The following is a 135,187-nucleotide window of genomic DNA, read 5'->3' on the forward strand; positions in this document are numbered from 1 at the left end:
ATCTTAATGGAGTGACCTCTAATGTGTATAATAATTATGAGACATTAAATCGTCTTGTGAATTGTAATGTAATCAGTGATAATAACATTAAATTAAGAGAATGCGTGAAGTGAAATAAGTTGCCTTGCTCCGAGTGAACACGTGTAGACCTCGTGGTTCCTGTCCCGAGGATAGTGAAGTTTTTATGGAGTCATGACTTCCAAACCGGGACAAACCAACAGATACCTCGTCCTGCTGGAATAAGAACCGTGTCGGTGTAGCAAGACATCGAAATGAGATGGTGAATGGAGGAAATAAGGAGCATCAATCACCCACAGTTAAGTAACCCTTCTAGTTATAACGAACTGATACTGGCCAGTTAGGTATGTTGTAGTTGGATAGGTTGTGGGTGATCCAGCTACGTCAAGTGACCACCAGAGAATATCTGGTAAGTGGTGGTATTACATACAAGTGTTTTTTTCTTGATGGATATATCCATGTGTAACCTACCCCCCCCCCCCTTCATTCAGTTAAACTAATATAATCTACACTGTCCACAATTAATTAGTAGCGCCGTACCTGCGGGTGCTATCTGTCATACTGGTCTCGGATATATATGGGTATGATTGTGAGGTCGAAGGAGCTACCTGCAGTGACCAGGGGTGGCTAAGTTTTCTCACATGTCTACACGGGGTGACTACGGTAAACAATATGGTTGTTGTCTCCCAATGAGATTACTTGTATGCATGTAATGTTGAGGTACATACCGGCAACCCCAATAAAATTTTCCATATCTGCCCATTGGTGCTTCCTGAACCGGATGTAATTAGTGAAAAATTAATTAATTTAATTTATTACTTAATAATTAAGTGACTGAAGAAAGTGGGTATAGGGTACACAAATTTAATCGATAGTGTGGTGGATGATAATTAGCCAAATTAATTGCTAGCACATGTGTGGCTAGGATTGATACAAGAGTAAAGTGCAAGAATTACTCTTATAAGGCGCCTACTTAAGTTGTATAATCAGTGATTAATAATTCTCTAACCATGGCTGGATCTGATGGAGTTAATATGGCTGACAAGTCCATTGATTTTAGAGTAATGAAAGGGTCATTACAGGCTATTAAAGGCCATGTGACGAAGGCATACAAGTGCTTGGATTTAATGAATCAAAGAACCGTGAACCCTAATGAATTACAGTTATATTTAGATGCTTTAGAGAGTAGATTTGAGTGGTACAAATTGTGGTTTAAAGACTGTGAAAGAGATCTGCTGGAGAATTGTGCAGATGGAAAGGAAATGAATGTTTTAATTAACCAGCATTACGAATTGGAAGAAAAACTGTCCTGTAAAAGTAAGGCTTTGAATAAATTAATGGGTTTAAACCAGGCAGTTGATCAACCTATTAATGCAAAGGATGTGTTTGCCAGAACCTCCAGAGCATGGTCTGGAGGAAATCAGACTAGGTCGGTAAGAATTAATTGTTCAATTGCAGACCAGTCAGCCAAACAGTTGTAAGGATATAACACATAATGACTCTGAGGTATCTGTCAAGTCTCAAAAGGGAAAAATAATCCCAGTGGTAATAATCATAATAAAGGGTTACACAGGCACATATCAAGTGAAAGGAATCAGTAATAGTGATTCCTCACATCAAAGTAAGAGGAATAAGTACCTCAGTAAGGGTAACCCAGTTGATAAGAGGTCAGGCAAGGAAAAGAGAGACTGTCTCTTCTGCAAGGGTACTCATTTCATTAAGAATTGTAATGCCTATAATTCATGGGATATTAAAGTGGAAAGAGTGGAAGAACTTGACAGATGTATCAGATGTCTAGGCAATCATAATGTAAAGGATTGTCATACCAAATTGAATAGTTGCTATCAATGCAACAAGGGAAGGCACCATACAGTTATGTGCAGGGTTGTATGTAATTCTTATAATAATGGTGACAATAATGATAATGTTAATAACCCTGACACTACAGTGACTGATGTAAAGGTTGCAGCTAATGGCAATAATGATGGCCTAGCTGAGGTAGCCTTGCCGGTGTTGGATGTAATAATTCAGGATAAAGGGCATAAACCCAAAACTATGCGACGTCACTCTCCTCAACACTGGTACGGGCCATGTAATATATGGCAGACTACCGCGTAGTAACAATGACTAGAGGAAGCAGTAAATACAGTCACGGTGTCTTACTCATGAAAGGTCAACCCAGTACAAGTATTCTTCTATCGTGGATGATGTTGAACCAGTCTAATTTGTGGGAGCTGGACAGCATAGGGATTAATATAAATGAGGAAAGTCCAAATGATTCCTTTACTCAGGAAAAATACCTGAAGGATGTTAAATGTGAATCTGGACATTACTGGGTGCGACTTCCGTGGAAGCTCAGCCGTCCAGAATTACCTGCTAATTATAGGATGGCAAATGGACAGTTAAAGGGCCCAGCTCTGCGAACTGAGCAAGACACCAAAATTGTTGACTGCTTATAATGATATAATTAATCAACAGTTAAATAATAAATTGTTCCCATTTCAGGCGACGATAAATGCACACCTTAAGTGCACAGGTGGTCCACTGAGCGAAGTAACCGGGTAAATAATCTTATGTGGACAATTTCCTGGGTGTGACGTCAACTGAAGAGGAACTAATGAGGATATATAAAGGGGTTAATGAAATAATGCAAGATGCAAGGATGCCCCTGAGGGAATGGAACAGTAATTAGTTCATTTTGAGGGATCAGTAAATAAAGATAGCCCTGGAGTTGAAGTGCCTATATGCAGTAACAAACTGGGGACGACTTGGGATACTGAGAGACTTGTTATTGTTAAAGTCTAATAATTCCAGTTTGCCCAATAAATTAACCCCGAGAGTATAGGTTTAGTGTCACACCTTACAATAAGAGGGTAATTGTTAACACAAGAATCATGGAAGCTTGAGTGTGCTTTGGATGGAGCCCTACCTGAGGAGTTAACAGGTGGAAAGAATTATTGGGTGATTATGTAAATACCAATGTTGGAGTTCCCAAGCCAGGTGGCCAGTGAAGATGGGAAAATTGTACTCCACGTTATTTAAGACGTCTAACAACGACCTCCGCCCGGCCGCAGTGTGGAAAATATTTTAATCTTCCGAAGCTATAGTGCCTAATAGGTGTTTAATGTGTCGATGTGGGTCAAAAATGTATTTGAAAATGGAATAGAACCAACAGGGAAGCTCTGCACCTGCGCTGATGGGCAGGGGAGAGGTCGAGACTGGGCATCGGGGAGCGGGAGTGTTTGGAATGGAGTTAAGAGGCTGGGAAAACATGGGACCAGGAAATTGGCGTTCACGGCAGCCTAAGGATTAATATAGGCCTCACTTCATAATAAGAAGTGTCGTAACTGTTCCTGGTGAAGAGTGAGGGAACGTAATAAAGTGGTAAAATTAGTGAATAATGGTAGGACCGGTGGTGACTGGTGTGACGCCATGGAGTGTGTCCAGGGGAAAATACCCATGATTTAATCATCACTCATCAGTCTCAGATCTTAATGGAGTGACCTCTAATGTGCATAATAATTATGAGACATTAAATCGTCTTGTGAATTGTAATGTAATCAGTGATAATAACACTAAGTTAAGAGAATGCATGAAGTGAAATAAGTTACCTTGCTCCGAGTGAACACGTGTAGACCTCGTGGTTCCTGTCCCGAGGATAGTGAAGTTTTTATGGAGTCATGACTTCTAAACCGGGACAAACCAACGGATACCTCGTCCTGCTGGAATAAGAACCGTGGAGGAAATAAGGAGCATCAATCACCCACAGTTAAGTAACCCTTCTAGTTATAACAAACTGATACTGGCCAGTTAGATATGTTGTAATTGGATAGGTTGTGGGTGATCCAGCTACATCAAGTGACCACCAGAGAATATCTGGTAAGTGGTGGTATTATATACAAGCGTTTTTTCCTTGATGGATATACCCATGTGAAACCTACCCCCCCCCCCTTCATTCAGTTAATGTGAGGGAAAAGTTCAATAGATAGGAGTAGAGAGGGAGTATATAGTAACAATAGTTTCATTGCCGGCTACTTGTTAAGGTTGGGTAAGTCAAGCTCCCGCTATTCCCGCCTTTTTTCCCCTCCCCGAAAGTGTTAGTTTCATTGCCGGCTACTTGTTAAGGTAGGGTAAGTCAAGCTCCCACTATTCCTGCCTTTTTTCCCCCACCCCGAAAGTGATAGTTTGACTGCCAGCTGCTTGTTAAGGTAGGGTCAGTCTAGCTCCCACTATCCCTTCCCCTCCTTCTTCCCCCCCCCCGAAAGGTGACGTGTGGGGCTCCGGTCCAAACAGTAATCACTAGACTCACAGCTCCCAGCACTACTGTAAGTACATGCCTGCCTTGTATTCTAGTGGATTTATTGGTTGAAAGCTTCACTTTTGACCAATAATAAACTTAGTCCTTTCAGTCTTGCTCTAGGTTGACTGTTGTAATAATCACCACATCTTTTAGGTATTGTACTTATCATGGAGAGTGATTTCTTAAGCAGTGAGTAACCTGTCTATCTTTCCAGCTTGGATGACAGAGAGGGTCACCTGCCAATCAACGAGCAGAACTGATGGAGATGGACTAACGTCCTGAGACTTCCCCTTTTTGGATTTAATTACCTGTGCACCTGTATGAAATTGCAGGACGTAACCCCTCATCATTGCAGCGGTAAAGAACCTGCTTTCCTGTCATCGGGATAGAATACTCAAGGCTATACTGTGAAGAACGAACTGGTGGGTTGTAACCAACACCTGCGACCCCCCCCCCATCATCAGCAACTGCTACGATTTCAACAACACTCAGTGTCACCAACACCAGACACCCTTATATATATTAGTGCTGAATTCAGTTATCATTTATATTTTTCATTTTTCATTTTCTTTAATGTAGGATTAATATTTCATATTTAAGTGTTTTATATTTTCTATATAATAAAGTGTTTATGATTGTCTGTTATTATATTATTTCTTTTTCTATTCACTAATTTTCCTGAGGAGGAGCCAGCCTTGGTAATACTGTCTGAAGTTGTTACAGGGCTGAGTAAGCCTTCACAAGTGGCGACCTTGCCAGGATCAACTCGACTGAATCAAGATTCAACTCCATCTCGAATCTACCATTGGAACTTCAATGCCGCATACCACAGACAGTTACCACCAGCCATGAGTAATCATTCTCTATGGTAGGACTACAGTACAGGTATTTAAAAGATTTGGTGATTGTTAGTCTCAATTTATTGTAAGTTAAGTCAAGGCAGGAATACTAGTTAATTCTGCCATCTATTTTTGTGTGAGCTTGAAACAATTTGGAGGATTAGACTCTAGGGACCCGAGATTTTCCAGTGACAATTTGTTTCATTGAGCTCTTTATTATATCAAGGGAACTGTCATAGGGCACTCTTGATTTGTTGGTGAGAAGATTGGATGGTCAAGTGACCCCATTCTACTTACTGTTTGCTCGGAGCCGGCATAGAACCCTTCGTTTTAATTAATACATATTGTTTAATTGAAGTAGGGATCGAGCCCTCTGGTTTATTTACAGTTTGAGCGGAGCAGGAATTGAACCCTCCGTTTTCTTTAATGCCCGTTTCATTTCCCCTGATAGTTTAAGTTATTCTTGCAAGTATGGATGAATACCAGTTTTGGATGAATGCTGGAAGTAAGTTAGGAATAATAGGGAAAAATTTAGAATCTTTCCTTAGTGCTAAGATCCAGGAAAGACTTGAAAGAGAGAGAATTGAGAGAGAAGAAAGACAGTTAGAAAGGGAAAGAGAAGAAGAAAAGGAGAGAGAGAGAATAGAAAGAGAAGAGAAAAAGGAGAGAGAGAGAATTGAGAGAGAAATCCAAGAAAGACAGTTAGAAAGAGAGAGAGAATACAAAAGGGAGCGTGATAGACTTGATCGTGAGGAGAGAGCTAGAGTACTTGAAGAACAAGTTAAATTAAGAGAACTTGAGGAAAGAGCAAAGGATAGGGAACGTGAGGAACAAGCTAAAATACGTGAGGAACAAGCTAAGATACGTGAGGAACAGGTTAAATTAAGAGAACTTGAGGAAAGAGCAAAGGATAGAGAACTTGAGGAAAAAGCTAGAGAACAGGAGTTAATAGAGAGAGAAAAGGATCGCGAGCTCGAAAAATCTCGCCTTGAATTAGAGAATAAAAAGTTAACTTTTACACAACAACAATTAGAGGAAGGAGTAATGGAACAACGTGCAGTCAGTGCACATATTCCAACACCTAATTTACCTCCTTTCACAGAGGGGGAAGACATAACTTCATGCATTATCAGGTTTGAAAATACCGCTACCCTCTGTGAATGGCCTGCTGACACCTGGGCTACCAGGTTAGGAATGTTATTTTCTGGTACAGCCTTGAATATCTATGCAACTTTGTCGCAGGATATCATATGTAATTATAACCTACTGAAGAAGGCAATCCTTAAAGCATATCAAAAAAACACAAATTCTTACCGGAAAGATTTCAGGTATGCCACCTTACAGCCTGGCCAGAACTTTCAGCAGTTACAGGTAACACTCTTTCGTTTGTTCGACTTTTGGATAGAGAGTTCAGGAATTGATCGCAGTTATGAATCTCTAGAAACTTCATGGTTGCTGACCAGTTCCTGGCAGCTCTTCCCCATCAGATACGAACATTCATCAGAGAACGTAACCTGATTAAAGCTGAGGAAGTTGCTGAGGCTGCTGACCTGTATGCTGAGGCTCACAATTCCTATAAAGACCTAAAGGGATCGAACCCTAAGGGGAAGGGTTCATCAGACCTTAAGAAATCAAAGCCTCTAGTGGAAAGTAAAATGACTTCTTTTATTCCTGTTTGTCATTTGTGTGGTGTTAAGGGACATAAACGTCCAAATTATCCTTCTAAGAAGGTCCAAAAAGTTGGAAGATGTTTTAAAGACTGTAATGACCAAGCACCCTTCTGTTCAGGAACAGTTAATGGACTTAATGTATCTACCATTTTACGAGACACATGATGCACATGTATAGTCATTTCTGATAAGCTGTTCCCTAACCTTAAAGAAACTCATTCCTCTGCTATACTTTCAGACTACTTGGGCCATACGGACACTTTTCCTACCATCCGTTGTTACATTAGGTCTAAATGGTTCACAGGTTGGTCTGAAGCCGTACTAGCTCCCATCACTTCTTGTTCCGTACTAATAGGTAATGTAAAAGGTGCCATTCTTCCTTTTGAGGTTGACCTTTCATCACCAAAGATGGACATAGGTGTTTCAGATCCTCTTCCTGTAGAGTCAGAGAAGTCCCTCGAAAGTTCAGATGAGACAATGTCTCGTGAGATTCATGTGGGATTAAAAACCAGTGATGATACTCTCGAAAGCGAGGTAGTAGGATCACCGGTTCACTTGTTAGATGAAAGTGAAGATATCACCTCCGATACCATAAATGTCTTGACTAGGGCTCAGACCAAAGCCCAGGCTTCTTCTACTATCCATCCTTTGATTTTCCCTGACTTTAAGCCTTTAGATATATCGAAGGACTCCTTTGTCAATTTACAACGTAATTGCCCTTCTCTTCAGAATTGCCATAATGCCGATAAACAAAATCAAGTTATCCAAAGGAAAAACTTTTCATATAAATTTGAATATATAAAAGGTATCTTGCACAAGTCAGTATTCAAATTAAATTCAGACGAGACAGACTATTCCATCTTAGTTGTTCCAAGTCAATGCAGAGAGACTGTTCTTAAAATGGCTCATGACCTGCCAGTGGCCGGACATTTCTCGCATCGTAAAACCTTAAATAAAATTAGGGAAACCTATTTTTGACCAAAAATGTCCTCAGATATCACTACCTATTGTAGATCGTGTAAAGTTTGCCAACTGTCATCCTCCCGAGGTATCAGGCGAGTACCTATGGTCAAAATGCCAGTCTTTACGGTACCTTTTGAAAGAGTAGCTATTGACATCGTTGGTCCTTTATCTCCACTTTCATCTGGGGGACATAGATATATATTAACATTAGTTGATTATGCTTCGAGTTTCCCTGAAGCCATACCCTTAAAGACCATAACCACTACAGAGGTGGCTGAAGACCTTTTGTCCATCTTCTCCAGAGTGGGCATCCCTAGAGAAATTTTGTTTGGCCGTGGGACACAATTCACATCTGACTTAATGCAACATCTATACCAACTTCTGGGAGTGAAGCCTCACTTCACCACACCCTATCATCCCAGCTGTAATGGGAGGATTGAGCGCCAGCATTCGATTCTCAAGTCCATTTTAAGGAAACTTTGCTCCCTTAAACCTAAGGAGTGGCATCGTTACCTACCCTGTGCTTTGTTTGCCATGAGGGAAGTTCCCAGTGACTCTTTGGGGTTTTCACCTTTTGAACTTCTCTATGGTAGACAGGCCAGAGGCCCATTGTCCATCCTTCATGACTTATGGACTAATGAGGAGGTAAATGCTGAGGTTCAGTCTTCTTACCAGTTTCTCCTTGAACTTAGATCCAAACTTGAGGAGACCTCTGACATAGTTTCGAAAAACCTAAGCTTGTCAATGGACCAGTACAAAACCTATTTTGATTCCAAAAGTCAGAGGAGAAGTTTTAAAGTAGGGGATGAAGTTCTTGTACTTTTGCCGATCAAGTCAAATAAATTATTAGTAGCATGGAAAGGTCCACATAAAGTGTTAAAAATTTGTGGGAAAGTTGACTACCTCCTAGAAGTCAAGGGGAAACCTAATCTTTATCATATCAACATCCTTAAGAAATATTACCGAAGAAATTCGGTTAACTGCCTTAATAACTTTGACTTAGTTTTTCCACACGAACTTGATACGACAACTGAAGAATATAAATTGTGCGTAAGTGACACCTCTAACTTAGACTATGATGAAGAACTACATGACTTGGTGACTCTTGATCACTCGGGCGCAACCAACATTAATATTAATGAATCTTTGGATGACCATAAGAGACATGAACTACTTCAATGTGTGAGTAACTTTTCAGACGTCTTTACTGATATTCCAGGTGTTACCTCCACGGTAGTCCATAAGATTGACTTAGTGACGGACAATCCTATCAAACGAAAATTATACCCAGTTCCAGTTCACCTTAGGGATGCATTTGACCGAGAGGTAGACAAATTATTAAAACTAAAGATCATTGAACCTTCAGTATCTTCATATTGTTCACCAGTAGTCATGGTTAAGAAGGAGGATAATTCATATAGACTTGCTATTGACTTCAGAGGCCTTAATGCTATAACTCGGTGGGATGCTGAGCCTATGCCCTTAATAGATAGAGATCTACACAAATTTTATGACTCTTCCTTCTTTTCAGAGACTGATATTGCACAGGCATATCATCAAGTAATGTTAGATCCTTCTTCTAAGCAGTACACCGCTTTTCCTACACACCAAGGACTGATGCAGTATAGAACCATGCCCTTCGGTTTGGTAACTGCCTGTGCTACCTACGTGAGACTGATGAGAAAGGTCGTGGGTAATATGCCAAATGTTTCAGTTTATTTTGATAACATTTACGTAATGACATCCACGTGGGGCGAACATATCCAAACATTAACATCAGTTTGCGTAGGTTACGCTCACATGGCCTCACTGCCAAGCCGAAGAAATGCTTCCTTGGGTATAACAAGAATAGATAACTTGGACTGGTACTTTCTAATAACTCTCTGCAGCCTCTCCCCAGTAAGATCAAAGCTTTATTAGAATTTAAATTCCCCAAAACCAAGAAGCTCATGCGTAGCTTTCTTGGTTCTGTAAATTTTTATGCACGGTTTATCCCGAACCTTACTGATCTTAAAAGCATCTTATCCAACTTCCTTAAAAAGTCTGTGAAGGAACCTCTTGAACTTTCCGACATAGCAGAACTGATGGAGATGGACTAACGTCCTGAAACTTCCCCCTTTTTGGATTTAATTAACTGTGCACCTGTATGAAATTGCAGGTTCAAAGATTCCAGGTTCGAATCCTGGCAAGGTCGCCACTTGTGAAGGCTTACTCAGCCCTGTAACAACTTCAGACAGTATTACCAAGGCTGGCTCCTCCTCAGGAAAATTAGTGAATAGAAAAAGAAATAATAACAGACAAACATAAACACTTTATTATATAGAAAATATTAAACACTTAAATATGAAATATTAATCCTACATTAAAGAAAATGAAAAATGAAAAATATAAATGATAACTGAATTCAACGCTAATATATATAGGGGTGTCTGGTGTTGGTGACACTGAGTGTTGTTGAAATCGTAGCAGTTGCTGATGGTGGGGGGGGGTCGCAGGTGTTGGTTACAACCCACCGGTTCGTTCTTCACAGTATAGCCTTGAGTATTCTATCCCGATGACAGGAAAGCAGGTTCTTTACCGCTGCAATGATGAGGGATTACGTCCTGCAATTTCATACAGGTGCACAGGTAATTAAATCCAAAAAGGGGAAGTCTCAGGACGTTAGTCCATCTCCATCAGTTCTGCTCGTTGATTGGCAGGTGACCCTCTCTGTCATCCAAGCTGGAAAGATAGACAGGTTACCCACTGCTTAAGAAATCACTCTCCATGATAAGTACAATACCTAAAAGATGTGGTGATTATTACAACAGTCAACCTAGAGCAAGACTGAAAGGACTAAGTTTATTATTGGTCAAAAGTGAAGCTTTCAACCAATAAATCCACTAGAATACAAGGCAGGCATGTACTTACAGTAGTGCTGGGATGTGAAAATTTGTGTGGACTGCCTCCGAGTCGCCTACCCTGGCAAACTCTGTTGACACTGAGCTCTAAGGTGGGTACCTCAGCCTCACAAGTGGCTTATAGGACAGATTCTCACAAATGATTGATGTTACAAGAAAACCTCGCCTGCATGCACGTATAAAGGACTAACTTGGTGTTGCAGCATATATCCTGATCTTCACTTCTCTAAGCTTAGCCTTAGCCCCTTTGGACTTCCCCTCAGAAACCACGTGCAACCGGGAGCCTTAATTCCTGCAATATTCAATCATAATTAGTGTCCTGCCTGCACCTCAGAAATTCCTATATCCAAGAGGGTATGTATCCCCTAGTATAGCTATGCAGACTCAGACACTAGCTTCCAGACTGCTCTGAGACACTGGTACTTACTGGGCATGCTCAACCTGTTGCAACCGGGCCCACAGTTGACTCACTCACTCACAAACTCTCCAGACACTGGCCAGAATTCTACGAGAAATAGTGGTCTTGTCTTACTGTATGGGCCTGACAGAGGAGGTCATCTACAGTACATCGAGGTGCCTCTACCAGATTTCCCCAGGTCTCAGATGTGAAGACACGTGGGGGTGCCGTCTGCTGATCACGGCACGTATTGTCCAGTTGGTGTCTGTCTTAAGCAAGACGCTATTCTGTCTTTGTGACCCACGCCTCGTCATTCAAGCTAGGGCTGCCAGTTCTCCCTAGCTAACTTATCCTAGTGTTTGCCTACATTATCGGCCTATTACTACCTATGTTCAGGTCTTAGGTCTACATTATTATTATCTACAGTTGCCTTAGTAACCTAATATTAATATACTAACAGTAAAACTACCTACTCCTTCCCTGAAGAATAAATCTGTAAATTAAATACATGCCTACCAAGAATCCATCGCCGACCAGAGAGAATGCTTTCATGTTTGGGTGGGGTATAAGGGCCATCCAGCTCAGCCGTCCCATACGGCCATGCTGGATCTGTCCTGTGGAACTTTAGGGACCAAATAAATTTCCACATGGGAGCTGTGAGTCTAGTGATTACTGTTTGGACTGGAGCCCCACACGTCACCTTTTGGGGGGGGGGGAGAAGGAGGGGTAGGGATAGCGGGAGCTTGACTTACCCTACCTTAACAAGTAGCCGGCAATGAAACTATTGTTACTATATACTCCCTCTCTACTCCTATCTATTGAACTTTTCCCTCACAGTTAAACTAATATAATCTATACAGTCCACAATTAATTAGTAGCGCCGTACCTGCGGGTGCTATCTGTCATACTGGTCTCGGATAGATATGGGTATAATTGTGAGGTCGAAGGAGCTACCTGCAGTGACCATGGGTGGCTAAGTTTTCTCACATGTCTACACGGGGTGACTACGGTAAACAATATGGTTGTTGTCTCCCAATGAGATTACTTGTATGCATGTAATGTTTAGGTACATATCGGTAACCCCTATAAAATTTTCCATATTTAGTATTAATCCAGGAATGAAGGAGAGTGAGGCTGGAGCCTCTGCCTCCTCCTCCTTTTCCTCCTCCTTTTTTCTCCTCCTCCTTTTCCCCTTCTCCTCCTTTTCCTTCTCCTCCTCCTTTTGATTTTTCGTATAACCAGTTTTTTCCAAGCGTGTATCTTGATGCAGGTGTAGGGCTCTTCATTCAAGGAACTAGAGGTACCCTTCCTTTCCCCGGGATTAAACCTGGTTACCTTCTGTATCCTAGTGTTTTAACCCCCCTACGGGCTTACCGCTCGCCCATCAACAAAAAAATTCGTTAGACATATTTTCTCGAATTTTAATTTGTTTCAAAAAGCACGTGAATGAAAGTCTGGCTCAGCCAGAGTGAAACAGCTGGTAACTGCCCGTCTTGTGGTGTAGTAGCTGTCTCTACATGACAATAAGATCGGAGTCACTACTATTGGAGATTGCATAAACCCCCTACAGGTTTAGTGCTTCCCGTGAAAAAACGGGAATGCTTATAAGTTGCCGTTTTAATCATGGGGAAACGCTAAACCTGTCGGGCATACTGGAGGTAACTGGGTTTGTTTCAAGGGAGAGGAGGGGGTGCTCAAATTCTCAGGATCAAGAGCCTCTCACCAACATAACAATTTAAATATAGAAAAACATTTGCATATGTGTCAGATAAAGTATATACAAGTTAATGAAAGTGTTAATAATAATGTATATTTTAGTATATACACACTGATTTAATTAATAATTTATTATGTGAACCAAATATTTAATATATACAATCCAGAGTTCACTGAAAATATACATAATACCCAGCGGTTATCTTAATGTATATTAAAGCATATCTTAAGCCATATTAAATCATACTAGGATATAATGTGATATTCCAAGACTTCTAATGACATCTTGTGGTTTCATGACATCTTGAGACATCTATATTATATTAGATCATAAACATCTTAAATCTTACAAGCATCTTAAACTTCTAAAATCTCACAAGCTTCATAAACATCTTAAATCATCTTACAGCATCTCGTCACACCTTTCAGCCTTTCAAAGAAGTATCGTAATTTTATTACATGTCAAGAGATGTGCAGGAAAGACGGGGATAGGCTGGTAAAGAAGGTCTTGTGATGTCTGTCTTCTTGTTTCTTTCATAAGAGTGGTCGTAAAGAAGGTCTTATCCCTCTCTATATCTTCTTGCTTCTACACTCACGACCAATCATTGTGCTCCTATCTACTTCCTGCTTTATCAGAGAAATAATAAAAATTAGTAGTAATAATTAGAAAAAATCAAGGGACATTACCCATACTTTGAGAATGGTATTACTAAAAACTAAGAATATAAGAAAGTAGGAACACTGGAATAGGCCTGTTGGCCCATACTAGTCAGGTCCTTCACAAATCCAACCCATTAACTTTATTATAATCATGGGGAGCGCTAAACCCGTAGGATTATACAGCGCAAGTGGAGGGAATGGGAGGCATTCAGGCTCAAATCAGAGAACTGGAGCACAGATCCAATTCCCTAGATCAAGAGCCCCTCACCAGCGTCAAGGAACCTCCCTTGAGAGGTAACCCACTAACAGAATAAACGCTGCCCAAGCAATAAGCTTCGACAATTCTATTCTCTCACGTGCAAATCCCACTCAAATCCAACCCCTCTCACTCGTGTATTTATCCAACCTAACACGACAACCACTATTGAGAACCGACAGTGTGTTTATACTTCTGTATATTCAATGTTCATTATCTCTTCATATCTTATTTGTCATTTTCTCTTCTCTCCTGCACAAAGTAATTATTACTTACTACTTTGAGAAGATTAATTTATAGTTAGTCCTGTACGCCTTTGAAGACCTGAATAAAAACAGAAAATGGGAAGCTGAATTACAAATAGAAAAATGAGAATTTTTTTTTAAATACAGCGTTAACTCAGTTTTACAGTCTAGGCTTGATTTGTTAGTCTAATTTGATGCAGTGTGGTGTTTTATTGTGAAGAAAAAGCAAAAAATACAGGACGAAGTGGGTGTTACAAGGCAGAGCAAATCTGTGTCTCACCTTACGATCATTCAGTGGCTGCAGTGGTCTGTAATTGTCCATCATTGGCGCTCCGTTTTCAAAATCTATACTCCTAAACGCATCCATCTGTGACGAAAAAAATAACATCTCATTATTGCCATTAACAACATTTCTATAACTACGTTAACATCAACTATTAGCTGGAGACGGTACCTGAACGCTGGAGACGGTGATTGGATTAGCGAAGACGGTCCAGGTAACGACTTCGTTACACCCCGGTGTGGTTAGCGAGCCCTGGTAGCGATAGAACTCTCTGGTCTCCCGGGGGATGATGTTTATTAGCGGGAAGCTGGTGATGGTGGCCGTACTGCCTGTAAAGTAGTGGTGATTTGAGTTAGAAGTGGTGGACTGTCCAGTGGCCTGGTAGGCAACGCTCTTGCTTTACAGTATCCGTGGCTAGATCTCCAGGAACGGTGGAAACATTGGGCGTGTTTCTTTACACCTGTTATCCCGTTCACCTAGCAAGCAAGTAGGTATTTGGGTGTTAGCCAGTTGGTGTGGGTCGCATCCTGGGGGCAGAGATTGAGGACCCCAATGGAAATAAGAGTCCCTCGATGATGCACCGTCTTTCTTGGGTTATCCTGGGTGGCTAACCCTCCAGAGCTGAAACTACGAGCAATATCTTATCTTAATAGTGGTGGTAGAGTTAGTATTGGTGGTAACTGCAGAGGCAGTGACAAGAGCTATAGTATCAGTATTAGCAACAGCAGTATTAGTGCTAGTAATAATAACAGTGGTGGTAATAGTAATTACAACTGTAGTAGTTTTAAGTTTAAATACACACACAACATATATATATATATATATATATATATATATATATATATATATATATATATATATATATATATATATATATACATAAATATATATAAACATATATATACATAAATATATATAAACATATATATATAAATATAAACATATATATACATAAATATATATTTTTTTTTTATTATCACACTGGCCGATTCCCACCAAGGCAGGGTGGCCCGAAAAAGAAAAACTTTCACCATCATTCACTCCATCACTGTCTTGCCAGAAGGGTGCTTTACACTACAGTTTTTAAACTGCAACATTAACACCCCTCCTTCAGAGTGCAGGCACTGTACTTCCCATCTCCAGGGCTCAAGTCCGGCCTGCCGGTTTCCCTGAATCCCTTCATAAATGTTACTTTGCTCACACTCCAACAGCACGTCAAGTATTAAAAACCATTTGTCTCCATTCACTCCTATCAAACACGCTCATGCATGCCTGCTGGAAGTCCAAGCCCCTCGCACACAAAACCTCCTTTACCCCCTCCCTCCAACCTTTCCTAGGCCGACCCCTACCCCGCCTTCCTTCCACTACAGACTGATACACTCTTGAAGTCATTCTGTTTCGCTCCATTCTCTCTACATGTCCGAACCACCTCAACAACCCTTCCTCAGCCCTCTGGACAACAGTTTTGGTAATCCCGCACCTCCTCCTAACTTCCAAACTACGAATTCTCTGCATTATATTCACACCACACATTGCCCTCAGACATGACATCTCCACTGCCTCCAGCCTTCTCCTCGCTGCAACATTCATCACCCACGCTTCACACCCATATAAGAGCGTTGGTAAAACTATACTCTCATACATTCCCCTCTTTGCCTCCAAGGACAAAGTTCTTTGTCTCCACAGACTCCTAAGTGCACCACTCACTCTTTTTCCCTCATCAATTCTATGATTCACCTCATCTTTCATAGACCCATCCGCTGACACGTCCACTCCCAAATATCTGAATACGTTCACCTCCTCCATACTCTCTCCCTCCAATCTGATATTCAATCTTTCATCACCTAATCTTTTTGTTATCCTCATAACCTTACTCTTTCCTGTATTCACCTTTAATTTTCTTCTTTTGCACACCCTACCAAATTCATCCACCAATCTCTGCAACTTCTCTTCAGAATCTCCCAAGAGCACAGTGTCATCAGCAAAGAGCAGCTGTGACAACTCCCACTTTGTGTGTGATTCTTTATCTTTTAACTCCACGCCTCTTGCCAAGACCCTCGCATTTACTTCTCTTACAACCCCATCTATAAACATATTAAACAACCACGGTGACATCACACATCCTTGTCTAAGGCCTACTTTTACTGGGAAAAAATTTCCCTCTTTCCTACATACTCTAACTTGAGCCTCACTATCCTCGTAAAAACTCTTCACTGCTTTCAGTAACCTACCTCCTACACCATACACTTGCAACATCTGCCACATTGCCCCCTATCCACCCTGTCATACGCCTTTTCCAAATCCATAAATGCCACAAAGACCTCTTTAGCCTTATCTAAATACTGTTCACTTATATGTTTCACTGTAAACACCTGGTCCACACACCCCCTACCTTTCCTAAAGCCTCCTTGTTCATCTGCTATCCTATTCTCCGTCTTACTCTTAATTCTTTCAATTATAACTCTACCATACACTTTACCAGGTACACTCAACAGACTTATCCCCCTATAATTTTTGCACTCTCTTTTATCCCCTTTGCCTTTATACAAAGGAACTATGCATGCTCTCTGCCAATCCCTAGGTACCTTACCCTCTTCCATACATTTATTAAATAATTGCACCAACCACTCCAAAACTATATCCCCACCTGCTTTTAACATTTCTGTCTTCATCCCATCAATCCCGGCTGCCTTACCCCCTTTCATTTTACCTACTGCCTCACGAACTTCCCCCACACTCACAACTGGCTCTTCCTCACTCCTACAAGATGTTATTCCTCCTTGCCCTATACACGAAATCACAGCTTCCCTATCTTCATCAACATTTAACAATTCCTCAAAATATTCCCTCCATCTTCCCAATACCTCTAACTCTCCATTTAATAACTCTCCTCTCCTATTTTTAACTGACAAATCCATTTGTTCTCTAGGCTTTCTTAACTTGATAATCTCACTCCAAAACTTTTTCTTATTTTCAACAAAATTTGTTGATAACATCTCACCCACTCTCTCATTTGCTCTCTTTTTACATTGCTTCACCACTCTCTTAACCTCTCTCTTTTTCTCCATATACTCTTCCCTCCTTGCATCACTTCTACTTTGTAAAAACTTCTCATATGCTAACTTTTTCTCCCTTACTACTCTCTTTACATCATCATTCCACCAATCGCTCCTCTTCCCTCCTGCACCCACTTTCCTGTAACCACAAACTTCTGCTGAACACTCTAACACTACATTTTTAATCCTACCCCATACCTCTTCGACCCCATTGCCTATGCTCTCATTAGCCCATCTATCCTCCAATAGCTGTTTATATCTTACCCTAACTGCCTCCTCTTTTAGTTTATAAACCTTCACCTCTCTCTTCCCTGATGCTTCTATTCTCCTTGTATCCCATCTACCTTTTACTCTCAGTGTAGCTACAACTAGAAAGTGATCTGATATATCTGTGGCCCCTCTATAAACATGTACATCCTGAAGTCTACTCAACAGTCTTTTATCTACCAATACATAATCCAACAAACTACTGTCATTTCGCCCTACATCATATCTTGTATACTTATTTATCCTCTTTTTCTTAAAATATGTATTACCTATTACTAAACCCCTTTCTATACAAAGTTCAATCAAAGGGCTCCCATTATCATTTACACCTGGCACCCCAAACTTACCTACCACACCCTCTCTAAAAGTTTCTCCTACTTTAGCATTCAGGTCCCCTACCACAATTACTCTCTCACTTGGTTCAAAGGCTCCTATACATTCACTTAACATCTCCCAAAATCTCTCTCTCTCCTCTGCATTCCTCTCTTCTCCAGGTGCATACACGCTTATTATGACCCACTTCTCGCATCCAACCTTTACTTTAATCCACATAATTCTTGAATTTACACATTCATATTCTCTTTTCTCCTTCCATAACTGATCATTTAACATTACTGCTACCCCTTCCTTTGCTCTAACTCTCTCAGATACTCCAGATTTAATCCCATTTATTTCCCCCCACTGAAACTCTCCTACCCCCTTCAGCTTTGTTTCGCTTAGAGCCAGGACATCCAACTTCTTTTCATTCATAACATCAGCAATCATCTGTTTCTTGTCATCCGCACTACATCCACGCACATTTAAGCATCCCAGTTTTATAAAGTTTTTCTTCTTCTCTTTTTTAGTAAATGTATACAGGAGAAGGGGTTACTAGCCCATTGCTCCCGGCATTTTAGTCGCCTTATACGACACGCATGGCTTACGGAGGAAAGATTCTTTTCCACTTCCCCATGGACAATAGAAGAAATAAAAAAGAACAAGAGCTATTTAGAAAAAGGAGAAAAACTTAGATGTATGTATATATATATATGCATGTGCGTGTCTGTGAAGTGTGACCAAAGTGTAAGTAGGAGTAGCAAGATATCCCTGTTATCTAGCGTGTTTATGAGACAGAAAAAGAAACCAGCAATCCTACCATCATGCAAAACAGTTACAGGTTTTTGTTTAACAGTCATCTGGCAGGACGGTAGTACTTCCCTGGGTGGTTGCTGTCTACCAACCTACTACCATTATTATATATGTACATAAATAATCTTAACCTTTCCTAATTACCAATATAACAGTTAAGATTATAAGGCTCACACACGTAAATCAAGACCATTGCCCACCTTCAAGTTCGTGTACGCACACTAATAAAGTCATAAAACAGTTTCAGAGAGATTATGGCAATGTTACTTTACTACACAAGTGAACACTGTATATACTGTAGATGTCTTTTATAAATGTTAAACATTCACATTAAAATGGCAAATGCTATCCTTCAAAACTATTGTGGTTAAACAGCTAAAATGATACTATAGTGCACTGTATATGCTTTTATGTTGATTATGAAACAATGATGTTCATATGATGGTTGACGATGGTGACCCTCAAGTATAAGATACAAGACCTATGTACAGTAAATACAAGAGAAAATTATACAAATATTAAATAAGATAATTTACAAATAAATCAATAATACTGCCAATCCACACTTCAGAATGATATGCTACCAACAGATATATTGGATTTGATGAATGACATTTAAAAACAATTTGCTATCATCCAGTGATCCAAGTATCTCTGGGTAAATATATATATACACACATTTTTATATGCATAAATTTTGGTATAAAATCTATTTAAATACATTAACATTTAAAAGCTATTATTTCTCTCTAACCTGATATTTTCTATCTCTCTCACCTGGTTCCTTGATGCTTGCCAACCCTTGCACAATGTTGTCCAGCAGGACATTGTCAGCGTCACTCAGCTGTAGCAAGACTCCCAACACTGCCACTCCGTCGGGATGGTTGAGAGCCTCGTCTATGCTCCCGTACTCACTCTTATAGTGGACCAAGTGAAGCTCATTGGCGTATCTGGCGGTGGTAGAGACTGGTGTTTAGTGTCGGGGTTATTGGTCTTTGAGTGGTAGTTGTGAATAGTGGTTGGATTTGTGATTGCTCTGGTAGTGGTCAGTGTTGATGTCATTATTAGTTGGTGGCGATGTAGCTGAAGGTGGCGTGTTGGTTATCGTTTGATAGGTGGCTGTTGTGGTAGCTGATTGTGGTGGAGAAGAGTCGAAATAGCTGTAGTTTTATTCCCACTTTTCTCAATCTATTTTACGCTTTGCTTCCACTGTGGTGCAGTTGAACAACTTTCACTCACCTCACAGAGTTTATGGTATGTTCTGATCCTCCCACAGCATCGTCGCTACCCCAGTGGAAGTGGAACTGCGAAAAGACGTATTCTCCACCTAAACTTCCTCCACTAATAGAAGCTGCTAATTCTGGAGAGGAAACCTGAGCTGTAGAAAGAGGAGAATGCAGTGATGAAGGGATTTTTTAGTTAATTCGATTGCTTTATTTTGCATCTTATACCCAATCTGTCAGCGGTAGTCCAAAATATCACTGTATAAACCACGGAACGGGTAGGGGTTGTACCCATGGCGAGCGAGTTAAAACTCCTGTCAGTGCAACTCACTAACCATGGGTACCAACTTCACTTGTCCGCTGGGTTGTCTACAATTATGTGATTACTATTTCGCGAGTATCAATGTGTACAACACTGTTAGGTTGATTTAGACATGCGCAAAACCTAGGTCTCTTCACTGACAAAATGCTTCGCCTACACAGAAGTCTTCGACAGTCGAAAACAAAGATGGCTGCAATACTAAAGACAGAAAGCAAAAAGGTTTCACCAAAAAAGATGCCAAGTGTTGCGGTGGTCGACAAACAACAGAGGGAAATAGTGGGACAGTGGGTCCAGGGGCTGGTCCTCACCATTTATGTTAGCTAAACATGGCACAGTAGCAATGAGCTAATTAGAAATTAATTGGCATAGAATCAATAGCAATAAATTGTGTTGGGAAAATTAATGAGGAAGGGAGTGGGAGGGAGAGGGGTTACTGGACAAAAAAATCAGTAAATAGGCACCACTACGTTAGCCGACTGTTTTAGTTCGTATTCCGTCTTTCGGTGGCTGCGCTTTCTGGGGTAGGTTAGGTTAGGCAATGTTTGTCAGGAAACATGACAAGTGTTTCCTGACACGGGTCTTATGTAATGACCCGCCGCTGGAGCTTTTGGTCATCTGACCGAGGCCTTCTTCTGGCTTTCCAGTCCGCCCCTTCAAAAATTATGGTCAATTATAATTATTTAGTTGATCTGTCTCACGTATCCAGTAACTACGTTTTCGTATCATTCCAAAATTCCGCAAACAAGGAAACACTTGTCCTTACTAAAATTGGTACTTAAATTAAATCTAGTTCTAACCTCTCATTAAGATACAAACGTTTTTGGAGTTTTAAAAACTGATCAGAAACTCTAAGCTTAAACTATCACACCGAAACTAGTTTCACAATTATGCAGTAACACTGGCAAATTTGCACTACACAGTCAGAAATTAACCTGAACCTTCCTACGTGTTAGATGTCTCACCGTTTTAAGTTTAAATCAATTCAGATATCGTATATATAAAATACGCCTAATTGGGAAATTTATTTCTTCACGGTCCAATAATATGAACGTTCCTTGCCGTAGGACACGCTGTTCAAAGTCTGAAACCGATCAGAAGAGGCATTATCCAGGCATCGCACAGTAACTTATATTCAAGTTTATTCAATGGAATTTGAAAATTGTTACTTACTCAGGAAAATAATCTGATTCCCTTCAAGAAACCCCATTGATGACACTGATCTAAGTTCGAAACTGATCAGAAGGGTCATTCTCAAGATGTCACATGAAAAAAATCCGGCAGTCACTATAGGTATCCGCTTCTGGGAAGACCTAATGTATACCCTTTTGAGGGAAACCTGATATATCCCCTTTGTGAGAGATGCAATATATCCTCCTGGGCAGGGCCGGATTACCGCATAGGCAAACTAGGCATTTGCCTAGGGCCCCGCGCATTTGGGGGCCCCACGGTCCAAGGGGTTCAGGGGCTCATCCAAGACTGCGCACATGATGCAAGTCCAAAGGGGTCCCTACCTAAAAAGTTCAAGTGTTTGGAGAGTAAAATTGATTTTTAAAAATTAATCAAAACAAAAATAAATAATGAAATAAAATAAAATAAAAATAAATAAACCTAACCATAGATGGCAACACTCAACACGCCTTTGTTTACATCAGAACAGCTGTGTTTTCCCGCTAATGGGTGAGTATGGGAGATTCCTCTCCAATTTTCTGTATTAATTACACGTTATCTAGACTTGTACTGTGACAAATTAGCTGAAGTGTTGTTGATAGACATTGATGTGTATGGATAAATATTTGTTTTCGCCTCTAAATGTTAAGGGAGGTACCTGATAGGGTCACTTGACCAGTAAAGACGCATGGACCAGTAAAGACGCATTTTTGGTAAAAATACAATAAAGAAAAACCTAAAAACGCAAACTGACTTCCGTTTGTAGGTTTTAAAAGCACTTTGTCCTGTCTTTAAGTCTTTATCATTTCAATAACAGATCTCAATTGATATTTCACATACAGATCAATTGACATTCATTGTTCGCTTTGTCGACTCCAGTGGTAAGCCTGTAGAGCGCTTTATAAAATTCATTCCTCTTTCAGGCCATGATGGAGAAACAATGATGAATGTAGTACTGGATACTCTGCTTGAACATGATCTCTCTGTTATGGATTGCCGTGGCCAGAGCTACGACAATGCAAGTAACATGTCGGGTAAATATAATGGATTGCAAGCCCGTATCAAGCAAATCAACCCACTTGCTGAATATGTGCCCTGCTCAGCACATTCTCTTAATTTTGTTGGGTCATGTGCTGCGGAGTGTTGTGTCGCTGGAGTTTCATTTTTTTGGACTTTTACAAGCACTCTTTAATTTTTTCTCTGCTTCAACGCATTGGTAGAGTATACTCAAGTCAACCATTCATGGAGATGTCATCAAATCATTATCAACAACCAGGTGGTCAGCGCAGCATGATGCAACACATGCTTTGAAAGACAGCTCTGCTGAAATACGTTCTGCTTTGATCCAAATAGCAGAGGATGAAGACCAGACAGCAACTACAAGAAGCGAAGCAGCCAGCTTAGCATCAAAATTGGAAGATTTTGAATTGGCCTTACTCTGTGTGCTTTGGGACTGTATACTGGAACGGTTAAATGCCACGAACAAGACACTTCAGAAAATTGAAATTGAAATGGCTACTTGTGCTAACCTCTATGCAGGCTTAGTGGAATTTGTAAGCTCACTTCGCAATGATGAAGCTTTTGAAATGTTTGAAGAGAAAGCTAAACTGCTGGTGAAAGACTACAGTTACCGGGCTGATCATCAGCGGTCAAGGAAGAGGAAACGCAATTTTGAAGAGCCAGACAATGAAATTGTGTTGCTACCAAGGCAGAAATGTAAGACAGCTACATACTTCGTCATTCTGGATTCACTGATTACAGAATTGGTGAAAAGAAAAGAAATCTACCAGAATCTCAATGACAAGTTTGGATTTCTGTTCAAAATTACTACTATGCCAGATGCAGAATTGAGAGAAGCTGCATTAAAGTTGCAACAACACCTTTCAGCAGATGTTCAGGACACATTTGTTGAAGAAATAGTTCATTTTTCTGGGTATATGAATCAGATTAAAGCTGCACCTGAAAAATGTGCGCCCTCAGCTGCTTTGAAACATTTAAGAAATGCAGGTATCTCAGAAACCTTCCCTAATGTTGACATAGTGTATCGCCTTTACCTAACACTTCCAGCTACTAACTGTGAAGGAGAACGTTCATTTTCTGTTTTGAAAAGAGAGAAAAACCAGCTCCGTTCAACAATGAGCCAAGACAAATTGTGTAACCTAGCCTTGTTGACCATTGAGTCTGATCTAGCAAGAAATATTGATTTTCAGAATATAATTGATGATTTTGCCAATATGAAATCCAGAAAAAATTTTATTTAAGAAGTGCCTGTGAATATAAACAATTCTTTACTTTCTTGAGTTTATATGATTTGATAGTCTTATGCATGATGCAATGATAACAATAATGGTCAGTGATTTATAAAGGGAATAATAGTGCTGTAGTGGTTATGCTGAATATAATAGGTACATGATGTCACTACTTTAATAGCCTAATCTAGTAATACTATGCTGTCTTGAGTTTATTCTCTTTAAAATGCATGATTTAACAAGATAGTTATAATGGCTGTTGGTAAATGGTTTTGGTTGTCTTGATGTACTTTCCCTTAAACAGGCTCACACCAACCCCCCCACCCCCAAGCTGGAAGGGGTCGCTTCGCTTACCCGTAACTCAAAGGGGCCCCGCCAATCTGAATAGCCTAGGGCCCGGAGACTTCTTAATCTGGCCCTGCTTCTGGGGGAGACATGGTAAACTACACTTCTTGACTTTCTTGGATTATCCAAAAAATATCTTTTTCAAATTTAATTAGAAGTGATGCTGCAAGAGAAAAGACAGGGAAACTGTCCAGGCAGCCAGAATTAATGACTGATAATATAAGATTAGACAAGCGAATGGCAGACTTTTAGAAGACATACTTAGATAACTTAATGTTACCAATAAGTCCATCACGTTTGATGTAGAATGTCATTATGCCTAAAGAACTAACTATATTTTAGTACTATAATATTTAAGTGATCCACATATCCTAAATACCTTCATCCCAAGGTGCACAGTTATACCTAGCGGCAGGATACCTGAGTGACCGTTGTTGGTGATGGTCATGGTGAGTGGAATGGAGTCGTAGTTATGGAATTGAATTCGGGGCCATGGTTCGTCCCCCACGGCGAGCCAGGTGAAAATATTGATGGGCGATTGACTGCTGCCTCCACACTCTGGATAGTGGTCAGCCCAGTGCTCGGGACCTGTGAGCACAAATGCATCCAGCTGTGGTAATACAATGGTAGAATACATCGGACATGTAAATAACGCAGAATATGCGGTTCATGGTATTTTATTTATGAAGTTCCATCAGCCAGAAGAACTGATAAAGGCCCTCTCCCCCATGTTGGGCGAAACGTCTTCATAAAATGAAATGTTATAACCTACATACTGTGTCTTACACCCTCTGTACAAGACCAAACAATCTCTACAAACCACCTTCCGCTCATGGATCATACCTTTGATACCACTGCACCTTCTTCTAAAATCTTCACCCCTTTATCAACTGATCTCTGACAAATTTTTCACTCATTCCAGACTCCTCCTTGATGAAACATTAAAAAAAAAAATTTCATACCCAAACATAAGCATGTACACCGATACTTTTGAAGATACGTGGGCACATCTTACCTACCGTCACCTGCTCGTGGGCGCTCTACACATACTCCAGAGACTCGTCGTATATCACTGTCACACATTAGTGGATGCTGATAGATTTTAGAGTATAAATATATTGCATAGTATGTTATATAGTATGCTTTTCCCATGAGCTCAACTTGCTTTTAATTCACCACCGGAGAGAGGAAAAAAAAGTCACAATATAACCCCGATCCTTCCCTCCCACTTACCCTTACATCTCAACACACTCATTCCCTTCCGACGACCCTCCATCGAAGGAACAGGAAAAGCACTCACCATTGGCTCCATCTTCGTAGCTCCAGTCTTCGGAACCTGTGGGCCAGAAACACCAAAGTTAATGAGGGTAAACTATGGCAATACAATAATAAATCTCCATTGTTTATTATTGCGATAATTAGATAACTAATTAAACGAAGCTTTTTTTTGAGGATTTAGCTGCACCATGCATATAAATATAAGAATTAATGTTGTATTCTAAACACAAATTATCATAATTTTGAATCAAACTTTCCCTAAACTGCAATTTAGTGAAAAAAATGATCTAATTCTTATTCATAACTTTTTTAATTTATAAAAATTATGAAAAATATTTCAATGACCCACAGCCTCGGAGAAGTGTAAATAACGGGGATCCACAGCCTCGGAGAAGTGTAAATAACGGGGATCCACAGCCTCGGAGAAGTGTAAATAACGGGGATCCACAGCCTCGGAGAAGTGTAAATAACGGGGATCCACAGCCTCGGAGAAGTGTAAATAACGGGGATCCACAGCCTCGGAGAAGTGTAAATAACGGGGATCCACAGCCTCGGAGAAGTGTAAATAACGGGGATCCACAGAATCGGAGAAGTGTAAATAACTGGGATAATATATGGATTTCTCCCTGAAATTTTGGTGGAAATGAGAAGTTTTTCTTATTTTTGAAGGGCATTGTCTTATTATATTCATGGGGAAATACTAAACCCGTAAGGGGTTCATACAGAGCCTGAGGAAGTGGGAGGTAAGATAGCTTGCTCCATGTTAAATTACTGTAGTTTACGAGAGAGGTCAGGTCACTTGGTAATCACTTAATGTTTGCGTAACAACTGTCTTCAACACATCGAAACAGGACGACTACTCGAAGTATGGAAGACAGCAAATGTAGTCCCAATTTTTAAAAAAAGGAGACAGACACGAAGCATTGAACTACAGACCAGTGTCACTGACATGTATAGTATGCAAGGTCATGGAGAAAATTATCAGAAGTGTGGTGGAGCACCTAGAAAGGGAGCTTATCAACGACAGCCAGCACGGTTTCAGGGACGGGAAATCCTGCGTCATAAACCTACTAGAGTTCTATGACAGGATGACGGCAGTAAGACTTGAGAGAGAGGGGTGGGTAGATTGCATTTTCTTGGACTGTAAGGCGTTTGACACAGTTCCATACAAGAGATTATTGCGGAAGCTGGAGGACCAAGCAGGGATAACAGGGTAGACACTACAGTGGATCAGGGAATACCTGTCAGGAATACAGCGAGTCATGGTACCTGGCGAGGTGTCAGAGTGGGCGCCGGTAACGAGCGGGGTGCCACAGGGATCAGTCCTAGGACCGGTGCTGTTTCTGGTATTTGTGAACGACGTGACGGAAGGAATAGACTCCGAAGTGTCCCTGTTTGCAGATGATGTGAAGTTGATGAGAAGAATTCAATCGGACGAAGACCAGGCAGAACTACAGAGGGATATGGACAGACCGCAGGCCTGGTCTAGAAACTGGCTCCTGGAGTTCAACCCCACCGAGTGCAAAGTCATAAAGATTGGGGAAGGGCAAAGAAGACCACAGACGGAATACAGTCTAGGGGGGTCAGAACCTACAAACCTCACTCAAGGAAGAGGATCTTGGTGTGAGTATAACACCGGGAACATCTCCTGAGGCAGACATCAATCAAATAACTGCTGCAGCATATGGGCCCCTAGCAAACCTAATAACAGCATTCCGACATCTAAATAAGGAGTAATTCAGGATCCTGTACACTGTGTACGTTAGGGACCCACATCTAGCCAAGCACGTGAGGAAACTAGAGAAAGTGCAAAAGGTTTGCAAAAAGACTAGTCCCGGAGCTAACGGGTATGTCATACGAGGAGAGGTTAAGGGAAATCGACCTGACGACACTGGAAGACAGGAGAGTTAGGGGGATTATGATAGCGACATATACAATACTGAAAGGTATAGACAAGGTGGACAGAGACAGGATGTTCCAGAGATGGGACACAGCAACAAGGGGTCACAGTTAAAAGTTGAAGAATCAGATGAACCACAGGGATGTTTGGAAGTATTTCTTCAGTCACAGAGTTGTCAGGAAGTGGAATGTTCAGCCTGGGTAGTGATGTAATGGAGGCAGGATCCATACATAGTTTTAAGAAGAGGTACGATAAAGCTCACGGAGCGGGAAGAGTGACCGGGTAGCGTCCAGGTGAAGAGGCGGGGCCAGGAGCTGTGAATCAATCCCCGCAACCACAACTAGGTGAGTACAACTAGGTGAGTACAACTATATACTTGCTAAATTTGTAACGTCCTCCTCATACACCATGTATAAATGTAAGTAACCATTCTTACAGGATTCATTACCTTTGTAACTTGTGAGTTCATTACCTTTGTACCTAGTTCAGCTATCAAAACTTTGGTGGCCCAGTCCCTGGACCCATTACGTACCTCTGTAATCTGTAAATACCTTTGTAACTTGTCATGATTGTGACCAGACCTACCTGGAGTTCATTACCTATGTAAATTGTGACTTCATTACCTTTGTAAATTGTGAGTTCATTACCTTTGTAACTTGCTCAGCTATCAAAACTTTGAGGCCCAGTCTCTGGACCCATTATGTACCTCTGTAATCTTTTGACTACCGCCCACAGGATGGGTATGGGTGCATAATATATTAAACTTAAAACTCCTCATACATCTGCAGCGGTCGCTGGGCTACTAAACTAATCCTAGAGTGAATAATTAAGATGTCCTGAAGCACACTAGGTTCTTGTGGATGCACCGCTTAGTTTTCCTCGTAATGTGGGAAGATATCCCGTCAGATGAGACCATATGTTCTGAGCAGTTACATTTTTAATGTCGCTGATTTTCTATTCTGTGACTTTTAAGACCAGATTTTAGTCAGATTACCCTTCCTGGTCGCAATCTAGTTACTCAGTTTGATGCTGTTAGTCTGTATACACTCGTCACCTACCTTACTGCAGTGTGCTTTGTAATCTAAACTATCAGTCAGCATGGTGCTCCCTGGGTAGCAAGGTATCTACACTAGGCAGTAGCTTGTTCCACTGTTGTCTTTGTCTTCTTGATGACAGGCATATGTGGGTAGTAAGAGTGTGCGTCATTTAACAGAAATGTTAGTCATGTTTCCTTTCGGTCAATTACCGTGTATAGGCTATGAGCTGGTGTGTTGACAACTCATGTTTCAGGCATGAAACAAAGCATCCATGAGGTGTGCTAGTGACCCTCTGTCTTCATTATCTTGGAAAAAAAAAGGATGTAAAACTCCTGTTCGTTAATTAATACCGTATATTTTACGCATAAATTTTCATCACAGACTAAACTATTGCACCAACTTTGAGGTTTTCTTCACGCTTGCACACAGCGCTGTATAACCCTTCTCAGTTTAGCGCTTTCTTTGATTATAATAATTTACTCTTGCACTCTCCCCTACCTACAGTAACCTCAACCCTCGTACACCCATCTCTTACGCACTCTTATCACTGGCACATTCCTAATTTACCACATCCCTCCCTGCACAGCTGAGAGAGATGTGGCAAGATATAGCAATAAAATAGGAAGCTTCAATTTTTTTTCCTTTTGTTTCTAGCGTACAATGGACCATTGGATTATATAATTAGTTTAAGCACAGCGTGCAAGTTTAGTGTGCTGCATGGTAACCATGAGATCCAATTATGTACAAGTCTTGTTTATTTAACGCTGGTGGCAATCTTAAAGTGTTGAGGAGTTTGTTTACGGCGCGCGTTACTTGTAGTGCCTATTCCTACTAAAATATTTTTTTTCCCCGCAGCTGTATGGCCTTTAAGGGTTTAGCGCTTAAGTTGATTATTTCAATGACATATTTTTTGTAAAGGTTTACTTGGAGATTACCTGGAGAGGGTTTCGGGGGTCAACTCCCCTGCTGCTCTGAGATTAGGTGAGTAAATTTATGTAAACATCTGGACATGAGACCACATTCAGTGCTTCTAGTTGTGAAGGCGTCGAATGTTGGAAAAGATGTAGATATTATCAGCATTACGAACGACTCGCAGCAAGTCTTACAGAAGACTAACTGAATTAGTGAGGCTGTGTGTCCAGTGCAACGTACTAGTTGACACCGAAGCTGTTTTGTTTACACAGACATCCCTGGATTAAGGTTAGTCTCCCTTCGACACAGAAGTTGGAAAATAAAGTGTAGGGGTAAAGGCAGTAGATGTGGTAGAATAGTCTGAGGCCCTTCAAATCGTGAGGCTCAATTATAAGTAAGTTTGAGTAGTCGAAATAGGAGAGGAGAGGGTTGATTACTGACCGCTAATAGGCTCTTAACAACCAAGTGGGTTTTTCTAAGAAATAAATCTCATTTTTCCCATCTGAGTACATGGTTGCATTTTTGGCACGAGGGTCTTCAAGGCCGAGGTCCACCAAGTCTAACATGAGGAGATTCGGCCTCTAAAACAGAGAAGACAGAAAATTGTACCTACGATAACGCACACGTTCCCACACACTAATGAACCTCGAAGCTGGACTAGTGAAGATCTGTAGTGATGGATGTCAGCGTGCGCTCCTAAGGTACAGAGAGGTCATCGAGATTCACAGTAGTTCAACCTCCTGATACTTCCACAGGACCTAAACTCGTAGGGTCCAGGTTTAAGAAAAGACTGAGGTTGGCCCCAATTCCCTGAATCATCAGCCGTTCGGAATTAAAGCACCAGTTTTGAAGAGATCTCTCTAGCTCCTGATCCCTCAAGGGAGCTGTACCTGTTCTTCCCTTGGATCGAACCCGATTGAATTCCATTTCCTGGGTGCTTCATGAACCCTCATTCCCTTCTGCTCCAAAGGGTTTAATACTCCACGATTATAATCCAGCTCCTGGGCCCCGTTTCTTACCTACTAACCAGCCGGCGTGTGCCTGGTGCTGTGTTGTGTGAGGTAACCAATACAGTGTTGTTCAAAAGTATTGAGAACTCACCAGTAACAGCGACCGCCAGGACAAGGACCAGGAGAGAGCAATGATGGTAGCTGGACATGGTGGTGGTGGTGTGGGTGAACAATACAATGATACTTGCTGACGACTTTCCTTAATATATTGGTTTTTCCCAGTCCTTCTCACCCCTCCCCCGCTCTTCCGTCGGTGGGTCATCTTATCTACAGGTGGTGGGAAATTAATGCAAATGCTTACTTAGAACATCCTTTTTTTTTTAAAGTGTCCGTCCAGAAGACCTGGATCACTTAATGTTTGCGTAAGTGTAGGGAAAATCAGAAAGGGGGACCTGGGAAGTGGTGTGCCACAGGAGTCAATATCGGGATCCTTCACAATCTGCCTAAGACACGCGTATACGAGAAAATAATTAAGTACATAAGCAAGTTTGCCGACATTAAAATAGGCTGTCAAATTATTGGAGGACACCAACAAGCTACAGGATAATCTAGACAAACTGATGTGATCAGAGAAGTGGCCGATGCAGCACAGTGCGAACAGATGTAAGATTCCAATCACAGAAAGCTTCAAGGTGCCATGATACTACTCAAGGGCTCTTGATCCAAGGAACTGAACCTATTCTTCCTTTGGATGGGAAATGGTTGCCTCCCATTCCCTCACGTGCTGCTTGACCCGTACGGGAGTAAAGTTTCCCCTTAAATATAATAATCATAAAGTTTCCCCTTAAATATAATAATCATAAAGTTTCCCCTTAAATATAATAATCATAAAGTTTCAACTTAAATATAATAATCATAAAGTTTCATCTAACAAAAGTCTTAAGGTTATTAAACCTTACGTATCTCTGGTAAGATAAGATAAGATAAGATAAGATTTCGTTCGGATTTTTAACCCCGGAGGGTTAGCCACCCAGGATAACCCAAGAAAGTCAGTGCGTCATCGAGGACTGTCTAACTTATTTCCATTGTGGTCCTTAATCTTGTCCCCCAGGATGCGACCCACACCAGTCGACTAACACCCAGGTACCTATTTGCTGCTAGGTGAAGAGGACAACAGGTGTAAGGAAACGTGTCGGAATGTTTCCACCCGCCGGGAATCGAACCCGGGCCCTCCGTGTGTGAAGCGGGAGCTTTAGCTGCTCAGATCTGGTCTTTATATTCAAGAATTTACATAAACTTGCTGGGAAGTATACTGATAAAGACGAAATTTATTCCATGTATTAGAAACCTTTCCTACGAAGACCGGAAAAAAGAGCTGAATCTGGAAAGGCTTAAACAAGGGCGGAATATGACTGAAGAGAACAAATAAAAAATAGGAAGAGGATACAAATAATGTGCTGAAAATATCTAAGCAAAACAGTACTCGCAGTAATGGATTAAATTTGTATGTACAAATGTCGCTAAATGTTCCTTACGGATTTAGAGCTACCCTTGTGAGGATCAGGATGTACGAATGGTATAGGGAAGTGTTGGTTGGGCAATAAACAAAGATGCACAAATTTGTGTATATATGCTAGCATACAGTGTGAGTACAACACTTGTACACACTCTGTGTAGCATAGCTACACACTAACACTGTCTGTCTGTCTGCCTCTCTCTCTCTCTCTCTCTCTCTCTCTCTCTCTCTCTCTCTCTCTCTCTCTCTCTCTCTCTCTCTCTCTCTCTCTCTCTCTCTCTCTCTCTCTCTCTCTCTCTCTCTCTCTCTCTCTCTCTCTCTCTCTCCCTCTCTACATATATACATAATAATAATAATAATAATAATCATCTTTATTTCTACAAGTACATGTACAAGGTACACAGACCATAACTGACATCAATGACAAACTACTATATAGAAAGCAGCTTGTTATGCAGAGCATTTCGGGCAAATTAGGTCAATGTGTCCCAGGATGCGACCCACACCAGCCGACTAACACTCAGGTACCCATTTTATTGACAGATGAACAGGGACGGCAGGTGTATTAAGGAAACACGTCCTAATATTTCCAACCATACTAGGGAATGATCGCGTGTGAGCCGAGTACTCTGTGTACTCTCCTAATTGTGGTTGCAGGGATCGATTCATAGCTCCTGGCCCCGGTGTACTCACCTATTTGTACTCACCTATTTGTGGTTGCAGGGGTCGAGTCATAGCTCCTGGCCCCGCCTCTTCGCTGATTGCTACTAGGTCCTCTCTCTCCCTGCCCCATGAGCTCTATCATACCTCGCCTTAAAACTATGTATGGTTCCCGCCTCCACTACGTCACTTTCTAGGCTATTCCACGGCCTGACTATGACTGAAGAAATACTTCCTAACATCCCTTTGATTCATCTGAGTCTTCAACTTCCAATTGTGACCTCTTGTGTCTGTGTCTCTTCTCTGGAACATCCCGTCTTTGTCCACCTTGTCCATTCCGCGCAGTATTTTATATGTCGTTATCATGTCTCCCCTGACCCTCCTGTCCTCCAGTGTCGTCAGGCCGATTTCCCTCAACCTTTCTTCGTAGGACAATCCCCGTAGCTCTGGGACTAGACTTGTCGCAAACCTTTGCACTTTCTCTAATTTCTTGACGTGCTTGACTAGGTGTGGATTCCAAACTGGTGCTGCATACTCCAGTATGGGCCTGACGTAAATGGTATACAGAGTCTTGAACGAATCCTTATGAGGTATCGGAACGGTATCCGTAGGTTTGCCAGGCGCCCGTATGCTGCAGCAGTTATCTGATTGATGTGCGCCTCAGGAGATATGCTCGGTGTTATACTCACCCCCAGATCTTTTTCCTTGAGTGAGGTTTGCAGACTTTGGCCGTCTAAACTATATTCTGTCTGCAGTCTTCTGTGCCCTTCCCCAATCTTCATGACTTTGCATTTGGCAGGGTTAAACTCAAGGAGCCAGTTGCTGGACCAGGCTTGTAGCCTGTCCAGGTCTCTTTGTAGTCCTGCCTGATCCTCATCCGATTTGATTCTTCTCATTAATTTCACATCATCCGCAAACAAGGACACTTCTGAGTCTATCCCTTCCGTTATGTCGTTCACATATACCAAGAACAGCACAGGTCCTAGGACTGACCCCTGTGGAACCCCGCTTGTCACAGGCGCCCACTCTGACACCTCGTCACGTACCATGACTCGTTGTTGCCTCCCTGTCAGGTATTCTCTGATCCATTGCAGTGCCTTTCCTGTTATGTGTGCCTGATCCTCTAGCTTTTGCAGTAACCTCTTGTGAGGAACTGTGTCGAAGGCCTTCTTGCAGTTCTTTGTAAATTGTGAGTTCATTACCTTTGTAAATTGTGAGTTCATTACCTCTGTAACTTGCTCAGCTATCAAAACTTTGGAGTCCAGTCCCTGGACCAATTATGTACCTCTGTAATCTTTTGACTACCGCCCACAGGATGGGTATGGGGTGCATAATAAACATATTAAACTAACTAACTAAGGCCTTCTTGCAGTCCAAAAAAATGCAGTCGATCCACCCCTCTCTCTCTTGTCTTCTGTCACCTTGTCATAAAACTCTAGTAGGTTTGTGACACAGGATTTTCCTTCCCTGAAACCGTGCTGGTTGTCAATTATACACTTGTTTCTTTCCAGGTGCTCCACCACTCTCCTCCTGACGATCTTCTCCATGACCTTGCATACTATACAAGTTAGTGATACAGGTCTGTAGTTTAGTGCTTCATGTCTGTCTCCCTTTTTAAAAATTGGGACTACATTTGCCATCTTCCATACCTCAGGGAGTTGCCCAGTTTCAAATGATGTGTTGAAGATCTTTGTTAATGGCACACACAATATCTCTGCTCCCTCTTTAAGGACCCACGGAGAGATGTTGTCTGGTCCCACCGCTTTCGAGGTGTCAAGTTCGCAAAGCAGCTTCTTCACCTCCTCCTTGGTTATATGTACCTCATCCAGCACTTGCTGGTGTACTCCCCTGTTCTGATTTCCTGGAGTCCTACTGGTTTCCACTGTAAATACTTCTTTAAATCTCGTGTTGAGCTCCTGACATACCTCTCGGTCGTTTCTTGTGAATTCCCCATCACCCTTCCTCAGTCTGATTACCTGGTCCTTGACTGTTGTCTTCCTCCTGATGTGGCTGTACAACAGCTTCGGGTCAGTCTTGACTTTTGATGCTATGTCATTTTCATATTGTCGCTGAGCCTCCCTTCTTATCTGTGCATATTTGTTTCTGGCTCTTCGGCTAATCTCTTTATTTTCCTGAGTTCTCTGTCTTCTGTACCTTTTCCATTCTCTAGTACACCTAGTTTTTGCCTCCCTACACCTTTGGGTGAACCAAGGACTCGTTCTCTTCTTCCCATTATTTCTGTTTCCCTTGTGAACAAACCTCTCCTCTGCCTCCTTGCATTTTGTTGCCACATAGTCCATCATTTCTTGTACTGGTTTTCCTGTCAGCTCCCTCTCCCACTGAATGTCTTGAAGGAAGTTCCTTAAGCCTGAGTAGTTTCCCCTTTTGTAGTTTGGTTTTTCCAAACTTATTCCTGCTACTCTCTCCACTTGGAGCTCAACTATGTAGTCGAAGCACAGAACCACATGATCACTAGCTCCCAGGGGCCTTTTATACATGATATCCTCGATGTCCGAACTACTCAAGGTGAATACAAGGTCCAGTCTTGCTGGTTCATCCTCTCCTCTGTCTCTGGTAGTGTCTCTAACATGTTGATGCATGAGGTTTTCCAGTACCACATCCATCATCTTGGCTCTCCATGTTTCAGGACCCCCATGGGGCTCCAGGTTTTCCAAGTCAATCTCCTTGCGATTGAAGTCACCCATAACTAGTAACTTTGCTCCCCCCATGTGTGCTTTTCTGGCCACCTCGGCTAGTGTGTCGACCATTGCTCTGTTGCTCTCATCGTATTCTTCTCTTGGCCTCCTGCAGTTCTGTGGTGGGTTTACATTACTGCAATTATCACCTTATGTCCCTCAGACTGGTGTACTCACCTATTTGTACTCACCTATTTGTGGTTGCAGGGGTCGAGTCCTAGCTCCTGGCCCCGCCTCTTCACCGGTTGCTACTAGGCCCTCTCTCTCCCCGCTCCATGAGCTTTATCAAACCTCGTCTTAAAACTGTGTATGGTTCCTGCCTCCACTACGTCATTTTCTAGGCTATTCCACTGCCTTACAACTCTATGACTGAAGAAATACTTCCTACTATCTCTCTGACTCATTTGTGTCTTCAACTTCCAATTGTGGCCTCTTGTTTCTGTGTCCCCTCCCTGGAACATCCTGTCCTTGTCCACCTTGTCTATTCCACGCAGTATTTTATATGTCGTTATCATGTCTCCCCTGACCCTCCTGTCCTCCAGTGTCGTCAGACCGATTTCCCTTAATCTTTCTTCATAGGACATTCCCCTTAGCTCTGGAACTAACCTTGTTGCAAACCTTTGTACTTTCTCTAGTTTCTTGACGTGCTTTATCAAGTGCGGGTTCCAAACAGGTGCTGCATACTCCAGTATGGGCCTGACATACACGGTGTACAGTGTCTTGAATGATTCCTTACTAAGGTATCGGAATGCTGTTCTCAGGTTTGCCAGGCGCCCATATGCTGCAGCAGTTATCTGATTGATATGTGCTTCCGGAGACATGCTCGGTGTTATACTCACCCCAAGATCTTTCTCCTTGAGTGAGGTTTGCAGTCTTTGGCCACCTAGCCTATACTCTGTCTGTGGTCTTCTGTGTCCTTCCCCTATCTTCATGACTTTGCATTTGGCAGGATTAAATTCGAGAAGCCATTTGCTGGACCAGGTGTCCAGTCCGTCCAGGTCTCTTTGAAGTCCTGCCTGGTCCTCATCAGATTTAATTCTCCTCATTAACTTCACATCATCTGCAAACAGGGACACTTCTGAGTCTAACCCTTCCGTCATGTCGTTCACATATACCAAAAATAGCACTGGTCCTAGGACCGACCCCTGTGGGACCCCGCTCGTCACAGTGTGTGTATGTATGTTTGCGTGTGTGTGTGTGTGTGTGTGTGTGTGTGTGTGTGTGTGTGTGTGTATTCACTGACAGTTGCACAGTTCTCAGTACATACATACTGAGGTACACACTTCGTGTATATAACTTCGTACGTAATTTTAAATTTCTTTCGTATAGTGTTTTGTATTAATATTAATAATCTCCTTTGTTATTACATTCACTGGGAGCATTAAATTCGTAGAGTTCTATACAGCAGCTGGTGTGGAAAAAAAGACAATGTTTAATCGGAATCTAGGAACCTCCCTTCAGGGGTTTTCCGGGATACACACTTCAGCTATCATGTCCTCAATATATCTTGTTATAGTCGGTGTGAGATATTGGCTGACTTTTTTAATTCTTATCGGAATCATGTTTGCCATCACCCCACCCCCCTCCCCGTGGATTTAATACATGCTGGTTATTTCATCTTGGTGTGATAGCGCTTGTTTTAATGTTAAAACTGGCTGGGGTTTTTTATGTACGTGTTATCCCAATTTTTTTTATTGGAACGAGAGAGGAGTGACCTATATGGTCAAAGTGCTACTCTGTAAATATCACAGCTGCTATTTTTTCTGCAGGAATTTTTATGATGAGATTCACTACAGACTGAAGACAGACTTACCTATGGACACCTGCTCGTGGAAAATCCTGCTCCTGTGTGTGCAGTTCGTGGTGTACCGTCGATGGTAAGCTCTTGGCTCCGACCATACTGGATTACAAATAGGTTTGAATTTATTATAAATATAGAGAGGCAACATACTTGTATGGGGCGATGGGAGGTATTAAATTTTAATCCAAAGGGAGGATAGTGCTGATGCCTTGGATCAAGAACCCTTGAAGGGCAGTTGAAAGAAGCTTTAGCTCTGCCATACCAAATCATGCACTAATACCTCAGGCATGGTTTTTTTTTATTCACAAAGGGGCACCATGAGTACGTTAAGACACAACACAGTGTCAGGGGCCCAAGATTGTTCGACTGCCTCCCACCATACGTAAGGGGGATTACCAACAGGCCCCTGGCTGTTTTCAAGAGGGAGCTGGACAAACACATAAAGCCAGTACCTGATCAGCCAGGCTGTTATTCGTACGTCGGTTTGCATGCAGCCAGCAGTAACAGCCTGGTTTATCAGGCCCTGATCCACAACGAGGCCTGGTCATGGACCGGGCCGCTGGGGTGTCCCAGGAACACTCCAGGTATGCAAGTGCTGATAGACATAGTTTTTAATTAAGTACATTTATTAATATAGCACCGAAATAGTATAGGTTTCCAGCAGTTAATTCACAAAAAAAAGAAAACCCTCTGGTTGTATAATCTGTGAGGTGCACGAAGTGTTGTATTTGCTGGTGCGAGTTTTGATTGCACAGTTGACTGGTAGACAGTCAAAATGTAGGGAGGTCGTACAGCACCTGGGGAATGGGAGGTTGTCGGGTTCGATTCAGTGGGGAACAAGACCAGTTCCTTGGATCAAGAGTCTTCCAATAGCATCTGCATTATCCTTCGATCATACCTGAATGCCCCGCATATCCCTGACTGGTGTGTAACTCCTACGGGTTTAGTGGTCCCCCCTACTCCTAAACACGTACCTATCCGCATCTGGACATCCCATTTGCAGGGGCTGCAACACCACAATGACCTTAGCGCTGTATTAATTACAGTACTGCAAAACGAAAGTAACTACAGTACCATAGTAACTACAGCACCATAGTAACTACAGCACCATAGCCCACTCCACAGCATAACATACTATCATATAGTACTGTTTGCTGTCACTCATCACATGACACTGCTGTTGTGATATCACAGTAAGACGTCTCCATGGGGTGGGAACTTTGGAAATGTAGTTCTTAAGTCTTAGGTGTTGTTGGATGCTTACATTTAAGGCTGGGTACTGAGTTGCTGAAGGTGGGAACACTGTCAGGTGTTGCCAGGTCACTGATATCTCCTGCAGATGCCACAACATTCTCGCTCCCACCGTCAATCATCTTTATTAGCAGCGAGAAAAAATGCACAGGCTATCTGTGCGTCCCGTGTAAACGACCTTTTATACCCAGTGTTTTTATTATTCGTGAAAAAGTACTCACTGGGGCCAGAGCACTGCATAACAGAAGTGAACAATAAGAAGAATAGTTATTACTTTCATGAAAGACACGCTGAATTTGGTTCACACAGACAGTGCCAGGAAAATGGCGAGGCAGTCAAATTCTGTCCAAGGAAATGGGGAGAGGGGGGGGGGTGTAGGTACATTTCTGTGGCTTGAGCCCTTCATGGTACCTTCTTTGAAGGGATCAAAAAAAAATTTTTTCAACAGCATTCATTTTACATATTAAAAGGCATAACTAGTTACCAAGACATTTGTCATGTAGTGTGGTAGAGAGCAACTATCCAGTTAAGTACTATAGTCCTGTATTATTTTAATAATGATGTGATGAACCTATGGACATTAGCATCTTAGGTATGAACGGTATCCAAGTTTCTGAAATGTAAGCGTGTTAAATGTTTTGCACTCTGGCAGAATTGGCATATTTTGTCTCGTTAACGAAGTGGTTGGCATTATTACACTGACAACGATGCTCTGAATGTCCTTCAGTGCTGCTAAGTAAGTAAGTAGTCATTACGGTAGTTATTATTATAATCAGAACTAAGTGCTAAACCCACAAGGGTCATACACCACTAAGATGGTAGGTAAAAACTGCAAATTTTCTTTACTTTCAGTATTAAATTTACTTTCAATTTTATTTTTTTTACATAATGGCTGTCCTCCACCCAGGTACAGTGACCCAAAAAAGACACTTTCATCATTTTAATCATGTATTTAATTATTCAGAAGGCAGGGTGACCCAAAAAGAAAATACTTTCATCATTCAACACTTTAATCTCACTCACACATAATCACTGTTTATGCAGAGGTGCCCAGAACACGACAGTTTAGAAGCATATACGTATAAAGATACACAACATATCCCTCCAAACTGCCAATATCCCAAACCCCTCCTTTAAAGTGCAGGCATTGTACTTCCCATTTCCAGGACTCAAGTCTGACTATATAAAAATAACAGGTTTCCCTAAATCCCTTCACTAAATATTACACTGCTCACACTCCAACAGCTCGTCAGGTCCCAAACACCATTCGTCTTCATTCACTATCTAACATGCTCACGCACGTTTGCTGGAAGTCCAAGCCCCTCGCCCACAAAACCTCCTTTACCCCCTCCAACCTTTTCGAGGACGACCCCTACCCGCCTTCCTTCCCCTACAGATTTATACACTCAACATGTCATTCTACTTCGATCCATTCTCTCTAAATGACCAAACCACCTCAACAACCCCTCTTCAGCCCTCTGACTAATACTTTTATTAACTCCACACCTTCTCCTGATTTCCACACTCTGAATTTTCTGCATAATATTTACACCACACATTGCCAGGACATCTCCACTGCCTCCATCCGCCTCCTCGCTGCAGCGTTTACAACCCAAGCTTCACACCCATATAAGAGCATTGATACTACTATACTTTCATACATTCCCTTCTTTACCTCCACAGATAGTTTTTTGTCTCCACATATACCTCAATGCATCACTTGCCTTTTTTTCCTTCATCAAGTCTATGATTAACCTCATCCTTCATAAATCCATCCGCTGACATGTCAACTCCCAAATATCTGACAACATTCACTTCTTCTATACTCCTCCTCCCCAATTTGATATCCAATTTTTCTTTATCTAAATCATTTGATACCCTCATCACCTTACTCTTTATGTTCACTTTCAACTTTCTACCTTTACACACTCCCAAACTCGTCCACTAACCTTTGCAATTTTTCTTTAGAATCTCCCATAAGCACAGTATCATCAGCAAAAAGTAACTGTGTCAATTCCCATTTTGTATTTAATTCCCCATAATTTAATCCCACCCCTCTCCTGAACACCCTAGCATTTACTTCTTTTACAAATCCATCTATAAATATATTAAACAACCATGGTGACATTACACATCCCTGTCTAAGACCTACTTTTACTGGGAAGCAGTCTCCCTCTCTTCTACACACCCTAACCTGAGCCTCACTATCCTCATAAAAACTCTTTACAGCATTTAGTAACTTACCATCTATTCCATACACTTGCAACATCTGCCACATTGCTCCCCTATCCACTATCATATGCCTTTTCCAAATCCATAAATGCAATAAAAACTTCCTTTCCTTTATCTAAATACTGTTCACATATATGCTTCAATGTAAACACTTGATCTACACATCCCCTACCCACTCTAAAACCCCCTTGCTCATCAGCAATCCTACATTCTGTCTTACCTCTAATTCTTTCAATAATAACCCTACCGTTCACTTTTCCTGGTATACTCAGTAAACTCATTCCTCTATAATTTTTACAATATCTTTTGTCCCCTTTCCCTTTATATAATGGGACTATACATGCTCTCTGCCAATCCCTAGGTACCTTCCCCTTTTTCATACATTTTTTTTTTTTTCAACAAGTCGGTCGTCTCCCACCGAGGCAGGGTGACCCAAAAAAGAAAGAAAATCCCCAAAAAGAAAATACTTTCATCATTCAACACTTTCACCACACTCACACATTATCACTGCTTTTGCAGAGGTGCTCAGAATACAACAGTTTAGAAGCATATACGTATAAAGATACACAACATATCCCTCCAAACTGCCAATATCCCAAACCCCTCCTTTAAAGTGCAGGCATTGTACTTCCCATTTCCAGGACTCAAGTCCGACTATATGAAAATAACCGGTTTCCCTGAATCCCTTCACTAAATATTACCCTGCTCACACTCCAACAGATCGTCAGGTCTCAAGTATCATTCGTCTCCATTCACTCCTATCTAACACGCTCATGCACGCTTGCTGGAAGTCCAAGCCCCTCGCCCACAAAACCTCCTTTACCCCCTCTTTCCAACCCTTTCGAGGACGACCCTTACCCCTCTTTCCTTCCCCTATAGATTTACATGCTTTCCATGTCATTCTACTTTGATCCATTCTCTCTAAATGACCAAACCACCTCAACAACCCCTCTTCTGCCCTCTGACTAATGCTTTTATTAACTCCACACCTTCTCCTAATTTCCACACTCCGAATTTTCTGCATATTTACACCACACATTGCCCTTAGACAGGACATCTCCACTGCCTCCGTCTCCTCGTTGCTGCATTTACCACCCAAGCTTCACATCCATATAAGAGTGTTGGTACTACTATACTTTCATACATTCCCTTCTTTGCCTCCATAGATAATGTTTTTTGACTCCACATATACCTCAATGCACCACTCACCTTTTTTCCCTCATCAATTCTATGATTAACCTCATCCTTCATAAATCCATCCGCCAACACGTCAATTCCCAAGTATCTGAAAACATTCACTTCTTCCATACTCCTCCTCCCCAATTTGATATCCAATTTTTCTTTATCTAAATCATTTGATACCCTCATCACCTTACTCTTTTCTATGTTCACTTTCAACTTTCTACCTTTACACACATTCTCAAACTCATCCACTAACCTTTGCAATTTTTCTTTAGAATCTCCCATAAGCATAGTATCATCAGCAAAAAGTAACTGTGTCAATTCCCATTTTGAATTTGATTTCCCATAATTTAATCCCACCCCTCTCCCGAACACCCTAGCATTTACTTCTTTAACAACCCCATGTATAAATATATTAAACAACCATGGTGACATTACACATCCCTGTCTAAGACCTACTTTTACCGGGAAGTATTCTCCCTCTCTTCTACACACCCTAACCTGAGCCTCACTATCCTCATAAAAGCTCTTTACAGCATTTAGTAACTTACCACCTATTCCATATACTTGCAACATCTGCCACATTGCTCCTCTATCCACTCTATCATATGCCTTTTCTAAATCCATAAATGCAATAAAAACTTCCCTACCTTTATCTAAATACTGTTCACATATATGCTTCAATGTAAACACTTGATCTACACATCCCCTACCCACTCTGAAGCCTCCTTGCTCATCCGCAATTCTACATTCTGTCTTACCTCTAATTCTTTCAATTATAACCCTACTGTATACTTTTCCTGGTATACTCAGTAAACTTATTCCTCTATAATTTTTACAATTTCTTTTGTCCCCTTTCCCTTTATATAAAGGGACTATACATGCTCTCCGCCAATCCCTAGGTACTTTCCCCTCTTTCATACATTTATTAAACAAAAGTACCAACCACTCCAACACTATATCCCCCCCTGCTTTTAACATTTCTGTCATGATCCCATCAGTTCCAGCTGCTTTACCCCCTTTCATTCTAAGTAATGCCTCACGTACCTCCACCACACTTACATTCTGCTCTTCTTCACTCCTAAAAGATGGTATACATCCCTGGCCAGTGCATGAAATTACTGCCTCCCTTTCTTCCTCAACATTTAAAAGTTCCTCAAAATATTCTCGCCATCTACCTAATACCTCCCTCTCTCCATCTACTAACTCCCCTACTCTGTTTTTAACTGACAAATTCATACTTTCCCTAGGCTTTCTTAACTTGTTTAACTCACTCCAAAAATTTTTCTTATTTTCATTAAAATTTCTTGACAGTGCCTCTCCCACTCTTTCATCTGCTCTCCTTTTGCACTCTCTCACCACTCTCTTCACCTTTCTTTTACTCTCCATATACTCTGCTCTTCTCTTTCATACATTTATTAAACAAAAATACCAACCACTCCAACACTATATCCCCCCCTGCTTTTAACATTTCTGTCATGATCCTGTCAGTTCCAGAAGTATCTCATACTAATTGGGAGGAGCTAAATCCAAAGGGGTCATACAGTGCCAAGGAAAGGGAGGGTAATTTCAGTTCCTTGGATTAAGTAGTCCTTCACCTACATTAGAGTACCCCTTGAGGTGTTCAAAGTGAATAGTCTGCTACCACCACTTCATAATCTACAGTAGATCATTCCTTTCCCTGACTGCCCTCAGGTTGAAGAAACATTCCTATATCTCCATTTTACTTACTTCAATCTATACCTTCAAGCTGTCATGTACAACCCATAGCCATCTGCATACCTTGTATGTCATGCCCCCCCTGGTCCTCTATTCTCTTTAACATCATAAGGTTTACCCAATAGCTCTCTTAGTCTTTTCATGGGTGAGCCATCTCAGCTCCATGACCACTATAGTGATGTACTTGCAGTAATTGTATAGAACAGCAAAAACAAATGTAACAAAATTGCAAAACACTTGGATTGGATATACAATTCTAATTCACACTTTGAGCATCTCAAATCATGGTACTAATTAAAATTTTTAAGGGTCATAAGTGATGCAAAAAATTAACATTTCAATACTTAAATGTCAGTTCAAACCAAGACTGTAAAGAAATGCAAATAACTTTGTATAATAAATATACCAAAGGTTTCTTTTGCATCAAAATTAGGAAATTAAAATGCCATTTAGTTCAAAGATAGTTCTTTATATATTTATATATATAATTTTATTTATACATTTATATATAATGACAACACATACACAAGTGACAAAAATATGTTGTAAGGTACAGAGTTGGACGGACCTGTTTCAGTAAATTAAGATATTGCACTCTCATGACCGAGTTGTGTTGCAGGACTCTTGTAAAATCACATTCTATTACTGCAATAAAACTAGGAATGAGATGTCAGTTTCCAAGCTTAAATTCAACATTCCTTCACATAAACTACTGTTGAAAATTAAATTAACCTTAGAAAAGCTATTAATACACAAGCTTTAATAATCAACTTGAATTAATTTTTCATTTCTAAGTTAGATTAACTGAGGTCAGGGAAATTAGGACAAAATTTATATGGTTCACACATACAAAATTAATTTTCTATTAGCTGAACCTATGATTCAACCATACATCAGTCCCACACACAGTATATGTTTCACATTTAAATCTCCTCATTGTGTGGTTGCTAAATTAGTTTTGGTGTAAATTTTTAATTTGCATACCTATTAGTTCATGTGAATATATGATGCACAAAAAATCTACAGTATTTTTAACATTTCAGCTTGTCCGACCATTTTTGCTTACTGGGCATAGCAGATTCATTAAAAATTACATGTACAGTAATGCAGACCTTTATAGATTTTTTTTTGTGCATGTATTTTGTTATAACATTTTGTGCTTACTATTTTCACTATCACAAATTAGTATAGTGGACCCCCGGTTAACGATATTTTTTCACTCCAGAAGTATGTTCAGGTGCCAGTACTGACCGAATTTATTCCCATAAGGAATATTGTGAAGTAGATTAGTCCATTTCAGACCCCCAAACATACACGTACAAACGCACTTACATAAATACACTTACATAATTGGTCGCATTCGGAGGTGATCGTTATGCGGGGGTCCACTGTATTCTGTAACATTTACATGGACGTTTCAACAAGGGTTTTCCCAGTAATTACAATAATTCCCAAAAATGGGAAAACTATATTCAGGGTATTTCCCATGGGAGGCATCAGGTGATAGCATACTTTTGTAACATCTGTAACTGGTAACTAGGGTTATACCCTCACAGCCTGGCATGAAGTCAGGCTACTTAGTTAATCAGGCTGTTGCTGTTAATGGCCTAACCTAAACAACCATCAAAGCCTGGCTAGTCTAGTACTTTTAGGACAGTGATGAAGTGCTTGTCAAGTACTTTGTAGTATAATATTATTAAATTCATAGGTCACAGTGTCTGGGAAATGGAAAGTAATTAGGTTTGTTTAGAGGAAAGGAAGGATAGTCCCAAACTCTTGAATCAAGAGCCCCTCAGCATCAAGGCACCTCCCTTGAAGGATGTGCTCTGTTTTCTTAATACAATCTATAATTAAAAAGTAGCATATAAAAATAAAACAGCACATGAACAAAAATTAGATGGTGTAGGCCTATAGGGTTACAAAAGATATGTAATTTGGAAGGCAGAGAAGTTAAGGTGATTCACACATTTAGAGAATGGAGAAGAATAGGATGACCAACATGTATAAATCTGAGGATGGGGAATTGGAGAGAGGTTGTGATAGTTTTAAGTGGCAGGGACTTTATATCCAGCAGGCTTGTTTGAGTGTTGAAGATCAGAGTGCAGACAAGTGATTTTAAGGTTTTAAATAGTTCACACTCCAAAAGCAAGTCAACAGTTATGAAAGAATTCAAGGAAACCAGTTAGCCAGGTTTGAGTTTTGAAGTGAGAAGAGTACCTGCAGTCTGGAGGAGAATGAGGGGTGCATTTTGGAGGGTCACTTGATTTTTGGATTTTGATGCCTGCGTATTTCTGGTAAGGCAGCTATTGAATGAATGGTGGTGAATGTTTTTCTTTTTTAGTCACCCTACTTTGGTGGGAGATGGCCAGTGTGGTAGAAAAAGAATGAACAGGTATAGTGGGAAAGTTTATAGTGTTGGGTATTAATGGTAATTGGCAGTGGCATCGTAATGGGGGTGGGGCAGCCCCTGGTGACACTATTTAGGGGGTGACACCATAGAGCCTCTAAAGAAGGTGACATTAATGCCCAATACAGTATTGCACCAACATAAGGAACGCATCCTTCATTTCTATATAGCCTATTAAAAGATTACAAATAGGCCTATATAGGGAAAATCACTGATTTTGATGATGTGATAGATGATTTTACAGGATTGAAGGCAAGGAAATGTAAGATCAGATTTACTGAGATGTTACTTGTAATCAAGGTCAAATCAGAACTAGTGTTTCTCTGATACTGCAATGTTTTTCTTTATTTTTTTTTTTTTTTGCATTGTTGAAGATGAATAAATGTAGGATCTGTTGCCTGTACTCAAAGTGGTATTTGAGCTTGTTTCCTCAATATTACTACAATTATTTATTTTATCATTAATAAAGTTGAGAAGTATTCTCCTGGTCAGTTTATGGCCCTTAAACATTCTCATTGCTAAACATTATTGGGCATGCAGTAGTGACATAACTGGAGTCTTTGTAGATGAATGGTTCAGAGAACCGACATGTTGATAAATTGGACACATGTGCAACTCTTGGTATCTTTATTGAGGAAACGTTTCGTCACACAGTGGCTTCATCAGTCCATACATAGGAGAAACTTGAAGAACAGGAGGAGAATGAGGTAATCAGTCCCTCAACCTTGAGTCGATGTGTTCAGTCCATCAATCTTGAGTAGAATACGGCATATGAGCGGAGAAGCAGCTTATAAACCGTATGGCAGGAGAGGTACAGCAGTCATAGGTGGTGTCACATTTGTTCAATGTGGAAGTAGGTCGTGTCCAAGAATTAGGCAAGCGAAGAATTCCTAAGTATTAAGATCCCAAGAAGTTGCAGTGTCATCTACAAACCTGTCAGACACTGCAACTTCTTGGGATCTTAATACTTAGGAATTCTTCGCTTGCCTAATTCTTGGACACGACCTACTTCCACATTGAACAAATGTGACACCACCTATGACTGCTGTACCTCTCCTGCCATACGGTTTATAAGCTGCTTCTCCGCTCATATGCCGTATTCTCCTCAAGATTGATGGACTGAACACATCGACTCAAGGTTGAGGGACTGATTACCTCATTCTCCTCCTGTTCTTCAAGTTTCTCCTATGTATGGACTGATGAAGCCACTGTGTGGCGAAACGTTTCCTCAATAAAGATACCCAAGAGTTGCACATGTGTCCAATTTATCAACATAACTGGAGTCTACTCCCGCCGCCCTTGGATTTCATAGGGGTGACACCAAAGATTCCGCCCCAGGTGACACCAACCCTAGCGATGCCACTGGTAATTGGGAACCTTCATTATTATATTCATGGCTAAGGCTATACCTGTGAGGGTCATTTAATCGAAGTGTAATTATTAAGCCAGAGTAACAAGCATTACATGAAGTAAAAGTAGGAATTGACAGGCCAAGAGGAACCTAAACCCTACTACCTGCTTGAAGTGCCTGATAACCAGGTTGCAATGGCCATGTGGGCCCACAGGTTGCTAACAGCAACAACCAGGCTGACCAGACAAACACTACTGAAGCCTTGCCTCAGGCTATGTTACAATGGTAGAAGATGGCCCTCCAAAAAAAGTCACAGGCATGTCACAGGTCTGACCATTATTAGTATTAACTAAAGGTGGAATAAAATGAAAATAAATTTAGTAAGTAAAAGAAAAATTAATAAAAGAAAGGAATAAGGCTTGTCAGTGATAAGTATGAAGAACTGCTGGAAGAAGTGAAAGTGATGCAGTAAAGATTGTATTTAAGAAAGCATTGTCAGGGTGCCACAAAGTTCTATGGTTGCAAGAGAGACTGAATTATTGAGGGCATTGACAGAGAAGTCAAAAACAGTCAGTGTGCTCAAGGATGAGTGAGACACTCTATCAACATATTGAGATCTGGAGTAGGGAAGTATAATGCTTGCACAGTGAGTGAGGCTGCTGCAGTTGGGAGTGGGTCATTATGTTAAGCAAACTTTTTTCTTTGGGTTGGCCTACTTTAGTAGCAACCAGACAATACAGTAAAAAGAATTATGTATGTATATTGAAATGTAGAGCAAGTTGTGCAAGAATGGTATATAATACCAACAAGATGAAATTAAGACACATGTGCAACATCTGGGTATCTTTATTGTAGACGTTTCGCCATCCAGTGGCCATCCAGCCACTGGATGGCGAAATGTCTACAATAAAGATACCCAGATGTTGCACATGTGTCTTAATTTCATCTTCATGTAGAGCAAGTGCTGAGTTATAGTTTACAAATCTCTAAACTTTTTCTTAAAATTTCCTTAAATTTTGTGTAGAATACTAAATCCTAAACTTCAGCCACAGTGACAATAAGATTCTTCTCATACACACGAAAATAGATCAAATTTGTATCCTTCCTTTTTGGAAGTTTGCCATGTAACTAACCAATGGAACAACATTAAAGATAAAAATAAAAGTTCTAGCTTCGGACATAAAATCTTCAGTGTGTTTTCAACTCTTAAGTATATGACATGTAGACGATTAAGACACCTCTTACTATGATGAATACAGTGCTCCCCAGCTTCCTAAATAAGCAGTTATAGCTGTGAAAGTTAACTTAAATTATATAAATTATTACTATTAGAAAAGCAATAAACCTGAAGGGCTATATACTAATGCTTAAAATATGTATGAAACTTGCAGAATGAAAGACCTTTCATATAAAGTTCGACTCTGAATGTAAACAGTCTAAATACTTATTTCAGGTACTACTGGATTAGAATATTTCTCATTTATTCAATATGGGAATAGCTGAACACACTAATCTCCAACACCCCCAATTGCTAATCATAGCCAGCGGCAGAAGCTACATGTGGCATTATTTTAATGAAATATATTTCTGACAGCATGACTGCTAGCAGAAATTGTTTTGGTGAATGGCAACATATACTCTATAATGACACTGAAGATGGTAACCCATGTACATCAATTTTAAATTAAATAAAAATAAGGCTAATAAAATTAATGGATGTGTGCAACATCAAGCTGTAATATAAAAATTTATAAGGTACAAAAGTAATTCTTGGTAAATAATGAATATTTGTACCTCATTCTATAGTATTTTTTATACAAATCTGCAAGCAATGCAATAAACAGTGTACTGAAGCTTATGCTATCAAAAGGGAAGGTGCAAGAGTGTAGGGAAATGCTTCTATAAGGAATAAAAAATTAATGCAATATAAGAAGACTGTGGAGAAGAAAAAAGTTACACCAGGGAGGTAAATGAGATAGTAAAACAAAGGTAACAAACAAAGAAAAGGTGGGTGGTGCGCCAAGCTAACTGGAAAAACAGAGAATGTTATTTATGGAGGCAAAAAGAGGAATGTACCAGAGCATGATGTCATCAACATGGTTATATGGATGTAAAGCATGGGTTTCAAATGTTGCAGTGAGGAGACAACTGGAGGTGAACATCAAAATGGTATAAAATACTGACAGGTTGTTAAGTAAGACACACATGCAACAGCTAGGTATCTTTATTTCGAAACGTTTCGCCTACACAGTAGGCTTCTTCAGTCGAGTACAGAAAAGTCAATAGAAGTAGAAGAGACGTGAAGACGATGTAATCAGTCCATCACCCTTGAAGTTTTGAGGTGGTCAGTCTTACCTCTACTAGTGGCCTTCATCTCACCTCCTGGCAGTATATAAGGCTCCATCCTGTCACTTCAACTCCATATTGTTTCAGACTATGGAACAATACTCTTCTCCAGACTGAGGGACTGATCACCTCAAAACTTCAAGGGTGATGGACTGATTACATCATCTTCACGTCTCTTCTGCTTCTATCAACTTTTCTGTACTCGACTAAAGAAGCCTACTGTGTAGGCGAAACGTTTCGAAATAAAGATACTAACTGTTGCACGTGTGTCTTACCTCACAACTGGAGGTAGAGGAGATGCTGCGTTTGAGGGTGATGTGCGAATGTATTGCAAAGAATTTGAAGTATAGAGATTAGGATGTCTGGGGTTATCAAAAGTATAGTTTAGAGGGCTGTGGAGGGGGTTGAGGTGGTTTGGGCATTTAGAGGAAATGGCAAAATAGGATGACTAAGAAGGTATATAAATCTGGAGTGGAGGCAAGAAAAAGTAGGGGTCATTTCAGGAAGGCATGAAGGGCAGGGGTAAAGGAGCACATTTGACTAGAGTAAGTAGAGACAAATAGTTTCTGTGACTTAGTGAGCAAAATAACATTCATAGATTCTGGAAAACTGGTTACCAGAATAGCCTGCACTCTAAAGATGGGAGAGGACATTGCAGTTTGGAAGAGTATCTGAACTGGGATATCAGTATGCTTCTGGCAAGACAGCAGTTGAATGAATGAGGCTAAATGTATCTCCATTTTTGGGTCACACTACCTCGGTGGGAGATGCTTGGTGTTAAAAAAAAAGTATTAAACAGGTTGAATTGTCAAATGATGTCAAGTTTCTAAGAAGTGTTGAGCACATTAGTACAATATATAGGAAAGAACAGGGATCATTTCTTTGACTGGGAATAAGATGAGCATTTCACCAGTGTAAAATATACATTTTTTTTTTTCAACAAACCGGCCGTATCCCACCAAGGCAGGGTGGCCCAAAAAGAAAAACGAAAGTTTCTCTTTTTAAATTTAGTAATTTATACGGGAGAAGGGGTTACTAGCCCCTTGCTCCCAGCATTTTAGTCGCCTCTTACAGCACGCATGGCTTACGGAAGAAGAATTCTGTTCCACTTCCCCATGGAGATAAGAGGAAATAAACAAGAACAAGAACTAGAAAGAAAATTGAAGAAAACCCAGAGGGATGTGTATATATATATGCTTGTACATGTATGTGTAGTGTGACCTAAGTGTAAGTAGAAGTAGCAAGACGTACCTTAAATCTTGCATGTTTATGAAACAGAAAAAAGGACACCAGCAATCCTACCATCATGTAAAACAATTGCAGGCCTTCGTTTTACACTCACTTGGCAGGACGGTAGTACCTCCCTGGGCGGTTGCTGTCTACCAACCTACTACCTTAAAATATACTTATAGATGTAAAAGATGAATACCAGTTTGCTTGGAAAGTGTATAGTTTAAACTATAAATTCCTCTATATCAGTACTAGAACTACAACAAACTACCACTCTTAATCCTTTCAGGGTTCAAAGGCAAAATTTCAAAGTGTGCACCAGTGTCCAAGAATTTTCAAAAAATAATTTTATTTTTTCTTAAGAAATGGTAGAGAATCTTTTTCTGAAGGTAATAAAACAAAAAGTACGAAATTTAATGGAAAATTGACGAAATTATGCTCTTGTGAATTTTGGTGTGTCAGCGATATTTACGCATCGGTGATTTTGCCAACTTTGACTCCCATTTTAGGCCAATTACTTTATTCCAGTCGATCAAATTCTTAGCTATTTCACTAGTATTACTTCTATTCTATCGATTAAGCACAAGAAATCGCCAACTCAATTGTTTCAACTACAAAATAAAGTGATTGGAAATTGGTAATTTGGCCAATTTAGTGCAAAGTTTAAAATATTCCAATTTCAAAATAGGGTCCAGAATAAACAATGCAGGCATTCCTGGCACTAAACTAACATTTCCTCTGTTCACTAGTTATGTTTTCAGGCTTTACAAATGAATTCCGTTTTCATTTTAATTCACAATGAATTTTTATTCAAACCAAAAAATAGAAGATTTATTGTCATGCAATATTGTAATTGTATAAATAATATCAGCACATTTGTGAATGTATATTAGACCCACCAGCTGGCGTGTATTAGACGTGTGAGGTCATTTGTTTACTCATGAACATCGACAAAAATTTAACATTTCCGCTACTTTGAGCTCAGTTTCAAGCCACTTTCAGTACTAAAACCAATCAAAATCATCTCTATTTCTGTAATATATCTTCCATTCTATCAAATGAGACCAAGAAATCACAAATATACCTATAAAAAAACATACAAAAAAACACTGCAAAGTTGTTGCTTTAATCGAAAATTACGGTCACAGATTTTTTCTCTCATTATGCACTGTGTGCTGCAGGATTTGTTTTATGTGGTGCACACATACCACATAGATGTATTCTCTCATATCTAGGCCCAAATTTACCGCTCACAGCTTATCAGAGTGAGCTGAGCTCATAACGTAGATCAATGGTTTGGACCCTCAACGCAAAACCGTAGATCTACGGCACGGACCCTCAAGGGGTAAATGAGAAGCTAAAGAGGCCGGAAGAGGAGTTTGGAAGTATGTGTAGAAGGAATTAGAAAGTGAAAATAGAAAACGTAGCAATAATTAAAATTATAGGAATAAAAGATTAGATATTTGGGAGTAGATGTACTATAAAATCTTTGTGAAAACATGAATAATTGCTCAATAGAAGAAGAAAAAAGTTACACGAGTGTTGAGTCCATAGAAAGAAGTGTTTGTCAATGCATGCAAGAGTTTTAAGTTTCATGATACATCTACTTAATCTTCAATTTGGTAGAGCATATATGCATATTCTAGGTAGAGGGTTGGTAGACAGTAATCGCCCAGGGAGGTACTACTGTCCTGCCAAGTGAGTGTAAAAGAGAAGCCTGTACTTGTTTTACATGATGGTAGGATTGCTGGAGTCTCTTCTGTCTCATAAACATGTAAGATTTCGAGTACATCTTGCTACTTCTACTTACACTTAGGTCACACTACACATACATGTACAAGCATATATACAGTGGTCCCTCGTAAATACAATTAATCCGTTCTTGACACCCAGAAGTATTAAAACAAAAAATTTTTTTACATGAAATATAGTAGTAGTACATAAACAATACAATGAGACATGATGAATGAAACCTTAACAGCATAACACTTACCTTTATTGGCAATTCTTCTTAGTGTATGGGAAGACTGGAGGAGAGAGATTGGATTAGTTACTGTTTGAAAGGGGAATCCCCTTCCATCAACACCTCAGGTACCAAGTCCTTTTCTGGGGTTACATACTTCTCTGTTTCTTAATGCCACTATGACCAGCTTGAAAGTCACTGGAGTTCTGTCTCGCAAAAAAAGTGTCCAGAGAGCTCTGTTTCTGGCATCTCTTTACAACTTCCCTAAAATGGGCCAAGACTCTGTTACTGTACAAGTTGCCAAAATGGCTTGCAACATCCTTCTCAGGGTGATGTTTCTCCATAAATCTTTCCATCCTACCCCACATTTCAAAAATCTCCTTAATTTCTGAAGAAGGCACCTTCCATCTATCTTCCTCTTCCTCTGCAGTAAGATTCTGAGCTGCAATCTGTAGCTGTTCCTGCTGAAGCTCTTGCAGCTCCTCAGTGGTTAGCTCTTCGTGGTCCTCCACCAACTCTTCCACATCCTCCAAACTCACATCCAACCCCATGGAACTCCCCAATGCCACAATAGATTTCACAACTGACATAGGCTCATCAGGGTCAGCCAAAAACCCTTCGGAATCCCTCTTGTGGACACAATTTGGCCACAATTTTCTACAAGCAACAACAGCTTCCTTGATTTCCTTTTTCTTTGCCACAATGGAAGATATGGTTGTATAGGGTTTGTTATACATCCTGGCCAGTTTGGCCACAAGTACGCCACTTTCATATTGTTCAATGATTTTTTTCTTAAATTCAATCGTATTTCTCACCTTCTTTACCAAAGGTGAGCTTTCTTTGGAGCCATCGTAGCTTATTTAGCACTTGCAAGCACTAAAATGAATGGAATATTATGAAATATATCGTATGAACAACTGAGGGGACCGTTGCTTACTGGTAAACAATGGCACACTGGCTGGGAAGGGAGGCCGAGGCGGCTCAGAGCCGTGAGTAAGCGTCTAGGACGAATGACGATTAGCGAGTCAACGGATCATTTGCGAGCCAATGTTTGGACGAAAATAACGCGACGATTTCCGAAAAGGACGACTATCGAGCATGATGATTATCGAGGGACCACTGTATATACACCCCTCTGGATTTTCTTCTATTTTCTTACTACTTCTTGTTTATTTCCTCTTATCTCCATGGGAAAGTAGAACAGAATTCTTCCTCTGTAAGCCATGCATGTTGTAAGAGGTGACTCAAATGCCAGGAGCAAGGGACTAGTAACCCCTTCTCCTGTATAAATTACTAAATTTAAAAAGAGAAACTTTCGTTTTTCTTTTTGGGCCACCCTGCCTTGGTGGGATATGGCTGGTTTGTTGAAAGATGATGATCTTTATTTAAAAATTACCTTTTATATAAGACTCAACAGTGACAACTTACTACAAAGTGTTAACAACTATACTATCAATAGTATTCTGGGTAAAAAGCTCAAACTATGCTGCCTCTACTTTTTTTGGCTTATCTTCTATGGACAATTATCTTGGCCTCATTTCTATGAGCCTAACAGTATTATTGCCTCTTTTCTATGAGCCAACCAGTAGTATCTACTCTGCATGTTTTCTCAACCTAAACAAGCTGGATTTTTACCTTTCCAATGAAAATTGTCAGTGAAACTAAGAGATCACTAGCAGTATTTGCACATTAATTGCACTTGGTATATATACTTTTAATTCTTCTATACACTTCACTGACAATCCAGACAATACATAGTTGTACCAAAATTATATGTAAACTACCTGCTATTACATAAAAATCTAAGATGTATACAGCTTTTTATAATGCAATTTTGATTAGGAGAACATAATAAGTAATAAAATAACTTTAATTGCATTATAAACACTAGAATTTTCTGACCATGTATAGGTTGACCCCCTGTGACTTTTTGCCCAAATCTCACTAATTTAATATATGGCACAGAAGTTCAAATAACCTGGGTATCATTACTCGTTACAAAACTTTTCTATAATTTACAATGCATAAATTAAAACTGCTTTGAAGATTAAATCCAGATAATAAATAATCTTCCTTGGTAAAAAGGTTGAATTTATGACTAACATATTCAAAACTAAAGAAACCCATTCTGTACTATAAAAACCTGTGGTAATTAATTGGCACAATCGCAACTATCTAATGTAAATTTATCAATGAAGCTCCACTATTTATTACAAGGGTATAATTAAAAATTTTGTACATCTTGGACCCATAAACCCAAGCTTTATATCCACTGCTGTTGGAATAGGCACCTGGAACACCTGACTAATTCATTATGTAATCTCAAAATGGAATATTAAAAGCCTATATTTGTGATTCCAAACGTATTAAACTGCAATTGAAGCTTTTTCATTCTTTACACACATTTTAATGATGTGGTATTTCAGTTTTAATAGGGTGACCTGGTCAGTCTGACAGCCTCAGTCACATGACAAAAAGCTCCAAGTGAGCCATCACATGACTAAGACCAACGTTGGTAGAACTCTACCATTTCAAAGGTCTTTACCTGCACATATAATAATGACTATTTACAACTTTACTGTAAAGTATGACAGGAATATATATTGATGAGCAACTACTGACAACTCTGACTAGCTAAATATCTTTGTACATAATGACTAGAATACGTAATATTATAATCCAGTGAAGTGCTAAACCCAAAAGGGGTCGTACAAAATTGTAATGACAGGAACAATAAATGAAATGAACATCAAGGCTAGTGTTACAATACCTTATGAAATAAAAGTAAACTATTTCATGTGATATAACAAAGCAATGAAGCACAAACTAATTTTTCTTCTGCTCGACCTTGTAAAATTTTGACAAATGCCTGTCACATTTTTGAGGTTGAACAAACAAATTTTTCAGTTTAAACCAAAAGATAAAGAATAAAAAAATTATATGTATTAGTGGGTAAAATGTATCTTAGGTGTTTTCAACTAACACCTGGGAACATTCTTGGATTACACATGTCAGCAGAGAGTCTGTGGCTATGGGAATAAGAACTTAAAAGATACTTTGCAAAAGCAATTTGCTCTTTGCTTCTTACTAAGCAAGGACTGAAAACACTTCTCTTAAGTAACCATTCTACAATAACAGCTAACTATGTGATTGGATAAATATAATTTTTGGTAATATTTTTATAATCAAAGAATTAAATCACAGTACTGTGTGTGAAACTATTATCAAAAAGAAAAAACTAAGAAATATTTTGGTAAGATTTGATAATAGTCCATGATAGCCTAAAACAAAGGCCAGTCTTTATTTCTAAATTTATATGCTATCTAAACTGACAATAGGTTACACAGCCTCATAACTCTGAAACTAATAGCTGAGTCTTCAAGAAGAAACTTTGATCATGCAAACCATACTGGTACAACTAATTGCTAGCATGTGAGGCCTACTAAAGGTAAATCTGCCTTTGTAATGTTTTCACAAAAAGTTCTCCACAGTTGTTCACTAAGTCATGCACAGTAAACTCTCCACAAAGGTTTTACATACTTAACAGCAATGACACATGCACTTTCCCAAGATTTACTTGCCAACACTAGTGTTGTCACAAGACTGGTCACAGCACCTTCACAATGAAAGTGCAGCAATGATCTAGCAATTATTAAAAAATATGGTACCATCTGATATATATCAGTTGATATGTCAGAAGATAGTTTGTGTAGGCATTTGCACAAATTATCACAGAGCAGATAGTAATAATGACCCACTTAATGTGGGTTTACTATTACAACATATAATCAGGGATGGAGCATTACATTTCTAGAGTCCTAAACATTACTAAAAAGTTAGTTTGAACCTAACATTATTTTTGAAGATGTTTATAATGAACAAAACTAGACACGTATTATTAGTGGAGTGAACTTGTTTATTTTGGTAGACTTATTAATAAGAGAAATAAAGTTTTGTAGTAACAACATACAAGTATGAGATGTACCTTCTAGAGCTTCACATTACTCACCATTATCATGCTTTAAATCTCAAGTAACTTGATGTTTGAATAAAATATATAAACAGACTCTACAAAATGACTACTGGCAATTCTTAAAGTAATACGGTTTAACAAATGATGATGACTAATTAATCTATAAACTACTGTATACTAAAAATGTATGGCAACATCCTCTGAAGATTAAAAAACAAAAATCTTAACATCATTTGCCAGAGGAATGAAGAATCATAAATACCTAAAACACAATCATGTGTTTTGATATTCTGCCCTATATAACAATTAAATATTTTATATAAAAATTTACTAATGAAATGTTACATATAAATGGCTTACCCTTTATAATTTACACCAAATTTATATACTGTACAAACTAATTTGATCTAAAATAAATATAAATGCATACCTTACCATACTTCAACTCTATATAATATTAACATAATAAGTAAATCTCTCCAGTTCAGTATTGTAATCATCATCTTGTTCATAGGTGCAGAATTCTGGGCTGATTTGCCTTAATACCAACTCTCCCACATCACTGGCAAAGACCTGTCATGAAAAACTAACATTAGCAACAATTATTTGGAAAAAGCTGTAAGAAAACAATGACAACTTTGTACAGTAAAGAATATGAAGAATTTGTTTATAACACTGGCCAACAAAAGTTTCTCTTCGCATTAAAAAACATGCATTTGTAAGCAATTCTGAGAAGCTGAATTCAAATATGAACTTAGTTTTGCATCAACATGTGCAGTTTCTGTAAAACAGGACCCCATGAGGAATAATGTCACCAAGAAATAGCCATCATGGACACCTGATGATCAGTTTAATGGCTAACTACTGAGGGACACTGGTGTGGAAAAGTGATACTGAATACAAGTGAAAATGCTTGAACACTGATGTAAATGTTTGTATAACTTATGAAAATTTTTGAGATTTATGTCAAGCATTTTTTAACACTCCTTCCGTCACTCAACAAGGTAGGGTGACCCAACAAAGAAAACATTTTCACTCATTTAATCTCTGTTTTGCCTGACAAGCACTGATCTCATAATGAAATGACCCTCCAAATGGCAACAACCCCACCTTTCATGCAGAGTCAAGGCATTATACTTCCCATCTCCAGGAGTAAAGCCCACCTAACCAGTTTCTCTAAATCCCTTCTTATGTGCTATCTTGTTCACACTCCAACAGCAAGTCAAATCATGCTTCTACTCCTACCTAACATGCTCAAACAAGCCTGTTAGATGTCCAAGTCCCTAGTACTCAATGTCCTTTATCCCTTCCCTCCAAATTTTCCTATGATGACCCAAACCCCTTCTTTCCCTCACCCTTGATTTATATGCCCTCCTATTTTTCCCTGCCCTCTAAATGTCCAAACCACCTCAACAACTCCTAATCTCCAAACTATGAATCCTCTGCATACTATTCACACTACACATTGCCCTTAAACACAACATCTCTACTGCCTCCAACCTCCTCCTCCTCCTCGCTGCAACATTCACAACCAATGATTCACACTCATTTAAGAGTTTTGGTACCACTATACGCTGGTTCATAACCCATTTTTGTCTCCATGGATAAAGTTCTTAGTCTGCACAGAGGCCTCAATGTACCAACCACCTAATTCCCTTCATAAATTCAATGGTTCACCTCATCCCTCACAGAACCATCTGTCAACAAGTCCACTCCTAAATATCTCGACAAATTTACTTCCTCCATACTCCCTCCCTCCGAGCTATTATCCAATCTTTCACTGCCTATATTCTTTTCATACTGAAAATAATCTTCTCTCCTACACACTCTAACATGTACCTCACTTTCCATATAAGAGCTTTTAACTGCTTTAACTCTTTCAGGGTCGGCAGGTCCTCTCCTAAACTTGTTCTCAGGGTCGGAAATTTAAAAAAAAATAATTATTTTTCCTCATGAAATGATGGATAATCTTTTCCCGATCATAATGACACCAAAAGTATGAAATTTGATGAAAAACTTATGGAACTATGCTCTCGCAAAGTCAGTGGTCTTGACAATGTTTACGCATCGGCGATTTCGCCCACTTTGAGCCCCATTATCGTCAATTCCAATGTACCAGTCGACAAAAATCATACCTATTTCGCTAGAACTCCATTTTGTCTATCGAATGAGCACAAGAAACCACCCATTTACCAATTTCAACTAACCAATAATGTGGTCAGAAATTGGCAATTTTGCCAATTTCACACAAATTTCAAAAGATGCCAATTTCCAAACAGGGTCCAGAATAAATAAGACAGACATTCCTGGCACTAAAATAACATTTCCTCTGTTGATTACTCACGTCCCCAGGTCTCTGCTACATTTCTTTTGCTTTCCACTTTGAATTTTTATTCTCACAAAGAATAGAAGATTTATGTTATGCAGACTACTGCATTCGTGTAGAAATGGTGTAGAAATGGTATAAATAATATCAGCGCACTTGTGAAAGAATATTAGACTCACCAGTTGTCGTGTATTGGACGCGTGGCATGATTTGTTTACCTTTGAACTTCGGCAAAAATCGAACATTTCTGCTACTTTGAGCTCAATTTCAAGGTACTTTTCATTGTGAAACAATCAAAATCATCTCAATTTCCACAATATGTCTTCCCTTCTATAAAATGAGACCAGGAAAACTAGAATACAACCATAAATAGCATGCGAAAATACACTGCACTACTACTACTACTACTACCTCCACCTCTTCCTGCCTATATATAGCCATCCTGCTCCACCTCTGTTAGTGTGACTCTGTCAATGGTCCAGGTCGGACCGAAACGTCGTCGTAAGCTTCTCTCTTTTATGTGCGGGTTATTTGTGTATCACTGTTTTAAACCAAAAACATGGCCGGAGTTTTTTTTCTCATTATGCACTGTTTGCTGCAGGATTTTTTTATACTGCACACACTGACCACATAGACCCATTCTTTCATATGTAGGCCTACCAGCTTTCTCTCGCTAGATTTGAAGGTGCTAGAATTTATGCGTACTAGTACGGCACCAACCATGGCGTGCAAGTCGTACTAGTACGGCACCAACCCTGAAAGGGTTAAGTAACCTACCACCTATTCCATACATTTGCAACATTACTCCACTATCCACCCTATCAAATGCCATTCTAAGTTCATAAATGCAATGAAAAGTTCCTTACCTTTATCTAAGTATGGAGGGAATATTTTGAGGAATTGTTAAATGTTGATGAAGATAGGGAAGCTGTGATTTTGTGTATAGGGCAAGGAGGAACAACATCTTGTAGGAGTGAGGAAGAGCCAGTTGTGAGTGTGGGAGAAGTTCGTGAGGCAGTAGGTAAAATGAAAGGGGGTAAGGCAGCCGGGATTGATGGGATAAAGACAGAAATGTTAAAAGCAGGTGGGGATATAGTTTTGGAGTGGTTGGTGCAATTATTTAATAAATGTATGGAAGAGGGTAAGGTACCTAGGGATTGGCAGAGAGCATGCATAGTTCCTTTGTATAAAGGCAAAGGGGATAAAAGAGAGTGCAAAAATTATAGGGGGATAAGTCTGTTGAGTATACCTGGCAAAGTGTATGGTAGAGTTATTATTGAAAGAATTAAGAGTAAGATGGAGAATAGGATAGCAGATGAACAAGGAGGCTTTAGGAAAGGTAGGGGGTGTGTGGACCAGGTGTTTACAGTGAAACATATAAGTGAACAGTATTTAGATAAGGCTAAAGAGGCCTTTGTGGCATTTATGGATTTGGAAAAGGCGTATAACAGGGTGGATAGGGGGGCAATGTGGCAGATGTTGCAGGTGTATGGTGTAGGAGGTAGGTTACTGAAAGCAGTGAAGAGTTTTTACGAGGATAGTGAGGATCAAGTTAGAGTATGTAGGAAAGAGGGAAATTATTTCCCAGTAAAAGTAGGCCTTAGACAAGGATGTGTGATGTCACCGTGGTTGTTTAATATATTTATAGATGGGGTTGTAAGAGAAGTAAATGCGAGGGTCTTGACAAGAGGCGTGGAGTTAAAAGATAAAGAATCACACATAAAGTGGGAGTTGTCACAGTTGCTCTTTGCTGATGACACTGTGCTCTTGGGAGATTCTGAAGAGAAGTTGCAGAGATTGGTGGATGAATTTGGTAGGGTGTGCAAAAGAAGAAAATTGAAAGTGAATACAGGAAAGAGTAAGGTTATGAGGATAACAAAAAGATTAGGTGATGAAAGATTGCATATCAGATTGGAGGAAGAGAGTATGGAGGAGGTGAATGTATTCAGATATTTGGGAGTGGACGTGTCAGCGGATGGGTCTATGAAAGATGAGGTGAATCATAGAATTGATGAGGGGAAAAGGGTGAGTGGTGCACTTAGGAGTCTGTGGAGACAAAGAACTTTGTCCTTGGAGGCAAAGAGGGGAATGTATGAGAATATAGTTTTACCAACGCTCTTATATGGGTGTGAAGCATGGGTGATGAATGTTGCAGTGAGGAGAAGGCTGGAGGCAGTGGAGATGTCATGTCTGAGAGCAATGTGTGGTGTGAATATAATGCAGAGAATTCGTAGTTTGGAAGTTAGGAGGAGGTGCGGGATTACCAAAACTGTTGTCCAGAGGGCTGAGGTGGTTCGGACATGTGGAGAGAATGGAGCGAAACAAAATAACTTCAAGAGTGTATCAGTCTGTAGTGGAAGGAAGGAGGGGTAGGGGTCGGCTTAGGAAAGGTTGGAGGGAGGGGGTAAAGGAAGTTTTGTGTGCGAGGGGCTTGGACTTCCAGCAGGCATGTGTGAGCGTGTTTGATAGGAGTGAATGGAGACAAATGGTTTTTAATACTTGACGTGCTGTTGGAGTGTGAGCAAAGTAACATTTATGAAGGGGTTCAGGGAAACCGGCAGGCCGGACTTGAGTCCTGGAGATGGGAAGTACAGTGCCTGCACTCTGAAGGAGGGGTGTTAATGTTGCAGTTTAAAAACTGTAGTGTAAAGCACCCTTCTGGCAAGACAGTGATGGAGTGAATGATGGTGAAAGTTTTTCTTTTTCGGGCCACCCTGCCTTGGTGGGAATTGGCCAGTGTGATAATAATAAAAAAAAAATAATTGTTCACTTATGTGTTTCAATGTAAACTGGTCTACACATCTTTACACTTCCTGAACCTATCTTGTTTCTCTGCAATCCTACCTTGTTCTACCCTTAATTCTTTCCATATATTCTACCACTGACTATTCAGTATACTTTAGTAAGCTCATTTCCCTATAATTTTTTCACACGGTTTTAGCCTCTTTTCCCCTTATACAAAAGAATATGCATACTCTCTGCCAAGCCCTAGGTACCTTTCCCCTTTCATGCATACCTCTGATATACCCAGCCATGGGCCAGACTCGTGTGGTGCTTGCCTGGTCAACCAAGCTGTTGCTGCTGGAGGCCCGCTGTCCCACATATCCATCACAGCCTGGTTGACCTGTCATCTGGTGAAGATACTTGTCCAGTTTCCTCTTGAAGGTTTCTACACTTGCTCTAGCCATGTTTCTGATATCTTCTGGTAAAATGTTGAATAGTCTGGGACCCTGGATGTTGATACAGTGTTCCCTTATTGTCCCCACTGCACCCTTGCTCCTCACTGGGTTTATTTTATACTTCCTCCCATATGTCTCACTCCAGTATGTTGTTATGGCAGTGTGCAGATTTGGGACCAGGCCCTCAAGTACTTTCCAGGTATATATTATAAGAACATAAGAACCTAAGAAAGAAGGAACACTGCAACAGGCCTACTGACTCATGTGGAGCAGGTCCATGTCCCCCTCCCCAGATCAGCCCAATGACCCACCCAGTCTGGTCACCTCCACTCAAGGAAGGAGCACGGCACCAGACCCAGCAACACAAGCTAGTCTGGTCCAACTCACACCCACTCATGTATTTATCTAACCTATTTTAAAAACTACACAACGTTTTAGCCTCAATAACTGTACTTGGGAGTTTGTTCTGCTCATCCACAACTCCATAACCAAACCACTGCTTTCCTATATCCTTCCTGAATCCGAATTTTTCCAACTTGAAACCATTGCTGCGAGTCCTGTCTTGGCTGGAAATTTTCAGCTCGCTATTTACATCCCCTTTATTTACTCCTGTTTTCCATTTGTACACCTCAATCACATCCCCCCTAATTCTACGCCTTTCGAGAGAGTGCAGATTCAGGGCCCTCAGTCTATCCTCATAGGGAAGATTTCTGATACATGGGATCATCTTTGTCATCCTCCTCTGTATGTTTTCCAGTGCATTTATATCCATTCTGTAATACGGTGACCAGAACTGAGCAGTATAGTCTAAATGAGGCCTAACCAAGGATATATAGAGTTGAAGAACAACCTGAGGACTTCTATTATTTATACTTCTAGATATGAAGCCAAGAATTCTGTTATCTTTATTGCAAACACTAATGCACTGTTGCCTTGGTTTTAGATTACTACTAACCAGAACTCCTAAATTCTTTTCACAATCAGTAGTATTAAGATCTACATTATTTAGTTTATATGTGGCATGCTTATTTACCTGTCCAACATTTAGAACTTTGCATTTGTCAATATTAAACTGCATCTGCCACTTCTCCGACCATTGCATCAGTCTATTGAAATCATCCTGGAGTGCTCTAGTGTCCTCATTAGAATGAATTGGACGGCCTATTCTGGTGTCATCAGCAAATCTGCTTATGTCGCTATTTATTCCCTCATCTATGTCATTTATGTAAATTGTGAACAACAACGGGCCCAACACTGACCCCTGAGGAACACCGCTTGTGACGTGCCCCCATTCTGATTTCTCCCCATTTATGCAAACTCTCTGCTGCCTATTTGTCAGCCATGCCTCTACACAGGAAAAAATTTCTCTTCGTATTCCGTGTACCTTAAGTTTCCTCAATAGCCTCTGGTGAGGAACTCTATCGAAAGCCTTACTGAAGTGCATCTCTCTCTCCTCCACTCCAGTGAGTACAAGTTCAAAACTTGAAGGCATTCCCAGTAATTTCGATGCTTTCTGGCTCAATGTGAGCCATAAGCCATCTCTGTATTTGTTCCAGCTCTGATATTTTTCCTGCACTGAGCAATATTCTAAATGAGGGAGCACTAGCGATTTGAAGCGTGTCACCATCAGCATCATTTTCCTTGTTTTGAAAGTCCTCAATACCCACCCTGTCATCTTCCTGGCTGTCGAGATCTTTGTCTTGTTATGGTCCTTAAAAGAAAGGTCAGCTGACATAATTATTCCCACGTCTTTTATGTGTTCCTTTCATTTTATTTGTGACTGGTGTTTTTATCTATGCTATGAGGATGAGAAACAGCAAGGGTGCCAGGACAGTTCCTTGGGGCGCCCAGCTTTGGACCTCACTGATGCTGGAGTTTGCCCTGTTTACTACTACTATTTTGTTTTCTTTGTTTTAGGAACTTGAAAATCTATCTGCCCACCTTCCCCATAATGCCCATGACCCTCATTTTGTGAGTTATCACTCCATGATCACATTTGTCAAACGCCTTTGCAAAATCTGTGTAAATCACATCTGCATTTTATTGTACACATGCACCAACCACTTCAAAGCTATATACCCACCTGATTTAATATTTTTGTCTTAATCCCATCTACCCCAGCTGCTTTATCCCCACTCATTCTACCCAAAGACTCGCGTCTGGTATTTCTTCACTCCTAAGAGGTGTTATATCCCTTTTCTCAATAAAAGTCACTACCTCATGTAATGGCTCCTGTTTTGCTTTTAACTGTTGAATCCATTGTTCCCCAGTGAAAATCACTTTGTTTGTATACAAGCCAAAGCAATGAAATACTGTAGTTTCAAAAGTTCCTGAAACTTAAAAACTGTTAGGTATTCAATACTTGGAAAATGTGAATAAACCCTTTTGACACTACATCATGGAAATATAAAGACAAGTAGCTAAAATAATACTTACAGCATGAAGAGAATGGTGAGAATTTATGCTGGTTGTAGCTATATGGAATGCTTGTAAGCTACCTCCCACAAGTCCCCCAGACTCTACTGTTAACACAGGGAAGATGTCACCTGCACTCAGGTCCCACACATACAGCCTGTAACACAACACAAAGTTAACAACAAAGATATTATATTGTACATTACTGGTTTCTGCACTGTACAGTACAAGTGCCAATCTTCCAAAGTGAAAAAAACCAATAATAATGGAATAAGCTCAAAGCATAAACTCAGAACAGGCAAGATTCAAACCCATGGCAAAATGGCTTAAGACTAAAAGGCTTGTACTCTAATCATTGTACAATGCCTGCCTATATATACCATATACAATGAATCTGTTTCTAAATCAAATTACACTGCTAGCTGCTTCAGTTCTGCCAGTGGGAGTTACAGTGCTTGTACTCAAAGAATAGGTGGGGATGTTACAGTTCAGATGGCTTACTGAACTGAATTAGTGTAGCGAGTGCAAGACCTTTGGGTCACCTATACTTGGTGTAGATCCTTACTAAGCCAAATACAGAGCAAAACCCAAAACAAGGCCAAAGGTAAGCATCCAGACATTTAGCAGAGCATGATTCATACAGGGGTTCAGATGTAAATACTGTATACATACAGTGTGATTGCTAGAGCAAATTCCTTGGAAAATAGGTAATTCCATAAGCCTTGCCAACTTGTTTGGGTACAAGACAGCTAGTACTTCATGAGTCAAATATCCAGTATTACAGCTATGTACATTAGACTGGGTTTATCTTCTAAATCTGTAAGTGTCACATATTTTCTAGTTATAAAACTGGCAAGAAAAGTTGCATTGTCAAATATTTACTTATTTTTTAATACATTGGCCATCTCCCACTGAGGTACAGTGACCCAAAAAAGAAGAAACAAGTTTTTCTTTTTACATTTAGTAATTTATAAGAAGGGGTTACTAGCTCCTTGCTCCTGGCATTTTAGTTACCTCTTATGACACACATGGGTTATGGAGGGAGGATTCTTCTCAACTTCCCCATGGAGACAAATCAAATACTACATAATATATAAATTCCAAGAAACTGAGTGGCTGATCAATTAACCTTGAAAGTGAATCCAAAACATAGAAGACACATGGACGAGCTGGTGACCACTGCAGATCAACAATTGGTGATGAATCTGGTGCAGATTGCCATGAGGTGAGTGGTCGGTCTGTGCTTGTGCTGTGAAGACGTACAACGCCATCACCACTGCCTACTAGTATGTATCGAATATCATGAGGACAGACTGCCAGACACAAAGCCTCACATCCAGGTTCTGAAACAGAATGCTAATTTTGAATGAATGCAAATACTCTAATGTAAAAAGCTTAGTTAATGATATCACCTTTACCCATTTAGCCATTTATTTAACAATAGTAGGTTAATAGCATATATTTCTTACAAAGAAAATTCCATAGTTATGCACAGCATTTTGGGCAGTCTTAAGATAGGAGTAATACAAACAATATGAAAGGCTTTTGTAACCTGACATGCTGTTGAAGTATAAGTAAGATAACATCAATCAGGGAAATTGGCTAGCCAGACTTTATTTAGTTCTGGAGGTGGAAAGTAGTGCCTGCACTCTGAAGGAGGGGTGTGAATATTGTAGTCGGAGGGTAATCAGAAGTGTGATGTCAGTACACTGCTGGAAGGATAGCAACTGAATGAATGATGGGAATGAATTTTCTTCTTTGGGTCACCCTCCTTGATGGGAAAGGATGGGGAAAGAAAGCTTCTGAGGAATGAAAACATCCAAAGTCCAATAAATCTTCATCCATTGTAAAATAAAGGTTTTACTGCATAAACATAAAAATACAATGTCAATATACAGAAAGAACACTATACCTGCAACGAAAAAATCTCCATAAAAGTCATAGCAATCAACAAGATCCAAAAGCTTATGTTACATTAAATTAATTATATATCCATTTTATAATAATCTAAATTACCAATAACACCTTGATACTGACCAATTTCTGGTACATATGACTTGGGATTCAACCTGGAGTTGTGGCGCGAGCAGCGAGCAACGGCTCCACTCCCGGTGGCAACAATAAGTTGACTAGAATCATTTGGATCTATCTTCAAGCTGTGACAGTTGATGCCTGCAGTTAGTGCTGCTTCACTGAAAAATACAACAATTTTGAAGCCCCCAAGTCATCATTCCTGCTCTGGCAGTTGTTATTCTCAACACTAGTGCATATGAGTCTTCATAAGGACAGGCTCCCCTCAATACCATACACTTTATTACAGAGACTTATACTATTGTTCAATGCACACACACATCATATTTACTTTTTTAACACGCTGGCCGTATCCAGTCAAGGTAGGGTGACCTAAACAGAAGAAACAATTTTACCATGCTCACTCCATCATTGTCTTGTAAGAGGCATGCCAATACTACAGTTCAAAACTACACATATCCCCACCCGTCCTTCAGACATCAGGCATCATATTATGAAACAGAATTATTTTATGAAACATTTTTGGACTTACCCTTCAAAATTTTCCAACACATCAGTAATTTTCATAAATTTCACAATGCTAGTTCTGAAAACGATCACTTAAATCAAATATTCTTCTTTCTCCATTTTAATAAATAATGTCTTTACCTCCAGAAGAAAATAAAATTTTTTATTAATTTTCATTGTTTGTGCAGTCTTCTCCATATTACATATTAAATAATGCACATTTTAATTACATTTATGTGTATCCTTTACTTGGGAAATCAAGTGAAGACTCTTACACTTTCACACTGCTGCATTTTATAACTGCATGTAAATCTGATTTGTCGGTTAAGGACTACATCAGCCATCGAATATTCACAAAACACCTAATATTACACATGATCCATAACTTCATTATATTAAAAACAAGCAATAAACTTGTATGGATTACACTGTTTAGCACATGATGCACAATTATTATAAACACTATAATATAATTCATCTCATCCTAATTAATTAAGCTAAAGAGATGAAAATTAAACATTTTTTAGTAAAAGTTATATGTAATGTTTATTTCTTTCCTGAGCAGTATTTCAAATTTACTACTGTATGTTTACAGGAACCTGGTACATGTATACCAACAATGTAAACAAGACACGAACATTTTATTAGGAAGCTCTTCACTCCAATATAAGGCATGAGATATTATAAGTGATGTATAGAAAAAAAAGAAATCAGATGAGGGAGGCATCAGGTCATTAGGACTAAGAGAGAAGTTATAACCGAGTTCTTTCTGAAGGCCTGTAGGATCTCCAGTCTTGCTTTTCTCAAGGAAGGGTGCTTGTATATCCAATGTGTGTTTATGTCTCCCATTCCCATCCCATTTTATTGTGAAGGTCACCCTATTTAATTTCTTGGGTGGTGGTAGTTGAGAGGCAACCAAAACTGCCAGTTGTACAAGATGTGACTAATGTTCTTATCAGATACACTGACCTTTCTGACAAAAGTGAACTGAAGGCCTATTAGTCACAATTATGAATTCTTAGACTATGTATTGTCATTGAACATCTCAATCATCTAAGTCTTCTTAGCCATCCATGTCTTCTCAGCTATCCATGTCTTCTCAGCCATCAATGTCTTCTCAGCCAACTACACTTCTACTAGTGGAGATTTACAGCTCTTTTTAACCCAGATTAAATGTTATTCTGAGTCACCACTATTGATCACACCAGTTTACACCTTATCTCACCTCTTTACTGTGGAAAGTAAAATTACTGTAAATTGCTATAAAATTACTGTATTCTTCTGTACATGTAGCAGCAACACTTTCAACCTCATTTTTATTTACAATACTATGCAGGTACTGTATTTATAATACAGCACTGTACCTGAATAGTACTGTACTGTTTTACAGGTTACAATACCTATATTCTCAGTGTTTGGTAGTCTTCTGAATCAATGGGTCTAGTCTGCTGATTCCAAACGTTGTCCACTTATGTTACGTTCTTGAAAAATAAATTTCATAATTTGGAATCTACAGACAATCAGCAATAACATTCACCCCCTTGCCCACTATTAGTCCATTAATTCAAGGGTTCACTGTGTGTGTACATATACCAAGTCTATCATGCCATATTGGACTGACCAAGCTCCCAAAAGCAAAACTTTTCCAAGTAAAATGTTTTTGTAATGCATTACTATTGTACATAGCCACAGCATTTAATATAGTATAGTATATGAATGCTATTGTTGCAAACAACAGCATTCATATATGTTTTCTTACCCATACAGAGTAGAGCCAACATTGATGGTAGCTGTGCGGTTGAGAGCAACTCTTGCCCAGGGTGCAGCCCCCAGGTGTGGGGACACTCCAGCCTTACTCTCTTCACTGCCATAGTTTCCATGTTTCTTGCCAAGGCCAAGATCAGCAACAGTAGTGGTAAGAGGCACACGCACTACCACCCACCACGTAACCTTCCCATCACCTGTCAGTGTCACCACCTGCCAAAAGTAAAAGAATTTATCATTATATTAACATAATAGGTATCTCTCTTATGATATTAATGTGTTCCTTAAAATTGTTTGCTGGCTGATTTTTCAAAACTTGGAACCTATTATTCCTGTAGAAACTCTGTGTTTTAATCAGAGATAACTTTCTGGGCACCACATTCTGTTGATGAATAGTATACATGTGCAACATTTGGGTGTCTTTATTGCCTAAATGTTTCACTTGCACAGCAGGCTTCTTCAGTCAAGCAGAGGCCTGCTGCAGAGGCACAACATTTTGGCATTAAAGATACCCAAGTACTGTATGTGTTTCATTCATCAACAGTATTTAATACAAATTGTATTGAACATTGTTAAACTATGTATATATTGTTTAACTAGTGTATACACTGTTTAAGTAATTTTTTTTTTATTTTTTTTTATTATCACACCGGCCGATTCCCACCAAGGCAGGGTGGCCCGAAAAAGAAAAACTTTCACCATCATTCACTCCATCACTGTCTTACCAGAAGGGTGCTTTACACTACAGTTTTTAAACTGCAACATTAACACCCCTCCTTCAGAGTGCAGGCACTGTACTTCCCATCTCCAGGACTCAAGTCCGGCCTGCCGGTTTCCCTGAATCCCTTCATAAATGTTACTTTGCTCACACTCCAACAGCACGTCAAGTATTAAAAACCATTCGTCTCCATTCACTCCTATCAAACACGCTCACGCATGCCTGCTGGAAGTCCAAGCCCCTCGCACACAAAACCTCCTTTACCCCCTCCCTCCAACCCTTCCTAGGCCGACCCCTACCCCGCCTTCCTTCCACTACAGACTGATACACTCTTGAAGTCATTCTGTTTCGCTCCATTCTCTCTACATGTCCGAACCACCTCAACAACCCTTCCTCAGCCCTCTGGACAACAGTTTTGGTAATCCCGCACCTCCTCCTAACTTCCAAACTACGAATTCTCTGCATTATATTCACACCACACATTGCCCTCAGACATGACATCTCCACTGCCTCCAGCCTTCTCCTCGCTGCAACATTCATCACCCACGCTTCACACCCATATAAGAGCGTTGGTAAAACTATACTCTCATACATTCCCCTCTTTGCCTCCAAGGACAAAGTTCTTTGTCTCCACAGACTCCTAAGTGCACCACTCACTCTTTTTCCCTCATCAATTCTATGATTCACCTCATCTTTCATAGACCCATCCGCTGACACGTCCACTCCCAAATATCTGAATACGTTCACCTCCTCCATACTCTCTCCCTCCAATCTGATATTCAATCTTTCATCACCTAATCTTTTTGTTATCCTCATAACCTTACTCTTTCCTGTATTCACCTTTAATTTTCTTCTTTTGCACACCCTACCAAATTCATCCACCAATCTCTGCAACTTCTCTTCAGAATCTCCCAAGAGCACAGTGTCATCAGCAAAGAGCAGCTGTGACAACTCCCACTTTGTGTGTGATTCTTTATCTTTTAACTCCACGCCTCTTGCCAAGACCCTCGCATTTACTTCTCTTACAACCCCATCTATAAATATATTAAACAACCACGGTGACATCACACATCCTTGTCTAAGGCCTACTTTTACTGGGAAATAATTTCCCTCTTTCCTACATACTCTAACTTGAGCCTCACTATCCTCGTAAAAACTCTTCACTGCTTTCAGTAACCTACCTCCTACACCATACACCTGCAACATCTGCCACATTGCCCCCCTATCCACCCTGTCATACGCCTTTTCCAAATCCATATCCATATCAGAATATGTGATAAAAACAATACAAGTATACTTTTCCCAAGCCAGCATTAGCATTTGCCCGTATCATCAACTATATTAAAAGTGAAAAGTGTTCTCTAACCATAAAATGGATACATATGATGCCACTGGAATGGCAGTAAAGAAGCTATCAAGTAGTGGTTTTTAGGGAGAAAATTTAAAGAACTATATACATACATGCATTCTTATATCCTTATCACCAATACTCTTAATATACACACAAAAACAAAGTAAATAAAGGAAAAATAACAAACTCAAGAATTACAATACAAACCTGAAATGATCCTTGAGTAGCCCCTTCAAGATCCTGTTGGGTTGTGACAGTCTGAATAGCAACAATCTTACTTCCTTCACCATTACCATCATTACATGCTGCAAGAAAACCACCAATACTTTCAAGTCTGAATATATCTTTTTTTTTTTTTATCTCATTGATCATTTCCCACCATGGTATGGAGACCCCTCCCCACCCCAAAAAAAATGCCATCATTCCTACACGTCTTTTTTATATTTTATATAATGTATGAGAGTACAGTGGTACCAACACTCTTATATGGGTGCGAAGCATGGGTTGTGAATGTTGCAGCAAGGAGGAGGCTGGAGGCAGTTGAGATGTTGTGTCTAAGGACAATGTGTATTGTAAATGTTATACAGAGAATTTGTAGTGTGGAAATTAGGATGTGTGGAGTTACTAAAAGTATTATTCAGAGGGCTGAAGAGTTGCTGAGGTGGTTTGGTCATTTTAGAGAATAGAGCAAAATATAATGACTTAGAGGGTGTATAAATCTGTAATGGAGGGAAGGAGGGGTATGGGTCATCTTAGGAAAGGATGGAAGGAGGGAGTAAAAGAGGTTTTGTATGGAAGAGACTTGGACATGCAGCAGGCATGTGTGAACATGTTAGATAGGAGACAAATGGTTTTTGAGTAAATAACAAAAAGGCACAATACCGTGACTGGAACGATACACAAATAACCCGCACATAAAAGAGAGAAGCTTACGACGACGTTTCGGTCCGACTTGGACCATTGACAAAGTCAATGGTCCAAGTGCGGGTTATTTGTGTATGGTTTTTGAGACCTGACGAGCCATTGGAGTGTGAGCAGGGTAATATTTTGTGAAGGGATTCAGGGAAACCGGTTAGCCGACTGGAGGTGGGAAGTACAATGCCTGCACTTTACAGGAGGGGTTTGAAATATTGGATGCTTGGAGTGATGTCTCAACTGTCATATCTGCAAGCTTCTGCAAAGACAGTGATAATGTGTGAATGATGGGGAAAGTGTTGAATGATAATGAAAGTGCTTCTTTCTTTCTTAGGTCATCCTGCCTCAGTGGGAGATGGCTGACGTGCTGAATATCTCAACCACATACTGAAGTTATAACTTTAAATATGACTGAATTACAGTAATACATATATATGAACTAAACTAATAATATCTACATTTGAACAAAATGAGGATTACAAATGAGCTTTTGCAGTTCTAGATATTTGTAAAGAGGTTTGGAATCAACCTCTATGATAAAACCATATAATGGCAGCAGAAAACAAAACATTAAACTATTTCTGCTTACCAGTGACATAAGAAGGCACTCGAACTCTCCAATCTACATCATTAATTTTAATTTTAAGTGTGTGCAACTGAAGTGGCTCCCGCAGATCCCACGCTGCCAAGGAACCATCTTCAAGCCCTGACAAGACAAGGGATGGACGAGATGGACTGAATGTGGCAGCAGTAGGAGAGGCACGACAACACAGGATGTGCTGGGGCCGTGATGGTTCTTGCACAGACCATACACACACAAGCCCACTTTCATTCAATTCTCCATCACCATCTTCTGCCTATCAAGGTCAATATTGTTAGAAGAAAACTTTTAAGAAAACATTAAACCATTTGAATTGCAATAATAAAAATTCTGTTTTCAAGTACCCATACACTTCAAATATTAACCCTCTCACTGTATGTCCTGTAATATTACGGCTTGCAAGCCAGTGTCAGTCCTGTAATAGTATACCAAAATTCTAGCCGCTTCAAACCTTGCAAGAGAAAGCTGGTAGGCCTACATATGAGAGAATGGGTCTGAGTGGTCAGTGTGCACAGTATAAAAAAAAAAAACTGTTGCAGCATGTAGTGCATAATGAGAAAAAAAAACTCCATGTTTTTCGTTTAAAATAGCAACTTTGCGGTGCATTTTTGTATGGCATTTGTGGGTGTATTCTTGTTTTCTTGATCTCATTTGATAGAATGGAAGATGTATTACAGAACTAGAGATAATTTTGGAATGGTTTACGGACTAAAGTACCTCGAAACTGGGCTCAAAGTAGCGGAAATGTTCAATTTTTGCCAATGTTCAAGAGCAAACAAATCATGTCACACGTCCAATACACGTCAACTGGTGGGTCTAATATGCTTTCACAAATGCACTGATATTATTTATACCATTTTGACAATAATGCAGTAGTTTGCATAACAATGAATAAAAATTCAAAATGGGAAGCAAGTGTAATATAAGAAGGACCTGGAGACATGACTAATGAAGAGAGAAAATATTATTTTAGTGCTAGCAATGTTTGTATTGCTAATTCTAGACCCTAGTTTTAAATTGGCCTTCCTTGAATTGTGTATGGAATTGGCCAAATTACCAATTTCTGATCACATTATTGGGTAGTTGAAATCAGTAAATGAGTGGTTTCTTGTGCTCAGTCGATAGAACAAAAGGAGTTCTAATAAAACAGCCATGAGTTTGATTGAATGGAACATTGAAATTGGTAAAAATAGAACTCAAAGTGGGCAAAATTGCCAATGCACAAATATCACAGAGATGGCTAACTTCATGAGAGCAAATTCCGTAAGTTCTCCATCAAATTTTATACTTTTGTTGTCATTACCATCAGGAAAAGATTCTCTATCATTTCATAAGAAATTTTTTTTTTTTTAATTCTTCGACACTGAGAGCAAGTTTGTAAGCAGGGGTCTCAACAGTAAAAGGGTTAATGAAAGATCAAGAAATACTTTGGTTTTTATACTGTATATATCCTTACTGAATATTATCTTCTTATTTTAAATCCAATACATCTTATTTTTCAAGGTTACTGAATTAGTCACTTCACTTCTAAGGAATGAGATTCTTGACAAAAGGAATATTTCATGTTTTCGAATATAATACAACAATGCTTAAAACCAAATTAATTTAACACCCAAACCTATGAGTCTGTGACAATGAAATTCTTTAACAATAATTCCTAAAGTAAAAATAAAAACCTCCAAAAAATGATCTTTCTCTTATCCTGGCTAGTCTATTCTGTGTACACTGAAGAAAGTAACTATCAAACTTTTTTTATATAATCAAGCTATCCCCAGAATACCCAAAATATTAGTTAGGCATAAACACTTAATTTTCTCCTAAAAAAAAGAAAAATTGACAACAAATTCCAACTACACAATAGAGTAAAAAACTAATGCAAAAGACCTGGGAGTGATAATGTCAGAGCATCTCTCCTTCAAAGACCACAACATTGTATCAATCACATCTGCTAGAAAAATGACAGGATCAAAAATGAGAACCTTCAAAACTAGGGATGCCAAGCTCATGATGACACACTTCAGGTCACTTGTTCTATATAGGCTGGAATATTGCTGCACACTAACAGCACCTTTCAAGGCAGGTGAAATTGCTGACCTAGACAATGTATAGAGAACCTTCACAGCACACATAACTGCAATAAAACACTTCAATTACTGGGAATGCTTAAAGTTCCTCAACCTGTACTCCCTAGAATGTGGGCAGGAGAGATACATGATTATATACACTTGGAAAATCCTTGGGGAATTAGTACTAAACTTGCCCAAGAAAATCACTCCCTATGAAAGCAAAAGACTCAGCAGAAAATGCACCATCCCCCCAATAAAAAGCAGGGGTGCCACTAGCATGATGAGAGACAACACAATAAATGTCAGGAGCCCAAGACTGTTCAACTGCCTCCCAGCGTACATAAGGGGGATTACCAATGAACCCCTGGGTGTCTTCAAGAAGGCACTGGATTGGCACCTAAAGTCATTACCTGACCAGCCAAGCTGTGATTCATATGTCGGGTTGCATGCTGCCAACAGTAACAGCCTGGTTGATCAGGCCCTAATCTACCATGAGGCCTGGTCACAGGGGCGTTGACCCCCGAAACCCTCTCCAGGTATACATCTAAATAACTTTATATAGGATACACAACTACAGACCTAGAACCTTCGTATAAATTTATATTATTGCCCATAAAATAATTTGTGAAAGCATTTCTTCTCTTTCTGGTTATCCTGCCTCAGTGGAAGACAATCTGTGTGTAAATCATTTGTAGATTTCCTGAAGAAAGCTTATCTTAACGTTTACTCATAGAATTCTGTACACATGTAACCAACATCTCCATTTACGATAGAATTACAACAAAAATTGTTCATAAATAACGTTTAATGGAGGTGACATGCACTGTGATATAATCTCACCATAGAATTATAACCATGAGCAGAGAGCAGCATTGTTGATTCTGTGGCACAAAACTGGACGAAAGGTACCGGCCGCTTATCCAGGAGAGACTTGACGTTGGTGCCTAATGGTACTGGAGGGTGTGAAAAGCCCAAGCCCTCTGATGGTGATGTCTGTGAGCTGCTGCTGTCTAATTCTACCAAATCCCACACCAACTCTTCTTCCAAGATTGCTAGCATTACCTGTAATAAGATGTATCAATAAAAATTTAGAGCCCTATTTATTAATCTCACTTCATTCAAATCAACATGACAGAAAAAAGTTCATCTTTGCTCATCAGGAAGCCATTAGTCAAAAGTGATAATTTAAAGGAAACTGGGAAAAACAAAGAGCCTCATTTTTTAAAAATGGAAAATACGGCACAGCTGGTTGTCTTCTTTTTTTCTTGTACACAAAATCAATCTCTAGTAAATACATGATCAATTTAATTTAAAGCAAAAGAAAATTATCTGTTTCAGGCAACATTTCTGTTTCTGCCATACTGGGTTTGTTGTAGTATCTTCTACAAGCCACAATAAATTTAGGACATTCCACAAGGAAGTGTGTGAGAGAAATTTACGCCTCGCATCTGTAGTATACGACGCCATTTGCGTCATGAGATAAAAATGAATAATGCTGGTGGGGCCAATTATTAGTTTATAGAGGTGTCTCCCCTCTTCAGTTCTTATTACAGGATAAGGTTCAACTCTTAGTTCCTGGTTTCATTTGTCAGGCATTACCGCTCCAGACGGCAATAAGAAGCCAGCATCCTTACCATCCTTTAAGTGTCATTATTATTCCAGTGATGTCTGTGTATACAACATCAGAATGTGCCCATCTGCACTAGTTAATACAATATGCTAGTTAATACACTGGGAACATTTTTAATAAAATGAATAAGATATAAAGTGAAAATGAAAACAATCCATGCTGTGTAAGACACGAGTAGACGAGAACAGCTACTATTTAGACCTTTCTTTCTAAATCAAGTTCACTTTTTTTTTTTTTATTTTACCACATCAATCATTTTTCCAACAAGGCTTGGTGAACGAAACAAAGAAACACATGCACCATCACTCGTTCCCTAGCTGCATTTCCAGAAGAGCACAATTTCTTTTTTTCAACAAGTGGCCATCTCCCACCTAGGCAGGGTAACCCATAAAGAAAGAAAATCCCCAAAATGAAAATACTTTCATCATCATTCAACACTTTCACCTCACTCATACATAATCACTGTTTTTGCAGAGGCACCCAGATACAAGTTTAGAAGCATATATAAAAATATATTACACATCCCTCCAAACTGCCAATATCCCAAACCCCTCCTTTAAAGTGCAGGCATTGTACTTCCCATTTCCAGGACTCAAGTCCGGCTATATAAAAATAACCGGTCTCCTTGAATCCCTTGACTAAATATTACCCTGTTCACACTCCAACAGCTCGTCAGGTCCCAAAAACCATTCGTCTCCATTCATTCCTATCTAACACGTTCATGTACACTTGCTGGAAGTCCAAACCCCTCACCCACAAAACCTCCTTTACCCCCTCCTTCCAACCTTTTTGAGGATGACCCCTGCCCTGCCTTCCTTCCCCTACAGATTTAAATGCCCTCTATGTCATTCTACTTTGATCCATTCTCTCTAAATGACCAAACCACCTCAACAACCCCTCTTCAGCCCTCTGACTAATACTTTTATTAAGTCCACACCTCCTCCTAATTTCCACACTTCGAATTCTCTGCGTAATATTTACACCGCACACTGCCCTTAGACAGGACATCTCCACTGACTCCAACCGCCTCCTCACCGTAGCATTTACAACCCAAGCTTCACGCCCATATAAAAGTGTTGGTACTACTATACTTTCATACATTTCCTTCTTTGCCTCCATTGATAATGTTTTTTGTCTCCACATATACCTCAATGCATCACTCACCTTTTCCCCTCATCAATTCTATGGTTAACCTCATCCTTCATAAATCCATTCGCTGACACATCAACTCCCAAATATCTGAAAACATTCACTTCTTCCATACTCCTCCTCTCTAATGTGATATCCAATTTTTCTTTATCTAAATCATTTGATACCCTCATCACCTTACTCTTATCTATGTTCACTTTCAACTTTCTACCTTTACACACCCTTCCAAACTCGTCCACTAACCTTTGCAACTTTTCTTTAGAATCTCCCATAAGCACAGTATCATCAGCAAAAAGTAACTGTGTCAATTCCCATTTTGTATTTGATTCCCCATAATTTAATCCCACCCCTATCCCTAACACCCTAGCATTTACTTCTTTTATAACCCCATCTATAAATATATTAAATGACCATGGTGACATTACACATCCCTGTCTAAGACTTACTTTTACTGGGAAGTAGTCTCCCTCTCTACTACACACCCTAACCTGAGCCTCACTATCCTCATAAAAACTCTTTACAGCATTTAATGACTTACTGCCTATTCCATATTGCTCTCCTATCCACTCTATCATATGCCTTTTCTAAATCCATTAATGCAATGAAAACTTCCCTACCTTTATCTAAATACTGTTCACATATATGCTTCAATGTAAACACTTGATCTACACATCTCCTACCCACTCTGAAACCTCCTTGCTCATCCGCAATCCTACTGTCTGTCTTACCTCTGTATACCGTACAGTAGTCCTGGTATACTCAGTAAACTTCTTCCCCTATAATTTTTACAATCTCTCATGTCACCCTTCTCTTTATATAAAGGAACTATACATAATATCACAATTTAAATGACCCTTACATTGCACACAAAATGAACATGGTGGCTTTTGACACTAGTATACATGTAACGCTGAAAACTTTATTACACCGTACACCTACCTGTGATGATGAGGTTAGGAAAGAAGTAAGTTTTACAGTGTTGTTGCTCTTGCTTGGCAGACCAGAGTATTCAAGTGGATCCATGTCACCACCCACTCCCATGTAATCTTCTGGTCCAGGTAACTGGCCACCTTCTCCAATGCTAATATTTACGGGCTTCTGTGTCCACTTATTGCGTGATATTATGTCTTCCGTCTGAACTTCTTCACATAATGCATCATCATTTGTTTGTACAGTTACCTGAAAAATATACTACAATGTAAATCACAATCATAGATGAATCTCATTAACAATGACTGAATAAAAATTTTAATTTCAAATACACTACAATATAAACCACAGTAACAGATATATAACATGGCTAGTAATTCTTTAATTTCCAATAGGAAAAAGTTAATTGACAGTTAAAGGGGTTCACTCACCAATAACATCTTTAAAATATTTGATGCTATTTTATTTGAAAAACACTGTTAAATATATAAGCAAAAAATTTCACTATACATTATTATTTTTTGATTAACACATCGGCCGTTTCCCACCAAGGTAGGGTGGCCCGAAAAAGAAAAACTTTCACCATCATTCACTCCATCACTGTCTTGCCAGAGGTGCACTTATACTACAGTTTTAAAACTGCAACATTAACACCCCTCCTTCAGAGTGCAGGCACTGTACCTCCCATCTCCAGGACTCAAGTCCAGCCTACTGGTATCCTTTCATCCTTTCATAAATATTACCCTGCTCACACTCCAACAATACGTCAAGTCCTAAAAACCATTTGTCTCCATTTGCTCCTATCTAACACACGCATGCTTGCTGGAAGTCCAAGCCCCTCGCACACAAAACCTCCTTTACCCCCTCCCTCCAACCTTTCCTAGGCCGACCTCTACCCCATCTTCTCTCCACTACAGATCTATACACTCTCGAAGTCATGCTATTTTTTTCCATCACTATACATGAATGAAAATTTATAAAAGCTATTCATTCTTTGCAAGGTGAGAACATGGGCTGATATTTATCCTGGTTACTCTTATAAAAACAATAACTATTTTCCAAATACATAATTATGTTAGGTGTTTTTAGGACTGGTCATAATATGGAATAAACAATGCAAAGTAATAATCATGCAAAGTCCTAAATCCATGAGGGTCATTCAGTGCTGCACAGTAGGAAAAAAAGTAGTTTACAGAGCTCACGTAGAAAGAAAACATAATCAACATAAGAAGATTTAATAATTGATAGCAGTTAGTACAGTTTAAACTCAGATCAATTGTCTAGGAATAAAAAAAACATGCTTGCATGGATGAGATTGCTTTGCTACTAGAATCTTTTCAGAAGACAAAAAAAATATATTAACTTTTTTGAATCCTGTAAGCAGAGATGACAGTCACTGAGATATTGTTATATTTACATACAACAAACCTGGGAACATCTTCAAAACTCTCAACTGACTTCTTTGGCACAAAAATGAGAGGAACATTTATTTTGCATACAATACTTTACTGGAGTGAGAAGCCTAATTAAAGTAATAAGGGGATACAATATGAATACCCAGATGTCATTAAACATTTGGCAAAATTAACTTAACGTTTTTTTGCACCACTGTCTTTCAAATTTCCAGAGGAAACTTAAAAATTGTCATTATATTCACAGTCAGGCACAAAACCTGTAAGGACTACATGGTACCTAGGAAAATGGGAGGTAATAAGATTTAATCCAAGGAAAGATAGGGCAGTTAAAATTCCTTGGATCAAGGACCATTACCAGGATTAAGGCACCACCCCTGAGGGTATGATACTTGACAAATTTACTCAGATGTCTGATCTACCACAAGTTATCAAAATATAACTTTTACAGTACTGGGCTAATTAAAAATTATTTTTGGAAGCGGCAAAAATTACTTTAACTCTTCAGTTAGTGGCATTCACATACCTGATGTCTGTTAGAGTGACCAAAGCTAGAAATATAAGCCTCATAGGATATTGGAGACAGAGTGAGAAAGTCCGCATTAACAGTGTCCAATTCTATCATGTTCAGTAAAATGCGTCCTCGACTCATTACTTTCGATGAAACCTGGAATGAATAAATTTGTTTCAGATTATAGCAGTACTGACAATCATTAAGACAGATGATGACCACAGATTTAAAACTCATAAATAACTCTCTCAATGGGCAGACAATTAACAGACTGCAGCAATGTGATTAAAAATTTCTAAATACTACAGTACTGTACATGGCAATATGATGTTGGGCAACGCTGTTACAACTCTGGGTACTGACACCATTTAATTCATAGCTTTTAACATACAGTTTTGAGCAATAGAAGAGCATCTATACTCTATAGGGTAGAAATTGTGGCTTATTAGTTTGTAATACAGTATAGCTGATAAAGTTTGATGTATGTACAGTTACAATTGCATTATTTCAGTGAATTTTTTCTGAGCACAAACCCAGAAATATGGATATTTGCCACTCAAGATTAAACTCTTTTATTCATCCACTAATGATCATTCTGGAAAATAAAAGTGCCTGATAATATAATATTGATATGCTTAGAGTGATATCTAAACTGTTGTATCTATGCACCTCTGCAGAGACAGTGATAGTGTGAATGATGGTGAAAGTGTCTTTTTCTGGGGTGGGGGTCACCCTGCCTCGATGGGAGACACCCAGTGTGTTAAAAAAAAAAAAATGTTTTCTCAGACTTTTTTACAACACTGGCTATTTCTTATCAAGGTAAGGAGACCCAAAGAAGGAAACACATTTGTCATCACTCATTCAATAACTGTCTTATGAGAAATGCCCACACATCACAATTCATTTTTTTTTTCAACAAGTCAGCCATCTCCCACCTAGGCAGGGTGACCCAAAAAGAAAGAAAATCCCCAAAACAAAAATACTTTCATCAGCATTCAACACTTTCACCTCACTCATACATAATCACTGTTTTTGCAGAGGCACCCAGATACAACAGTTTAGAAGCATATATAAAGATACAATATAAAAAGTGACCTGAAATAATTACAATATCAATATCAATAGTCAGAGGGCAGAAGAGGGGTTGTTGAGGTGGTTTGGTCATTTAGAGAGAATGGATCAAAGTAGAATGACATGGAAAGCATATAAATCTATAGGGGAAGGAAAGAGGGGTAGGGGTCGTCCTCGAAAGGGTTGGAAAGAGGGGGTAAAGGAGGTTTTGTGGGCGAGGGGCTTGGACTTCAAGCAAGCGTGCGTGAGCGTGTTAGATAGGAGTGAATGGAGACGAATGGTACTTGGGACCTGACGATCTGTTGGAGTGTGAGCAGGGTTATATTTAGTGAAGGGATTCAGGGAAACCGGTTATTTTCATATAGTCGGACTTGAGTCCTGGAAATGGGAAGTACAATGCCTGCACTTTAAAGGAGGGGTTTGGGATATTGGCAGTTTGGAGGGATATGTTGTGTATCTTTATATGTGTATGCTTCTAGACTGTTGTATTCTGAGCACCTCTGCAAAAACAGTGATAATGTGCGAGTGTGGTGAAAGTGTTGAATGATGATGAAAGTATTTTCTTTTTGGGGATTTTCTTTCTTTTTTGGGTCACCCTGCCTCGGTGGGAGACGGCCAACTTGTTGGAAAAAAAAAAAAAAAAAAAAATATATATATATATATATATATATATATACATACACTGTCCTATTATATATCCCACCAAACTGCCAATATCCCAAACCCCTCCTTTAAAGTGCAGGCATTGTACTTCCCATTTCCAAAACTCAAGTCCAGCTATATAAAAATAACTGGTTTCCCTGAATCCTTTCAGTAATTGTATATGCTTTGGGGAGCCAAGTAAAACAACTGTTAGTTACATTTACACCAGCTACAGTATAAGGAACATAAAGTAATATTTTTTTAATGCTATGGCTGTCTCCCACCAAGGCACTGTGACTCAAAGAAGAAAACATTCACCAACATTCACTCAGCTGCCATCTTTCCAGAAGTGAATTGACATCACAATCAGATTACTTCTCTGACTAATATCCCCACACCACCTCCAGAATGCAGGCACTTCTCTCCCCACTATCAGGACTCATGTCTGGTTAACTAGTTTCTCTGACTCCCTTTATGAAAGCTACACTGCTCACACTCCAACAGCACATCCATTAAAAAACCACCTGTCTTCACTCCTATTTAACACACTAAGACAAACCTGCTAGATGCTCATCCCCTAAAGTAAAAAGCCTCTTGTATTCCCCCTTCTTCCAATTATTCCTCGATTATTATTGTATATTTAAGGGAAAGCACTAAACCTGTTGGGTTCATACAATGCCTGGAAAATGTGAGGCAATCAGGTCTGACCCAAGAAAGGGAAGGGGAGCTCTAATTCCTTGAATCAAGAACTCTAGACATCATTAAAGCACTCCCCATTACAGGGGAAAATAAACAATAACAGAGCCAAAGCAAACCTGTGCTGCCATTTGCTTCTTCCTTGCTTCAGCGAAGTTGACAAAAGTGCGAGAAGTCTTTGGCCTCGGGATCGGAGTGCGGGGGTCTTCAGGTACCTCAGGTTTTTTGTCTTCAGATATTGTTTCTGTGAGAGAAAGAAGATACAAGTAAGAAAAAGACATAACATACTAATAGCCTGAACAACCTACATTATCCTGTACAGTAGGGCCCCGCTTTACGGTGTTCCGCTAATATGGAGATTTCAAATTATGACCAAAACTCTCTATACGGCTCGCCATCTTACTGATATGGCACGTGCCACCTGGTTTGTTTACATTCTCTATGAGCGCCATGTCTCTCCATTATGTTTGGAAACTTTCCAAAATTTCAAGTGTTTTAACCCTTTCAGGGTCCAGAGGCCAAATTTCAAAGTGTGCACCAGGGTCCACGAATTTAAAAAAAAAAAAAAATTATTTTTTCTTATGAAATGGTAAAGAATCTTTTTCTGAAGGTAATAAAACAAAAAGTACGAAATTTGATGGAAAATTGACGATATTATGCTCTCGCGAATTTTGATGTGTCAGCAATATTTACGAATTGGCGATTTTGCAGGCTTTGACTCCCATTTTAGGCCAGTTACATTATTCCAGTCGACCAAATTCTTAGCTATTTCACTAGTATTATTTCTATTCTATCGAATGAGCACAAGAAATCGCCAAGTCAACTGTTTCAACTACAAAATAAAGTGATCGGAAATTGGTAATTTGGCCAATTTAACACAAAGTTCAAAATATTCCAATTTCAAAATAGAGTCCAGAATAAACAATGTAGGTATTCCTGGCACTAAATTAACATTTCCTCTGTTCATTGGTTATGTTTTGAGGCTTTACAAATGAATTCCATTTTGATTTTTTATTCACATAATGAATTTTTATTCAAACCAAAAAATAGAAGATTTACTGATATGCAATGTTGTAATAATTGTATAAGTAACATCACCACATTTGTGAATGTATATTAGACCCACCAGCTGGTGTGTATTAGATGTGTGAGGTCGTTTGTTTACTCTTGAACATCGGCAAAAATTTAACTTTCCGCTACTTTGAGCTCAGTTTCAAGCCATTTCCAGTGCTAAAACCAATCAAAATCATCTCTATTTCTGTAATATATCTTCCATTCTATCAAATGAGACCATGAAATTGCAAATACAACTATAAAAAACATACGAAAAAACACTGCAAATTCGCTGTTATAATCGAAAATCACGGTCTCGGTTTTTTCTCTGATTATACACTGTGTGCTGCAGGATTTGTTTTATGTGGTGCACACATACCACATAGATGTATTCTCTCATATCTAGGCCCAAATTTATCACTCACAGCTTATCAGAGTGAGCTGAGCTCATGGCGTTGATCTACGGTTTGGACCCTGAACGTAAAGCCGTAGATCTATGGCACGGACCCTGAAAGGGTTAAAGCTATTGCATATTTTATATATACTCTGATAATTATACTTATGTGTACCTGTACCTAAGTAAACTTACACACTGTGCTGGCATGCAAGTGCACATTAAAATCACTAAGAGTGTCTTATTAGTCTTGAAGATGCCATATTAATAATGATAATAATAATAACACACAATAATAATCACTCTGAGGCACATTAAATGTTGTATGAAATGTTAATATAGATATTTTGCTTAATCCATCTATGATATTTTTTCAAAGTTACATAATAAACATGCTACATAACATATAAACATGATAAATATACCCACAGTAGAATAAATTAACATAAATGAGACATTTTTCTAATCGGCCTGCCGGAGTGAACTAAAGCCATACGTGTTTGGCTGGTTTGTTTACATAACTCACGTCTGTCCTCTCTCATGTACTCATTCTCTCTCTCTCTTGTTTATTCATTTAATATTGTTTACTCACCTCTCACCCTACATTAAGCTACAAATATCTTAAGGTAAGTAATGAGTGTACTGTATATGCATTTTATCACTCTAGGGCACTTTAAATGCCTAGTATTTATTGTGTGGGTGGGGTGGCCAGATGGAGTTACAATACCTACCACACTATCCGATACCTACCTACCCTACTATAGGTCTCCCTCAACATTCACGTTTTCCACTTTTGCGGGCTTCAAACATTCGCGAATTCCCAGCCGCCCAATCATATTTAAAATATGTCATTACATATGTTAGGAATTGTGGTGGTGGCAGAGTTTGTTTGGAGATAGGACAAGATAGTCCTTCAATATGACATTAATATCAACTCTACAGCTTATTTATCTATCAAAATTCATCTAATATGACATAATAAACAATATTAATAACATAGAAACATGACATATATTCTAGAATGAAAAAAATATGTCATTAAGTATGTAACAAGTGTTGTTGCATTGCTGATGTTGTTGGGTGTATAAGGGCCACTGAGAGCATAAGCTGTACATATTGGTGGTGGAGGGAGGCGGCAGCAGAGGCAGTAGAGACGGCAGTGTTGTCAGTTGCCCTATACTGTATAACTCAAACAACGTTGGAGGAGTTAGGTTTGTGCTGTCCTTTTTCTATCGATTAATCGCTTAACTTACATGCTACACTGATAATGCTACACTTTATCACTGGCTGGTGCTATAGCCTTTATTGACTGTGCTGCTTTAGTATCATACATATTGAAGAATCACTGAAGAAGGCACATTCCCCCCTCTCTCTTCCTCCTCCACTTTGGTACTCTGCTATGAGTTCTTTCTTGAATTCTATAGTCTTTCTCACCTTCTTTACCTAAGGGCTGGCACTAGTATCATATTTTACGATATTTTCATGTGTTTTATGACTGTTCATGGTTCAATAGGGCAAGGAAGCAGTATTGTATTACATTTCCCTACAATATATTGGGGCACCAAACATTTGCGATTTTTCAATATTCACGAGGCTCTTGATCCCCTAACCCTCGCGAATGTTGAGGGAGACCTGTATTCACCTTGCACCCTATATTAAGACCATTAAGACTACAAATATTTTAAGGTAAGTAATGAGTGTACACTATATGCATTTTATCACTCTAGGGCTTTTTAAATGTTGAAGTATATTACGTGTGGGTGGGATGGGGTGGCCTGGCTGGCTACCATACCTGCCACACCTAACTTCTTACAATAAACACTACTCACCCTACATTAAGACTACAAATATTTTGAGATAAGTAATGAGTCTGTGTGTGTATTTTACTTTTTATTGTCTTTTAATGACTTGTTCTATTGCTAACTTAATACATCTTAGTGTAAACTTATTATCTGACATTTACAAGTGGAAACAAATGGCGTTCTACTTTCTGGCGATGTCCACTTTCCGGCAGTAGCCTGGAACTTAACCTGCTGTTTAAGTGGAGCCTTGCTGTATATGCTTATGGCATTGAAATATGAGAGAATTTATCATTTACATACTTCTTATCTGGGCTTGCAAATCAGTAGTGGTAAGGGAAAAAGAATGCACAACACTAAAAGAATTTTTTTTCATAAGTCCTATGTATATAGTATATATTTTGTTTTATTAACACATCAGCCATTTCCCACCTAGGTGGGGTGGCCTGAAAAAGAAAAACTTTCACCATCATTCACTCCATCACCATCTTGCCAGAGGTGCAATTACACTAGTTATAAAACTGCAACATTAACACCCCCTCCTTCAGAGTGCAGGCACTGTAATTCCCATCTCCAGAACTCAAGTCTGACCTGTCCGTTTCCCCTGAATCCCTTCATAAATATTACCTTGCTCACACTCCAACAGCACGTCAAGTCTTAAAACCCATTTGTCTCCATTCACTCCTATCTAATATACTCATGCATGCTTGCTGGAAGTCAAAGCCCCTCACACACAAAACCTCCTTCACCCCCTCCCTCCAACCTTTTCTAAAATGACCCCTACCCTGCCTTCCCTCCACTACAAATTTATACTCTCTTGAAGTTATTCTATTTTGTTCCATCCTCTCTACATGTCTGAACCACCTCAACACCCCCTCCTCAGCTCTCTGGATAATAGTTTTGGTAATCCCACACCACCTCCTAATTTCCAAATTATGAATTCTCTACATTATATTCACACCACACATTGCCCTCAGACACAACATCTCCACTGCCTCCAGCCCTCTCCTTGTTGCAACATTCACCATCCATACTTCACACCCAAATAAGAGCATTGGTATAACTATACTCTCATTCATTTCACCTCTTTGCTTCCATGGACAAAGTTGTCTCCACAGACTCCTCAGTGCACCACTCATCTTTTTTCCCCCTCATCAATTTTATGATTTACCTCATCTTTCACAGAACCACCTGCTGACACGTCCACTCCTAAATATCTGAAAGCATTCACCTCCTCTGTACTCTCTCCCTCCAATCTGATATTCAATCTTATGTTACTAATTTTTTTTATCCTCATCACCTTACTCTTTCCTATATACATTTTTAATTTTCTTCTTTTACATACCCTACCAAACTCATCCACCAACCTCTGCAACTTCTCTTCAGACTCTCCCAAAAGCACAGTGTCATCAGCTAATAGAAACTGTGACAACTCCCACTTTGTGTTAGATTCTTTATCTTTTAACCCTACACCTCTTGACAACACCCGAGTATTCACTTCTCTTACAACCCCATCTATAAATATATTGAACAACCACAAAGACATCACACATCCTTGTCTAAGGCCTACTATTACTGGGAAATAATCTCCCTCTCTCCTACATACTCTAAACCTGAGCCTCACTATCCTCATAAAAACTCTTCACTGCTTTCAATAACCTACCTCCTATTCCATACATTTGCAACATCTGCTACATTGCTCCCTTATCCACCCTGTCATATGCCTTTTTCAAATCCATAAATGCCACAAAAACCTCTTCACCCTTATCTAAATACTGTTCACCTATATGTTTCACTTCAAACACTTGGTCTACACACCCTCTACCCTTCCTAAAGCCTCCTTGTTCATCTACTTTCCTACTTTCCATCTTACTCTTAATTCTTTCAATAATAATTCTACCATACACTTTACCAGGTATACTCAACAGACTTCTTCCCGTATAATTTTTACACTCTCATTTGTCCCCTTTGCCTTTATACAAAGGAACTATGCATACTTTCTGCCAATCCCTAGGTACTTTACCCTCTTCCATGCATTTATTAAATAAAAGCACCAACCACTCCAAAACTATATGAAAATAGAAATACTTATGAATATGCAGAATTTGGAATTTATGATATAAAGGATAGCATTTCTACCCTGTATGGGAAAAGAATAGACAAATGAAAAAATTCATTCCACCTGTATACGAGACAAATGAAAAACTCATTCTACTTGTATACAAGTCAGAATAATAAAAAAAAAATCATTCTACCTGTATAGAAGACAGACTAATGAAAAAAAATCCTGCTATATCTCTGAAGTTTTATTCTCTCATCTGCCTTGAGGGTATGACCACAAGAGAGAAAACTATATAATGAAGAACTAAACACCAGATAGCATGAGTTCAAGATAGTTTGACAAATTTCGAGAAAAGAGCTACTATACAAAAGTATTAATGAAACTTGAACATTATGGACACAGCCACTTTCCTACATACTTTTCTGAACAAAATCTATGGCTGGTTTTCAATTTTAGTGTCTTGTACCAAGTCAAAAAAAAATGGATACCCAGCCAAAGTTAGATTGCACCAACACATAGTTGGGACTAGGGGTAAAGGGAGGGAAGGAGAGGAAAAGGCAGGAGACAGTAGTAGGAAGATATACCATTCACAGGTGGTGGCAACTACCGACGGTGGTAGCTGATACCACCGTTGCTACAGGTTTGCATAGGTATTATACAGGGAAACATTAACCCTCACCCTTTATTCCTTTTTTTGGAGGTCCAAGGAACATAACTCTTTCTTTCCTTATATGTTCCCAACTTTGGTTAAAATAAACTTGAATAAAGAGCTGATTTTCAAGCTTAAACCCACACATTACTCAAGGACCTACTATATATCATATAAACAGTGATCAATACTATTTGAAAGTGAAATGGAACAATAGTGAATGTAAAATATTTTGATAATATTTTTAGTAAAAAATTAAATGAAATACAGTGGAACCATAAGTTTCAGCCGAAATCCGTTCCAGGAGCTAGGCCTAAAGTCGAAATGGCCTAAAATTGAAGTAGTATTTCCCATAAGAAATAATGTAAATCCAATTAATCCATTCCACCTAAAAATATTCACAAAAAAAATCATTTTTTAAAGAATAAATACTATAGTTTTACATACAGAAAACAAGAAATAAATAAAAAGCACTAATTTTAATGGATAAATGAACATTTAAATCAGTTTTACCTTCATTGAAGACTCCTGTTGGCATATGAGAAAGGCAGGAGAGTTTGTTTGGAGGCAAGACAAGACAGTCCTTCAATATGACACTAATATCAACTCTACAGCTTATTCATCTAGCACAATTCATCTAATATGACATAATAAACAATATTAATAACATAGAAACAGGATATATACTCTAGAATGAATAAAATGTGTCACGTCTCTCTCTCTAACTGACGAGTGTTGCTGTGTTGTTTGTTGTTGGGTGTATAAGAGCCACTGAAAGATAAGCCTTACATAGTGATGGTGATGGCAGCAGCAGAGGTGGCAGTGTTGTCAGTCTCCCTATATAACTCCAACAACACTGGAGGAATCAGTTTCATGCTGTCCTGTTTCTATCGATTAATCGCTTAACTTACATGCTACACTGTTAATGCTACACCTTATCGCTGGCTGGCACTATAGCCTTTATTGACTCGTGCTGCTTTAGTATCGTACATGTTGTAAAATCACTGAAGAAGGTACATTCTCCCCTCTCTCTTCCTCCCCCACTTTGGTACTTTGCTACAATTTCTTTCTTCAATTCCATTGTGTTTCCCACTTTCTTTACCAGAGGGCTGCCACTATGAAGTTTCTTTGGGCCCATGGTGTCTTATTTCAGTCACAATCAATAAACAAGCACTAAACACAATGAATTTACTGTGAAATGTTTGGATGAGTGCGCAGGGTAACGTTCACTCAAAGATAAATAAAGCTAGACTGGCTCACTGCGCAGGCAAGCAGGTGCGGGCAGGCGGACAGGTCTGGTACACCGGCCGAAACGTAGGGCACAGGCCAAAACTCGGGACAAAATTTAGCCGAAAAATGAGGTCGAACTTCGAAGCGGCCAATACTCAGGGTGGCCAAAACATGGGGTTTCACTCTATAATAGGGAATATTATGGATCAGAAATGCATCTCAAATTATAACACGAGTGTCTATGAGAAAACAGGTTCCGAGTTCCAAACAAATGACTTGTGAAAAAATTTCAGGAATCCATTAAAGTCAAATACGGGGATCTACTGCATATACAGTATGGCAATTTCACACTTACGTACATACCCAGCAACGTCATGTTCTCAGGGAACAATGAGTGGTGTTCTTGATCAGGAATATCTACACTTGATGTTCGTTGCAGATGCTTCTCAAAGTTATTCTCTTCTTGTAATGCCAATAGCACAGCAGCTATCTCAGGGTCAGGATGCTCAAATCCACTCTCTTCACCTTCAGAATCATCTTCAGAGTCATCTTCTGAATCATCATCATCATCATCTTCCTCCTGCTCCTCTTGCTCTTCCAGCTCGTCTTCATTTCCTGAACCAGTATCATCCTCAAAGTCAGATTCATAATCCTGGGAAAAAAATCAATATATGTGTGAATAAATTATCTAAAGATGCAAACCAAAAACAACATTAATATTGAGGTTGAAAGACTGGATGCCAAAAGAAATTCTATATAATAATAAATAATGGCTTCTTGATAAAAATTCAATGGTTCTGAAATATGAAAAAAAAAAAAAAAAAAAAAAAAAAATGTAAAAAACAGTAAATTTCTGGATGGAAAATTAAATTTATGAAAACCTCAACAATCTCGTCAAATATGCTTCTTCATATGAGAATATGTAAAGAAATACTCCAACATTAGGATGAAAGATGTAACAGCTATTATTATTTATTTCTTCTGAAAGTCAAAAATTTTTCTGTCTCATAGTTCACTTTTCATTTAACCTGTCTTATTTGCATTTATGACAAACCATCCCTCATAAACACTTCCTTTGAAGGGATGGCCATAACTGACAACCTATCACAGGAGCCTTTGCATGTGCTCCTATACATCACTATATTATGTCAAGACACCCAAGAACTACAGGTTGTGTGTCAGTTATAACAAAATACATCTAGCCTACAAAGTGGAAATGAATGTAGAGGATCTGATTCATTGGACCATCATCAGCCCGACTTGTGACTGGGTAATGATTCTGGACAGACCAAAATGCCATCCAGTTTCATATCCAATTTGTGGATTAGCTGTGAGCATCAGCTTACAGTTAAGTAAATATTTATGTTCTAACAAAATGTCTATTAAAATCTACTTGTCTCCATTCACTCCTATTAACACACTCCAACAAGCAGACTTGAATGAGTGTGTTAGATATGAATGAATAAAGACAAGTGGTTGTTAATAGCTGTGTTGCTGAAGTGTGAGCAAGGTTACTTTGATGAAAAGATCCAGGGAAAACCAGTTAAGAGTCCTACAGGTGGGAAGGGCAGTGCCTAATATCTGGAGGAGGAGGAGCTGGGATGTTGTAGTCTGAGGGTAAAGGGAATTGTGCTATCAGTACACGTCTGGCATGATAATGACTGAATGAATAATGGCGAATGTTTCCTTCTCTAGGTCACCATGCCTTGGCAGGAGATGGCCATTTATGTTAAAAAAAAAAGTAATGATGGCCTGATTGCATTTAATATTGCCTAGAGCCTGGAATGAATCTACTACTTGAAATAAGGAACACAAAAAAAAAATAATAAAAATATTTGCTTACAAAAAATTACAGGTATAGGTGAGATACAGAGGTCTGTAAACAGCACATACAAATATTAAAGCAACAATGATGATAAACTATTGAATCTAACCTCAAAATCTTCCTCATAGTCATTGTCCTCTTCCATATTATCATCTTCAGCCTCATCGTTAGGAACTGTGGAAGCAACAGCCATGGAATTTTGTAGTTTAAAGGCAGCAGAGTAATCTTCATGTGTATCTTGGAGAGATAAACTGTCACCTTCAATTATTTCTGTATTTTTCTTCATCTCTTCCTCATCCATTTCTCCCACCTCTGCTATTTTTGAAGAGATAGACTCTTCAACATCAACTTCATCCCCACTTAAATCCCGTGGAGATGAGAGAGAGATTCCTGTAGCAGAATTATAAACATGGTACAAAAGACAATATATTATTATTATCATTACTGTAATTGGGGAAGCACTAAACCCATAGGGGGTCATAGCAATCAGAGAGGATATATTCATTTCCCTGGATCAAGATTCCTTCACCAGCAAGAAGGCTGGACAATATGAATAAGCAAAATATGTCTCAACAGGAATAAACACAACTGAGAAACAAAGGTAGGTAAAGATAAGCACTGGGTATACTAAATATAAGTAGATGTTTGCAGGATTTGCCTGCCAATCTAAATGTTTATAAAAAGAAAGAAAAGACCAGTAAACCTGCCAGAATGTAAAATGCTCAACAGACTTTAGTTCCATTCATATGACAGGAAAGTATTAACTCTAAATATAGTTACTGTCAATCAACCTTTTAACTTTTCTAACACTGTATACATGAAGAATAGCTTTAGATTTATGAAAGACAAACAAATGCAACACACAAAGCAAAATTAACACACCACAGTGTTCCTATTACTAACCTGACTCCATTGTCTCAAGACTGTTTTGAGCATGTTCTATAACTTCTGCCTCAAGGTTATTTGAAGTGTCGCTGACTGTTACCTGTCCCAAACTTACACCTTCCACACCAGAATCTAAAAAAAAATACATATTAGTACAAGATATGGCTTAAGTGAAAATGAACATAATCCTCAGAAAAGGTAATAGTTTTTCAATATAATTATACAGTAAATGTTGTACCAACTGCTTGGCTCCTGGATTAGGTTGGAATTTTCTGGTAGTTACTCATTGCCTACTGGGTAGTCCAAATCCAAAGTGGAAAATAGACATGATCATGGACCATTTAAACAAGTGCTATAAAAACTCACCCCCCTCTCACCCCTACATCACCATTATTATTTTTGTTTTTTTTCAACAAGTCGGCCGTCTCCCACCGAGGCAGGGTGACCCAAAAAAGAAAGAAAATCCCCAAAAAGAAAATGCTTTCATCATCATTCAACACTTTCACCACACTCACACATAATCACTGTTTTTGCAGAGGTGCTCAGAATACAACAGTTGAGAAGCATATACGTATAAAGATACACAACATATCCCTCCAAACTGCCAATATCCCAAACCACTCCTTTAAAGTGCAGGCATTGTACTTCCCATTTCCAGGACTCAAGTCCAACTATATGAAAATAACTGGTTTCCCTGAATCCCTTCACTAAATATTACCCTGCTCACACTCCAACAGATCGTCAGGTCCCAAGTACCATTCGTCTCCATTCACTCCTATCTAACACGCTCACACACGCTTGCTGGAAGTCCAAGCCCCTTGCCCACAAAACCTCCTTTACCCCCTCTCTCCAACCCTTTCGAGGACGACCCCTACCTCACCTTCCTTCCCCTATAGATTTATATGCTTTCCATGTCATTCTACTTTGATCCATTCTCTCTAAATGACCAAACCACCTCAACAACCCCTCTTCTGCCCTCTGACTAATACTTTTATTAACTCCACACCTTTTCCTAATTTCCACACTCCGAATTTTCTGCATAATATTTACATCACACATTGCCCTTAGACAGGACATCTCCACTGCCTCCAACCGTCTCCTCGCTGCTGCATTTACCACCCAAGCTTCACACCCATATAAGAGTGTTGGTACTACTATACTTTCATACATTCCCTTTTTTGCCTCCATAGATAACGTTTTTTGACTCCACAATTACCTCAATGCACCACTCACCTTTTTTCCCTCATCAATTCTATGATTAACCTCATCCTTCATAAATCCATCCGCCGACACGGTAACTCCCAAGTATCTGAAAACATTCACTTCTTCCATACTCCTCCTCCCCAATTTGATATCCAATTTTTCTTTATCTAAATCATTTGATACCCTCATCACCTTACTCTTTTCTATGTTCACTTTCAACTTTCTACCTTTACACACATTCCCAAACTCATCCACTAACCTTTGAAATTTTTCTTTAGAATCTCCCATAAGCACAGTATCATTAGCAAAAAGTAACTGTGTTAATTCCCATTTTGAATTTGATTCCCCATAATTTAATCCCACCCCTCTCCCGAACACCCTAGCATTTACTTCTTTTACAACCCCATCTATAAATATATTAAACAACCATGGTGACATTACACATCCCTGTCTAAGACCTACTTTTACCGTGAAGTAGTCTCCCTCTCTTCTACACACCCTAACCTGAGCCTCACTATCCTCATAAAAACTCTTTACAGCATTTAGTAACTTACCACCTATTCCATATACTTGCAACATCTGCCACATTGCTCCCCTATCCACTCTATCATATGCCTTTTCTAAATCCATAAATGCAATAAAAACTTCCCTACTTTTATTTAAATACTGTTCACATATATGCTTCAATGTAAACACTTGATCTACACATCCCCTACCCACTCGGAAACCTCCTTGCTCATCCGCAATCCTACATTCTGTCTTACCTCTAATTCTTTCAATTATAACCCTACCATACACTTTTCCTGGTATACTCAATAAACTTATTCCTCTATAATTTTTACAATCTCTTTTGTCCCCTTTCCCTTTATATAAAGGGACTATACATGCTCTCCGCCAATCCCTAGGTACCTTCCCCTCTTTCATACATTTATTAAACAAAAGTACCAACCACTCCAACACTATATCCCCCCCCTGCTTTTAACATTTCTGTCATGATCCCATCAGTTCCAGCTGCTTTACCCCCTTTCATTCTACGTAATGCCTCGCGTACCTCCCTCACACTTACATTCTGCTCTTCTTCACTCCTAAAAGATGGTATACCTCCCTGACCAGTGCATGAAATTACTGCCTCCCTTTCTTCCTCAACATTTAAAAGTTCCTCAAAATATTCTCGCCATCTACCTAATACCTCCCTCTCCCCATCTACTAACTCCCCTACTCTGTTTTTAACTGACAAATCCATACTTTCCCTAGGCTTTCTTAACTTGTTTAACTCACTCCAAAATTTTTTCTTATTTTCATTAAAATTTCTTGACAGTGCCACTCCCACTCTATCATCTGCTCTCCTTTTGCACTCTCTCACCACTCTCTTCACCTTTCTTTTACTCTCCATATACTCTGCTTTTCTTATAACACTTCTGCTTTGTAAAAACCTCTCATAAGCTAACTTTTTCTCTTTTATCACACCCTTTACTTCATCATTCCACCAATCACTCCTCTTTCCACCTGCCCCCACCCTCCTATAACCACAAACTTCTCCCCCACATTCTAATACTGCATTTTTAAAACTATTCCAACCCTCTTCAACCCCCCACTACTCATCTTTGCACTAGCCCACCTTTCTGCCAACAGTCGCTTATATCTCACCCGAACTTCCTCCTCCCTTAGTTTATACACTTTCACCTCCCTCTTACTTGTTGTTGCCACCTTCCTCTTTTCCCATCTACCTCTTACTCTAACTGTAGCTACAACTAAATAATGATCCGATATATCAGTTGTCCCTCTATAAACATGTACATCCTGGAGCCTACCCATCAACCTTTTATCCACCAATACTGTTAGGTAAGACACATATGCAACAGTTAGGTATCTTAAGATACCTAACTGTTGCATGTGTGTCTTACCTAACAATCTGTCGGTATTTGATACCATTTTAATGTTCATCCACCAATACTACAACAAACTACTTTCATTACGTGCTACATCATACCTTGTATATTTATTTATCCTCTTTTTCATAAAATATGTATTACTTATTACCAAATCTCTTTCTACACATAGCTCAATTAAAGACTCCCCATTTACATTTACCCCTGGCACCCCAAATTTACCTACTACTCCCTCCAAAACATTTTTACCCACTTTAGCATTGAAATCCACAACCACCAGAACTCTCACACTTGATTCAAAACTCCCCACGTATTCACTCAACATTTCCCAAAATCTCTCTCTCTCCTCTAAACTTCTTTCTTCTCCAGGTGCATACACGCTTACTATAACCCACTTTTCACATCCAATCTTTATTTTACTCCACATAATCCTTGAATTTATAAATTTATAGTCCCTCTTTTCCTGCCATAGCTTATCCTTCAATATTATTGCTACTCCTTCTTTAGCTCTAACTCTATTTGAAACCCCTGACCTAATCCCATTTATTCCTCTCCATTGAAACTCTCCCACCCCCTTCAGCTTCATTTCACTTAAAGCCAGGACATCCAGCTTCTTCTCATTCATAACATCCACAATCATCTCTTTCTTATCATTTGCACAACATCCATGCACATTCAGACTTCCCACTTTGATAATTTTCTTCTTATTATTCTTTTTAGTAATCTTTACAGGAAAAGGGGTTACTAGCCCATTGTTCCCGGCATTTTAGTTGACTTTTACAACACGCATGGCTTACGGAGGAAAGATTCTTGTTCCACTTTCCCATGGATATAAAAGGAAAAGTAATAAGACCAAGACCTATTAAGATAAAATCAAAGAAAACTCAGATGAGTGTGTATAAATAAACGTGTACATGTATGTGTAGTGTGACCTAAGTGTAAGTAGAAGTAGCAAGACATACCTGTAATCTTGCATATTTATGAGACAGACAAAAGACACCAGCAATCCTACCATCATGTAAAACAATTACAGGCTTTTGTTTTACATTCACTTGGCAGGACGGTAGTACCTCCCTGGGTGGTTGCTGTCTACCAACCATTATTATTATTATTATTATTTCATGGGGAGGAGGGCTAAACCCACAGAGGGTCATACATCGCCAGAAGAACAGGATGCAATCAGACTTGATCCACAGAACGAGAGGTCAGGTCCAATTCCTTGGACCTGATTGGTATTAAGGAATTTCCCTTGATGGAACACTCACCCCCAGCATCAGCATCTTCGTTGTTTGTTGCATGGCTGCGCTCTTTAGCAGCAGACTTTCCCCTTGATCGTGAGCTTTTTGCTCTGCTTGGTTCTTCTCTATTATTCTCTTTGTTAGACTTTCTTTTGTCTCTATCTTCCTCATTACGAGACTTGGCAGATGGTAGCCTGCCTTTCACATCCTGATCACTACTAGCTGCTTTCCGAGAGGCTGTGGATGCTGTTGAAAGTAATCAATAAGTAAAACTAGCATTATTCTCATGTGATTATATGTAATTACATATATTAATATGCTATTCTTAAAAGAATATAAAGGCACGATATAATGAGGGTGTGTAAAGGTAGAAAGTTGAAAGTGAACACAGATAAGAGTAATGTGATGAGGGTATCAAACGATTTAGATGGAGAAAAATTGGATATCACATTGGAGGGAGGGAGTATGGAAGAAGTGAATGTTTTCAGATATTTGGGAATTGACTTGTCAGCAGATGGGTCTATGAAGGATGAGATTAACCACAGAACTGATGAAGGAAAATAGGCGAGTGGTGCGTTGAGGTATCTGTGGAGACAAAAAAAAAACGTTATCCATGGAGGGAAAGAAGGGAATGTACAAGAGTATAGTGGCACCAACACTCTTATATTGGTGCGAAGCTTGGGTTGTAAATGCTGCAGTGAGGAGGCACCTGGAGACAGCGAAGATGTCCTGTCTAAGGGCAATGTGTGGTGTAAGTATTATGCAAAGAATTCATAGTGTGGAAATTAGGAGGTGTGGAGTTACTAAAAGTATTAATCAAAAGGCTGAAGAGGGATTGCTGAAGTGGTTTGGTCATTTAGAGAGAGTGGAACAAAGTCGAATGACTTGGAGAGCGTATAAATCTGTAGGGAAAGGAAAGCAGGGTCGGGGTAGTCCTTGAAAAGGTTGGAAGGAGGGGGTAAAGGAGGTTTTGTGGGCGAGGGGCTTGGACTTCCAGCAAGCATGCGTGAGCTTGTTAGATAGGAGTGAATGGAGACGAATGGTTTTTGGAACCTGACGAGCTGTTGGAGTGTGAGAAGGGTAATATTTTGTGAAGGGATTCAGGGAAATCGGCTAGCCGAACTTGAGTCCTGGGAATGGTAAGTACAATGCCTGCACTTTAAAGGAGGGATTTGGGATATTGGCAGTTTGGAGGGACATCTAAGCTGTTGCATCAGAACGCCTTCGCAAAGACTGTGATTATGTATGAGTTATGGTGAAAGTGTTGAATGATGATGAAAGTTTTTTCTTTCTTTTTGAGTTTTTCTTTCTTTCTGGGTCACCTGCCTTGGTGGGAAACAGTAATACCCCGGTTTTTGCTCTTAATCCGTTCCAGAAGGTTGGCCAAAATCCGAAATGGACGAAAACCGGAGTAATATTTCCCATAAGAAATAATGTAAATCCAATTAATCCGTTCCAGACACCCTAAAAAATATTAACAAAAAATATATTTTATAGAGAATAACTATAACTTTACATACAGAAAACACTGAGAAATAAATATAAACCACTAATTTTAATGGATAAATGAACATTTAAATCACTATTACATACCATTTTTGAAGACTCTTGTTGGAGTATGGAAGGTGGCAAGGAGGGGAGAGAGAGAGGAGAGGTTATTGTTTGGAAGGGGAGTCCCCATCCATAAGGACTTGAGGTATCAAAGCCCTATCAAAAGCCCTATCAAAGCCCTCCACAACATTATCTCCCACTAACTGTTTTTCGTTGATCCACACCAACAACAACTCCATATCCTCGATTGTTTGTGATCTCTGTTTCGTTAGCGTATTTACCCTTTTTGCAACATCAGCTTCCTTGATTTCTGCTTTCTTCGCCAGGATGGAACTGATTGTTGATGTCAACTTCCCATACATCCTGGAGAGCTCGGCCACACGTATGCCACTTTCATATTTTGCAACAAGTTCTTTCTTTGACCCCACTGTGGCTCATTTCACTATCACAATCAATAAACAAGCACAAAAAACAATGGATGAACACACGAAGTATTGCTAATTCAACAAGAGACAGAGGTAGACTGAGTCTGGTCCGTGTGAGAAGCGGCATCCTGGGCGGGTGGATGCATCTGATACGGACAATTTCCAAGCAGATGTATGACACCCGGGGGAAATTTTGCCGAAAAAAGTGCTCAAAATCAGAATTGAACGATTTCCGCACTGGACGACTGTATACAGTGGTCCCTCGTTTTTCATAGTTAATCCGTTCCTGGAGCTGCTACTATTAACGAAATCTACGATTTGTGAATAAATTTTCCCCATAAGAAATAATGTAAATACAATTAATCCGTTCCTGACACCCAGAAGTATTAAAACAAAAAAAATTTTTACATGAAATATACACATAGTACATAAACAATACAATGGGAAATGACGAATGAAACATTAACAGCGTAACACTTACCTTTATTGGAGATTCTTCTTAGTGTATGGGAGACTGGAGGAGGAGAGAGAGTGGATTGTTTATAGTTTGGAAGGGGAATCCCCTACCAGCAACACCTCAGGTACCAATTGCTTTTCTAGGGTTGTTTCTCTTCTCTGTTTCTTAATGCCACTAGGACCACCTTGAGAGTCACTTGAGTCCTGTCTCGCAAAATAACTGTGGAGAGAGCACTGTTTCTGGCGTCTCTTTAACACTTCCCTAAAATGGCCCAAGACTTTGTCACTGTACATGTTGCCAACCTGGCTTGCAACATCCTTGTCAGGGTGATGTTTCTCCATAAATCTTTCCATCTTACCCCACATAGCAAAAATCTCTCTAATTTCTGAAGAAGGCACCATCTTCCATCTCTCTTCCTCCTCCTCTGCAGCAAGATTCTGAGCTGCAATCTGTTGCTGTTCCTGCTGAAGCTCTTGCAGCTCCTCAGTGGTGAGCTCTTCGTTGTGGTCTTCCACCAATTCTTCCACATCCTCCAAACTCTCATCCAACCCCATGGAACTCCCCAGTGCCACAATTGATTTTACAACAGACATAGGCTCATCAGGGTCAGTCCCAAACCCTTCAAAATCCCTCTTGTCGACACAATCTGGCCACAATTTTCTCCAGGCAGAGTTCAAAGTCCTGGTAGTCACTCCCTCCCAAGCCATACCTATAAGGGTTATGCAATGGAGGATGCTGAAGTGTTCTCTCCAAAATTCCCTTAGGATCAAGTGAGTGTCTGTGGTCACAGTCAAGCACCTGTGAAGCATTGCTTTGGTATAGTTTTTTTTAAAGTTTGCAATGACCTGCTGGTCCATGGGCTGGAGGAGAGGAGAGGTATTCGGGGGCAAGAACTTTACTGTGATGAACCCAAACTCCTTGAAAATTAGGTCATCCAAGTTTGGAGGATGAGCAAGTGCATTGTCCATTACTAACAGGCACTTGAGATCCAATTTCTTTTCCAGGAGGTAATTCTTCACACCACTCGACGAAAATTTCCCTCGTGACCCGTGCCTTACTATTAGATTTCCAAAACACACACAATTTACTTTTCATAACATTGTTTTTCCTGAACACTCTGGGATTTTCAGAATGGTACACTAGTAATGGCTTCACTTTGAAATCCCCACTAGCATTAGCACAGAACATTAGCATCAGCCTGTCTTTCATAGGCTTGTGTCCTGGCATTGCCTTTTCCTCCTGTGTAATGAAGGTCCTCTTTGGCATTTTCTTCCAAAAGAGGCCTGTTTCGTAACAATTGAACACTTGTTCAGGTTTCAGTCCTTCAGCCTCTATGTACTCCTGGAATTCATGCACATATTTTTCAGTCGCCTTGTGGCCCGAACTGGCAGCCTCACCATGCCTTACCACACTGTGTATGCCAGTACGGTTCTTAAATCTCTCAAACCAACCTTTGCTGGCCTTAAATTCACTCACATCACCACTATTTTCAGGCAATTTCTTTACCAGATCGTTGTGCAACTGCCTAGCCTTTTCACAAATAATCGAAGTCATAAGAGTATCTCCTGCTAATTGTTTCTCATTTATCCACACCAATAATAACTTCTCAACCTCTTCGAGTACTGGTGATCTCATTTTTGTCAGCATAGTTATTCCCTTTGCAACAACAGCGTCCTTGATTTCCCTTTTCTTGGCCACTATGGATCATATGGTTGTGTAGGGTTTCTTATACATCCTGGCCAGTTCGGCCGCAGTTGTACCACTTTCATATTGTTCAATGATGTTTTTCTTAAATTCAATCGTATTTCTCACCTTCTTTACCACAGGCTTGGCACTAGGAGCTTTCTTTGGAGCCATGGTAGCTTACTTAGTACTTGCAAGCACTAAAATAAATGGAATATTATGAAATATTTCGCTGGAGCACGTGAGGGGACCTTCGCTCACTGGTAAACAATGCCAGACTGGCTGCCGCCCCAGCTTACGCCGCAGGTACGTGTCCCGGACGAACTACGACTCGCGAGTCAACCCATGAAAAGCGAGGCCATGTTTATACGAAAATACCCCTATGATTTCCGAAATCTATGATTGCCGTGAACTACGAAAAGCGAGGGACCACTGTATATATAATAACTTGGACAATGCACAAATAATCTGTACATAGTCTTGGATTTGTCTCATTACACTGTCAAATGCTCCAAACTTCAGAACACTCGTGACTTGACCTGATTGTTATCTTCACCCTTATCTCTTCTCCTTTCCTACATTTTCTTTCCCTTTCCTTTCTTCTGCTTAGGTGAGTTCTGTCCTATGAGACTGATCCCCTCAGTTTTTGTTCTATGCTCATGGACCATTAGTTCTCCTGCAGTGTTCCTTTTCCTTTTTTATCTTGTCCTTAGACTACCTCCACTACTACTACTACTACTCCTATTGCTTTGCTAACACTCCACTCTGACTAGTGTAACTACCACTACACCCTTCCTCCCTTCTCATTGCTACCTCTGCTACTGTTGCACTACTGATTATTACTACTACTAATACTACTACTACTGCCTCTACTACTACTTCTACCATTATATTACTACCTCCTCTCGTTCTACTCCTGGCCCTGCCCCTCTCTAATATATATACCGATTCCCTTCCCTTCGCTCTTCTTTGTGATTATTTAATGGTCCAAGTTGGAGCAAAACATCAAAAGTTCATTCTCCTAAGTGCAGGTTATTTGCGTATTGCTATTTTTGCATAATAATAATGATACTTCACTGAATAATGAAATACAGTATATTGTAACTGACTTATTTATAGTAAATAATTAACAAGCACAAATGAGAAATATACAAGGCCACTTGAAAAATCACATGAATAAGTACATAAAGTAAATTTTAGTCATGTGATATACTTTATTGAACAAAATTATTTTATAATCCATTAAGCTTAAGTACTACAGTCTAAGTATTTAACTGTTCAATTTTCTATATGTAACTGTTCCACTTTCTGAAGATGGGAATGGATAAAAAAAACAAATACTTAAACATACAATACAGTGGACCCTTGGGTAAAGGCTTCATTGTTTAGCTGCAAAATTGGCTAACGGCTCACTTTGGTGTAAAAATATTGGTTTGGTTAATGCCAAATAACTCGGCTAAGGGCTTTCGTCCCGAACGTGTCCGCATGGCCTGAGCAGGCCCGGCCACTCACTCCGTGTACCAGCCAGTGTGCCATTGTTTACAATGTCAGTGAGGGCGATTCCACGCATACCTGTGATATATGTTGAATTATTCCAGTGTTTTCAGTGCTTGTAACTGCTAAATAAACCACCATGGGCCCCAAGAAAGCTTCTAGTGCCAACCCTGTGGTAAAAAGGGTGAGGTGTACTATTGAATTAATGAAAGACAAAATCGCAAAGTACGAGAGTGGAGTGCATAACTCGGAGTTAGAAAGGTTATATAACAAACCCCATTCAACCATCACTACTATCTTGGCCAACAAAAAGGCAATCAAAGAAGCTGTTGTTGTGAAAGGTGCAAGTATGCTTTCAAAACAGAGATCGCAAATACTTGAAGATGTGGAGAGACTGTTGTTGGCATGGATAAACGAGAAACAATTATCAGGAGATAGTGTTTCTCAGTCAATAATATGTGAAAAGGCAAAGCAGTTGCATGCAGATCTCATAGAGAAAATGCCTCCAAATAGTGCTGCTGCTGATGAATTTAAGGCCAGCAAAGGCTGGTTTGAGAGATTTAAGAATCATAGTGGCATACACAGTGTGATAAGGCATGGTGAGGCTGCCAGTTCTGACAAAAAAGCAGCTGAAAAATATGTGCAGGACTTTAAGGAGTACACAGACACTGAAAAATTAAAACTCCAATAAGTGTTTAATTGTGACAAAACAGGCCTATTTTGGAAAAAAATGCCAAACAGGACCTACATAACTCAGGAGGAAAAGGCACTCCCAGGACACAAGCCTATGAAAGAGAGGCTAACTCTAATGCTTTGTAGTAATGCTAGTGGGGATTGCAAAGTGAAGCCTTTACTAGTGTATCACTCTGAAACTCCCAGTGTGTTCAAGAAAAACGATGTCGTCCAGACTAAACTGTGTGTGATGTGGAGAGCAAACAGTAAGGCATGGGTCACTAGAGACATTTTTCTTGACTGGTTCTATGACGTGTTTGGCCCCACTGTGAAAAAGTACCTTCTGGAAAATAAATTGTCACTCAAGTACCTCCTGGTAATGGGCAACGCCCCTGCTCGTCCTCACGACTTGCAAAAGCAAATTGCGGGAGAGTTGAGCATTATCAAACTGAAGTTTTTCCTCCTAATACCACTCCTCTCCTCCAGCCTATGGACCAGCAGGTCATTTCAAACTTCAAAAAACTATACACCAAAGCAGTGTTTCAAAAGTGCTTTGAAGTGACCTCAGACACTGAACTGACCCTAAGAGAGTTCTGGAAAGATCACTTCAGTATCCTCAATTGCATAAACCTTATAGGTAAGGCTTGGGAGAGAGTGACCTGCAGGACTTTGAATTCTGCTTGGAGAAAATTGTGGCCAGAATGTATACAAGAGAGGGATTTTGAAGGGTTAGGGGCTAACCCTCAGGAGCCTATGCCAGTTGTGGAATCTATTGTGGCATTGGTTAAGTCCATGGGGTTGGAGGTTAGTGGCAAGGATGTGGAAGTGTTGGTGGAGGATGACGATGAAGAGCTAACCACTACAGAGCTGCAAGAGCTTCAGGTGCAACAGCAACAGACCACAGCTCAGGAATGTGCTTCAGAGGAGGAGGAAGAGAGATGGAGGAAGTTGCCTTCATCAAAGATTAAGGAAATGTGTACAATATGGACAAAGCTGCAGGCATTTATGGAAGATTATCCTGACACAGCTGTTTCAAACTGTATTGGCAACACATACAATGACACTCTTGTGTCCCATTTTAGGGAAATCTTAAAGGGATGCGAGAAACAGAGTTCTCTGGACAAATATTTTGTGCGACAGAGGTCCAGTGACTCTCAAGTTGTTCCCAGTGGCATTAAAAAACCAAGAAGGGAGGTAACCCCAGAAAAGGACTTGTTACCTGAAGTCTTTATGGAAGGGGATTCCCCTTCCAAACACTAGTACACCTTCATCCTCTCCCCTCCTCCTGTCTCATCACTCATCAACAAGTCCACAATAAAGGTAAGTGTCATTTCAGTACTGTTTATTGTGTATGTATCATTGTTTTCTGTGTAGGGAAATGTATATTTCATGTAATTTTTTTTTTTTTTTTTTATTACACTGGCCGATTCCCACCAAGGCAGGGTGGCCCGAAAAAGAAAAACTTTCACCATCATTCACTCCATCACTGTCTTGCCAGAAGGGTGCTTTACACTACAGTTTTTGGGTGTCTGGAACGGATTAATTGGATTTCCATTATTTCTTATGGGGAAAATTAAGTTGGCTAAAGGCTAAATCGGCTAAAGGCTAGCTCTCTGGAATGGATTAAAGGCATTACCCGAGGGTCTGCTGTACATGTAAAATGATACAAGGAAATAGATAAATAAGACTTTCTTTGCATGATAAAATGGGAGAACAAGTGGCCACAATTGTAAATTGAAATCCAAGTCTTTCATCACAGACTGGAAAAACACTGGAATGGGATCCTGAAGGAAGTACATTAGTGTTAAATATTGATATACTAAAGAAAGGGCAAGTAAACCACATAACGGGTGAGGTTTGAACCCATGGCAAGTGAGAACTTAAACTCCAGGCCAGTGTTTAAGCCACTCAGCCAGTGGCTTACACACTGGCCTGGAGTTTTAGTTCTCACTTGCTATAAGTTCAAAGCCCATCCATTCCATGGTTTGTCTGCAATCGTATTATTACAATTTCGTGAGTCATAAAAAAAAGGTGAGTAAATAACAAGATACAGATACTTACTAATTGTAGGATTTACTAAACTCATTAATTCATTCTGCATCAAATCTTTCACAGTAGCATTTTATCACAAGCAGACTTTAATAACATACCTCTCTGGCTTCTGGAGTTAATTGACTTCTCACTTCCTCTTTCCCTACTAGCCAAGGCCTTACTTGACTGCTTGTCTCCATGATCACTTCCTGGTTTAGTTCCTCTGCCTTGATTGGATGACTCTCTGCCTCCTCTGGCAGGTTTAGTGGAGGATTTCTCTGGCTTATTTTCTACTCTCCTTGGTTCCCTCTGTCCTTTGCCTTTATCATCTCTGCTTGAGCTTGTGTTCTCAGTCCTTCAAGAAATGTAGTATAATAAACATCTGCATAATAATAATAATAATGATCATATAAAAAGATTACTTGCTGATATTATTACTGTATTATGTATGAAAATATTAGTCTTCATTCTTTTAATATCTGCATACAAATTTTTTTTTTGAAAAAACTGAAGCTACCTGGCCTACAAGAGCTTTAAAAATATTTGTGTAAATATCTATTATGTAACCTAGGTAGTAGGTTGGTAGACAGCAACTGCCCAGGGAGGTACCACCATCCTGCCAAGTGAGTGTAAACTGACAGCCTGTAAATGTTTTACATCAGGGGTTGGCAACCTTTTGGAGAGAGGGGGGCCAGACAGCTATGCAGTCTCTCGGAGGAGGGCCATGTAATTAAATGTAATATATAAAATTTTTTCTCTAACTCAGACCGCTCTGTCCAGAAAGCTGCCTTGGTATGGAGGTTTAAAGAAAAAAAAAAAGAAATTTAATGTCATTTTATTTAAACAAGGTTCCTTATTGTACTGCATCAATAACTAAAAAAAATACTAATACCATTAACAAAAAATGCAAATTCCTTACTACAAATGAAATACAGTTAGAAATGGCAAATTATTTAATGAGACACTTGTTTCTACTTATTGTTCCTCAACAAACTCAAATGAAAAACTCTAAGGATACGAAGTAACTTCTCCAGGGACTGCTTAACCTTGAAGTGAACTTCTGCATCTGTATTCGATACTAATTAGATAATTAGTGTCCAGGTGTTAAGTTGGTTGGCCAGACGAAAATCTCATGCGAACCAGGGGTTGCCGACCTGTTTTACATGATGGTAGGATTGCTGGTATCTTTTTTTGTCTCATAAACATGGAAGATTTCAGGTACAAGCATTTATTTATATACACATCCCCTCTGGGTTTCCTTCTATTTTCTTGTTAATTCTTGTTCTTGTTTATTTCCTCTGATCTCCATGGGGCAGTGGAACAGAATTCTTCCTCTGTAAGCCACGCATGTCGTAAGAGGTGACTAAAATGCCGGGAGCAAAGGGCTAGCAACCTCTTCTCTACATTACTAAAGTTAAAAAGAGAAACTTTTGTTTTTCTTTTTGGGCCACCCTGCTCCAGTGGGATATGGCCGGTCTGTTGAAAGACGATGATCTGTTATGTAAATATTAGATTGTAATTTATGATTAAGTATTGAAAAAGATAATGGAATTTACACATTTATAGCTGGTACTGCGAAAAAGGTACTGTGGAGGGGATAGGGGTTGTCCTACGAAAGGATGAAGAGAGAACACAGGAGGTTTTTGAGTGCTAGGGGCTTGGACTTTCAACAGGTTTGTGAAAGCATATTTGATAGAAGTGGAGGCAAGTGGTTGTTTTATGATTTGACAGTATGTTGGAGAATGATTAAGGTAACATTTATCAGTAACATTTATGAAGGGATACAGGGAAAACAGTTAGCTGGGCTTTAGACATACATACATACGCACACACGCACATGTGGATTGTATGCTGAAAAAAAAAAATATATATATATATATGCCGGGAACAATGGGCTAGTAACCCCTTTTCCTGTAAAGATTACTAAAAAGAATAAGAAGAAGAAAATTGTCAAAGTGGGAAGTCTGAATGTGCGTGGATGTTGTGCAAATGATAAGAAAGAGATGATTGTGGATGGTATGAATGAGAAGAAGCTGGATGTCCTGGCTTTAAGTGAAACGAAGCTGAAGGGGGTGGGAGAGTTTCAATGGAGAGGAATAAATGGGATTAGGTCAGGGGTTTCAAATAGAGTTAGAGCTAAAGAAGGAGTAGCAATAATGTTGAAGGATATGCTATGGCAGGAAAAGAGGGACTATAAATGTATTAATTCAAGGATTATGTGGAGTAAAATAAAGATTGGATGTGAAAAGTGGGTTATACTAAGCGTGTATGCACCTGAAGAAGAAAGAAGTGTAGAGGAAAGAGAGAGATTTTGGGAAATGTTGAGTGAATGCGTGGGGAGTTTTGAATCAAGTGTGAAAGTAATGGTGGTTGGGGATTTCAATGCTAAAGTGGGTAAAAATGTTATGGAGGGAGTAGTAGGTAAATTTGGGGTGCCAGGAGTAAATGTAAACGGGGAGTCTTTAATTGAGCTATGTGTAGAAAGAGATTTGGTAATAATACATATTTTATGAAAAAGAGGATAAACAAATATACAAGGTATGAAGTAGCACGTAATGAAAGTAGTTTGTTAGATTATGTATTGGTGGATAAAAGGTTGATGGGTAGGCTCCAGGATGTACATGTTTATAGAGGGGCAACTGATATATCGGATCATTATTTAGTTGTAGCTACAGTTAGAGTAAGAGGTAGATGGGAAAAGAGGAAGGTGGCAACAACAAGTAAGAGGGAGGTGAAAGTGTATAAACTAAGGGAGGAGGAAGTTCGGGGGAGATATAAGCGACTGTTGGCAGAAAGGTGGGCTAGTGCAAAGATGAGTAGTGGGGGGGTTGAAGAGGGTTGGAATAGTTTTAAAAATGCAGTATTAGAATGTGGGGCAGAAGTTTGTGGTTATAGGAGGGTGAGGGCAGGTGGAAAGAGGAGTGATTGGTGGAATGATGAAGTAAAGGGTGTGATAAAAGAGAAAAAGTTAGCTTATGAGAGGTTTTTACAAAGCAGAAGTGTTATAAGAAGAGCACAGTATATGGAGAGTAAAAGAAAGGTGAAGAGAGTGGTGAGAGAGTGCAAAAGGAGAGCAGATGATAGAGTGGGAGAGGCACTGTCAAGAAATTTTAATGAAAATAAGAAAAAATTTTGGAGTTAAACAAGTTAAGAAAGCCTAGGGAAAGTATGGATTTGTCAGTTAAAAACAGAGTAGGGGAGTTAGTAGATGGGGAGAGGGAGGTATTAGGTAGATGGCGAGAATATTTTGAGGAACTTTTAAATGTTGAGGAAGAAAGGGAGATGGTAATTTCATGCACTGGTCAGGGAGGTATACCATCTTTTAGGAGTGAAGGAGAGCAGAATGTAAGTGTGGTGGAGGTACGTGAGGCATTACGTAGAATGAAAGGGGGTAAAGCAGCTGGAACTGATGGGATCATGACAGAAATGTTAAAGCAGGGGGGGATATAGTGTTGGAGTGGTTGGTACTTTTGTTTAATAAATGTATGAAAGAGGGGAAGGTACCTAGGGATTGGCGGAGAGCATGTACAGTCCCTTTATATAAAGGGAAAGGGGACAAAAGAGATTGTAAAAATTATAGAGGAATAAGTTTATTGAGTATACCAGGAAAGTGTATGGAAGGGTTATAATTGAAAGAATTAGAGGCAAGACAGAATGTAGGATTGCAGATGAGCAAGGAGGTTTCAGAGTGGGTAGGGGATGTGTAGATCAAGTGTTTACATTGAAGCATATATGTGAACTGTATTTAGATAAAGGCAGGGAAGTTTTTATTGCATTTATGGATTTAGAAAAGGCATATGATAGAGTGGTAGGGGAGCAATGTGGCAGATGTTGCAAGTATATGGAATAGGTGGTAAGTTACTAAATGCTGTAAAGAGTTTTTATGAGGATAGTGAGGCTCAGGTTAGGGTGTGTAGAAGAGAGGGAGACTACTTCCCGGTAAAAGTAGGTCTTAGACAGGGATGTGTAATGTCACCATGGTTGTTTAATATATTTATAGATGGGGTTGTAAAAGAAGTAAATGCTAGGGTGTTCGGGAGAGGGGTGGGATTAAATTATGGGGAATCAAATTCAAAATGGGAATTAACACAGTTACTTTTTGCTGATGATACTGTGCTTATGGGAGATTCTAAAGAAAAATTGCAAAGGTTAGTGGATGAGTTTGGGAATGTGTGTAAAGGTAGAAAGTTGAAAGTGAACTTAGAAAAGAGTAAGGTGATGAGGGTATCAAATGATTTAGATAAAGAAAAATTGGATATCAAATTGGGGAGGAGGAGTATGGAAGAAGTGAATGTTTTCAGATACTTGGGAGTTGACGTGTTGGCGGATGGATTTATGAAGGATGAGGTTAATCATAGAATTGATGAGGGAAAAAAGGTGAGTGGTGCATTGAGGTATATGTGGAGTCAAAAAATGTTATCTATGGAGGCAAAGAAGGGAATGTATGAAAGTATAGTAGTACCAACACTCTTATATGGGTGTGAAGCTTGGGTGGTAAATGCAGCAGCGAGGAGACGGTTGGAGGCAGTGGAGATGTCCTGTCTAAGGGCAATGTGTGGTGTAAATATTATGCAGAAAATTCGGAGTGTGGAAATTAGGAAAAGGTGTGGAGTTAATAAAAGTATTAGTCATTTAGAGAGAATGGATCAAAGTAGAATGACATGGAAAGCATATAAATCTATAGGGGAAGGAAGGTGAGGTAGGGGTCCTCCTTGAAAGGGTTGGAGAGAGGGGGTAAAGGAGGTTTTGTGGGCAAGGGGCTTGGACTTCCAGCAAGCGTGCGTGAGCGTGTTAGATAGGAGTGAATGGAGACGAATGGTACTTGGGACCTGACGATCTGTTGGAGTGTGAGCAGGGTAATATTTAGTGAAGGGATTCAGGGAAACCGGTTATTTTCATATAGTCGGACTTGAGTCCTGGAAATGGGAAGTACAATGCCTGCACTTTAAAGGAGGGGTTTGGGATATTGGCAGTTTGGAGGGATATGTTGTGTATCTTTATACGTATATGCTTCTAAACTGTTGTATTCTGAGCACCTCTGCAAAAACAGTGATTATGTGCGAGTGTGGTGAAAGTGTTGAATGATGATGAAAGCATTTTCTTTTTGGGGATTTTCTTTCTTTTTTGGGTCACCCTGCCTCGGTGGGAGACGGCCGACTTGTTGAAAAAAAAAAAAAATATATATATATATCCTAGGTAGTAGGTTGGTGGACAGCAACCGCCCAGGGAGGTACTACTGTCCTGCCAAGTGAGTGTAAAACGAAAGCTTGTAATTGTTTTACATGATGGTAGGATTGCTGGAGTCCATTTTTCTCTCATAAACATGCAAGGTTTCAGGTACATCTTGCTACTTCTACTTACACTTAGGTCACACTACACATACATGTACAAGCATATATATACACACACCCCTCTGGGTTTTCTTCTATTTTCTTTCTAGTTCTTGTTCTTGTTTATTTCCTCTTACCTCCAAGGGAAAGTGGAACAGAATTCTTCTCCGTAAGCCATGCGTGTTGTAAGAGGTGATTAAAATGCCGGGAGCAAGGGCCTAGTAACCCCTTCTCCTGTATATATTACTGAATGTAAAAGGAGAAACTTTCGTTTTTCCTTTTGGGCCACCCCGCCTCGGTGGGATACAGCCAGTGTGTTGAAAGAAAGAAAGAAAATATACATACAGTGGTCCCTCGCTTTTCGTAGTTCTCGGCAATCGTAAATTTCGCCAATCATAGGGGTATTTTCGTATAAACATGGACTCGCTTTTCATAGGTTGACTCGCGAATAGTAGTTCGTCCAGGACGCTTACGCACGGTGTGAGCAGGGGAGGCCTCCCTACCCAGCCAGTCTGGCATTGTTTACCAGTGAGTGAAGGTCCCCTCAAGTGCTCCTACGAAATATTTCATAATATTCCACTCATTTTAGTGCTTGCAAGTACTAAATAAGCTACCATGGCTCCAAAGAAAGCTCCTAGTGCCAAGCCTGTGGTAAAGAAGGTGAGAAATATGTACAGTGACAAAGTCTTGTACCATTTTAGGGAAGTGTTAAAGAGAAGCCAGAAACAGAGCTCTCTCCACAGTTACTTTGCGAGACAAGACTAGAGTGACTCTCAAGGTGGTCCTAGTGGCATTAAGAAACAGAGAAGAGAAGCAACCCCAGAGAAGCAATTGGTACCTGAGGTGTTGCTGGAAGGGGATTCCCCTTCCAAACTGTAAACAATCCAATCTCTCTCCTCCTCCAGTCTCCCATACACTAAGAAGAATCTCCAATAAAGGTAAGTGTTATGCTGTTAATGTTTCATTCATCATTTCCCATTGTATTGTTTATGTACTACATGTATATTTCATGTAAAAATGTTTTTTGTTTTAATACTTCTGAGTGTCAGAAACGGATTAATTGTATTTACATTATTTCTTATGGGGAAAATTGATTCGCAAATCGTAAATTTCGTTTATAGTAGCTCCTCCAGGAAAGGATTAATTACGAAAAACGAGGGACCACTGTGTATTTATTTATTTATTTATATATATATATATATATATATATATATATATATATATATATATATATATATATATATATATATATATATATATATACAGTGGACCCCCGCATAACGATCACCTCCGAATGCGACCAATTATGTAAGTGTATTTATGTAAGTGCGTTTGTATGTGTATGTTTGGGGGTCTGAAATGGACTAATCTACTTCACAATATTCCCTATGGGAACAAATTCGGTCAGTAATGGCACCTGAACATACTTCTGGAGTGAAAAAATATCGTTAACCGGGGGTCCACTGTATATATATATAAATATATATATATATATATATATATTATATATATTATATATATACAGTGGACCCCCGCATAGCGACCTTAATCCGTGCAAGAGGGCTGGCTGTTATGCGAAATGTTCGCTATGTGAATGAATTTTCCCCATAAGAAATAATGGAAATAAAATTAATCCGTGCAAGACACCCAAAAGTATGAAAAAAAATTTTTTTTACCACAAAAAAATTTTAATTTTAGTACACACAAACTGAAAAAGGCATGCACAATTACATGACACTTACTTTTATTGAAGATCTGGTGATGATTGATGGGATGGGAGGAGGGGAGAGAGAGTGTTAGTGTTTAGAAGGGGAATCCCCTTCCATTAAGACTTGAGGAGGCAAGTCCTTTTCTGGGGTTACTTCCCTTCTTCTTTTAATGCCACTAGGACCAGCTTCAGAGTCACTGGACTTCTTTCGCACAACATATCTGTCCATAGTGGCCTGTACCTCTCGTTCCTTTATGATTTGTCTAAAGTGGTTCACAACACTGTCATTGTAACAGTCACCAGCACGGCTTGCAATAGCTGTGTGAGGGTGATTTTCATCAAAAAAGGTTTGCACTTCAAGCCATTTTGCACACATTTCCTTAATCTTTGAAGTAGGCAATTCCTTCAATTTCTCTCTCCCCTCCTTTGAACCAGTTTCCCCAGGTCTGGCCTCTTGCTCTTGAAGTTGATCTATCAGCTCATCAGTGGTTAGTTCTTCATTGTCCTCCTCCACCAACTCTTCCACATCCTCCCCACTAACCTCCAACCCCAAGGACTTCCCCAATGCCACAACTGATTCCTCAACTGGTATACTCCTCTCAGGGTTAGCCTCAAACCCTTCAAAATCCCTTTTGTCTACACATTCTGGCCACAGTTTCTTCCAAGCAGAGTTCAAGGTTCTCTTAGTCACTCCCTCCCAAGCCTTACCTATAAGGTTTACACAATTGAGGATATTAAAGTGATCCTTCCAAAACTCTTTTAGAGTCAATCGAGTGTCTGTGGTCACTTCAAAGCACTTTTGAAACAGAGCTTTTGTGTACAGTTTCTTGAAGTTGGAAATGACCTGCTGGTCCATGGGCTGCAGGAGAGGAGTGGTATTAGGAGGCAAAAACTTCACCTTAATGAAGCTCATGTCCCCATAAAGTCGCTCTGCCACGTCTGTAGGATGACCAGGGGCATTGTCTAACACCAGGAGGCACTTAAGGTCTAATTTCTTTTCAGTTAGGTAATCTTTCACATTGGGGGCAAATGCATGGTGTAACCAGTTATAGAAAAATTCCCTAGTGACCCATGCCTTACTGTTTGCCCTCCACAGCACACACAAATTATCCTTGAGGACATTCTTTTGCCTGAACGCTCTGGGAGTTTCAGAGTGATACACTAATAAAGGCTTAACTTTGCAATCACCACTAGCATTGGCACACATCAACAAAGTAAGCCTGTCTTTCATAGGCTTATGTCCTGGGAGTGCCTTTTCCTCCTGAGTAATGTAGGTCCTGCTTGGCATTTTCTTCCAGAACAGGCCTGTTTCATCACAATTAAACACTTGTTCAGGTTTCAGTCCTTCAGTTTCTATGTACTCCTTGAATTCATGCACATATTTTTCAGCCGCTTTGTGGTCCGAACTGGCAGCCTCACCATGCCGTATCACACTATGTATGCCACTACGCTTCTTAAATCTCTCAAACCAACCTTTGCTGGCCTTAAATTCACTCACATCATCACTAGTTGCAGGCCTTTTTTTAATTAAATCCTCATGCAACTTCCTAGCCTTTTCACATATGATCGCTTGAGAGATGCTATCTCCTGCTAGCTGTTTTTCATTTATCCACACCAATAAGAGTCTCTCAACATCTTCCATCACTTGCGATCTTTGTTTCGAAAACACAGTTAAACCTTTGGCAAGAACAGCTTCCTTGATTGCCGTTTTCTTGCCCACAATAGAAGAGATGGTTGATTTGGGTTTCTTGTACAACCTGACCAGGTCGGTGATACGCACTCCACTTTCATACTTATCAATGATCTCTTTCTTCATTTCAATAGGAATCCTAACCCTTATTGCTGTAGGGTTGGAACTAGAAGCTTTCTTGGGGCCCATGGTCACTTATTTTCCAGAAACAGCACCGAAAACACTGTAATAATATGAAATATTCCGAGTGTATGCTTGGATGTTACCGCGGAGGCTGGCTGGTAAACAATGGCACAGGCGGCACATGTGAGGCTGGCTGAGGGCGCACATTGGACGCGTCTCGGACGAAGGCCGCTGAGCGGGTTTTTGTCCACTATGCGGGGCAAAATTTTAGCGATCAAAGCATCCGCTATGCGGATTGTCCGCTATGCAAGGCGTCCGTTATGCGGGGGTCCACTGTATATATATATATTGTTGATATAAAGGTGGCATATAAGGCACATGTTGTTACGTGTGTATCACCGATTATAAGGCGAAAATCTCATCCAGCTCCTCAGAGCTGGGGCGTGTGCCCAAAATACAGTAGGCGTTACCCCTTTGAACAGCCGCACTGAGCCACTGGAACAGAAAACCAGCTGCCCTGGGATCCCTAGTTACCCTGATGAGTCTTTTTCCCAGCTCCTTAAGGAATTTAGATGCACTCTTTCCCCATGAGCCAAGGGTCTCTGAGCCTATGGGAACAAACATATAATGATGGGCAAGTTCTCCATATTTTCTAGACTTTTGGGACTCCCTGAAGCTGGCAGCTGCCCCTCCTTCCTCCCTGGTGTATTGGAGATAGGTATCAGCCAAGGTAGATGCACATGTATAGTCCCACACCACCTGCTTCCCATCTGTCCAGGCTTGAAGGGTGATACCATCTGGACGCTTCTGGCTGCCATCAAATCTGCATAGTTGGGGTGGCTCCCTTACTGCTGGGCATCCAGCTATTGTGAAGCTCCTCTTGATAATGTTATTAACCTCCTCATGTCTTGCAATCTTTCCCTCGGATTTACAGCACACAAGACCATGGTACCCGAATCGGTCTGCTGCTTCACTGCCACAAATACACCTGTGTTCGGCGAGAATAGGGGCGGCAAGCTGAAGGGCAACACCAATGCGGATGGTCTGTGGGTCGAGGCGTGTGCCAAGGCTGGAGTTGGGAACAGCCAACATAAAGTCCCCAGCATGACAGGCTCTCACTGCCAGGAGGCAGGCTCTATCCTTCCCTGACACACACTGCAGCATTGTTGAGGCTATATTTTCCACTATTGGACCATCCCAGTGCGATTGTTTGTAGTTGTTAGGGGAAGCAGGTCTGGTTTCAGAGCCCGTTAGATTATCCCAGATCATTGCTCCGTCAATGAATTTTTGGTCCTGGACTCCAATCTTGTCCCTAAGATGTTCAGGGAGAATCGCTGCTACAAGCTCTCTGAATGCAATACACGAGGACAGAAAAGCAGGTAATGCAATCTGTGATGACTTGCGGACACCAATGCCTCCTAGTCTGACTGGAAGTGTAGCTTGGTTCCACTGCCCGTCTTCTAGAGTAAGGTTAAGTACTTTCATAAAAATCTGCCTCAGAATACTGTCATATTCGTGCAGGGTTATCATATGAAGGTGCACATCTTAGGAAATATGTCAACCTGGGCAGACTCAAGCACTTTGTGATAAGGTAGAAGGCATTGTGGGTGTCCAGATTGCCTATTCGTTGTTCCATTCTCCTTAACTCTTCCAATTTCTCCCTGAGAATTGTGTCAATGGCATTGCTTCCCAGAGGTGCTCCTAGCAAGATATTATTTGTGGCAGCAATGACTGCTGCTCCTGGTGGTTTTGATCTCACTGCATTTATCACTTGTTGACTGACTGAGATGATTTCACATTTGGATGGATTCAGGATGAGACCCATTTCCTGTCCCCATGTCATTACCTGTGTAAGGTCATTTAGGAGGGACACCTTTGTACCTGCTAGTGTGCCATCATCCCGGAACCAGATGTAATTCTTTTACATGATGGTAGGATTGCTGGTGTCCATTTTTCTGTCTCATAAACATGCAAGGTTTCAGGTACATCTTGCTACTTCTACTTACACTTAGGTCACACTACACATACATGTACAAGCATATATATACACACACCCCTCTGGATTTTCTTCTATTTTCTTACTAGTTCTTGTTCTTGATTATTTCCTCTTACCTCCATGGGGAAGTGGAACAGAATTCTTCCTCCGTAAGCCATGCGTGTTGTAAGAGGTGACTAAAATGCCGGGAACAAGGGGCTAGTAACCCCTTCTCCTGTATATATTACTAAATGTAAAAGGAGAAACTTTCGTTTTTTCCTTTTGGGCCACCCCGCCTCGGTAAGATACGGCCGGTGTGTTGAAAGAAAGAAATATATGTATATATATCCTAGGTAGTAGGTTGGTAGACCAACCGCCCAGGGAGGTACTACTGTCCTGCCGAGCGAGTGTAAAACGAAAGCCTGTAATTGTTTTACATGATGGTAGGATTGCTGGTGTCCATTTTTCTGTCTCATGAACATGCAAGATTTCAGGTATGTCTTGCTACTTCTACTTACACTTAGGTCACACTACACATACATGTACAAGCACATTTATACACACCCCTCTGGGTTTTCTTCTATTTGCTTCCTGGTTCTTATTCTTGTTTATTTCCTCTTATCTCCATGGGGAAGTGGAACAGAATTCTTCCTCCGTAAGCCACGCGTGTTGTAAGAGGTGACTAAAATGCCAGGGGCAAGGGGCTAGTAACCCCTTCTCCTGTGTATATTACTAAATGTAAAAGGAGAAACTTTCGTTTTTCCTTTTCGGCCACCCTGCCTCGGTGGGATACGGCCGGTGTGTTGAAAGAAGATACATATATATATATATATATATCCTAGGTAGTAGGTTGGTAGACAGCAACCGCCCAGGGAGGTACTACCGTCCTGCCAAGTGAGTGTAAAACTGAAGCCTGTAATTGTTTTACATGATGGTAGAATTGCTGGTGTCTTTTTCTTTTCTGTCTCGTACACATGCAAGATTTCAGGTACGTCTTGCTACTTCTGCTTACACTTAGGTCACACTACACATACATGTACAAGCATATATATACATACATACCCCTCCGGGTTTTCTTCTATTTTCTTTCTAGTTCTTGTTCTTGTTTATTTCCTCTTATCTCCATGGGGAAGTGGAACAGAATTCTTCCTCCGTAAGCCATGCATGTTGTAAGAGGCGACCAAAGTGCCGGGAACAAGGGGCTAGTAACCCCTTCTCCTGTATATATTACTAAATGTAAAAGGAGAAACTTTCGTTTTTTCCTTTTGGGCCACCCCGCCTCGGTAAGATACGGCCGGTGTGTTGAAAGAAAGAAATATATGTATATATATCCTAGGTAGTAGGTTGGTAGACCAACCGCCCAGGGAGGTACTACTGTCCTGCCGAGCGAGTGTAAAACGAAAGCCTGTAATTGTTTTACATGATGGTAGGATTGCTGGTGTCCATTTTTCTGTCTCATGAACATGCAAGATTTCAGGTATGTCTTGCTACTTCTACTTACACTTAGGTCACACTACACATACATGTACAAGCACATTTATACACACCCCTCTGGGTTTTCTTCTATTTGCTTCCTGGTTCTTATTCTTGTTTATTTCCTCTTATCTCCATGGGGAAGTGGAACAGAATTCTTCCTCCGTAAGCCACGCGTGTTGTAAGAGGTGACTAAAATGCCAGGGGCAAGGGGCTAGTAACCCCTTCTCCTGTGTATATTACTAAATGTAAAAGGAGAAACTTTCGTTTTTCCTTTTCCGCCACCCTGCCTCGGTGGGATACGGCCGGTGTGTTGAAAGAAGATACATATATATATATATATATCCTAGGTAGTAGGTTGGTAGACAGCAACCGCCCAGGGAGGTACTACCGTCCTGCCAAGTGAGTGTAAAACTGAAGCCTGTAATTGTTTTACATGATGGTAGAATTGCTGGTGTCTTTTTCTTTTCTGTCTCGTACACATGCAAGATTTCAGGTACGTCTTGCTACTTCTGCTTACACTTAGGTCACACTACACATACATGTACAAGCATATATATACATACATACCCCTCCGGGTTTTCTTCTATTTTCTTTCTAGTTCTTGTTCTTGTTTATTTCCTCTTATCTCCATGGGGAAGTGGAACAGAATTCTTCCTCCATAAGCCATGCATGTTGTAAGAGGCGACCAAAGTGCCGGGAGCACGGGGCTAGTAATCCCTTCTCCTGTATATATTACTAAATGTAAAAGGAGAAACTTTCGTTTTTCCTTTTGGGCCACCCCGCCTCGGTGAGATACGGCCGGTGTGTTGAAAGAAAGATATATATACTATTATATTCTATTAGTATTACACATTTAAAGTCTGCCCAAAATGCTCTGCATAACTAGGGGCTTTTCTATGAAAGAATCTTAGTAACATGTGCATCTTCTTGAAAAATAAATGAAAATGATTCTTATGATTAATACTGTAGTCATTTCCTCAGAGAGAAGTTCAAGAACAACAATGTGAGGCTTCAAAATTAAGCAGGTAACATTCAATTTTACATTTACAAACATATACAAAGGGATTAATACATCAAGTGCATGAATAATATGGCATCAAATAAATCTTCTATACAATGGACAGAGGAAGAAAAGTAGTTTAAGAATTACAAATATCTACAGTTTATGTGCTAACTACTGCAAATAAACATATCCAGGAATTTCATTCTGAAAAAATTATAAGTACATTTTAATCAGACATTTCTGAATATACAGAAGAAGCATAACTTTTGACAAATTATTTTTTAGAGTATTTGAGACTGCAAACAGTTCATAAAACACAACTTATCTCTTACCTGTTCCTGCTGCCCCCACCAGATGTCTTGGTGCTACCAGGAGTAGGTTTCTCTGGTCGTGATTTAGAAGTGGAGGAAGAAGCAGCAGCTGCTGGCTTTGATCTCGACGTGGATGGTGTTTTTGATGTAGATGAAGATACCTTAGACGTAGATGATGATGTCTTAGAGGATGGTGCTGCCTTCAATGTAGAAGATGAAGTTTTGCTTGATGATGCAAGTGCTTTGGAGGCAGATGATGGCTGTTTAGTTGATGAGGAGGTCTTGGCTGCTGCTGCTGCTTTTGGTGTGGACGAAGAAGTTTTAGATGAGGATGATGCTTTTGGTGCTAATGAAGAAGTCTTAGATGATGATGCTTTTGGAGCTGATGATGAAGTCTTAGATGATGATGTTTTTGGTGCAGATGATGAACTTTTAGTTGATGAGGGGGGGGCCCTGGATGAAGTCGTTTTGCCTGGAGGTGCCTTAGTTCTTGATTTGTCTGTGGCCCCGGTTGGCTTTTTTTCTTTTTCCTTCATTTTAACACTGCAAGGTTCATACTGAAACAAAGCCAGATTAAGAATTACATATCCATTTTTATTTTTATAAATTAATTTTATTAATATGCAACAACACACTGCTAGCTATCTAAACAAAATAAAATTTAAAAGTTTATTACAAGTCATAATATCTTAAAAACAGAAACTGCCTTTCATAAGAAAGTTTAACAAAAACCTAAGATTAAATTTTGAGTAGTATGTATATATTTCTAAAATTACTTAAACACAGCCAGCTTAAATCCAAAAGCTGCGTATGTGGTTTATCTGGAGTTTATCTGGAGAGAGTTCCGGGGGTCAACGCCCCCGCGGCCCGGTCTGTGACCAGGCCTCCTTAGGTCAGTGTCCCAGGATGCGACCCACACCAGTCGACTAACACCCAGGTACCCATTTTACTGATGGGGAACATAGACAACAGGTGGAAAGAAACACGTCCAATGTTTCTACTCTGGCTGGGAATCGAACCCAGGCCCTCACCGTGTGAAGCGAGAGCGTTAACCACCAGGCCACATTTTCCATAAACATTTTGTCAAGAGAATGAGTCTCCAAGAATACCATGGCAATGACAATGTTATACGAATGAATTAAATAACATACTGACAAGGCAAGCTTCTTGTCCTATGGTCAACACTACAAAGGTAGACTAAGATACAAATTTCATGGGATTTGGCTTTCGCTCTTTAAATATATCCAATTTATAGTTTTATTATTATTTTTTAACAAAAATGCATTATTTCCCAATAAAGTTTTTCAATAATTTCCTGGAAGTGGTGTCGAAACACTACCCATCAACATAAGTAAGGACATCACGTTAAGTGGTAATTTAGAATGTGTCCAGTTTTTAAGATTAGCCATATATATTGTTCTTGTAAACTACATTACCTGCTATTACTATAAACTGCCACAATGACTTTGGTAGTGTGTGTGGTGAATGCCTTTGTGCTCCTGAGCAATGGTGACAAATTTCCCACATTTTCTCCCTGGTACACCTGTTCTCATTATACTCTGCCCTCTGGGCATATCAGTTGAGGGTGGAAATGCTATACATCAGCTTTGTTATCCTGCTCTGTGGATATTCTAATGGGTTCAATGAGGGGTGAGGGGAAGAAGTCAGTCACTTACTCTGGTGAAGTGTGTTCATCTGGCTCTTCTGGGGTTTAGGTGGAGAGGCTCACCTAACTTACTTGAGAATGGCTACTCCCTTTCATATTTCTTGGAGAAATGTTCTATTCATAGGGGAAGCGTTAAGTCTGCAAGGTCATACAAATTTTTGGGAATGGTAAACATTCAGGCTTCATGTGTATCTAGGGAAAGAAGTATAATTTCAAATTCCAGGGATCAAAAGCCCTGTATGAAAATCAAAGGAACTCCTCCGAGGGATTTCAGGAAAGAATATTAGTGCCCCTCTGTATATTTGATTTATAGGGAAAAGTTAAATCAGTAGAGGTCATACAGTGCCTGGGAAAATAAGAGGCAATCAAGTTCAATCTAAGAAAAGGCAGGATATGTCCAGTTCCTTGGATCAAGAGACCCTCACCGATGGTGAGGTACATACCTCTCTTCAGGGTTCCCTTTCTCCAGTGCTGACCAAATTTGGGGAATATTTACTCCCTGGGCACCAAAATGTAGAGCTTGATGCTGCTTTGAAGTGTGATAGCCTGTTAAACACCAACAATCACTACAGCAAGAAGGAAAATGACTGATAACTAGAGGGGAAGACACGTCAGGAGTGGTCACTTAGGTCACTTTCATTGAAAAGTTTCGGTCCTTGGATTTTGTTCACTTCAAACAGATCGTAATCATTCCCCAAGGACCGAAACATCTTCGATACGGTGTTCTAAGTGTCCAATTCTTTCAACAGGTATAAATTACTTTTCAAATGCTGGGACTCGGTCACCGGAACCATCATGTGTCTCTGTAACCTTGAAATTCCTCACACGTGGGTACAGAATATCCAATAAAACTCGTCAATCCAAGGTAGTCCTCACAAAATTAACCCCTTTCATCAGGTAAAACTATTTCACCACACACTTGATCGTGAAAATCCACATACACCAACATTCCAGCTCGTTCCATCCTCCCAGTATTTCTTACCGAATTTCACTCCAACTCGTGGTCACTCACGGCTACCATGGGTCACTAGAGCAAGACGCATCTTGGATCACCCTCACGGAACACCGAAATTGGTTTAAAGAGGTTTTATTCAGAGGTTTATCCTGGTGTGGAGGGCAGCCGCGAGTGTCAGCTGTCATGTGTAACCAAAACAAACCCAGGAATCTCCCACAATGCCTCGACGCCACACAGCCGCGCATAGCCTTGCGCTACAAATCGCAGATATTATCATTATCAGCATTATCCTTACATTTGTAGGGAAACGATAAGTCCGTAGGGGTCAACCGGCAGCTGGAGGGAATGAGAAGTAGACTGGTTTGAAGGCAATGAAAGGAGGACACGTTCAATTCTTACTGTTTGGTGTCCCCTCACCGGCATCAATGAACCTCTCTTGAGGGGACGAGTAAATTATTATTAATGGTAGCACTGCATTTGTGAGGGAGCGATAAATCCATAGGGGTCATGCTGCGCCTGGAGGGAATGGGAGGTAAAGTGGTTGGAATGCAAGGGATGACGAGTCCAGTCCTCTGGGTTGAGTGCTTCCCTCACAGACTTGGTGGAACATCTCTTGAGATATAACTGTAGTTAAACAGAAGCTTCTTGACGATGTTTCCACCCCTGACACACTTGCGTTCTTGACGACGTTTCATCCACACAGTGGCTTTATATGGTCAATAAAGCTTCCTCGTAATTGTACATGTGCACATTTCTCATTACCTGCCCGTCACTCAATAGAATTATTTATTCTAACAGTAATACTCAAATATTCACTCATTACGATAGATTTTATTGGCGAGGATATTTAAAAAAAATAAATAACTATTAGGCGATTCAGTAATAAAATAATTTGTCTGTAATTACTGCACGTAATATTTCATGTTTCAATTCCAGATGTGTAAATTACTGTAGTGTCTTGTTAATACCTCTGTATACGTCCTAATCTAATGGAAAAAATTATGTCTGGCTATCTACATCTTTTTTTAAATTTAGAACATTAAATAAGTCACATTGTGAGATTGCCTTCATTTGTATGACCTTTTACAAAGTTAAATCAAGAATTATATTTACCAAACTCTCTTGAGGGGTTCTTTCTCTTAGCGAATATAAGCCTAGAGTTTACAATAATCTTTATTCTAGGGGTTGAGCTCTTCTTGCCTGGTGGTGAAAAGGTTAGGCTAGTGTAGTCGATAGGCTTTCAACCTCATTAACCAAACTACCAACCTAACTTCTGTCACACAGGTTGACTTTCCTGTCATACTCCATCACACAATATGAAGTTTTAATTCGGTTTATTAACTCGTAGAGCAAATAACCCAGTCAAGTCGCTCTGTCTGGTTGATATCTATTGATCCTGTTCCCCAGGATGCGACCACGACAGTCGGTTAACACCCAGGTACCTACTTTCTATTAGGTGAACAGGGGCAACAGGCGTAAGGAAATATGTTCAACACTTCCAGTTGTCCAGGGACTGAACCCAGGTCCTTCGGATATGAACCTGAGGTTCTACCACTTTAGCCACAAACCACTTTATCCGCACCAAGCTTTCATTGTGCCTAAATTAATCAACCGTACTCAGAGATATAACTCAAAAATTTAGTTCGGTGCCTATGCACTGCCCGCTGAGATGTCACGCTGGAACATCTGTCTTACCGGGATGAAATATTCAGAGGCATGACTGCCATCCTGGACAACTGGTGGTTACACCCTCGTCCACTTGTATGACACAGCCGGTGGTCACGCCCTTGTCCACCTGTTAGACACAGCTGGTTGTCACACTCTCGTCCACCTGTAACATACAGCTAGTGGTCACACCTTTGTCCACCTGTATGCCACAGCTGGTGTTCACAGCTTCATCCACCTGTATGACAGCTGGTATTTCTACGGGGTCCAGCTACCCGAAATTTATCAAGTGATATTTTGAAATATTGCTTTTGATGTTATGGTCACTACTAAGTGTAGCCTAGATTACAGACTAGTATCGCATTCACTGGTTGATAGACTGGTATCGCAATCCCTGATAGACTGGTGTCGCAATCCCTGACAGACTGGTGTCTCACTCACTGAGTGATAGATTGGTGTCGCACTCACTGCCTGATAGACTGTTGTTGCACTCACTGACTCATAGACTCGTGTTGCACTCACTGCCTGATAGACTGGTGTCGCAATCCCTGATAGACTGGTGTCGCAATCCCTGATAGACTAGTGTCGCAATCCCTGATGGACTGGTGTCGCACTCTCTGGCTGATAGATCGGTGTCACAGTCACTGTCAGTTAGTACAACTGTACCTCAGTGAAACGATGAATTTAATATACGGCACTAAGGAAAGTTAATGTACGACACTTTTAAAACAAAAGTAAGACACTGCTAACAAGCATACGACACTATATACAAGAATATGACACTGCTAACAAGCATACGACACTATATACAAGTATATGACACTGCTAACAAGCATACGACACTATATACAAGTATATGACACTGCTAACAAACATACGACACTATATACAAGTATATGACACTGATAACAAACATACGACACTATATACAAGTATATGACACTGCTAACAAGCATACGATACTATATACAAGTATATGACACTGCTAACAAGCATACGACAATATATACAAGAATATGACACTGCTAACAAGCATACGACACTATATACAATTATATGACACTGCTAACAAGCATACGACACTATATACAAGTATATGACACTGCTAACAAGCATACGACACTATATACAAGTATATGACACTGCTAACAAGCATACGATACTATATACAAGTATATGACACTGATAACAAACATACGACAATATATACAAGAATATGACACTGCTAACAAGCATACGACACTATACACAAGTATATGACACTGCTAACAAACATACGTCACTATATACAAGTATATGACACTGCTAACAAGCATACGACACTATATGCAAGTATATGACACTGCTAACAAGCATACGACACTACATACAAGTATATGACACTGTTAACAAGCATACAACACTATATACAAGTATATGACACTGCTAACCAGCGCACAACTATGTTAAAATCCTACAACATTGCTAACAAGTGTATGACATTGCCAACAGGCATACGACACTATTAACACGCTTGCAACACTGATAATCAACAATCGACACTATTAACAAGCGTACGACCAACGCTAAGAAGCGTATGACACTGCTAACAATCATACGGCAACGTTAACAAGTGTACAACACTGGTAACAAGCGATTGACACTACTAACAATCATACGACACTACTAACAATCATACAACACTACTAACAATCATACAACACTATTAACAATCATATAACACTGCTAACAATCATACAACACTGCTAACAATCATACAACACTACTAGCAATCATACAACACTACTAACAATCATACAGCACTAATAATAATCATACAACACTGCTAACAATCATACAACACTAATAACAATCATACAACACTGCTAACAATCATACAACACTACTAACAATCATACAGCACTAATAACAATCATACAACACTACTAACAATCATACAACACTGCTAACAATCATACAACACTGCTAACAATCATACAACACTACTAACAATCATACAACACTGCTAAACAATAATACAACACTACTAACAACCATACAGCACTACTAACAACCATACAACACTACTAACAATCATACAACACTGCTAACAATCATACAACACTGCTAGCAATCATACAACACTACTAACAATCATACAACACCACTAACAATCATACAGCACTAATAACAATAATACAACACTGCTAACAATCATACAACACAAATAACAATCATACAACACTGCTAACAATCATACAACACTAATAACAATCATATAACACTACTAACAATCATACAACTCTACTGACAATCATACAACACTGCTAAAAATCATACAACACTACTAACAATCATACAACACCTCTAACAATCATACAACACTACTAACAATCATACAACACTACTAACAATCATACAACACTACTAACAATCATATAACACTGCTAACAATCATACAACACTGCTAACAATCATACAACACTGCTAACAATCATACAACACTACTATAAATCATACAACACTACTAACAATCATACAACACTGCTAACAATCATACAACACTACTAACAATCATACAACACTACTAACAAACAAACAACACTACTAACAATCATACAACATTACGAACAATCGTACAAGACTGCTAACAATCATACAACACTGCTAACAATCATACAACACTGCTAACAATCATACAACACTGCTAACAATCATACAACACTACTAACAATCATACAACACTGCTAACAATCATACAACACTGCTAAGAATCATACAACACTGCTAACAATCATACAACACTACTAACAATCACACAACACTACTACAATCATACAACACTACTAACAATCATACAACACTGCTAACAATCATACAACACTGCTAACAATCATACAACACTACTAACAATCATACAACACTGCTAACAATCATACAACACTACTAACAATCATACAGCACTAATAACAATCATACAACATTACTAACAATCACACAACACTGCTAACAATCATACAACACTGCTAACAATCATACAACACTGCTAGCAATCATACAACACTACTAACAATCATACAACACTACTAACAATCATACAGCACTGCTAACAATCATACAACACTGCTAGCAATCATACAACACTACTAACAATCATACAACACTGTTAACAATCATACAACACTACTAACAATCATACAACTCTCCTAACAATCATACAACACTAATAACAATCATATAAGACTACTAACAATCATACAACACTGCTAACAATCATACAACACTACTAACAATCATACAACACTGCTAACAATCATACAACACTACTGACAATCATACAACACTGCTAACAATCATACAACACTACTGACAATCTTGCAACACTTCTAGCAATCATACAACGCTACTAACAATCATACAACACTACTAACAATCATACAACACTACTAACAATCATATAACACTGCTAACAATCATACAACACTGCTAATAATCATACAACACTACTAACAATCATACAACACTACTAACAATCATACAACACTACTAACAATCATACAGCACTACTAACAATCATACAACACTGCCAACAATCATATAACACTGCTAGCAATCATACAACACTGTTAACAATCATACAACACTAATAACAATCATACAACACTGCTAACAATCATGCAACACTGCTAAGAATCATACAACACTGCTAACAATCATACAACACTACTAACAATCATACAACACTACTAACAATCATAAAACACTACTAACAATCATACAACACTGCTAACAATCATACAACACTGCTAACAATCATACAACACTACTAACAATCATACAACACTAATAACAATCATACAACACTACTAACAATCATACAACTCTACTAACAATCATACAGGACTACTAACATTCATACAACACTGCTAACAATCATACAAAACTACTAACAATCATACAACACTACTAACAATCGTACAACACTACTAACAATCATACAAAACTGCTAACAATCATACATGTGGCCCGGTGGCCTGGTGGCTAAAGCTCCTGCTTCACACACGGAGGGCCCGGGTTCGATTCCCGGCGGGTGGAAACTTTTCGACACGTTTCCTTACACCTATTGTCCTGTTCACCTAGCAGCAAATAGGTACCTGGGTGTTAGTCGACTGGTGTGGGTCGCATCCTGGGGGACAAGATTAAGGACCCCAATGGAAATAAGTTAGACAGTCCTCGATGACGCACTGACTTTCTTGGGTTATCCTGGGTGGCTAACCCTCCTGGGTTAAAAATCCGAGCGAAATCTTAACACTGCAAACAATCATACAACACTGCTAACAATCATACAACACTACTAACAATCATACAACACTACTAGCAATCATACAACACTATTAACAATCATATGACACTGCTAACAATCATACAACACTGCTAACAATCATACAACACTGCTAACAATCATACAACACTGCTAGCAATCATACAACACTACTAATCATCATACAACACTACTAACAATGATACAGCACTAATAACAATCATACAACACTGCTAAGAATCATAAAACACTAACAACAATCATATAACACTAATAACAATCATACAACACTGCTAACAATCATACAACACTAATAACAATCATAAAACACTGCTAACAATCATACAACACTACTGACAATCATACAACACTGCTAACAATCATACAACACTGCTAACAATCATACAACACTACTAACAATCATACAACACTGATAACAACCATACAACACTACTAACAATCATATAACACTGGTAACAATCATACAACACTGGTAACAATCATACAACACTGCTAACATTCATGCAACACTACTATAAATCATACAACACTACTAACAATCATACAACACTGCTAACAATCATACAACACTACTAACAATCATACAACACTACTAACAATCATGCAACACTACTAACAATCATGCAACACTACTAACAATCATACAACGCTACTAGCAATCATAAAACACTGCAAACAATCATACAACACTGCTAAAAATCATACAACACTGCTAACAATCATACAACACTACTAACAATCATACAACACTGCTAACAATCATACGACACTGCTAAGAATAATACAACACTGATAACAATCATACAACACTACTAACAATCATACAACACTACTAACAATCATACAACACTACTAACAATCATACAACACTGCTAACAATCATACAACACGGCTAACAATCATACAACACTACTAACAATCATAGAACACTGCTAAGAATCAGACAACACTGCTACCAATTATACAACTCTACTAACAATCATACAACACTGCTAACAATCGTACAACACTACTAACAATCATACAACACTACTACCAATCATACAACACAGCTAACAACCATACAACATTACTAACAATCATACAACACTAATAACAATCATACAACACTACTAACAATCTTACAACACTACTAACAATCATACAAGACTACTAACAATCATACAACACTGCTAACAATCATACAACACTACTAACAATCATACAACACTACTAACATTCGTACAACACTACTAACAATCATACAAAACTGCTAACAAACATGCAACACTGCAAACAATCATACAACACTGCTAACAATCATACAATACTACTGACAATCATACAACACTACTAACAAGCATACAACACTACTAACAATCACATAACACTGCTAACGATCATACAACACTGCTAAAATCATACAACACTGCTAACAATCGTACAACACTACTAACAATCATTCAACACTACTAACAATCATACAACACTACTAACAATCATATAACACTACTAATAATCATACAACACTACTAACAATCATACAACACTACTAACAATCATACAACACTACTAACAATCATACAACATTACTAACAATCATACAACACTACTAACAATCATACACACTGCACTAACAGTCATGCAGCTTTACTGCTAACAAGTCACGCAGCACTGCTAAGCCAAGCATACCAGCACCTGCTAACAGTCATATAGCCCACGGCTAACAGTCACACAAGCACTACTAACAATTCCATTGACAACCTACTAACAGTCACATTGCAGCACTACTAACGAATCATATGCAAGCACTACTGAGATCATACAGCACTGCTACTAACAATCGATGCCTGCTAACAAGTCATACAACAACCTACTGACAATCATAACACTGACAACGATTCGATACAACCACTAACTAAGTCAATGCCTTTAGCAACATACTAAGCTTAGTCAGACACTAATTAACAATCATATAGCACTACTAACAATCATATAACACTACTAACAATCATATAACACTACTAATAATGCTTCATGCAGCTTACTATAACATTCGCCGCAAGCACTGCACTAACAATCCTTTGCAAGCACTACTAAGCAAGTCATACAACAACTATAACCAATCATACAATACTACTAACAATCATACAACACAACTAACAATCATACAACGCTGCTAACAATCACATAGCACTACTAACAATTATACAACACTACTAACAATCATACAACACTACTAATAATCATACAACACTGCTAACAATCATACAACACTACTAACAATCATACAACGCTGCTAACAATCATACAACACTACTAACAATCATACAACACTACTAACAATCATACAACGCTGCTAACAATCATACAACACTACTAACAATCAAACAACACTACTAAAAATGATACAACACTGCTAACAATCATACAACACTGCTAACAAACATACAACACTGCTAACAATCATACAACACAGCTAACAATCATACAACACTACTAACAATCATACAACACTACTAACAATCATACAACACTACTAACAATCATACAACACTACTAACAATCATACAACACTACTAACAATCATACAACACTGCTAACAATCATACAACACTACTAACAATCATACAACACTACTAACAATCATACAACACTACTAACAATCATACAACACTACTAACAATCATACAACGCTGCTAACAATCATACAACACTACTAACAATCAAACAACACTACTAACAATCATACAACACTGCTAACAATCATACAACACTGCTAACAAACATACAACACTGCTAACAATCATACAACACAGCTAACAATCATACAACACTACTAACAATCATACAACACTACTAACAATCATACAACACTACTAACAATCATGCAACACTACTAACGATCATACAACACTACTATCAATCATACAACACTGCTAACAATCATACAACACTACTAACAATCATACAACACTACTAACAATCATACAACACTACTAACAATCATACAACACTACTAACAATCATACAACACTGCTAAAAATCATACAACTCTGCTAACAATCATACAACACTGCTAACAATCATACAACACTGCTAACAATCATACAACACTACTAACAATCATACAACGCTACTAACAAGCATACAACACTACTAACAATCATACAACACTACTAACAATCCTACAACACTGCTAACAATCATGGAACACTGCTAACAATCATACAACACTGCTAACAATCACACAACACTACTAACAATCATACAACACTACTAACAAACATGCAACACTAGCAATCATACAACACTACTAACAATCATACAACACTACTAACAATCATGCAACACTACTAACAACCATACAGCACTATTAACAATCATACAACACTACTAACAATCATACAACACTACTAACAATCATACAACACTACTAACAATCATGCAACACTACTAACAATCTTACAACACTGCTAACAATCATACAACACTACTAACAATCATACAACACTACTAAGAATCATACAACACTACTAACAATCATACAACACTACTAACAATCATACAACACTACTACCAATCATACAATACTACTAACAATCATACAACACTACTAACAATCATACAACACTACTAACAATCATACAACACTACTAACAATCATACAAAACTACTAACGATCGTACAAGACTACTAACAATCATACAACACTACTAACAATCATACAACACTACTAACAATCATACAGCACTACTAACAATCATACAACACTACTAACAATCATACAACACTACTAACAATCATACAACACTACTAACAATCATGCAACACTAACAATCATACAACACTACTAACAATCATACAACACTATTAACAATCATGCAACACTACTAACAATCATACAACACTACTAACAATCATACAACACTACTAACAATCATACAACACTACTAAATATCATACAACTCTACTAACAGTCATACAACACTACTAACAATCATACAACACTACTAGTAATCATACAACATTACTAAAAATCGTACAACACTATTAACAATCATAGAACACTACTAACAATCATACAACACTACTAACAATCATACAACACTTCTAACAATCATACAACACTACTAACAATCACACAACACTACTAACAATCATACAACACTACTAACCGTCATACAACACTGCTAACAATCATACAACACTACTAGCAATCATACAGCACTACTAACAATCATACAACACTACTAACAATCATATAACACTACTGATAATCATGCAACACTACTATCAGTCATACAACACTACTATCAATCATTCCACACTACTAACAATCATACAACACTAGTAACAATCATACAATACTACTAACAATCACACAACACTACTAACAATCAGACAACACTACTAACAATCACATAGCACTACTAATAATCATATAACACTACTAACAATCATACAACACTACTAACAATCATAGAACACTACTAACAATCATACAACACTACTAACAATCATACAACACTACTAACAATCATACAACGCTGCTAACAATCATACAACACTACTAACAATCATACAACACTACTAACAATCATATAACACTTCTAATAATCATACAACATTACTAACAATCATACAACACTACTAACAATCATACAACACTACTAACAATCATACAACACTACTGACAATCATACAACACTACTAACAATCATACAACGCTTCTAACAATCATACAACACTACTAACAATCATACAACACTACTAACAATCATACAACACTACTAACAATCATACAATACTTCTAACAATCATACAACACTGCTAACAATCATACAACACTGATAACAATCATACAACACTAATAACAATCATACAACAGTACTAACAATCATACAACACTACTAACAATCATATAACACTTCTGACAATCATACAACACTGTTAACAATCATACAACACTACTAACAATCATACAACACTACTAACAATCACATAACACTACTAATAATCATATAACACTACTAACAATCATACACCACTACTAACAATCATACAACACTACTAACAATCATACAACACTACTAACAATCATATAACACTACTAACAATCATACAACGCTGCTAACAATCATACAACACTACTAACAATCATACAACACTACTAACAATTATATAACACTTCTAATAATCATACAACACTACTAACAATCATACAACACTACTAACAATCATACAACACTACTAACAATCATACAACACTGCTAGCAATCGTACAACACTACTAACAATCATACAACACTACTAACAATCATACGACACTACTAACAATCATACAACACTACTAACAATCATACAACACTACTAACAATCATGCGACACTACTAACAATCATACAACACTACTAACAATCATACAACACTCCTGACAATCATACAACACATCTAACAATCATACAACACTTTTAAAAATCATACAACACTGCTAACAATCATACAACACTGCTAACAATCATACAACACTGCTAACAATCATACAACACTACTAACAATCATACAACGCTACTAGCAATCATATAACACTACTAACAATCATACAACACTACTAACAATCATGCAACACTACTAACAATCATACAACACTACTAACAATCATACAACACTACTAACAATCATACAACACTGCTAAGAATCATGCAACACTGCTAACAATCATACAACACTGCTAACCATCATACAACACTGCTAACAATCATACAACACTACTAACAATCATACAACACTGCTAACAATCATTCAACACTTCTAATAATCATACAACACTACGAACAATCATACAACACTACTAACAATCATACAACACTGCTAACAATCATTCAACACTACTAACAATCATACAACACTACTAACAATCATACAACACTACTAACAATCATACAACACTGCTAACAATCATTCAACACTACTAACAATCATACAAGACTACTAACAATCATACAACACTGCCAACAATCATTCAACACTGCTAACAATCATACAACACTCCTAATAATCATACAACACTACTAACAATCATACAACACTACTAACAATCATACAACACTACTAACAATCATACAACACTACTAACAATCATACAACACTACTAACAATCATACAACACTACTAACAATCATACAACACTACTAACAATCATACAACACTACTAACAATCATACAACACTCTAAGCCAGATCCTTCTCCTACCACAGATGTTTTTATCATTTTTTTTTATAACCAAAAATTATCGTATCTTGTTGGCGGAAATTTTGCTCATTGTCTCCTAATCTGTATAAATTACAGGTTAGTGTTAGTTTATATTAATTCTAATGATAATAATAATAATAATAATAATAATAATAATAATAATAATAATAATAATAATAATAATAATAATAATAATAATAATAATAATAATAACAACAACAACAATAATAATAATAATAATAATAATAATAATAATAATAATAATAATAATAATAATAATAATAATAATAATAATAAGATTATGAAGATCATTAATATTTTTAGGAGGATAAAGATAAAGAAGAAGCAAAAGAAGAAGAAGAAGGAGAAGAAGTAGAAGAAGAAGATGAAGAAGAAGAAGAAGAAGAAGAAGAAGAAGAAGAAGAAGAAGAAGAAGAAGAAGAAGAAGAAGAAGAAGAAGAAGAAGAAAAATAAGAAGAAGAAGAAGTAGAGAAAGATGGAGGAGGAGACGATGAAGAATGCATAAATAAATTCTGATGTTGGTATTTAAAACTATTTGACATTATTCAAAATGTCTGTAATATATATCCTGAACCAACCAGAAGTCCTCGTTTATTCTTTGGAGAAAGTTTGAAATACCAGAATAGACATGTCATTCTTATTTTCTCTCTCTCTCTCTCTCTCTCTCTCTCTCTCTCTCTCTGTCTCTCTCTCTCTCTCTCTCTCTCTCTCTCTCTCTCTCTCTCTCTCTCTCTCTCTCTCTCTCTCTCTCTCTCTCTCTCTCCACCACTAACCATTGACCTCTAAAAAAAACGTGGTAGGTCAAAATTTCTCGACTATAACAGGGGGAGGTTTTTCTGTCCGCTCGTAATCCAATCTGGCCACAGGCAGTAACGCACTAAATAACATTTGCAATTTTAATGCTGTATTGATGCTTGGCGTGAAACAATGTTGGCCAGAACAGCGTGAGGAAGAGGAGGAGGAGGAAGGGAAGCAGGAGAGGGGATACAAGGAGGAGTACGAAGAATAACCAAGGAGGAGTACGAAGAATAATCAAGGAGATAATGATGACTAGGAGAAGGAAACAAGAAGGAGAAGGAAGAGAGAAGTAGAAGTAGGAGTAGAAAGAAGAGTAACCGGGATAAGGTGAGAGGTAACGTGACTTGTGGTAGTAGTAAGTGTGAGAGAGAGAGAGAGAGAGAGAGAGAGAGAGAGTGAGAGAGAGAGAGAGAGAGAGAGAGAGAGAGAGAGAGAGAGGGAGAGAGAGAGAGAGAGAGAGAGAGAGAGAGAGAGAGAGAGAGAGAGAGAGAGAGAGAGAGAGAGAGAGAGAGAGAGAGAGAGAGAGAGAGAGAGAGAGAGAGAGAGAGAGAGAGAGAGAGAGAGAGAGAGGAAGTGTGTTGTTTATCATGTTGAATATAAATCTCTTCGCCTCCACTCTGATATGTACGTTACATAGACTTCCATGGCAGGATGAACACTCCATGGATAACCAAGACTCATTTCTTGAGTATTCTACATAATCCAGTGGAATACGTAAGTACCTGGATGAGTAAATTATCCGGAGGGTCTTTAATGAATGCCTGGGAGGGGGTTCATCAAATTTTTAAGTTATTGCCAAGGGTTCGTCAGTGCTACTGATAGGGTTTTATCAGTGCTACTGACAGGAAGTTCCTCGATGTTACTGAAAGGGATTCGTCATCACTAACAGGGGTTCATCAATGCTACTAACAGGGGCGCATCAATGCTATTAACAGGGGTGCATCAATGCTTGTAACAGGGGCGCATGAATGCTTCAAGGTTCTGAGAGAGGGACATCAGTGGTACTGACAGTAGATACACAGTGTCATGAGAAGAGAATGCAATTAATAC

The 135,187-nt window shown here is 39.3% G+C and overlaps 2 protein-coding genes across 3 annotated transcripts; both read right to left on the reverse strand.

Annotated features, from left to right (window-relative positions):
* Nucleotides 1-12,919: 12,919 nt before the first annotated feature.
* On the reverse strand, nucleotides 12,920-30,375 carry LOC128691925 (carbonic anhydrase 2). 2 transcript variants are annotated; one of them, XM_053780909.2, is made up of 9 exons: nucleotides 30,233-30,375; nucleotides 25,305-25,340; nucleotides 24,425-24,592; nucleotides 19,938-20,076; nucleotides 19,476-19,648; nucleotides 14,419-14,576; nucleotides 14,245-14,331; nucleotides 13,996-14,043; nucleotides 12,920-13,430 (listed from the first exon to the last, which is right to left on the reverse strand). In XM_053780909.2, the coding sequence occupies exons 1-8, from the start codon at nucleotides 30,288-30,290 to the stop codon at nucleotides 14,020-14,022; spliced, it is 843 nt and encodes a 280-aa protein (XP_053636884.1). In that variant the 5' UTR covers nucleotides 30,291-30,375; the 3' UTR covers nucleotides 12,920-13,430; nucleotides 13,996-14,019. The 2 variants fall into 2 exon arrangements, with proteins under 2 accessions (XP_053636884.1, XP_053636885.1); XM_053780910.2 differs by having other exon boundaries at nucleotides 13,287-13,427.
* A 17,428-nt stretch (nucleotides 30,376-47,803) lies between these two features.
* On the reverse strand, nucleotides 47,804-121,289 carry LOC128691924 (cytoplasmic dynein 2 intermediate chain 1-like). Its single transcript, XM_053780907.2, has 18 exons — nucleotides 121,127-121,289; nucleotides 118,500-119,035; nucleotides 104,982-105,217; nucleotides 96,577-96,795; nucleotides 92,238-92,351; nucleotides 91,444-91,724; nucleotides 89,873-90,161; nucleotides 82,442-82,566; nucleotides 79,929-80,069; nucleotides 78,000-78,239; nucleotides 75,122-75,343; nucleotides 72,204-72,471; nucleotides 70,907-71,004; nucleotides 68,626-68,843; nucleotides 66,366-66,520; nucleotides 65,458-65,671; nucleotides 64,350-64,485; nucleotides 47,804-56,981 (listed from the first exon to the last, which is right to left on the reverse strand). Exons 2-18 carry the CDS (start codon nucleotides 119,012-119,014, stop codon nucleotides 56,856-56,858), a joined length of 3,597 nt encoding a protein of 1,198 aa, XP_053636882.2. The 5' UTR covers nucleotides 119,015-119,035; nucleotides 121,127-121,289; the 3' UTR covers nucleotides 47,804-56,855.
* Between the last annotated feature and the right edge of the window lie 13,898 nt (nucleotides 121,290-135,187).

The sequence above is a fragment of the Cherax quadricarinatus genome, chromosome 4 (genome assembly GCF_038502225.1).
Source record: "Cherax quadricarinatus isolate ZL_2023a chromosome 4, ASM3850222v1, whole genome shotgun sequence".
Taxonomy (NCBI): domain Eukaryota; kingdom Metazoa; phylum Arthropoda; class Malacostraca; order Decapoda; family Parastacidae; genus Cherax; species Cherax quadricarinatus.

Coding starts and splice junctions, on each gene's coding strand:
- LOC128691924 (XM_053780907.2), bottom strand. CDS start 119,014: ATGAAGGAAAAAGAAAAAAAGCCAACCGGGGCCACAGACAAATCAAGA. Junction 82,567..89,872: donor TGAGAACATGACGTTGCTGG/GTATGTACGTAA, acceptor TTTCTCTCACAG/AAACAATATCTGAAGACAAA. Junction 72,472..75,121: donor CTCATGGTTATAATTCTATG/GTGAGATTATAT, acceptor TGACCTTGATAG/GCAGAAGATGGTGATGGAGA.
- LOC128691925 (XM_053780909.2), bottom strand. CDS start 30,290: ATGTCCAGCTACCATCATTGCTCTCTCCTGGTCCTTGTCCTGGCGGTC. Junction 25,341..30,232: donor CCTGGCGGTCGCTGTTACTG/GTGAGTTCTCAA, acceptor TCTGGCCCACAG/GTTCCGAAGACTGGAGCTAC. Junction 19,649..19,937: donor CATACCATAAACTCTGTGAG/GTGAGTGAAAGT, acceptor TACCACCGCCAG/ATACGCCAATGAGCTTCACT.